Genomic DNA, 144,179 nt, shown 5'->3' with positions numbered 1-144,179 from the left:
ATATATGATATTAAATGTGCAAAAAATACTAATGCACTATATAAACACAGTGGTATATGTAAGAATTTTAGTGGTTTTAAGTTTGGTATCTTGGATTTTGTCACAGTCGATGTGAGGGGGGGTGATTGGCAAAACAAGTTGCATAAGAAGGAATTGATGTGGCAACTTCGATTGGCTGCTGACCACCCCCCCCCCCCCGGGCATTAATGAACATCTTTCAATTATGAGTGTTTTGAAAGAGAAGGCAGATTTAGTATAACACACTGGCTGTTTAGTCAGTGAGGTAATTCTTAATATATAACAAAGTACTTTTTTCAAAATGTCAATAATTTATATTCTTTTATTTTTATTTTTATATGCACCTTGCAATGGCATATATGTTTAATGCTGGTTTTATTCATTTGTTTTATTATTCATGAGATTTGGCATGTTTGAAACACGATTTGTTAATTTCTAGACCAATGAATTCAAACTGTGGGTTATTTAAGCCTGAAAGCTCATATTTTAATTGTTCTGACGAAGTCATACTGTTTGATGAAAGCGCTTAACTATTTGTGTATTTTGTAGCAGATGAAGTGAAATCCCAACCACGATGAAAAGATGCTCATTTTCTGTTAATAAAGCCTTTGATTATATATGCTCTTGGAAACCTTTCATTTCGAGTGGTTTATTACTGAAGATTTCAGCATCTTTTCATCGTGGTTGGGATTTCACTTCATCTGCTGCTTTGCCTTGTTTTTTTGGTGGAATTCACCATCCAGCAGTGACGCCGACTCTTTCCTTGTATTTGTGTATTTTGTACTAATAAATCCTATCTGTGGACTCGCAACGTTGTGCTACTACTTATTACTTGGTTATACTTCAGCACTTCAACACCATTTGGTTGGATTTTGTATTGAAAGGATATTTAAGAATTCTTAGAAATTCTTTTTTATTATCCTGTGTAGTTTATATAATGAATTATAAAAAGTGAGATAAGGTGGTACTAGTTTGCAAGTTTATAACCCAGCCACTGGGGATGCACAAGCCAGTGCATTTCTTTGTGCCAGTCCAAAGCCCGGATAAATGGGAAGGGTTACGTCAGGAAGGGCATCCGGCGTAAAATTTTGTCACATCATATATGCAGAAAACTGTACAGAAATTCATACTGGATCGGTCGAGGCCTGGGTTAACAACGACCGCCACCAGCACTGTTGGCCAACAGGGTGCTGGCGGAAATTGGGCTACTGTTGGCTGAAGGAGGAGAAGAAGCGGAAGGCATGCCTGAAGGCAGGTAAAGGCTAGGACTGTGATCGTGAGGGTCAGAATTTTGAATGTTGGCAGTATGACTGGTATAGGGAGGGAGCTAGCTGATATGATGAACCGAAGGACGGTTGGTATATTGTGTGTGCAAGAGACCAGATGGAAGGGGAGCAAGGCTAGGTGTATCGGAGGCGGTTTCAAATTGTTTTATCATGGTGTGGATGGGAGGAGAAATGGCGTAGGCATTATCCTGAAGGAACAGTATGCTAAGAGTGTTTTGGAGGTGAAAAGAGTGTTGGATAGAGTGATGTTTATGAAGCTGGAAATTGATGATGTAATGATGAATGTTGTTAGTGCATATGCTCCACAAGTTGGGTGTGCGATGGATGAGAAAGAAAAATTTTGGAGTGAGTTGGATGACGTGGTGATGACTGTACCCAAGGGTGAGAGACTGGTGATTTGAGCAGATTTCAATGGGCATGTTGGTGAAGGGAACAGAGGGGATGAGGAAGTGATGGGCAGGTATGGTGTTAAGCAAAGGAATGCAGAAGGTCAGATGGTAGTGGATTTTGTGGAAAGGACGGACATGGCTGTGATGAATACGTATTTTAACAAGAGGGAGGAGCATAGGGTGACATACAAGAGTGGAGGAAGATGCACACAGGTGGATTATATCTTATGTAGAAGGGCCAATCTGAAGGAGATTGGAGACTGTAAAATGGTGGCAGGGGAAAGTGTAATTAGGCAGCATAGGATGGTGGCTTGTAGGATGACATTGGTGATCAAGAAGAGGAGGATGAGTGTGTGGGCAGCACCAAGGATCAAATGGTGGAAATTGAAAAAGGGGAATTATGAGGTGATGTTCAGGAAAGAGTTAAGACAGGCACTGGGTGGCAGTGAAGAGTTACTGAATAGCTGCGTAACTACAGCAGAGCTAGTAAGAGAGATGGCTAGAAGGGTGCTTGGTGTGACATCTGGAAAGAGGAAGGAGGACAAGAAGACCTGGTGGTGGAATGAAGAAGTACAGGTGAGTATACAGAGAAAGAGGTTGGTGAAGAAGAAGTGGGATTGTCAAAGAGATGAAGAAAGTAGACAAGAGTATAAGGAGATGAGGTGTATGGCAAATAGAGAGGTGGCGAAGGCTAAGGATAAGGCGTATGAAGAGTTGTATAAAAGGTTGGACACTAAAAAGGGAGAAAAGGACCTGTACCGATTGGCTAGACAGAGGGATCAAGCTAGTAAAGATGTGCAGCAGGTAAGGATGATAAAGGATAATGAGGGAAATGTACTCACAAGTGAGGAGAGTGTGTTGAGCAGATGGAAAGAGTACTTTGAGGGGTTGATGAATGAAGAGAATGAGAGGGAGAGAAGGTTGGATGATGTGCGGATAGTGAATCATGAAGTGCTGTGGATTAGCAAGGAGGAAGTAAGGATAGCTATGAAGAGGATGAAGAACGGAAAGGATGTTGGTCCAGATGACATACCTGTGGAAGCATGGAGATGTTTAGGTGAAATGGCAGTGGAGTTTTTAACTAGATTGTTTAATGAAATCTTGGAAAGTGACAGGATGCCTGAGGAATGGAGAAAAAGTGTTTTGGTACCGATTTTTAAGAATAAGGGTGATGTGCAGAGCTATAGTAACTACAGAGGGATTAAACTGATCAGTCACAGCATGAAGTTATGGGAAAGAGTAGTGGAAGCTAGGTTAAGAAGGGAGGTGATAATTAGTGATCAGCACTATGGTTTCATGCCAGGAAAGAGCACTACAGATGCAATGTTTGCTCTGAGAGTGTTGATGGAGAAGTACAGAGAGGGTCAGGAGTTGCATTGTGTCTTCGTGGATTTAGAGAAAGCATATGACAGGGTGCCTAGAGAGGAGTTGTGGTATTGTATGAGGAAGTCGGGAGTGTCAGAGAAGTATGTAAGAGTGGTACAGGATATGTACGAGGGTAGTGTGACAGCGGTGAGGTCTGCGGTGGGAGTGACAGATGCGTTTAAGGTGGAGGTGGGATTACATCAAGGATCAGCTCTGAGCCCTTTCTTATTTGCAATGGTGATGGACAGGTTGACAGACGAGATCAGACAGGAGTCCCCGTGGACTATGATGTTTGCAGATGACATTGTGATCTGTAGTGAGAGTAGGGAACAGGTGGAGGAGACCCTGGAGAGGTGGAGATATGCTCTAGAGAGAAGAGGAATGAAGGTCAGCAGGACTAAGACAGAATATATGTGTGTGAATGAGAGGGAGGAGAGAGGAATGGTGAGGATGCAGGGATTAGAGGTGGCGAAGGTGAATGAGTTTAAGTACTTAGGATCAACAGTTCAGAGTAATGGTGAATGTGGAAGAGAGGTGAAGAAGAGAGTACAGGCAGGGTGGAGAAGAGTGTCAGGAGTGATTTGTGACAGACGAGTACCAGTAAGAGTGAAAGGGAAGGTCTACAAGAGGGTAGTGAGACCAGCTATGTTATACGGGTTGGAGACAGTGGCACTGACAAAAAGGCAGGAGTCAGAGCTTGACGTGGCAGAGTTAAAGATGTTACAATTTGCACTGGGTGTGATGAGGATGGACAGGATTAGGAATAAGTATATTAGAGGGTCAGCCCAGGTTGGAAGGTTTGGAGACAAAGCCAGAGAGGCAAGATTACGTTGGGTTGGACATGTGCTGAGGAGGGATGCAGAGTATATTGGGAAAAAGATGCTAAGGATGAAGCTGCCAGGTAACAGGAAAAGAGGAAGGCCTAAGATAAGGTTTATGGATGTGGTGAGAGAGGACATGCAGGCGGTTGGTGTGACAGAGCAAGATGCAGAGGTCAGGAAAAAATGGAAACAGTTGATCTGCTGTGGCGACCCCTAACGGGAGCAGCCGAAAGAAGAAGAAGAAGAAGTTTGCAAGTTTATAATAAAATCTAAAATAATGTGAACTGATCAAAGAAATATGAATTTATTTGTAGAGATGTTAATAAAGACTTACAGGAAGTTTGGGAGAAAGGCAGATGTGACACAAGTACTTATGGCCCTCAGAAGGTCGACTCAGAAACTAACTTCTGGTGTGTGTGTGTGTGTGTGTGCGTGTGTGTGTGTGTGCGTGTGTGTGTGTGTGTGTGTGTGTGTGTGTGTGTGTGTGTGCAAATATTTTATATATACACACACACACACACATATAAATGCATACATATGTACAGATATATATATATATATATATATATATGTGTGTGTGTGTGTGTGTGTATATATATATATATATATGCATTTACCTCACCGTCAAAATCACATATTATTGAATCTCACTTGATCGACACTCAAAATATCAAACTCTCACTTCATTGAAGCAGCAGAACAATGAGGATCTTCTCAGGGTAAGTAACCATTTACCCAAAAAGAAACAAAGCCCAAACCACATCATCCCTAACCCACCCAGGTGGAGGGCTACACACCCACCCCCCCCCAAGTAAATATACCAACTGTGAGATCACATTACAATTGGGAAAAGTTTGCCGTCTCACACAAGAGGTTACTTACCCTGAGAAGATCTTCATAGTTCCGTTGCTTCGATGAAGTGGAAGTTCAATATTTTGAGTGTCGACAAAGTGAGATTTGATAATATGCAACTTCAACAAGGTCAGGTAAACTCATATATATATATATATATATATATATATATGTGTGTGTCTGTGTGTGTGTGTGTGTGTGTGTGTGTGTGTGTGTGTGTGTGTGTGTGTGTGTGTGTGTGTGTGTGTGTGTGTGTAAAACAAACACAGTAAGTTTTAGGTACATCTGTGGTATCTCAAAAGAATTCTCCTTACTCTGAGGTACAGTGACCTTGTAAGCAGTAAATTTAAACAATAAGAACAGGGATATGTGGGCCTTCTGTCAGGAAGTTGGTCTGATAGCTTTATTTATTCCTTCCTGGCAGCGCCCCATCCCCTTTGTCAGCTTCTCAGTCACTGCCTCCCCCAGATGAAGCATGCATCTGTATGCTGAAGTCACCTTATCTACATGGTGTGAATGCAGTATTGACATCATACGTTAAGCAGGTTTGTACTCCATTAGGTGAACACTTACTGCACCTGCTGGGTATCCCTCATATGGTCAGCCAGAATAACCTCCTTCTCTGCCTTCCTCTCCCAGTATGGGCAAGTCAGCAGTGGCTGCTAACTCCATTCTTATGGCCAGCTCCTTTAGACACCTGAGTCAGTAACTGAAATCATATCCCCTGTACCACTATCAGAGCTTTACCCCCCCCCCCATTCCACAGAGCTGGCTAGGAAGCTGTCTGGCACTTTAGTACAGATGATCAAGGTTATATGGTGCTAATGAGCATTATTCTCTAGTCAGTGGTGGCTGGTGACTTCAAATCAAAGGGGGGGCTGCAGGAGACAGCTGAATGGGTGGGGTCAATGGGAAGGGGTGTGACCAACTAGAAAGGAGAGGAGCTATGCTCAAAACCACAAAAACTAACCAAATACACTGCCCTGGGCGCCAAACCGTCATTATGAGAGTCCAATCAAGACAAAATTAAATGTAGAAGAATAAAAATATTTCAATGCATTGGCTGCATGACAGCTTACATAATATCTAGATGGTAACAAAAAGGTTGTGAGGCATGAAAAAATAAATTACTTTTTAAATACATTAATGGAATGCCAGTCAAAATCAAGTATAAGAAAAACAAGCAGCAATCAACTCAAACCACTTCTTGCACTGCAGTTCTAATTATAATTTATATTCAGCTTTATTAAAGTACCAAGTAACATGCTGAAAGTAGAAATCTCTGATACCCCTACTTGTAACAATGTTTCTTACCCAAAAAAAGACCTGCTGCCTGACAACTATCTACTTGTTTCATGGGGAAAACATGATCAAAGTAAAAAATGAAAAACAAACAAGAAATAAGCTCAAGATACATTGCTTAAAAAGATTACTGTACAGGTTATGGACCACACGATTGGCATTCTGTTTAGTTTACGGGTAAAGCCTGCAGAGATGACTGAAGTCTCCAAGTGTAATGAGCTCCTTAATAAAATGTAATCCTGTCATTTATTACAAACACTGTCATATGCATTTCATACCCAAAGCTTATACATTATCTGTTATGTATTCTCTACATGGCAACAACAGAATGGCTTTCAATGTTGGCATTCTTTAACAGTATGCTTATTAAAGCTTACTTGCATCTTACGATCTCAGCCAAGCTTACCTGATGGTCATTAAAGTATTGCTACTTAAACACAGAGCAACAGGCACTTTGAGTAATAAACATAAATCAACAGTACATAAAATATGACAGAAACCAGACCATTCTGCAAAAATCAAGGACAGATGAAAAGCCACTCTAGTACTTGTGTCTACCTTGGATGGGGGGGATACTCTGCACATTTACGCTTCATAACTATTCCTTGCCTTGCTTCGACACATCCAGAGTCACTACATGGGGGAGTGGGGTGCAACAAATATGTCACAATTTGAAATGTCTCTAGCTGACTGTGATGGCCCTGACACATTTGTCATACCTCTCAATCTCAGAGCAAGAAATCTGGACAAAGCCATACATAGAAGTGGGACAAAGGCCCAAAATAAGGACAATTTTTAAAACTTCTCTACCCTTGAAACTCACATTCATTGAAACAGCATTGAAACCCACATTCAAAGAAAATACATTTTGCCAGTGGCAGATAAAGATTAATTCTGGGCTGTTTTCAAATCATAGGCCCCTTGCATATGAAACATACATGTGCTCTTTGATACACCTCCTACTGCTTTAAACATTTTCCAGTAAACAATGAAACAAAACGCATGCACCAATAATGACAAAACTTCCTAATTCAGAACATTTCCATCATAAAAGTCTACTCAAACTTCTACAGTCCACCATTATCAGTAAATATGCAAAATTCTACAGTCCACCATTATCAGTAAATACGCACAATTCTACAGTCCACCATTATCAGTAAATATGCACAATCTCTGAAGTAAAAAGTCATTAAATAATTCCACATTAAATAAATCTGTAACTAATGAAGAGGTTGCTGCTAGCAAACACCTTTATATTTCATGGTTTCATCGAAAAATAAAGCATCTGATGCCCCTGAGGAATAAATTGCCTATATTACATTAAAAATGATAAGATAGTAATATTGCAATAGGAAATGGATGGCAAACTGATAACAGGCTCATAGTTAGTATCTTAACTTTCAGTACAGCAGCATTCACCCCATGTGGGAGTAGAACCAACAACCTTCTGCATCAAATGCAAGTACACAACCTGTTGTGCTATTAAAAATATAAGTTGACTTAACATAAGCAGCACTAAACTTCTCTTCCCCTGGAGCTCTCAGCTCCTTGTAAAATCTACTCAGTACTCAACTGCATCTCAACTTTCGCAGCACAAGAAATCTGGAAAAAGCCAAATTTATTGAGGGGGTCAAAAGGCCAAAAACAGGGACACATTAAACATTGCTTGTATAATCTTGTAAAATTGCTAGAATAAAATGCTGTGTTACCACCATACATTTTACTGCCAAGGTTCCCGTGCAAAACAGTCAGAGCAACATACTACTACGTTTCTTATCCAAAAAAGACCTGCTGCAAGAAACAAGCTCAAGATAAATTGCTTAAAAGATTACTGCACAGGTATTAGGAGTCAGACACCTACCTCAGTTTAAGAAGTGTTAAAAAAAGAGTGACTGTGTCCGTTTCCATCATGAACTGAAGTTAGGAAGGATTGGAGCTCTTTCTTTTCTCTGTCTGACTGACTCTTCTCTCTGTTTTCTACAGAAAAGGTCTTCATATACCACATTCCCCACTTCTGAAAGTTACATTCTGCCCTTTGATGTATTACACTATCATGCTAGCACTTCATCTAAAGCACAATCCCCCAAGCACAACAAATCACTAATTCTCTATATTGCAAGGCTAAAAAAATCTGCAAAAAGGCCACTTAGATGTATTACATACACTAAGGATTACATCATTTGTGCTGCCATCCCCTTAATTTGGGATTATGTAAAACACTAAACTATAACCGCTAATCGTAACATTAATCCCTATACCAAAAATAAGCACAAGACACTAAGTCTTCATTTCATGCAGGTGGAGACAAATTTCTCTACCGATGCATGCAAGAGATTAGGTTTAGAAAAGATATGCAAGCTTCCCTCTCCTTTAAATCCAAATCAAGAAAATAAGAATTACAATGCACACAGGGTAACACCTGATGACCATGTTGCACTAGCAACTCTACTGAAAGCTGCACTGTAGAGAAATACGCAGCTTGATTTAAACTGCAACTAAGGTTGGACTTTCTTCAACCAGGACAAGTTTAAGCATGGACTCTCCTCATCAACCAGAAAAGGTTTATGGACACGTAAATAAAATTAGTTCTACAGCTGCCAACTGATTATAACAATGCTGTCATTAGATAAAGCCCGAGTTTCCATTTCATAACAAAATTAATGACCTTTATACTAAGATTTAGTACCCCCCATTCCAGTCTAAAAAACTCTAGGCATTCCTACCTTCTGTTATAGGAAGCATGGTCTCAAGGTTACAGATAAATGCTAACATCAGCATGCAAACAATTACTTCTGCACCTTCACTCTGTTCTTCTTCTAACTTTTTTCTTCTTCTTCTTTCTTCAGTTCTTTCTTCTTCTGTTCTTCAGCACAGGCTGCACAGCTGACAAAATATTTAGGCCACCCCAAAAAAAAAAAAAAATCAAAATCCAATGGCAAATTTATTAATAAATAAGTATCGGTCCTTCCCGTGTGACTGACTCAGTCACGAATCCACAACTGACTTACTGTTTGATTCTCGCTCTTTTCCCAGCACATAAAGCCCGGGAAGAGAGCGACAACCAATCAGCAGCATTTAGCCCAGCAAGCACGTCATGTACATGCCTGCGGACGGCGCAGTCCAAGCCCCGTCCAATTCTATGCGGTTTGGAACTGCATAGACTGCTGGGCATCACAATGATGCCTTAATTAGCCCACTGGGCTGCAATAAAAACAAACAAAAAAATCTTTATTTAAAACCCCCCAACCCGAGGCGGTTAAAGTGTGCATGCACATACTTGCCGAATCGCGGACTTGGAGACAAAAACAAAGTAATTTTAAAATAATACTGTGCTACTGTAGTCTGTCACACAAAAAGGTACTTTTTCTTTTCTTTAGCTGAAGGGGCTGCAGTCCAGCAATCCGATGTCACGAGCCGCCCCTGCCTCTAGTTCAGGGTTTGATTCCCCTAATCTTCATTTGCATACTTTGTGTCTTGGAGCAAATAATTTAATTAGACATTGGTGCTTGGTAAACCCCTGAAAAGGGCAATAGTGCTTAGTGTATATACTTGGTTAACAAATAAAAAAGAGGAAGGAAGAATGGAAGATAAAAAAGATGAGTGTTCATAATGTCTTAAGTATAGAAACATTATGGTTAAAATAAATGACTATAATTATTTTGTTGAGAATTTAAACAAGGGTCTGTGATTATAAATGTGAGTTTCATATATTATACATTGTGATGTAAATTTAAATAAAGCCCCTACATTTTTTAATAAGTACCATGACATCTTTTAATATCTCCCCAAGATACCACCAGCTCAGGTAGCTAGGACCTCATCTTAACATCTTATCAACTGGTCAGTATATCAGGTGCTCAGGTAAAGTATATGGTGTGATAATAGGGCCAATAGTGTTTTGAGGTTCCATATATCAAAAGCAGGTGAACCACTGACAAATATTCTGTTTACAATCATGTTGACCATGTAAGTTTAGCCAATTAAAAGTATACTGGATGATGTGACTGCAGTAAAGAAGGAACATTTATGGGGACTTTATGAACATATCTGGAAATCTCCAGAAAAGGGAATCTAGTAGAGCTTGAAGATGGGAGTTTCTGCCTGAAAGCACCTGCAAACTGGGGATATTGTTCTTGTCTCCTGCAGAAGAAGAAGGGAATTGCTTCATGAGAGTGACCTGCTAGTCCTCATCTTATGGGTCACTCAGATTTTGGCACAAAGCATACCATGAATCCAGCAAGTAGTTTGTATGCCTTTCAGTTTCATTTCAGATCTGTGGTGCAGAAGCTGTTGGTAAAATTTCAGTTAACTGTGTTGGCAAAATTCTGCCCTATCGCCCTTACATTTTGGTTCTACAATGAAGCTGTATACACTTTATGGAACACTGGAGGTCAGTCTGTTTAAAAGATGACAGCACTACACATTAGAAGGATGTCGCATAAAATATTATTTTGCTGTCCAAGCAAGTATGGTGTTAGTCCTAGGTGGCTATCATAGGTAACAAAGCGGACAATAATAAAAACATTGAAATGTACTATGAAGAAGGCATAATTCAAACAATATACTGCAGTGTTCAGATCAAGCTTCTATCCTTTGTCATGTTGTCCTAACGGATATTAGTAAAAGACATATAGAGCTGCAGAACATCTGATTTACAAGCGAACTTAAATGAAAATAGATTGGTGAGATAGTAGATCAGGAAAAAGAAGCTGTAATTGAATCATCTCACACACAAAATAATGCATAGAGTAAAATAAAATCTAGAAGTATGCGTAGCTGTATGGGAAGTAGTACCTACCTGAAGAACAGAAAGGGGCATTATGTGGTACCTACCTCAAAAACAGAAAGAGGCATTATGTAGTACCTACCTCAAGAACAGAAAGGAGCATTGTGTAATGATAAGTAATAAACGAGTGAGCAGCAAAGGAGAGAGGAAGAAGCAAGTGTGTTAGAATACACCATTGTTTGAAGAAGAGATAATATGAAAAAAACATACACACATGTGCGCGCACACAGTTTCAAGACAAAAACCTGAATCACAGAGAGTGAATGACTGCTCCCACAAAGTGTTGGACATGCAAACAAGAAAATTACTTTATGCTCTTAATGGTAAGTTTATGCATATGTATGACTTAGGGTTCCTTTAAATGGACTACATGTATAGGTTTGCAATCTTGGAACTTCACAAATACTTGTTGATATCATCAGACCCAGACATAGTAAAAGTTATAAACCATGCAAAAACAAGTCTATGATGACATACCTGGAGTTACAGCATCCTCTCAAACTAAAATTATTCTTCCATAAACTCTCAGTATAGTACCTGTTACTATCGATTCTCGGCTGGAGTGCGGGGAGTGCCTTCTGTGTGGAGTCTGCATGCCCTCCCTGCGGTCAAGTGGCGTTCCTCCGAAAGACATGCGTGAATGAGCATGCCTTCATTGAAGGTTGGGTGTCGAGCTGGCAACTCGGCACTGTAAAAACCTACTGCCAATCATTACCAGACTGGAGTTCTGCTGTGGCGACCCCTAACCAGGAAAAGCCGAAAGACAAACAACAACAACTATCTTTGGATAACATTCCAGTATCTGTTTTAAAAAGTTCCTTAACTATGCTTTGCACTCCACTTTGCAATAACTTAACCTGCACTGCCATGTAATCAGAAAATCTTATTTGAAATAACTTTTTTTCTTTTCTTGTAGGGAAATCCTTAAAAACAAGATCAGTTTTTGTAGCCACTTTCCCATTATGTTACACGGCACTTTGTTTTACAAAAGCTCTCACTCTAAGCATATCTGAACTTTGCATTACACTCCCTGTTTTCTCTTTTTTATTTAAAATCTCTCATCCACAAAATACCCCGCTGTATTTCAATACATTTTTTTCTCTTCCTCTCTCTGTTAAATTGTGTTTTCTTTTTGGTGTTACAGTGGAATATATATTTAAAACTCTAAACCTTCCCCGGGATTCATGAAGCTCGGCGCAAGGCCGGCGTAAGGCCTGCGCCGGCGGTGCATGGAATATCCGGCGCAGTAGCGCCATATACATATTAATGAGAGTGCACCGGAATCACAGACACGTGCATAGTGTACGTGAGCGAGCCCAGGTAGGATGCGTCTGGAGGCGTGTCAAAGCCGGCAGGAGGTGAGCAACCTAATGTGCTGACAGCCACGGTCCGCCCACAATAGTAATGGCAGCAGCCAGGTCCCGTGCAGAATGAAACGACGGACAGTATATGTCCCACGGATTGTGCCAATATATTAACAGAACTGCAGACACCTAGTAATATGAATGAACCATAATATATACACATAAACCGTATGAATATGAGTACTGTAAAATAGACCAACGAAATGTAAAGATTCACAATGTGCTAATGTAACATTCATTTACAAGGTTACAGAAATAAATCAATCCAGACATCCATGTGTAAATACTAACAGAAGGCCAGCGAGGTGCTTGCCCTCACATGTACTGGGATGTCGCTCCACAGCATAGTGAGTGTCTGGGTGATGAATCCGTACCAACAACACGAGCGATTAATGACAGTGACAAGGTGTACGACAGCTGCCCTTGTGGTTCTGAGGGATCTACCTTATTTACGCGGAAGCATAGTCATCAGATCTGTTCGACCCAGCCGCATGCCAGGCACGGGTCACCTCTGGGCAAGTGGTATGCAACTGTATACAGCTGGAATCCTTTCAGTCGGTCAGTATAACACATATACCTGAGACCCTGCATCCGCTTGTCGAAGAACTGTTGGTGCCTTTCCAGCTGCTGCAGGTGTTGGGTCAGATACATTCTGAACGGGCATTGTACCCAATCATAGGTCTATTGAGTGATGAGTACAAGGGGACAATGACCTCCTGATCTAGATGTGAATCCCTTCATGATGATGTGGCCAATGTGGAAGGTCTACCCAACTATGTTAGCAACATGTGTGTCTAACGAACGGTTAACAACAACACGTGTCCCCAGATCACTGGTAACCCCTCCGTGTTCAGTGGACTGCCACCTATATGGTAGCTCGGGTAACCTTGTTCATCCCCAAGGGTATGCCTATGCATTTCCTGGCATTTAGCTGTAGGACATGTCTCTGGTACCACTTATCCACATCTGTGAGGCACTCCTGAAGGATATCTGTGTCAGATGTGTGTCTGACCTTGGCATCCGGTTTGCAGTCGATGCAAACATTGTCACCCATAACCCCTGTGTGTGCGGTACATTGGAAACGGAGATGCTGGAAATAGTGGACCCAGGACTGAGCCCCATGGGACACCACCTGTGACTGGCTGTGAGTATGACATGGCGCCAGCAACTATGGCCATGTGTGTTCTGTGACCTAGCCCGTTTGCAACCCATAGGGCGATGTATGGATTTACATTCAAGATGACGGGTTTATCAAGTATACCCGAGGGGGTATTGTGTCGACGGCCTCTGCCGGGTTGAGGTAGGCTGTATGGACTGGTTTACCCTCAGCAATGGCCTTGGTGACTGATTCTACAAAGTGAAACACGTGTAAAGGGCATGATCTGACTATGACCAAGCTAAACTGGGTTGTATCCAAAGTATGCGGGTCCCCTATGTCCTCATCTATGTGTCCCATTATGATCCATCTCCATGGCTTTGCAGATAAGGCTTGTCAAACTAATGGTATGGTAATACCCAGGGTCAGTGGAGGCACCATCTATGTGGAGTGTGACTACAGTCGCCCTGTGCTACTACTCAGGTACGTATCCTGAGGTGAGGCTAGGATTACACAGCTGTCCCAAGTGTGGGTTAAATTCCATAGAGTTCCCGGAGTGCACAGCTGGGACACCATGTGGACCCATGGATGTTGTGTTAACTGCCTTGGGGCTGGATGTGGGTAATGCTGACATACCAACGGCAGACGCGTTAACGCCTTCGAGTCCGATGCCCAAGGGACCACACACATAGCCGGCCTTAGGCATAGGCCAAGCAGGTAGCCGCCTAGGGTGTTGCTCTACCGGGCACCTTTCCAGACTCTATTTGGTGTAGGTAGACCAGGAGGGGGTAGCGGTGACGATCGGTGGCAACCTCTGCCTAGGTCACCACTTACCCTAAGGCCACTCTTCTCGTGGGTAATACAGCAGTACCCACACCCAGACGCTGGTCATCGCTAGGGTCATTGCTAGTATGGCACATCATCTACGTAAGGAAGGAAACCATATATCCCCAGACATAATGGCACAGCATAATGCCTGTTCGCCGCCAAAGGCAGACATACGCCACCCGCCGGTGCGGACGCATCGCGCGAGATGTCCGCTAACAATGCCGACAATGTGTCGCTTTGTGAAACAAACTCCACAGAGACATTCAATAATAGACAACGACGGACAACCCGATGTCCTCGTGTCGAGCTGTTCAACCTGTTACGCCATGTTAAATGTGGGTAGCACAGCGCAACCGGGCCAAAAAAAGCAACGGACATGTCTGTGGCTCAGTGAACGCCGCCACGCCATGTTAAACCCTTGTAATATTGCGACACAGCCCATACATACGGAGGGTTAGTAATGGCAGTAGGTTAGTTCGATCAGACCGTGTGCAATTAGTATAACGAGATCTACAACGGATACACCGGACAATCGATGCACACGGTTAAGACTAATTGGGGCCGTGACATGGTACCATGGACACGGACAAAACGCGCCCATGTGACTCATCTAACATTCAGACAGGGTCAGGGCGGTCCCGCACAGTGGGCGGACAAGACCAAACCCAAAGCACCACAGCAACACCCTGACAATCAAGGCCTGTATGCATATGGGATATAAGCAGCTGTCATCTGAACAGCCCTGTGGTGACGACATATGCATCCTGGGCCATGAGCGAGGGGAATTAGGAATGTTCAACATGCAGTACCGCACCTTTCCCAGCAGGGGAATGGATGCCTGTGACGCGCGTGTGTGCGGGGGTGATATGTAAATGTACATAGGTACCACGGGTATGCATATTAATGACAACGAACAGCTAACGGCACTGGTCACAGTAGTCTCAAACGTGACTGCAGTCACGCTGGAATTATGACTATAGAACATATAGATGTGCACGCAGTACGAAAGCGCCCATGCTGCAAAGACTGTTACATATATAAAGCTGTAAGTGCTTTCTGCACACGCCCGCCAACCGGATCAGACATATGTTACCGAATAGTCACAAGTAACGCAAAACACGAACCACACAGACACTGTAAACATATATAAACGGAATACGGATATGCATGTGCGCTGCGCGAACCCACAATCCGACATGCGAGTGTACGTGCGCGTGTGATCCAGTGGAACCAGGAAGGTTACGGATGTCTCCTCCACACGCTTACATTCATAATTGTGAAATATATGCTTAAATAGTACCTATTGATTCCATGCTTTGTTATCGTAATGCTACTAATATACACATCGATATACAATAACCTGATCAACACACTACATCCTAAGGTGCACTCTCACCAATTATCAACTATGTGTCCGGATACTGATTGTATTTACCAATATTGTAGATATATTAACACATTGTTGCCGTATTATTGTTTCCATGAAGTAAGGCATGCAACACTGATATGTATATGTCACGCTATAATCAAGACTTGGAGCACTGTCCACCTAACTATGAGCAGGTTTATTGATTAATTCGCTTTAAACCGACTCTGAAGGAAGTGAATTAGGACGGCTATGTCATGACATCCGCATTCGACGGTGCCCCATGTTAGTAGTTGAGAGAGCTCAGTATCCTTTCACTGTGGAGTCTATCGCATTTGACAGTGTCTGTTTCAGCCGATATATGTTCCATAATGTCGTTTATGAAGATGGGCAGGACGCAAGGTTTGCTGTATTTACGCATACCAGCACGTGGATATAGATAGGCCATGTCATACAAACGATGGGTAGTCAAGCAGACATCCACGACTGGGGAACATACAGCGGCAGTCAATACCACTGGCCAGATGGGGACAGTCAAACACGTTCTACACTTTACAAATGCACATCGGTGTCCATTGTAGGACTCCAAAAATTCTGACTGTTTTGCCAGTATGCGCCAGAAAAGCCAATCCGAGTACATACCGTGACTACGGCACCGCTTAGACATATGCACCATCAGCGTGCTTAAGGTTGATGATACCTGCCCATGACATGCAGGACATATGAACAGAGGTCCCCAGACTGCCGTGGTCCATACATGTGGCCCATATCCCAGTTCCGCACACATGAAGGATGTGTCATGCGCATCGCGGGGGTTGCAGCCCTGGTATCCTGGGTATGCAAAATGGGTCTCGTGTTGTTTGGCTGATAATCCGCTGTCCCGCCTGCGGGAGGGCTGCGGTACAGGACGTGCCTTAGTCCCCAGTAAGGATGCAAAGCACCCATAGGGTAATGCTAAAGGCATGTGTGAAATGTGTTCAGCCCTACATCAGTGTCCAGTAGGCATTTCCCAAGGATGGACAAACGCACGGACAAGATGGCACCCATAATAGCAAGCCTGGTGGAATCACACAGCCGTAGTAGGGCATGACACAGGACATAAACATGGAAACAGCAGTACATACACCCCGTAGACATCCATCCTGCCATGCTAATCCCAGCGCATACAGCAGCGAAGGTGCTATCCAGTATGTGGGGATCACCCGCCCACTCGGCGGAACATACCTGCGACTCGCGGAACACATATTAATGGCACACCAACAACGCCAAGTAGGAAGGCCATACTATCGCTAAAATATGGAGTTCACACACATAACCGACATACTGTCATGCATTCATAGGTGCTACATGTACCGCTGTGTTATACTGACAATTCAGTGGCGGATAGTTCACAATGGTACCTGTGAGGATTATGTAAAGCTGTTGCCAACCTGCAGGACTACAGTAACACCCTATGGGTAGATTGTGGAAGGACACGGGTTACGAGCACTACATAATATGGGTAGGCGGACAGACATCCAGGAATGGGGAACATACGGCGGCAGTCAAACCCACTGGCCGAATGGACACAGTCCAACATGTCCTAAACTTTACATATGCACATCGGTGTCCATTGCAGGACCCAAATATTACTCCTTAAGTGAGTGTGAGCAACATAGTGTGAACCGAAGAGGTGACAGGCGGGACTAGGGCACAGGTAGATATGTGCACCACAGGTGTCTTCAAGGGTGATGACAGCCGGCCATGAAATGCAGGACATATGAATAGGACTCCCCAGGCTGCTGCATCCATACACGCACGCCCACATCCCATTTCTGCACACATGAAGGGTGTGCAAGGGTACCGTCGACGGTTGCAGACATGGGATCGTGGGTATGCATATATGGGTGTCGGTGTGGATTGGCAGATGATTCACCGCCCCGCCTGCAGCGGACGTAGCCATGGCATATGCGGTACTCCGCAATACTAATACCGATCATCCACCGGAAATGGAGAATGCAGCTGTGAAATGTTGACAGCCCGATACTAGTGTCCAGTAGGCAGTTCCCATGGATGGACAAACGTACGGCCAAGATGGCACCCATAGCTGCCAACCTGGGGGAATCCCACAGCTGTTGCAAGGCATAACCCAGGGAATACAGATACGGTGTACAGTACACACACCCCATTCAAAGAAAGACCGCTGGGCAGATACCGGGCATGACAACACACCATGTGCCAGCACATCTATGGGGATCACACGCCCATACAGTGGGACAGATGGGGCACCCGTGTTAAGATACCCATGGCACAATCTCCACCCCTGCTGGGAATGACATAGGATGGGCAAACTATGGCGCTGACACCAAAGAAAGACATCCTTCGTGAATTAATAGGATTGATGTCAATACAACATGGCAAACACCCAATGAACAGGGAAGACTTGCTGGCACCCTATGGCCCCAAACAATGTCACACATAGGTAGATGGAACAGTCAACATAAACATTTCGTCCACGACAGGTCGCATATGGTATCCAAAGGTACTTCATAGACATGTATGCGCTTATCACCCGCTGGCCCCGTGGAGACTTACACATAACATGGAAGTATCCAGGCTTTAAATGTCCACCCTTACACTTCCATTTGTCACTTTCTATGCGAGCAATGGGGATGTAGCCACAGCATAGAAAGCAGAGACGCATTGCTAACGACACACACACATGTCACCATCACAGAAAGCATACTATGGACACACGTATTACATGATATTGTACTATGCAACACAAACAAACCGGAAACATGCAGCAAGAATAGTCACCGTAGTTCGACACAACCCAAGTCTTCGTAACATTTGAACAGTTCATGAAAACATGCAACGTTTTCGTTGTTTCCACAACGTGTGCAGGACATATGCTATGTCTACGAATGTTCACAAACAACAATGTGAGTCCTAACATGATTTTAAATATCACACTGTTGATTGTGAACACTGTAACAATTTGCTTATTCAGATGTATGGTCGAAAGCAACGGAAACACACACACACACGGAAGGGACGGGAGATGAACCTACGCCTATTTACATGAACTCAGTACAGTATGAATCAATTACACAACGCGCTACCGAGTTAACTGACGTGAGCGCTGTCGAAGGCATACATGTAGGCTGCTGACGTCACCCGCAAGACAATAGTTGGCAATAGCCAAGGCATGTGTTGCGGAGCGTCTAAAAGCATAATCAGTCGCAGAGGCAGCTGGAAACACACACACACACACACGGAAGGGACGGGGGACGAACCGACGACTATCTACATGAACACACTACTGTATGAAGCATTTACAGAACGCGCTACCGAGTTTGCTAAACAGAGCGCTGTCACAGGCATACTTGTAGGCTGCTGACGACACCCGCAAGACAATAGTTGGCAATAGCCAAGGCATGTGTTGCGGAGCCGCCTAAAAGCATAATCAGTCGCAGAGGCAGCTGGAAACACACACACACACGCACGGAAAGGACGGGCACGAACCTACGACTATCTACATGAACACACTACTGTATGAAGCATTTACAGAACGCTACCGAAGTTTGCTAAACAGAGCGCTGTCACAGGCATACTTGTAGGCTGCTGACGCCAGCCAGAAGACAATAGTTGGCAATAGCCAAGGCATGTGTTGCGGAGCCGCCTAAAAGCATAATCAGTCGCAGAGGCAGCTGGAAACACACACACACACGCACACGGAAGGGACGGGGACGAACCTACGACTATCTACATGAACACACTACTGTATGAAGCATTTACAGAACGCGCCACCGAAGTTTGCTAAACAGAGCGCTGTCACAGGCATACTTGTAGGCTGCTGACGCCAGTCAAGAAGACAATAGTTGGCAATAGCCAAGGCATGTGTTGCGGAGCCGCCTAAAAGCATAATCAGTCGCAGAGGCAGCTGGAAACACACACACACACACACGGAAGGGACGGGGACGAACCTACGACTATCTACATGAACACACTACTGTATGAAGCATTTACAGAACGCTGCCACCGAAGTTTGCTAAACAGAGCGCTGTCACAGGCATACTTGTAGGCTGCTGACGCCAGCCAAGAAGACAATAGTTGGCAATAGCCAAGGCATGTGTTGCGGAGCCGCCTAAAAGCATAATCAGTCGCAGAGGCAGCTGGAAACACACACACACACGCACACGGAAGGGACGGGGACGAACCTACGACTATCTACATGAACACACTACTGTATGAAGCATTTACAGAACGCGCCACCGAAGTTTGCTAAACAGAGCGCTGTCACAGGCATACTTGTAGGCTGCTGACGCCAGTCAAGAAGACAATAGTTGGCAATAGCCAAGGCATGTGTTGCGGAGCCGCCTAAAAGCATAATCAGTCGCAGAGGCAGCTGGAAACACACACACACACGCACACACGGAAGGGACGGGGACGAACCTACGACTATCTACATGAACACACTACTGTATGAAGCATTTACAGAACGCTGCCACCGAAGTTTGCTAAACAGAGCGCTGTCACAGGCATACTTGTAGGCTGCTGACGCCAGCCGCGAAGACAATAGTTGGCAATAGCCAAGGCATGTGTTGCGGAGCCGCCTAAAAGCATAATCAGTCGCAGAGGCAGCTGGAAACACACACACACACACGCACACGGAAGGGACGGGGGACGAACCTACGACTATCTACATGAACACACTACTGTATGAAGCATTTACAGAACGCGCCACCAAGTTTGCGAAACAGAGCGCGGTCACAGGCAGACTAGAAGGCTGATGACGCCAGCCAGAAGACAATAGTTGGCAATAGCAAAGGCATGTGTTGCGGAGCCGTCTAAAAGCATAAACAGTCGCAGAGGCAGCTGGAAACACACACACACACGCACACGGAAGGGACGGGGGACGAACCTACGACTATCTACATGAACACACTACTGTATGAAGCATTTACAGAACGCGCTACCGAGTTTGCTAAACAGAGCGCTGTCACAGGCATACTTGTAGGCTGCTGACGCCAGCCAAGAAGACAATAGTTGGCAATAGCCAAGGCATGTGTTGCGGAGCCGCCTAAAAGCATAATCAGTCGCAGAGGCAGATGGAAACACACACACACACACACACACACACACACACACACACACACACACACACACACACACACACACGGAAAGGACGGGGGACGAACCTACGCCTATCTACATGAACACACTACAGTATGAAGCATTTACAGAACGCTACCGAAGTTTACTGAGCAGAGCGCTGTCAGGAGGCATACCCCACGTGAGTGGTATCATTTGCAAAGGCAATGCGCCCGCCGGTGTTCGGACAGAGTGCGCAGTCACGCAGTCTGTTACCATCCTGTCGCCAGACACCAACACGCTAGTGCTGCAGTCGAGAATAACAAGTAACTACTGATCAGTACATCACTGCATACTGGGCATGCTCAGACACTTAGACTCGGCACAGGGCAGACATGCATACACATGTTGCGACGGCATGGGTGGCGAATGTGGACCGGCCGTGGTGTGTCCAGCCACACAACAGAAACCTGGCCATGCCACAGACGTGGCCGCTATGTAGGGGATAGAGGCATGCACCCGGGTATTACTGCAGACGGCTGCGGTGTGCACTGTGCTGTGTGTCTATCTACACAGCTGCCTACTGGGCATGCTCAGACACTTAGAGTCGGCACAGATCAGACATGCATACACATGGTGCGACGGCATGGGTGGCGGAATGCGGACCATCCTGTGTGTCCGCCACACAACAGTAACCCGGTCATGCCACAGACGTTGTTGTTGCTGCGGGAATATGTAGGTGCAATTAACCATGTGTAGGACTGGCCTACAGTTTGTTGCATGCTACAGACAACCCTCACAAACACAGGATACCTTCACAGATGTCCTGAGGACACTGGTGAGTGGGCATGCTCTCACAACAGCACCGCTTGTGTGACATGAACCACCCATACATAGCCTGGGAACATTACCCATGGCGCAACACAGTACGCCAGCAGTCCCAGGTGTTCACACACCTGGCCACTGTTAAACAGCCATGCACCATACATACCAGGGGATGTCTGACAGTTCTGCCCATCACGCATGGTGAGGATAGGCCCCACACAGGATGTACAGCCCTCAATGGTGATGCAAGACCGTATAGTGGATCCACTGGTCATCCACTCACTGTAACCAACACCAGCATGGGGACCTCAGTGATGACCTCTCCACAGAAAACCACACACATCATATGACCGTGTGGTACCCTACATGTCCTCCATGCCAATGTTGAACAGAGGCCAGACCGAAAACGCCACCAATGCCTTCCCGACCACTCCACATGCATGTCTGCAACAGGCAAACATGATGACATCAGGACCTTGTCCACCACAGGTAGGCACATGGTGTGGTGGACCGCAGCCACTGACTACCTGTACATCAACAGTTGGAGCTACTACATGGCAGGGCAATGACAGTACCAGGGAAACCATCACCCATTCATACCGGCCTCAACATACGGCCCCACATACCAACATCCAGGTCCGCCTGGGAGTGGTACTGCAGAGGGCACATGAGACAACCACAGGGCCTTCCCTAACTGTGGTAAGGACATGGTTGGGGCACACAGACCTGCCTGGAAATGGTCCAGAATGGTACAACAGTCACTGCACCCACAGACATTGTCTGCATACCACAGGACATGTTCCATGCATACATCCCCCCCCCAACAGGGAACATATCCATCCCACCAGAGTGTATCCTCCAAAACATGTCATATGGCCTGGGGTGATCCCATATCTCTATGGCGGTTGAGACGCCAGCAATGGGCACCGATGGTTTCCCTGGCTGTGGGCTACCCATCCGCTTTGAGGCCCACGGCCCACACATGCCGCCACTGTGTCATGTTAGCCTTACTATGGGCTATGTCCCCAATGGATGCCATATGGCATCTGTGGTCCCACTATGCCAGGGTAGTGCTCCTATGGACTGTCAACAGCCACACCCTATACGCTTGACAAGTGTTGTCTGCAAAGCTGTGTGGAGGTCCATACAGGTGGTCATGGTTACAGATAGCGTGTACAGCCAATACCGAACATACCCACAACTACATAGTCAAGGGCGGATCCTGCCTCCCGAACCTGCTCGCCCAGTCTGGAGTGTTCACCAAGGCCATTGATGGGGATATGTGGGTTTGCACACAGTACCATGACCTGGTGGGAGCTGCTCAGAGCACACTACACATGGGACCCATGTAAAGGCTCGCCAGCATACATGTGGGGACATATGTCACCCGATGCTTCTCACACAGGTTGGAGGTCACACCACACAGGGTTGGTGCTGAAGGTGCTTTGTCACACTCATATCTGGACCCAGTGGAGGGCCACAGGGCTCACTCCTGTGCACCCTGCCAGATGGCATCCGACCTTCCAATGTGCATGCAATCATAGGGGGATTGTAGCAGACAAGGTATGCAGATGACTACGCACCGCCGACATACCCAGCACCCCATGTTACACGCACATCCACCTAGGGCGCCATAGACATGGCTGACTGGTGCCAGAGCCATGGCCTGCTAACAAATGCCAGAGAAGGTGCAGCCCTACCCAGTGTGAAGAACATGTTCGTCCCAATGTCACATGTAGGTGGTACGCCATTAAAGATGGTGGACATGTTCAGGGTAATGGCTACCACACCTGTTGGCAACCTCTGTCAACACACACAATGGCAATGTGGGTGTGAAGACATTCCATTGTGGCCTCCTGGTCTGGATGGAATGGCAACCACATCAGGGGTGTTCATTGTACCCCTGTACACATCACACACCAGTGCAATGACTGCGCATAATGGCACATGTGGCCTGTAGCTAACCTGACGCCTGCAGCACTCGGAAGGACCGCAAACGCTCCACAAGACGGGATGACGCTGCTAGGACATGTGTCACAAGGTGCACGGCCAAGGGGACACTGGCTGTGGATCTGCACAGCACAGCTGCTCCGGGTGATCTGTGCCCGACATACACGGCCATGTCTGACCTGGGTGACATGGGCACATTCCACCTCCCAGGCCCCATGCGAACACGGGCACAGAAGCGACTGTCAGACACCTCAACCCAAAGATGAGTGGGACGTGCTGGGGGAACAGGGTAACAGCCAGACACACACTACAACACGGTGAGGAGTGCCAGGCCATGTGAAGGAAAGGCCCTGACTGCCTTTGTCCAGGACTGCTACTGACGCGGTGGATGTGTGACTATAGTTATGCGCCAGTCAACCTCTGTGTGTCACTGCTAGACCAGGGACTGGGGACTGATGGATATGGCATCACCATCCTGAGGGGTGTTAGATGCCACACACAGTCATGCTAGGTCCACACATGTCGAGGGCACATATCCTGTCACGCTCATGTGTGCCTATGTACCCATGTAGGGTCCATGCCACATGAGGATAACTGGGCTATGCTGGTGTTGCCAGACATGCCTGTGGGTACACAACGACTACACGCGGGGAACTAATTACACTGCTCCCAGTAGGCACGCAAGTACACCATCAGTATCATACGGGTTAACTGCACCGACATGGTGCTACACATGTAACCACCACACATACTGTGTACACATATCAATGAATGGTGCACCTGTCCTGCATGGTATGTCTGCTGCATGATGTCCGTGCAGAACACACATCACATACACACCTGTCACCAGCCATACACACACACCACAACATACACAGCACGCACTGTGCGGCCACAGGTATAACATACACCTCTCACTATCGTGTCCACCCTGTGCATCATAATATGTCAGCTTAACCGCATTGATGGTGTGGCTCACAGTTATGCGGCAGAGACTTAATCATTTGCACAGGGTGATGTGTGCCACAGGCATGGGCTGTACCAATGGATGACATCATGTGTGTGTGTAAGGGCCAGTGCATTGAGTGGGCATGACTATGTAGATTGCATGTGGGTGTGGTGGAGCCCTACAGTTGTGTCTGCTGTGTGTGGGTGTGTGTGTACACAGTTCAGTCATCTGTGATGCCTACACGGGTATGCTTGGCAGCCCCTGACTGTACAGTGCAGGTGTTACGGCTCACTGTGTCTGCCGGGCGGCGGCGACCCGCGCTTCGCCTGGGGTCGCACGGGCACGACCGGGTGGAGGTACAGACTGTCCACTCTCCGATGTCACATGTCCGCTGGAAACGTGCTCCACGACGGGCCGCCCAGGGCCACGCCCACGCGGCCTGCTCTGTCCAGGTGTGGATGGTGTGGTAGCAGCTGCAGTGCTACTGCTACCATCACTGTCTGTGTGGGCATGGGAGGTGGCACGCACACGCTGACCTGCAGCAGGTGGTGTTGCTGGCACACGTCCACGCGCCCTATGCCTCACCCCTACCTGGTGTTCCTGCACGGAGTGCGACGCCAAGGATGGCCAAGCCTCGGTCGATGAGACCAGCCATATCGCCTAATCTCCTATCCAGAACATCGGCAAGATGCTGTTGTGCATTCGCCAATGCCTGGATGCTGTCATTTAGGGTACGGATTGCAGACCTCTGCAGCCTCTGCCCCTCCTGGTTCTGCCGCTCGGGCGCTCGCGCCCGCCATTACAGTCTGGAACATGCGCCTGGTTATACCAGCTGCTGCACCCTGGACGGCAGGTGTATGTCTAGCGGTGCTCCCCACGGGCAGCACCTGCCACATGCCTGCGTGGCACTGCACCAGTCCTTACACTGGCAACATCGCGGTGTCCCCACACCTTCTGCAGCCACCACACATTCCTGCTCGGGACAACAGACGCTGACTGACCGTCATCTATGGGCAACGGTGTTGGCATATGTGTCGGCATCTTAACTGTGTGCAGGGATGAAAGGGACGATGTGTGATGTTCTCCAGTGGCACAGTCTCTGCCTGTGACGACCCTGCCTGTGCCTCATGCACATGCTCATCACCACTAGTATCTGTGGGGACACTAGCATCAGATTGACCGCAGGAGGGTAACGCACCTACAGCACCTGTCAATACAAAGACATACCATCGGGTTACAATACAGACACACACACACACACACACACACACACACACACACACACACACACACACACACACACACACACACACACACACACACACACACACACACACACACACACAGCATGCATGTGATTATGCAGGTGGCATGCAGCATTCACACAACACAGACCAGTGAATGCAGACCAGACATTCTTAGTGGCAGTATGTACACTGCCCTGGTGGGGACAGTACAACAGGCAGGTGTCATTTAGTAGGCATGCAGTACACACATTCATGGTAGTTTGCATGCATCAGCGTGATACACCGCGGTGGCCACGGGCAAGTTGGGAGTACACATGGCTGGCAACAGTATGTAATGTACACCGCAAACATGTGCGTATCATGTGGACGCAGTGAAGATGGTGTCCCACCGCATGCACCACATCATGATGGCTGTCATGGTGCAGTGTTATGTGTACAGTGTACAGATACAATGTATGTGTAACAGTGATGTCTGTGTAGGCACGTTTGCTGTGAGCTGTGTGCATAGCTGTACGGTGTGTGGTGCGGGCTCTGTGCCACTGCACAGTAGCAGGACACAGCTATGTGTCTGTGCGATGCGTGACCTGGACGCATTACATTGCCATGTCTGTAAGCCAGTTCAGCTGCTCAGCAGCACATATATGGTGGACATTGGAGGCACCTGTAGTAGCTGTGGAGAGGAATGTCATGTCACTGGTGTACTACATCAGATGTCCAGGGGTCCACTACATTGATGAACCCACTATGTGTGTACAGGGTGCAATGGTGAGTACCCACTGTGGATGTGCTGTGTGGCAACATGCCTGTAGGTATCAACCATGGCCTTGTCTGTCTGACTCATTGACAATTGTGTGTGGTAGACATTGTGCACACGGCCCTGTGGTGGCCCATGTGACATACACCCATACTAGTGTGACGCGGTCACATTCTCTACGGATATGCTGACAGTGTGTATGTCTGCTATGTTGTGCATAGGTCATATCATGGTGTGACAATGCTGCAGCCAGACATCCACGCAGCATGGGACATGGCATGCGCCATGTCACAACGCAGTGCACCCGATGCAGGGGCATGGGTCACATTGGTAACACCTGTGCTCTGGCCAGATCACAGCTCACTCTGTGGTACTGTGTCCATACTGCACTGGCATACCAATGCATACTACACATGCAGCCATTGTGTAACACCTACACCATTGTATGCATAGCTGAATGCACGTGAACACACCAATTGGTTGTGTGGTGTCATACCACTCTACGGTAACGGGTGTATCTACTGTACATGGGTGGTGTGTATGTCGGGTGGTGCGAGCTGTATACCGTGACGGGGCACACACAGGTGAGCATGTCATGCCTAGACACATGGGGAATATCAATACAGCAGAACATGCGCTTGACTGGCAACAGACTTACCTGCAACAGACCCTTGGCCTTGCGACACGCCAGACGCACCTGTAAAGGCATTACACAAAGGTATACACATTAGCCATTACTATCTCCACGGTCAGCACTGTGCATGACACATCATGCATGTGTGTGGTTGCATGTGCTATGCACATGTCTGCTAACACAACATAGCATACAATGGTTTGCATCTTGTGTGGCCATATACCTGGCATGTATTGCTATATCATGTGTTGTACTATGACACCCACACCCACGCCGCCTATCATACAAACATGCAACACTGACTTACCATGCAGCTCCAGGCTCATAGCTCGGGAGACACCCACCTCCACGATGGACGCAGGTGTTTCTGCGTGTTGTTCCGTGGGTGTCCCCAGACTCAGCCAGGAGCTCCTCCGTAGCTGTGAGTGGGGGCTGTGTTGGTGGCCCACCACCTGTCCCACGCTGTTGCCTGGCGATTGCAGCGCACGCTGTCTTGCATGCCGGATCAGGTCTGTGCAGTGCCTGCGGATTTGTTGGTAGCTGCGGTTGGTTCCGCCCACGCTGTTCACCCTCCTGCACAACTCCTCCCACATCTCCTGCCGTTCTTGTGCCTGCTGTGGCACATGGCTAAACAGGGCGCTGTAGTTACTCTGGAGGTATGGTATGATGACCTCCTCCTCCTGTCGGCTAAATGGTGGGAGCCCGGAACGTGGCATTATCTGGAAGACATAATGATGGTGGCAGGTCACATTCACACTGCTGTGCTGGCATACTGTTGGAAATGCATTGCTATGACATGTACGACATCTGCACAGTGATCTGTGAAGGGCATCGTGGCGGTGACACAGCCGATGTTGTGGCTTCACACCATTGAGCACTGGGTGTCACATCATATCTGTGTGCCACCCCATCACACTGTGCACGCACCATGTAGATGTTAGCCTGCCATGGACATGTGTACCTGGCTGCACCTATGTCCATATCAGTTGGCATATGTCCCCATGTGACGCCTGTGCTACTGTTCACCTGTACACTGTGTATATGTCAGTACACATCACGCCTGTGTCCATTGTGAACGCCAGCAGCGGCACTGTACACATACACATGGACACCTGCACATGCATGTGTTGTGCCATGTACTTCCACACAGCACTGTACCGGTGCTGGACAACTTGCCCCAGCTCACCTGTGTTACGATGTGATAGACATGGAGCAATGTGTAACCATGACACATTGGCAGGAAAGGCCATGCATAGCGGTACACGCACACATTGTGCAGAGCATCACACAGCACCTGTAACATGACAGGGTGCATCGCCACCACATTACTACTGTGTATGGTTGATAGTGAGAGTGCCTTTTGTCCATTGCACCATGTGGGACCGTGATAGCTCATGCAGCCTTGCTGGTCATCTCTGCATGATATGGCAGGGTATGCCACATACATGGCAATGGGTGTGACCCACTCAGGGGCTGACGGTATTGGCAGGGTGGCTGTCCATTGCTTTTGTCATAGCTGTGTGAAAATGGACATTCCACATGTTTATCACCATGGTGTGGACACTGTCCTCCAGCGAGGTATGCTGTACGCTGCTTGTTGAGGGTGTGTGTGGTGCATGCAGGTATCACACATCCATGCATACACTGTAGCCCTGGCAGGTGCTATGTGCTGGGATGTTGATCGACACAGTGCTGTATGTGTACACACACCGCTATCCCATGCACATGGATATCTGCCTGAACTGATGTGGGTAACACATATGTGTACATACATTGCCCGCTGCCACCCACATGTCTGCTGCTGCACTACACACCGCCATCCCTCCCTGTGTGAATGTGGTGTTGGCCTCAGCAGAGGTATCCGTGTATGGGGACATGGATGTTCACATAGCAGGCCCACTGATGGTATCGTCGATCTGACCATACACATATGATGCACCCTCACACATACGCACTCCATTCATATTGTTGTTCACAATGGTGACACGGCTATATTGCTATGCCGGAGCCATTCACAGACATACATACACAGAGGCATGCACGCCCATCTGTGTCATTGGCCGGACTATTGGTGTGGTTTGGCACCTAACGTGTTTGACTGCAGGTGGCGCAGACCTACTGTGCACATGTCTACATGGTAGGCCTGTTCTACGGTAGGCATCTGTGATGTGCTGTGCACATCTCATACCTGCACATTTGCTTGTTGTCCATCGGTCCACAGGCCAGTGGTGGGACATACAGGGATGTTGTGGAACATATGTACATGCGACCCTGTACAACTGTGACGCTTAGCCTCTCAGATGCTCATGTGTCGTGGACGTGAACACCGCACACACACATGTGGTTGTGGGCCGTCCATACCCATCTCCACCTGTGGGTTGCTATCATCCCACACACTCCTTGTACTGTATGTTCAGGCTATGCAGCTATGTGGGGCTTGTGTGCATACAATACGATACTATGTGCCTTTGCACCCATCACAGACATTGTCACACAGGTACACCGCAGCCATACACATCGCAGATTGTTGTCAGCATGTCACATGTGGTACACACCTAACACATCTCCTGCGGGACATGGTACTCTGTATGGGCATGTCCAGTAGTGACATACCACAGCTACCCCTACATGACGGCTATGCAGGACATGTCTGTGTACATCTACTGTGACATATACACAAGCAATGCCCCCTACCGACATCACATGGTACTACCTGTGGAGTATGTGTGTCTGCATCCATGCTATGGCCATAGATGACAATTGTACATCTATATGTGCAACATACCTCAGTGGAGGTTGTCATGAGCACATGTTCCATGTGTCAATGCATTGTTTGTGTCTGTTGGGCAGTCATTGTTGTGCATGGTTTACATGGCTGACATAGTGTACTGTGTCTGATTCCAGGTACTTCATTGGGCTACCAGCATTGTACATTTCTACAGCACATTCCAGCCATCATGTAGCCAGCTTAGATGACAGTGGAGGTGTTCCGCCATGTGCACATATGTCACACGGTGCAAGGGTGACTGACACACATTGTCGGAACTGGGTTCTGACTGCTGTGGATGTGTGTACCGGTGTTGACAACCATGACTGCACCAGATGGTGTCTTCTGGATGTGTGACATTCACAACAAACACCCACATTCACATAGCAGCACATCGCCCACCTACAATTGACATTCCTGCCTGAACACTGTGTACGGTATGTTTGTATGACCACTGCATATATCACTGGTGGCCACCAGCATGGCTGCCTACAACAGCAGTGTGTATCCTGTGCAAACATGGTTACACCAGTCACACCACACCTGTGCCAGCTGGCCCTGTAGTGGGTGACAGTGCAGTTCCATTCATCATGTAACAGTATACATCATGCACCAGTATGTTGCAGACATGTGAACGGCTGTGCTACTCAACATATGCACACATGACACATCACCTGGTACACCGTGGTTCTGCCTTGCCACCTGCTATTGTGACCACCCTGTGATGACATTGTACGCCCACATGGACGTGGACATGTGATGGCTCAATGGTGAATTAACCGTCCAGGTGTGTGTCTAGCCAGGTGTCCAGTAGCCACTGGTCTGCATGCAGGGATAGTCTACATTGGCCTACTCTGTCACTGGGACTGTTGACTATGGTCATACTGTTGTTATGCAGGCATGTGCTGTTTGTCCAGTCTGATAGTCGTGTTGAACCACACTACCGCGGCACACATGACGGTGGACATCTGGCTAAGGTGTGCAGCCCACATGTACATCTTCTCATGCTATGCTGCCTGTGCAGCGGTGTCACATGTCTGCCTCTGGCAGGGCTGTCACAGGTAGGCACAGCATGCAGTGATGTGTGACAATGCTTACACCCTCCACTGTGTTGTACAGTAGCACTGCACACACAGTACAGCACACATGTCATTTATCTACGGTGCCTGGGACATGCCTCCATGCCCTACACGGCACACCTGCCAGTCCAGATTGTACACAGATCATACCTCCCAGTCACATACCTGTACTGCAACACACACAGGTGGGTGGTTCCCACACCACACCGTGATTTACACACATACTGTATTTTCCCATGACACATTGCATCATAGGTAGTCCATGTTCAGATACCCATGTTTGTGGCCAGTACACACATTGTGACACGCGACAGTGCAGACACTGTACACCACAGGTTACATGCCAGTCGGGTTGGCATGCTGTACATTGCACCTGGGACAGTTGCTACTGCTATGTATTGCCGGCAACAGGACCTTCCCTAGTATGGACTCCCACGCACTCCACACATGCTTGGCCATGCAGTACGCATAGCTGGGTGACACATTACACGACACATACCATACCTGCAATACCCTCAGCATGCACCAAACCTCCATGTGTCTGTATGCTAGGCCTACACACCTCCCCCCTCTGTTTGCTGAACATCCATGCTTACCATCCCTGCTAGCCACACCCTAAGCACACAACCATAGCAGCATGCATGGTACATACACACTACAGCCGGTATTACTGACATCCACTGACAGAGGTAGTTGAGGGCATGGCACCCCGTCCGATGGACAGTCTATGTGCCTATGCCAACAGTGATCACAGTGCACTTCTGCTACATTTACACACTGGTAGGGACCATGCTATTCCACACTGAGACATGGTGGTGCTGGCACTTTCACAGACGCCACAGTGGTATTCCTGTTCCATGCACACGTGCTGTATGGGCACATGTGCAGGCTGTTGCACGGTAGTTTTGTTCACCTGTGTGTTGTGTGTCACTTGACAGTCATGGTGTGTCCTGCTGGTGCATGACATAGCCCACAGCTAGCTACCTACACATGACTGCCAGACATTGCAGTGTGGGCCCTCACGCAGTGTGGTGGTATGTCTCTGCTGTTTGACTACATCCACATTCAATGCAGCATACCACGGTCATGCAGGCATTGACGACACAGATGTTGCTGGCATCCTGCCTGCCAATGGGGTACCTACCAACAATACACACTCTCACTCACTACAGGGTTCCAATCCTTGGCTGGACATTGTATTAACCCTGTGGACACATACATAGTACTGTCATGCACATGTTATGTCTGGGAACACAGTCCCAATGTCACCTCCAACCGCCGTAGTTGTTGTATCCCGCCAACCTGGCTGTTACATGTCTCTGCAGCAGCACACGTCAGTGACTGCTAGCCCATTCATGTACGCTGTGCACCCTGACCACCACACTACCACATCTATCACACTACACATGGATGGTACTGCATTGCACGTATGGGGCTGCATCTCTACACCCATGACTGGGCCATTCAGTATGGCACTGGGCCACATCTTGACATACATGCTTCACACACTCAATGACTACCTGCATGCCTTTCCTGGCACCCTTGTTGGGCTTCTGTGCGCCACAGCACACCACATCCCATGCTGGCCACCTGTCATATTATTGCATGGGTGGTTGGGGTGCTACAGAGGGTATCACATCAGACATGATCCGCCTTTGCCCTTCAGCACCATTCCACTTTATGCTATTGACAGTGTACACATCCAGCATCACATCGCATCGTATGTTTCGCATGTTACGCCATGTGCCTTCTGTACAGTTCACACAGTGGTGCAGGCATATCATGCTGACTACAACATTTCAGGGACGTGTGGCATTGCACATTCCTCAGACATGTGGCCCCTCATGCTCAATATTTGCATACGTACACTACCTGCTGTCACACAGTACTGTACATGCCTACATGTACCACTTCTACATACCTGGCAGCATTCTAGCTCATCCTGCTCATGTTGCTGACACCCATACAGGTGTCAGTGTGGCAGATATATCATGTAGATATCATTGCATCAGTTACATCACACATAGTGCATACACATCACATTTGCATACTGACAGTCATGCGGTGTGTATCACATGGATACTGTCCGTATACAGGCATATCACGGTGTACATGGTTGATGTACACACACATGGCCCACATGGTGCTGTGGTTGCCATATTACACCATAGCGTGGGTACACATGTGCAGGACTACACATTTCTGGACCGTATGTCTAGCTGATACCTTGGGTGCCCTTGTACCTGTGCCATACACACATGTACACGCAGGTCGTGGTTACAATGACACATGTGTGGTGTACCTTACACAATGGATACAACGTTACATGTCTCAGTATAGTCATGCTGTGCTCTCTACCCAGCTCAGACAGTTGACATATGCAAATGACAGTCATGTAACACATCTGTGCTCACCTGCATGCCACTAACACAGGGGTGTAATGTACTCTGCCATGGGCCATGTTCTCCACAGTACTGATGCATGTAGTACTCCTACATGGCGCTTGCTGTGGGCAGGGGAGTAGCAGTCCTGCATGTGTGCACACATGCCACATTGCTCAGCCCGGCTGCCTGTGTGACATCCACAGACTGGACACACACCATGCTGTGGGACATAGGTCCTGTGCACATCCCACAGGGGCACACTGTGTCACTAGTCGTGGTGATAGCTGCCTTGCTGGTGGGTGACACACACCCATGGTACCACCACAGCGGACGATTGTATAGACATGACAGTTGACATCCAGTTCTGCCGCTCAGTGGACACTACCATGGGGGTGTCAGTACTGTGTACATTGCACATGTGTTTACACACGGCCCTGCTGGACATCATTGTGGCACACATTGCACCTGCTATGGAACGCTTGGACATGGTCACTTGCTGTTACCTCCATTTTGGGTACCTATTCTGCTACTACATTGTCCCATATGTGCAGGCCATACATATCTTGTGTATGTATATAACATTAGCCCATCGCCCATCATGCATGCTATGCCTGTGATACTGTCTATGATTTGTGAACATATCCATCATGCCAGCTTTGCATTACACATAATTGACATAGTCGCCTTACCGCGTGATAGGTGCACGCCGCGGCGACATTCCGTGATGACATCGACGGTATATGCCCATGCACATGTGTGCTGTGACACTATACATAAATGTCCTATCCCCTGCTGTGGCACTTCAGTGTTGGATATCCACTGCCAACATCGGGCGTGGGTGGTGGCATTGTTCTGTGTTTGCAACCCCTATGGCAGACCTGGGGTAGGGTTACCACCTGTGCCTCTTTGCAAGGGACAGTCCCTCCTTGGGCAGTTGTGTCCTGACAAATGTATCACAAATGGCAAATGTCCTGAGATTGTGGGACATCACTATATCCCATTCTTATGTAAGAGTTGCATAACATACTTATTTATGTATGTACATTCCTAACTGTTACAAGACACACAATAAGCAACTGACCTGCTACAAGACTACACATTTCATTATGCAAAAGAGTAGAGTTCTAACCTTTGTACTGACCATGGGTATGTGTCCACCTGTAACATCTGAAGTGTGTCCCGACGATTTCCCACTTTGGCCTTTTGAAAGGGTGGCAAGCCGCCCTGGGGTTATCGCTGGTGTTTACATGTTGTCCCACTGCTGTGCACACGCTGTCCACAGTTGTTGGTATGCTGCGCTGCTTTAGCATTACATATCCAACCTTCGCCTCTCTGCCTGATGGACAGGTATCTTTACCTACACACACCGCTCACATACTGTACAGATTCATCATACGATCGTATGCTACACACCAGTACATGTCGTGGGTTCGACATACCTTTCCGCCTTTTGTTTTGATTTCGCCTCTATTCCCTTGTTTCTCTTGTTTCTACTTTGTCTGGATTAGTTCGGTATGAACATACGGTTTGAATATCCAGGGGTCTTCCTTATATTCGCCGCCTGATGCATGTGGGTTAATCAGGCCAATAGCTGTTCCTCGGTGTGTACTTATGCGCATATCAGCGGTGATCCCCTTCCTTTCGCTCGCTACGCCGGCACTAGGCCATGGTTCTTTCCTCGTGGTGGCCGTTGGTTATTTGCAATACCTTCGTGAGGATGGTATGTATTGTATCATGTTTGTGTGACTGCATCCGCTATGTGTGTTGTCGGGTACATTTCGCTGTGGTGTTAGCCGTGGATTGTGTGTGTTGGGTATGGTATTGTGTTCGACATGTGGGTCCCCGTGTCCTGGCGGCGCCTGTCGAGGGCGTTGTGCATTCAAATGTGTTACCTGGCTGTTATTTTCCTGTACATAGCTTAATGCATGGATGCATGAGCCGCTGCTAGTGTTTCCCAGGAGCTTGTTGTGGGTATGCCGCTGTCATTCACTGCCTGTATGTGTTTGCTACTGTTTTAGCTGTTATCCCTTTGATATGTGCAATGGGGTATATCTGCGGATGTGGGTGACGGGACGGTGTGTGAGTCTTGCATTTATACATACCAGATATGCTTGTGTGTGTGCTCCATCCGTGCTTAGGAGCCGCGGGTTACCTGTGTGTTGTTCCGGGAATGTTTGTTTTGTCGATGCCTCCTGCTGTCGGTATCGCCTGCATGTGTGCTTCCTGTTCGTATTCCTCCTTCACATCGGGTTATATATCTGCGGATGTTCGTCCGCGCCTACCATCCATTGGCATTTTGTCGCTGATAGTTACGGTGATTGTGGTCCTATACTTGGGGCGGACTGTATGCTACCGTAGCCTCCTATTCGTGGTGCCGCTTTGCTTACGCCACGGTCGTGGAACACACCGCGGTATTTACCGGACCGTGACTGTTCACGATCGGTGCCGGATGGCACATTCGTGATTTTCGCCGCACATGCCTGATGCTGTGTAACGCTGCCGACGGACCGTGGTGGAGTGTACGTTATGGCCGCCATACCTACGGTCGTGGTTTGTACATGCGCCCTTTGCATCTCCTGTTTGCTATGGCCCTGTGGTACACTTTGGGACATTTGGCGCTTTGCATCATTTTACGCCGCCACGCATAGCCACTGAGGAGATGTCGGTACTACTTTGTGGGTACTGCTGTACATACGCCTATGGTTCCTGTACTGTATGCCTACGCCTATTATTACACCGCTGTGACATGTCACCTTCATACACAGTTTACACTGGCACACACATTACACACACACAGCGGAACACACGACAACCTCACCTCACACATACACATATTGCCGCCATGGCTGTCAACCTTCTATTGCCGGAGTGGGGAACACACACAGTAGTAATGTGAAACACATGGGCATAATGTGGAACACATAGTAATGGCATAGTGACAACTTCAGCTAAGTAGGTCATAGGTTGATTATGATATGCTGATTTACTTACAGTGAAGAACCTTTACTAACTTACTATGAGTACATTCTATTTACCAGGATGTCATTTATATACATTCCTAACAATGGTTGTTTGAGAGACATTTTCAATGTGGAACTTGGAGGAACTGCGAGGAACATGCACTGTTTTACACCCCAGATGAGGTACGCTCCTCATAATGTCGTGACACTTCACTGGTATGCTTTCCGCCGCGACCGACGGTTGGACACAATACCTACGCTGGCCGCATCGCCGGTGGCGGCGTGTATCTCCGCACTCATGTCCTATGGATATGACACGCACATATGTAGGGTTGCCACCTTTCAAATGGCCAAGGTGGGACATTTTAGTACGCACGCCAGGTTTTGCATGCCAACACATACCCACGGCCAGTACAGAGGACAGCGATTCACTTTTTTGACGGAATACAAAGCTGTAGCATTACAGTTGCTTATTCTGTTTATTATCATATTTAGATGTTTCTTCTACAAAATAACTGTTTTCTGCAACTAATAGAGTAATTATGGGAAATGGTTTTGTCCTACAATCTCAGGACATTTGCCATTTTGTCATTGTTTTTGCAGGACACAACTGCCCAAAGGTGGACTGTCCTCACAACGTGGGACAGGTGGTGACCCTACACATATCCCGCTACTGTACCGCGGACCGGTGACCATCCCGACACGCTGGATATGTATTGCTGCAGGTTAACATTTCCATGGCTGGCGCTACCTGCCCTGCCCACCCTCCAGGATGATCGGGTTGTCGGTCACTATGTTTAATATGTGGTGATTTCGCCTTACTTATCTGTGACCTTGCATCCCTGGGTTCCATATTACCCTGTTGTCCTTTCTATCTGTGTATGCGCATATATATTTCTACATGTGTACTGATATGTATTTCGCATCTGTGTATGCAAATGCCAACATGTGTGGTCGACTTGCGCCGATAGTGGCAGCATATGGCTACGCCGTGCTGTTGAACCGGGCGCATGCTGAGGTGTTGGCGCTCCATGCTCTGCTGACTATTGGGTGTGCAGTGTTTGGCCGGTGCCTTTGTTGCAGTCACACACACGCCCCCACATACGGTACACATTACGGGCGGACATGTTTGTGTGGCGTCCATTCTACTGTGTGTGCAGGTCAGGAGGTGTCAGTCCATGGGGCCTACACTGTCAAAGTATGTGCTATGCGCTCCCTCTTTGCCAGGGCGTAGGCATATTGGGTACGCCTCTGTCTACCTACTGGGGCTGGCTCAGTGTGTCCGTGGCGCCGCACGCCCTGTGCCTGTGCTTGCCCTGGCAGTTGTGGCGGGCTTGGTGGCCCTCCGCATTATGTCCCTGCAGCAGCTGTTTCCGCAGAATCATATTGTGTAGCATACAACATACTATGAATATGTGGGCACTTGTGCCTGGAGAGTACTGCAAGGCTCCACCGGATGTATCCAAGCACCGGAACCGTGATTTCAACATCCCAACACACGCCTATGATTATTCTCGCTTGTGCGTGTGCCTCATTATGGCGTTCTTGCATGTGTGTGTGTGCATTTCTGATGGGTGTCATCAACCACGGCTCCAGTGCGTAGCCAGCATCCCCACAAGGTGACCTTGTGTGATGTCCCCACTGGCTAATACCTGATACAGCTGTGAGGCATGCCAGATATGGGAGTCGTGGTAGCTTCCAGGGCTGCCAGCACACACATCCATGATAATGCCCCGCGCATTGCACACCCACCTGGCAATTGATGGAGGGGTATCCCTTGCGGTTTATGTAGCGCCTACCCTGCTCCCCAGGTGGTGACTTGATTTCTATGTGCTGCATAGTCTATCGCACCCAGGACCTCCGGTATTGTGCCACACGGTGGAAGCGGCGATATTGCTAGCCAACTCCTCCTGAGATGTGGGGAACTTTATGTGCTCATGGGCATGTGTGAACATGGCATCCAGGAACTGGTGTAGTACCCTGGATGCTGATGCCTGTGAGATGCCCATTATGTCCCCGGTGGGCCTTTGAAAGGTACCTGTAGCCAGTATTCGCAAGCTCACACATACCTTTGTGTCCACTGGGATGGGCTCCCTCTGTTGTCTCTTGTTCTCAGGCGGCCGGCACAGCTCCACTATTTGCTGTAACGTGTCCCTGTCCACCCTGTAGCGCCTACTATCTCCAGGTCTCGCAGCCCCTGGTAGGTCACCCTTGGTCTGAACACTCTCCTTCTCCTGTGAGGCCTACGGTAGTTGTCGGCACCACCCTCCGCAACTCCGTCTGTCTCTGCCACATACCTATGCATCACGGCCACGGCGGCACCCAGCATATACATGTTAAAAGTTCCCCGTCTGTTTACACCCTACGGTGCGGCGTTTGGGAAATCGCTGTGTGTTGTGCGCATTCACATTTATTACTGTTGTGCTGTATACCCGGTGATGTCATTGGGTGTGTCTCTGCGGCCCTATCCATGGATTATTTCCGTGGTTTTACGCTTGCAGCTGCAACGGTACTGCCTGTAGTGTAACATTACAGTTGCCTGCATTGCCTTCGCCTGGCATCTTACATTACTGCATCCTGCACGCACATGGCATATGATGCATTTTATCTGCGGCCGCAGTTATGCTACATCTGTACTTGGCTGTGCTATTTCGGTTCTTTGCTCTTTGCATTTCTACTACATCCCCTATTATCTTTGCTCTCATATGCCTCCCCTTTCCCGTTCTGCAGGAGTCTGCATGCAGACTTATCAGCTGCCGGCGCTTGCCCTTCCTGCATTTCTTGGTGTTAATTGCTCTCTACGGATACATTTACACTGCTTCCGTGATTTCCTCGATTCTCAGCATTACCTTCCTATATCCCTGGTTGTTGCCGTGAGGCCGCCACATGACTGGTTTCGGGAACGTAGTCGCCCTCGCACATGCATTTGTACGCCGATTCTGTACTGTCAGCGATCTATTTCCTAACACGCCAGTCATGATGCTGTAATATGCATTGTACAGCCCAGGTTTGCTGTCCTCCAATATCCTTCCTCCTACAGTGGCACACCCCTGTGTGGTTGACATGTATCTGGTGTAGGCCACCGGTGTAGTACCGCCACGCCGCTTGCTCCATCCTTACGCTGGCGCCGCTTTTGCGATTCACTATTATCTGCCTCATTTGCATGGAATTGACTACTAATACCTGGTTACGGCGCCGACACCGCCTCCACTCCTTGACAACCATTGCGCTGGGGTTGCAGCTTTACATACATACTATGGTGTGTGGTGGCTGTGCAGCTGATTTGTGTTCTAATGCTCTTTTCGACATTATCATATTATTTCATTGCTTTACAACTTCTGTGCACACATCCCGGGTCTGCTGTTCTTTCTACGCACGCGCCATTTATGTCATTTTTACATTTTGTGCATATTTTCTTTGGACATTCTCGGTGCCTTTCCACATTGGCATATTTCACCTATATGATACCTGACTTTGACAGCCTTCCGCTACTCCTCCGGTATGTTTGGGTAAATGTAAACCGCTTTTTTGGTTTACATTGCCGCGTTCTTACGCTTACGCTTCGCGCCACTTCGTGGATCGCTATTGCCCTCATTTGCATGGTGCAATACCGCACACAGTGTGTTTTGCATACCTACGCCGGGCGGGACGGTCCGCGACGCCGGTAGTGCACGTGGAATTCATTCATACCTGAATCGCTAAGCAGCCATATTTGGCGCTATAACGCCGACGCTATGCTGGCGCCTGGCGCAAGGTTCATGAATCCCGGGGTCTGTGTTATTTTTCTTCTTGAAATGCATACAATATCCTCCTGGGCTCTGCATACATTTCCGCTTCCATCTTTCAACTAAGTCCCTATCTCACAGCACTTCTTTAATGTGCATGGCCATAACAATATACTACCCTGGAGTTCTTCCATGATGTGCCTTTATTTTTCTATAATAAACCTTACATTATGCCTGCAGATTTTCACCACTACCTTTCACCTTAGGCACTGTGTAACGGCTGTTGTTTTTTTTTCCTTCTTTTTTTAAATAACGTACTGCTATTAATGTTAGCTTTCAGCATTACCCAGCACTATGTTTCTCTTTACTCCAAATTGATCTCTTGTACTTTTCCTCCCATCTTTCTGCTTTTATTTACGAAGGGTGCTACTCATAGTCATAGAAAGGTTACCCATGCTACCATGCATTTCCACAGCAAAGGCATAATTCAGAGGCCATTTATGCTAATGCATGATTACCAAGAGTAAGTGTTAAGCATGTGAAGTCATAATGAAATGCAAATGAGAAATGATGGAAAACAGCATATATTAATGAGTCCTTTTCCCACCTATTTGTGATTCATAGTCATGAATTCATTTGTTTCTGACCTGTTCACAGATTTGTTATAAAAGACAGAGTCACACCTATTCCATCTACTTTGCAATCCACAATGATGCTGTCACATGCTGCTTGCCTTGTTATTTCCTGCTGTGAGTGGCTTGTCTTGGCTGAATTAAAACCATTTGCACCCAGTGGCACTTGCCTACCAAGAAAGAGGACAATCAGGAAATATCTGATAAGTTCAGAGTGGGCAGGGATATTGTAAGTGTCTTAGTATGTATAGGTTCATAGGTTCATAGGTTTATACTAGGCTATCTGCCCTAAGGCATTTATAAGCCTAGCCCAAATTATTGTGGCTTACGCCACCCCTTATATGAAAAAATACTGTGCCCATTAGTTTGTTGTGCCTCTGTCCAGCAGTGACCCAGAGATGATTCCCGGGGTAAACCTACGATCTCCCATCCACAGGTCTAGATTTCTCTTGAACAGAGTCAGCGAGGTGCTCTGCCTCACATGGACCGGGATTTTTTTATTCCACAGCATAGGGAGTCTCTGAGTGATAAATCTATCCCTCCAGCACGTCCTATTTATATCCGTGCTAAGGTTTAAGTCGCTTGCTCTAGTGGTTTTGGTGGATTTGGATTTTTTGAGGTGGAGCATGTCCATTAATTCGGGTTGGACATGGCCTTGTATGTCAGGCACAAGTCACCTCTGAGCAGACGGTATGCGACTGAATAGAGCTGGAGTTTCTTCAATCTGGCAGCATATGACAGATTTTGGAGTCCCTTTATCCTTTTGGTGAGGAACTTTTGGGGTCTCTCCAATTGCTGCAGATGTCGGGTGAGATACATCCCGAATGGGGCATTGTACTTTCGATCATTGGTCTGATAAGTGAAGAGTACAGGGAACAATGACCTCACTAGATCTGGATGTGAATCCCTTCATGATCAGGTGGGCAATGTAGAAGGTCTTTCTAACCACTTTAGCAATGTGAGTGTCAAAGAAAGGCCACTGTCAACCTGGGTCCCCAGGTCCCTGATAACCTCTTCTGTGCTTAGTGGATTGCCACCTATATGGTAGCTTGGGGTTACCTTGTTTTTCCCGAAGGGTATGACTATACATTTTTGGCGTTTAACTTCAGGCCATGGCTCTGGCACCAGCTATCTGTTTCCGTGAGTCCCTTCTGAAGGATATCAGTGTCGATGCACTTTCCACTATGGCCCAGTTTGCAGTCATCTGCAAACTTTGTCAGCCAAAGTCCTCCCATGTTGGCCTGTACTTCTGAGAAGTAGATGCCAAACAATAGGGACCAAGGACCGAGCCCTGTGGGACACCACTTGTGACCGGCTTGGAGTCTGACACAGCGCCAGCAACTCTAACCCTGTGGGTTCTGTCCTTAAGCCAGTTTGCAACCCATCTTGTGACATATGGGTTTACATTTAAGCTGGTAGTTTTTCTACAATACCCGAGTGGGGTATTGTGTCGAAAGCCTTTGCAAGGTCAAGGTAGGCTGTATGGACTGCCTTTCCTCATCAATGGCCTTGGTGACTATTTCAAGAAGTCGACCAAGTTCAAAAGGCATGATCTTCCCTTGACAAAGCCAAACTGGGTCGGGTCCAATGTCTGCAAGTCCCTATATCTTTGTTTATGAGCTCCATTATGATCCTCTCCATAGCTTTGCAGACTAGACTTGTTAAGCTTATGGGCGGTAATTACCAGGGTCCGTAGAGGCCACCTTTGTGGAGTGGGACCACAGTTGCCGCACGCCACTCCTTGGGCACGTATCCTGTGGTAAGGCTGAGATTAAACAGCTGCCTTATGTGCGGTTTAATTCCTCATTTAGCTCATGTAGCACACAGCCGGGGACACCATCCGGTCCCATTGATGCTGTATTTTTAGCTTTAGAGAGAGCAGCTTTCACCTGCGCATTTGAGATGTCCGGGAGGCTACACTCGGCTGGGATAGTTATCTCTCCTTTAGGGGGGAGAGGGGGGTGAAGTTTGCACTGAACCTGTCTGCCAGTATGTTGGCAATGTCTGTGGGTTCAGTGATTTTTGTATCATTTTGGACTAATTCTGAGCATATCTGTGAGTTTCCACCCAGGTTCCTAACATAGCTGAAAAAGGCCTTATGATTGTCCTTTGAATGCATGGCAATTTTTCTCTCAAAATTGGCCTTAGTTGATTTTATGAGTGCTCGTATTTTTTTACTAATAATGATCAGGGGTATGGCCCCCACAAAGGCACTGGGGGGATGTGTGGCTTCCTATCCCTGTAGATACAAAGGTATGTATAGCCCACATTCTACTTGGTGCAGGGACCTTTCAGAAACAGGCTAGGGACACACTGTCATGTGAAAGGTTCACCTGTTAATGATAATTGTCATGTGTTTAATGTAATCATTTCATGTCAGCATTCAATTCTCTGTACAAATACATGCTACTGCTTGTAAACCAACCTTCCTGAGCAGATGTGTGTTGCTGCTGCAGACACTGGTAACAGCCAGTGTCCACAACACCTCTGATTACTGAAACACTAACAAACCAGCTGAACATGCAGATAACATTTAATAACCAGCCAAAGATGAAGACAATGTTTAATACAAATGATACAGTTGTTGAGTGCTTTCATTCCAAAAATACATGACAGCAGTGCAGTACCCAGATTAAGGGACAAGCTTGGGTTCTGCTCATTTTGTCTGATATATGCTGTACGTTGCAGTTAACTGAATAGGGTAAATGTGTGCGGTAATGCAACACCTACAAAGCTATGCATGTGTGTAAATCAAGATTTGAAACAACATACATCAAAAAGTATAAAAGGAGATGATGTTCTGATAATTTAAGGTTTTCAAATAAAATGTATAGTATTTCTGTACTCACTGCTTGTGGGTTCTAATCTGACACCAGACAACTGATAATTGTGAAGTACTAAATAATGTGCCAACATATGTCATACATAACTGCAGTGCAGTACCCAAATTAAGGGACAAGCTTGTGTTCTGCTCATTTTGTCTGAAACATGCTGTAGATTGCTCTGTGTTAACTAGTTACACAGGTATCCTGGATACTTCATTTGTTAGCAGTTGTAGTAGTACCCTGCTATTTGGTCGGTACTGTTGTTTATAAATATGTTATGGGTGGGGGGTTTCCCCTGCTATGGGGCACAATACCATGGACTCCTGTGTTTCTTATGTGATCATACATGAGTATCTGTCATGTCACAAACAGCAGTGGGTCACTATTGCAACTCTCCTAGTTGCTTCCACAACCTTTTTATGTTTGGCACACTGTTGATTATGGAATGTGTAATCAAGCGAGGAATACTAACAGGCTTCCTTTCTTGCTGTATCCCTACATACTGTACTCACACATATGTGATTCTGACATGTGTTCCCATCTATTTGTATTTCAGGCGATATCATGCATGCCAGATGCTGTGCACCTTTCAAAGAGGCAGAAAACGACCTCATTATTGAGGCCTTGAGACAATACCACCAAGTCCAGCTGTCCAGAGGGAGGACAAATAGGCAGCCTTGTGGGACAAACTGGTGCATAACATTAATGCTGTGGGTCACTAGAATCACACATATGACCAAGTGTGACAATGTGCCACCGACATGATTAAGAGGGCATGTAGACATGCAGCAAACATGGTCAAGGAACATCAGGTCACTGGTGTTGGGCCTGCATTAGAACAACCTCTGTCAGCCACTGAAGAATTCCTGGCCAACCTCAACACAGGACAGCTCCCAGGCATCCATCAACCAATATGTTGTGCATGTAGGTGCAACCGTTTCCACTCAAGAGGAGCATCCAAGTATGCTTAGTTGGATTAACATTGGAATACTGTACCATTCAGTGTGTCAGGGTGCACATCATTTTACATGCATGTCAGGTGTTTTCTGGGGGGGTAGCTGCAGTTTTAAGCTCATGCACAGATTGTGACCCACAAACCTGTTAACATAGCAGCTACTGTAAATGTGAGATATTTAGATGTATTACCCCTGTTATACTGTAACATGTGTTGCTGTTTACATTACCTCTCCCTCAAACTTTTACAGAACCATCAGGAATAGAAAGAGGCCATCCTCTTGCTGCTGATAAGCACAAAACTCTATTGTCAGAGATGTAGATTTTGTTCAATGTATTCGCTAAATTGTCATCCCAGGTCTGCTGGCTAAATTGTTGTACTGTCTACATGATTGTCAACTGTACAGATATTTTCTGACTGTACACAGTTTAGACTCATACCTATGCCTTGTAGGTGTGACCACAGTCATTGATTTGACAGTTTTGAGAGGACTTCACAGATTGCCATAACTATCAACTGCAGAGTTTTGTAGAATGTCAACAGTGTACATCATTTTTGTTTTGCTCATGAGATTCTTATTTAAAGAACTTTTATTTCCGAATAATTACAGATTTGGGTTTAGAAAATAATGTCCTCATGTCCTACTATATGAGGTTGTAGGTTATACAAGTGTGTAATAGTGACAACAGTGTTTACATCTTAACATATATTTCAACATAGCACTGCAGAGCATGATAATGCAGGCATTAATGTAATGCTTTTCCCTTTTTATCACAGGTGACCAGAGGGGTGGGTCTTTTTCCCCTTCACAACTTGATGTCAGTGTCTAGTCAGACTCTGATCATAATGCTGGCCAAAGTGAGGCACAGGTGGGGGTTGCAGGGGCTGAATCTGTCACAGAGGTTTACATCCCTTGTCTGCCCTCATTATCACCGTACACATCCAGTATGCCTACACATACCCAGTCCCCTGTGGCCACAGATATTGGACAGTTGGAAGGTGGGGACATTGAACAGGGAAGTCTGGCTACTGTGGCTGCAGTGACTGTCGACACTGGCCATAGCCAAACAGTCGGTGAGGTTCCACACAGGCAGATTGTTAGGGGTGCTTGTAGGAAGCCTTCTGTCCCTTAAGCACCTGTTGCAGGTGTCTCATCATGGGTCTCTCTGTGCATGTTTTGGGCCATCATGGAGGCACAGGCCTGTTCAGAAAGAGCTCCAGATGAATGCTCAGGGTTATGGATGCAGCACAGTCTGACATCGTGACTGCTTACCATGTTGCTGATATCCTGGTTGTTGCCGGTGAGGCCGCCACATGACTGGTTTCGGGAACGTAGTCGTCCTCGTGCACATGCATTTGTATGCCGCATTCTGTACTGTCAGCGCATCTATTTCCTAACACGCCAGTCATGATGCTGTAATGTGCATTGTACAGCCCAGATTTGCTGTCCTCCAATATCCTTCCTCCTACAGTGGCACACCCTGTGTGGTTGACATGTATCTCGTGTAGGCCACTCCTCGGTGTAGTACCGCTCGCCGTTTGCTCCATCCTTACGCTGGCGCCGTTTTGCGATTCACTATTATCTGCCTCATTTGCATGGAATTGACTACTAATACCTGGTTACGGCGCGGACACCGCCTCCACTCCTTGACAACCATTGCGCTGGGGTTGCAGCTTTACATACATACTATGGTGTGTGGTGGCTGTGCAGCTGATTTGTGTTCTAATGCTCTTTTCGGACATTATCATATTATTTCATTGCTTTACAACTTCTGTGCACACATCCCGGGGTCTGCTGTTCTTTCTACACGTGCCATTTATGTCATTTTTACATTTTGTGCATATTTTCTTTGGACATTCTCGGTGCCTTTCCACATTGGCATATTGCACCTATATGATACCTGACTTTGACAGCCTTCCGTTACTCCTCCGGTATGTTTGGGTAAATGTAAACCGTTTTTGGTTTACATTGCCGTGCCCTTACGCCCCGCGCCACTTCGCGGACCGCTACTCCCCTCATTTGCATGGGGCAATACCACACACAGTGTGTTTTGCATACCTACGCGGGCGGGCGGTCGCGCGCCGGTAGTGCACGTGGAATTCATTCATACCTGAATCGCTAAGCAGCCATATTTGGCGTTATAACGCCGACGCTATGCTGGCGCCTGGCGCAAGGTTCATGAATCCCGGGGTCTGTGTTATTTTTCTTCTTGAAATGCATACAATATCCTCCTGGGCTCTGCATACATTTCCGCTTCCATCTTTCAACTAAGTCCCTATCTCACAGCACTTCTTTAATGTGCATGGCCATAACAATATACTACCCTGGAGTTCTTCCATGATGTGCCTTTATTTTTCTATAATAAACCTTACATTATGCCTGCAGATTTTCACCACTACCTTTCACCTTAGGCACTGTGTAACGGCTGTTGTTTTTTCCTTCTTTTTAAATAACGCACTGCTATTAATGTTAGCTTTCAGCATTACCCAGCACTATGTTTCTCTTTACTCCAAATTGATCTCTTGTACTTTTCCTCCCATCTTTCTGCTTTTATTTACGAAGGGTGCTACTCATAGTCATAGAAAGGTTACCCATGCTACCATGCATTTCCACAGCAAAGGCATAATTCAGAGGCCATTTATGCTAATGCATGATTACCAAGAGTAAGTGTTAAGCATGTGAAGTCATAATGAAATGCAAATGAGAAATGATGGAAAACAGCATATATTAATGAGTCCTTTTCCCACCTATTTGTGATTCATAGTCATGAATTCATTTGTTTCTGACCTGTTCACAGATTTGTTATAAAAGACAGAGTCACACCTATTCCATCTACTTTGCAATCCACAATGATGCTGTCACATGCTGCTTGCCTTGTTATTTCCTGCTGTGAGTGGCTTGTCTTGGCTGAATTAAAACCATTTGCACCCAGTGGCACTTGCCTACCAAGAAAGAGGACAATCAGGAAATATCTGATAAGTTCAGAGTGGGCAGGGATATTGTAAGTGTCTTAGTATGTATAGGTTCATAGGTTCATAGGTTTATACTAGGCTATCTGCCCTAAGGCATTTATAAGCCTAGCCCAAATTATTGTGGCTTACCACCTTATATGAAAAAATACTGTGCCCATTAGTTTGTTGTGCCTCTGTCCAGCAGTGACCCAGAGATGATTCCCGGGGTAAACCTACGATCTCCCATCCACAGGTCTAGATTTCTCTTGAACAGAGTCAGCGAGGTGCTCTGCCTCACATGGACCGGGATTTTATTCCACAGCATAGGGAGTCTCTGAGTGATAAATCTATCCCTCCAGCACGTCCTATTTATATCCGTGCTAAGGTTTAAGTCACTTGCTCTAGTGGTTTTGGTGGATTTGGATTTTTGAGGTGGAGCATGTCCATTAATTCGGGTTGGACATGGCCTTGTATGTCAGGCACAAGTCACCTCTGAGCAGACGGTATGCGACTGAATAGAGCTGGAGTTTCTTCAATCTGGCAGCATATGACAGATTTTGGAGTCCTTTATCCTTTTGGTGAGGAACTTTTGGGGTCTCTCCAATTGCTTCAGATGTCGGGTGATATACATCCCGAATGGGGCATTGTACTCGATCATTGGTCTGATAAGTGAAGAGTACAGGGAACAATGACCTCACTAGATCTGGATGTGAATCCCTTCATGATCAGGTGGGCAATGTAGAAGGTCTTTCTAACCACTTTAGCAATGTGAGTGTCAAAAGAAAGGCCACTGTCAACCTGGGTCCCCAGGTCCCTGATAACCTCTTCTGTGCTTAGTGGATTGCCACCTATATGGTAGCTTGGGGTTACCTTGTTTTTCCCGGGTATGACTATACATTTTTGGCGTTTAACTTCAGGCCATGGCTCTGGCACCAGCTATCTGTTTCCGTGAGTCCCTTCTGAAGGATATCAGTGTCCGATGCACTTTCCACTATGGCGCCAGTTTGCAGTCATCTGCAAACTTTGTCAGCCAAAGTCCTCCCATGTTGGCCTGTACTTCTGAGAAGTAGATGCCAAACAATAGGGGCCAAGGACCGAGCCCTGTGGGACACCACTTGTGACCGGCTTGGAGTCTGACACAGCGCCAGCAACTCTAACCCTGTGGGTTCTGTCCTTAAGCCAGTTTGCAACCCATCTTGTGACATATGGGTTTACATTTAAGCTGGTAAGTTTTCTACAATACCCGAGTGGGGTATTGTGTAAAGCCTTTGCAAGGTCAAGGTAGGCTGTATGGACTGCCTTTCCTCATCAATGGCCTTGGTGACTATTTCAAGAAGCTCACCAAGTTCAAAAGGCATGATCTTCCCTTGACAAAGCCAAACTGGGTCGGGTCCAATGTCTGCAAGTCCCTATATCTTTGTTTATGAGCTCCATTATGATCCTCTCCATAGCTTTGCAGACTAGACTTGTTAAGCTTATGGGGCGGTAATTACCAGGGTCCGAGAGGCGCCACCTTTGTGGAGTGGGACCACAGTTGCCGTCGCCACTCCTTGGGCACGTATCCTGTGGTAAGGCTGAGATTAAACAGCTGCCTTATGCGGGTTTAATTCCTCATTTAGCTCATGTAGCACACAGCCGGGGACACCATCCGGTCCCATTGATGCTGTATTTTTAGCTTTAGAGAGCAGCTTTCACCTGCGCATTTGAGATGTCCGGGAGGCTACACTCGGCTGGGATAGTTATCTCTCCTTTAGGGGAGGGGGGTGAAGTTTGCACTGAACCTGTCTGCCAGTATGTTGGCAATGTCTGTGGGTTCAGTGATTTTTGTATCATTTTGGACTAATTCTGAGCATATCTGTGAGTTTCCACCCAGGTTCCTAACATAGCTGAAAAAGGCCTTATGATTGTCCTTTGAATGCATGGCAATTTTTCTCTCAAAATTGGCCTTAGTTGATTTTATGAGTGCTCGTAATTTTACTAATAATGATCAGGGTATGGCCCCCACAAAGGCACTGGGGGGATGTGTGGCTTCCTATCCCTGTAGATACAAAGGTATGTATAGCCCACATTCTACTTGGTGCAGGGACCTTTCAGAAACAGGCTAGGGACACACTGTCATGTGAAAGGTTCACCTGTTAATGATAATTGTCATGTGTTTAATGTAATCATTTCATGTCAGCATTCAATTCTCTGTACAAATACATGCTACTGCTTGTAAACCAACCTTCCTGAGCAGATGTGTGTTGCTGCTGCAGACACTGGTAACAGCCAGTGTCCACAACACCTCTGATTACTGAAACACTAACAAACCAGCTGAACATGCAGATAACATTTAATAACCAGCCAAAGATGAAGACAATGTTTAATACAAATGATACAGTTGTTGAGTGCTTTCATTCCAAAAATACATGACAGCAGTGCAGTACCCAGATTAAGGGACAAGCTTGGGTTCTGCTCATTTTGTCTGATATATGCTGTACGTTGCAGTTAACTGAATAGGGTAAATGTGTGCGGTAATGCAACACCTACAAAGCTATGCATGTGTGTAAATCAAGATTTGAAACAACATACATCAAAAAGTATAAAAGGAGATGATGTTCTGATAATTTAAGGTTTTCAAATAAAATGTATAGTATTTCTGTACTCACTGCTTGTGGGTTCTAATCTGACACCAGACAACTGATAATTGTGAAGTACTAAATAATGTGCCAACATATGTCATACATAACTGCAGTGCAGTACCCAAATTAAGGGACAAGCTTGTGTTCTGCTCATTTTGTCTGAAACATGCTGTAGATTGCTCTGTGTTAACTAGTTACACAGGTATCCTGGATACTTCATTTGTTAGCAGTTGTAGTAGTACCCTGCTATTTGGTCGGTACTGTTGTTTATAAATATGTTATGGGTGGGGGGTTTCCCCTGCTATGGGGCACAATACCATGGACTCCTGTGTTTCTTATGTGATCATACATGAGTATCTGTCATGTCACAAACAGCAGTGGGTCACTATTGCAACTCTCCTAGTTGCTTCCACAACCTTTTTATGTTTGGCACACTGTTGATTATGGAATGTGTAATCAAGCGAGGAATACTAACAGGCTTCCTTTCTTGCTGTATCCTACATACTGTACTCACACATATGTGATTCTGACATGTGTTCCCATCTATTTGTATTTCAGGCGATATCATGCATGCCAGATGCTGTGCACCTTTCAAAGAGGCAGAAAACGACCTCATTATTGAGGCCTTGAGACAATACCACCAAGTCCAGCTGTCCAGAGGGAGGACAAATAGGCAGCCTTGTGGGACAAACTGGTGCATAACATTAATGCTGTGGGTCACTAGAATCACACATATGACCAAGTGTGACAATGTGCCACCGACATGATTAAGAGGGCATGTAGACATGCAGCAAACATGGTCAAGGAACATCAGGTCACTGGTGTTGGGCCTGCATTAGAACAACCTCTGTCAGCCACTGAAGAATTCCTGGCCAACCTCGCAACACAGGACAGCTCCCAGGCATCCATCAACCAATATGTTGTGCATGTAGGTGCAACCGTTTCCACTCAAGAGGAGCATCCAAGTATGCTTAGTTGGATTAACATTGGAATACTGTACCATTCAGTGTGTCAGGGTGCACATCATTTTACATGCATGTCAGGTGTTTTCTGGGGGGGTAGCTGCAGTTTTAAGCTCATGCACAGATTGTGACCCACAAACCTGTTAACATAGCAGCTACTGTAAATGTGAGATATTTAGATGTATTACCCCTGTTATACTGTAACATGTGTTGCTGTTTACATTACCTCTCCCTCAAACTTTTACAGAACCATCAGGAATAGAAAGAGGCCATCCTCTTGCTGCTGATAAGCACAAAACTCTATTGTCAGAGATGTAGATTTTGTTCAATGTATTCGCTAAATTGTCATCCCAGGTCTGCTGGCTAAATTGTTGTACTGTCTACATGATTGTCAACTGTACAGATATTTTCTGACTGTACACAGTTTAGACTCATACCTATGCCTTGTAGGTGTGACCACAGTCATTGATTTGACAGTTTTGAGAGGACTTCACAGATTGCCATAACTATCAACTGCAGAGTTTTGTAGAATGTCAACAGTGTACATCATTTTTGTTTTGCTCATGAGATTCTTATTTAAAGAACTTTTATTTCCGAATAATTACAGATTTGGGTTTAGAAAATAATGTCCTCATGTCCTACTATATGAGGTTGTAGGTTATACAAGTGTGTAATAGTGACAACAGTGTTTACATCTTAACATATATTTCAACATAGCACTGCAGAGCATGATAATGCAGGCATTAATGTAATGCTTTTCCCTTTTTATCACAGGTGACCAGAGGGGTGGGTCTTTTCCCTTCACAACTTGATGTCAGTGTCTAGTCAGACTCTGATCATAATGCTGGCCAAAGTGAGGCACAGGTGGGGGTTGCAGGGGCTGAATCTGTCACAGAGGTTTACATCCCTTGTCTGCCCTCATTATCACCGTACACATCCAGTATGCCTACACATACCCAGTCCCCTGTGGCCACAGATATTGGACAGTTGGAAGGTGGGGACATTGAACAGGGAAGTCTGGCTACTGTGGCTGCAGTGACTGTCGACACTGGCCATAGCCAAACAGTCGGTGAGGTTCCACACAGGCAGATTGTTAGGGGTGCTTGTAGGAAGCCTTCTGTCCCTTAACCACCTGTTGCAGGTGTCTCATCATGGGTCTCTCTGTGCATGTTTTGGGCCATCATGGAGGCACAGGCCTGTTCAGAAAGAGCTCCAGATGAATGCTCAGGGTTATGGATGCAGCACAGTCTGACATCCGTGACTGCTTACCATGTTGCTGATAGCCTGGAATTGTTGACTGACACAGTGGAATGATGTTGGTCTGAGACAGATTGCACACTATCTGCCTTGGAATGCATGTTGTCTGTGATGGAAGATCTGGTTGTACATCTGCTGAGAGTCAATATGGCCATACACAGTCATGTTCCTGTAGTGGCAGTGCATCCATCACTCCAGATGGGAGTGTGCTTTCCACATCTAGATGTGGCAGGCAATGAGCACATGGTCCTGGGAATTCCTGTGGAGGACACATTCACAGCAGAGAGCAGTCACCCTCAGGAAGTAGCACAGTATTGGACCCTGTGTGTGGAGGTGCCAGTGCAACTCCTAGCAGAGCAATTTCACATGTTTGGGGGCAGAGACAATAAACTGTCAGCTCATCCATGCATGCCTCACAGGTGTCCAACATACAGACACATAGAGCTAGCACTGAGTTTGGCTGTGTTCGGGCAGACACTCACACACCACTGTCATTCAGGTCATCTACAGACAAGCGCCACATTTCTATGGTCCATCTTGCCTGTTTCCCTTCCTGACTCACATAAGATTGCCAACCTATTGGGTCAGCCTAGACCTCCTGCACCCCCACAAAACACCCCGTGCAAGTGATACCTGTGCCACATCCCTATCATCTTTCTCATGTATGCAGGGAAATAAAGCCATGTGTCTGAAGCACAGGGTGACTATCTACATTGATATGAATTTGTTTCATCCAGTGTTGCTTTTGACATGCCACTTGTACTAGTCATTTCCAGAATTTGTACGTTGCCATTTATAATGACTATACCATAATAATGTGTGTATGTTATGATGGATGCTGTTGCAATGACTATGTAGTCACACAATAACAGGTGTCACGTGGAAATGTTTACATTTCCCTTGCAGGACTGTGCAGGACACACCTATGGATACACATCTACAATCAACCCATCAATGTCAGAGCACAGAACTGAATGTCAGCACAGAAGACAGTTGTCATCTGAAAGGTAATACAGTATAGGTTCCAGGGTTCAGAGGTTCATACATGTTTAATAGGCTAAGGAACACAAGGGCTTCTTTAAGCCTAGCCATGCATCCCTAAACACTGTCAAGGTCTGATACTATTGATAAGTGAAAGCAGGGTTTTGGGAGTGGAAACATCTACAAGCCGGGGAGTGGGGTTGAACCATCCACAGTGTCCCTGTGTCCATCAGAAACATTGGTCCACAAACAGGTATGATTGTCCTGTTCCCTATCATGTAACTTGCACTTGATTTGTGTTAGGATGAAACTCTGCTTCACATGGATGGGGAGACTGTTCCATATAGGGTGTAGTCTCTGGGTTACATATCTGTCTCTCCAGCATGTCCTATATATACTACAGGCAAGGTGTAGGTTTGCAGAACAGATAATACTGGTGCTACTTGTTTCATGGATATGCAAGAGGTCCACAGTGGGGTCTAACACTACCCTGTATGGCAGGCATACACCTCTGCTCCAAAGCATGTCGGAGACAGAATACACAGATAGGGCCTTGACATGGTCTGCATAGGATGTTAGGCACACCATGTAGTACTTTACTGAGGAACCTCTGTGAATGCTACAGTTGTCGGATATGCCTGGTTACTTGCATACCAAAGGTGACATTGCACCAATGATAGGCCTGATGAATGCCGATTACAGTGGAGGAATGGCTTCCTTGGATTTACATGCCATACCTTTGTTTATAGGTTGTGCAACGTAGAATGATGTCCACAATATTACAGGCACATGACAGTCAAAGGCAAGATCACTATATGTGTCCATAAGTCACTGACTACCCAGTCAACTGTTCGAGATGTGCTGGCAATATGATAGTTACCAGGGGTGGATGACTTCCCAAAGGAAAGTATTGTGCATTTCTTGGTATTTAGTGTTAGCCCATGACTCTGCTGACAACTTTATATTTGTGTCAGCCCCTCCTGCAAAACATATGTGTCAGTGTGGGATTCAATGACAGCTCCTCATTTACATGAAGTCCGCGATGACTAGAATGTTGGGTTGTGTGTGCCAGCTTGACTTATGGTTGGTTCAACATGACATGTTGCTCTATGTGTTGATATACGTGTTGTTTTCACAGAGTGCATATGGGGCTGCTGAGGGTATTTGTTATCTGGACTTTCTCTACGAGGTGTTTGTGATTTATGTAGGTTACATGTCAGTGCCTCAGCTCCTATCTGTTTTGGATTTTTTGTGTTGGGTATGTCGGGTATACCACCTACTACCTTATTGACATTAGCAGTACATTTATGTGAGAGCTCTGCCTCCAGTGACATTGTGTATATACATCTCTCACATACCATATCAGTTTGTTTGATTATGAAGTGGTTGTTGGTAAACATGGGGCGATTTCTACACTGCCTCAGGATGCCCATATCCACCAGGGTGGTGAAGGTCACAGTGGGAATCCTCATATCCATAGCAACAGATCCTTAATTATTGATTAAACAGTTGTATTGACAATATCACTCAATGACACAAATATCTGTTCCGCAACTATGGGGACAAAGCTTGACACTGCATGCTGGCTGTCCTGTGTGCAACTCAGTATTGGAGTTAATGCCATCATGGTATACAAGAAAAATGTCACCCAGGGTGTCTGAGTATGTACAGAGCACTCCAAACAATGTAAAAATAGGGCACAGCCAAAAATAACTCATGAAAAAAACAAATAATTGCCACGGCACAGACAGAAAACTATAGCAGACACAGCTCAACAGACCAACGTCAGTAAAGGAACTTTTTATTACCAAACTTTTTAAACTTAAGCGCATTCATCCTAAAATATAGGACTTCTTCAGAAGTATAAAATGAAAGCCATTTCAAGTTTAAATATTCCGACCACACAAGTCATATGACTGTTAATCCTTCCAAAAATTTAAAGATGGAAACACATATATACAAAAAATATTCAATGTAACTAAAAACTTTGGATGTACTACGGAGTTAGATTTTCTTAGAGAATGTCAGTTTATGGAAGGAATGTTTCTACAGAGAGTGTATCCTAAGAAGCTGGTAAAAAAAAAGTTAAGAAAAAGTTATTTTTTTCACATGTGAATGACATGTTGTTTAAGGATGATAGTGATTTAAGTTTTAAATTGGATGAGGGTCCCAGTATTGTATATCAAAGGGGTAGAACCCTTAATAATTTGGTTGAAGCACTGGATAACAAGAATGAAGATATTAGGTTAAAAGGAATGACAAAGTGTGGGTTTTGTCATTATCGTAAATACATCATGGTAAGCTGTTGTTGTGTCTTTCGGCTTATCCCGGTTAGAGGTCGCCACAGCGGAACTCTGGTCCGCTAATGTTTGGTAGTGGATTTTTACGTGCCGAGTTACGAGCCCTGACGCACAACCTTCAACGAAGGCACACCCATTCACGTATGCCCCAACACATAAGACGCTCTGGCTGAGAATCGAACGGGACAACGTCTTGCTGTGAGGCGACAACGCTGCCGCAGCACCACTACCACGGGTAAATACATCATGGTAAGTGTTAAATTTAAATTGAATGGTATTATGATTAAAATAGGTAAGAGATTTAATTGTCTTTCAAAAATATTGTTTATCTTGCTTTGTGTCAGATATGTTGTGCATACTGTGTTGGGAAAACGGAGCGCCGCTTTAAACAGCGCATGTATGAACACATATATGATATAAAAAAACAACAAAAGTACCACTGCTTTAGCAAAACATATTATGAACAGCCCTGACCACCATTTTAAGTTTTTTATTCTTGAACAAGTGTTACCTAATAATAGAGGTGAAAATCACCATCTTTGGTTAGAGGTGAGAGAATTATATTGGCAATTGTACCTCAACACATTTAGTGGTTTAGGGCTGAACAAACAGTGATCTATAGCTTGTTTGCTAAAACTGAAAGCACTTGAAAGAGAGATATAATTAATTTTAAGTTGATTTTATTCAATTATAATAACTGTATGCAGATGAATGCTTATTTGTATTATTTAGTTTTTAGTTACACTGAATATTTTTTTGTGTGTATATATATATATATATATATATATATATATGTTTACGTCTTTAAATTTTTGGAAGGATTAACATTCATGTGACTTGTCTGGTGGAATATTTAAACTTGGAATGGTTTTCATTTTATACTTCTGAAGTCCTATATTTTAGGACAAAAGGGCTTAAGTTTAAAAAGTTTGGTAATAAAAAGTTCCTTTACTGACATTGGTCTGTTGAGCTGTCTCCGCTATAGTTTCCAGTCTGTGCCATGGCAATTATTTGTTTTTTTCATCTGTACAGAGCACTGCCAAACATTGGAAGGGAAACTGATACGTACACCCTGTAAAGTTAAGGATGGAGTATTTAGTCAGTTATACTGAAGCTATACACTAATCCAGCAGTGCACACTGAAAACAAACAAATACTTTGTGAAGAATGCTGAAAGAGGTGATTTGCCTGAACTGCTGCTGCCTGGCTTCTATTACTGCTGGTCTCAACAAAGCCTCACTCTGGTGGGATGCAAAGCTCTTATACTTTGTCTCTCACCAGAAGCAAAATGTTAGCACCAAGCTCAAGAAAAGAAGCAAGCCACAGCCTGTTTGTTGACCCACACACGTCCCGCATGATGCAAGGCTCTGTAGGCTTGCTGTAGCCTTTTCCAGGTAGATACCTTGATTAGCAACCAGACCAATCATTTGACATTTGCATGTATTATGCCTCGAGTTCCGAGGGTTGTAGCATTGAACTAGGGTACTGACCTGATGGTGATTAGGAGCACAGCTGCTGTACCACAACAGGTTAAGTCTCAGGTGACATAGATGTCAAAGGTTGCTCTGTCAAGCTCCACAGTGCACTGATCCATGTTAGGTAACAGTTTCACAGCAAATCATGCAGCCTGCCCTTCAACAGCGTAATAGCGGTGATCTGCCTGACATGGATATGAGGCCTACTACAGAGGGGCGGCCACCTTTGGACAATGTCTTTGTCCCTTCCATATATCCTAGGTATGTCATACTGTGCATTTATGTTCCCAGAACACTAAACTGTGTTTCCACATCATTTCACACAACATCCATTTGCTCTCTGGTTGTTTGACAGACATTGTAGACTTGCAAGGCTAGTGTAATGACTACATAGTTGGAAAAGTTTTCTGCGCATGCATGGACATACACATCTTCACTGCAAAGAGTGCCTAAAGAGAGTGTGTCTGAGGCTGTAAACCTCAAGGATGTAGCAGCATGACCCCTACTTTGCTGGAGTTGCACATTGTCACATTTGTAAGCATGCTATTGTGACCCTGCCTAATAACAGGATTATGGGTCATGCAAGTGCCCCAAGCCTAACAAAGCAACATTCTCAATCTACCATGTTATGCCACACTGTCGGGTACTGTTTTACCTTAGGATGACAACATAAAGGTAATAACATGTTACATGTAAGCATCTGTCAGGCCACTGCCTACTCATGGCCTGTTGTGACGTATACACAAACAATAATCTATTGCTAATGGCATTATCTCTGACTGCTACAGAGAGGTCGACAGCATTCCCATACTTCTACTCTTACTCCACACAAACACAATGTGTGAGAGATGCATCTAGATTAAAAACCTTGAATTCATGCTCTTTCACACACCTGTCATTACATGTGACAATGAGCGGGAAGCCAACATGCCCAGCTCACCTCCTACTCCACCCAAACCCACATCACACATACCTACATATGCAGAGGTCCATACAAGAAACATACCTGAACACCAGACACCTCACAAACAGAAACACAAGCACACTACACATACTACTACCTCTGCAGAACACAGTACATATAATAGCTAATGCACCACTGTCTCACTGGTCAAACTCTAACAGTAAAACACAAATTCAAACATATTAGTCATAGGTGATTCCATCATGAGTCACATTAATGTCCCTCTTTCCAGGCTAGATAAGGTAAAGGTCATGGTCAGCTGTCTTTGAGGTGCCAGGATATGGAATATCACACATTTATTCAAATCTGTCAACAACAGGTACTGTTATGACTACATCATAGTTCCTGTTGGTGTGCAAGACTTGAGACGTACCTCTCTGGACTGTGTGATGACAGAAATAACTGAGCTCTCACACTATGTGTCCCAGGCAGGTATGCCGTTGACCATCAGCTGCATTTTACCTTCATCTAGGATGATGCCCCAATGCAAAACAGAAGATGATTGACTTCAATAATAGGCTTAACACCTGGTGTCAGTCTAAGGGGATCCACTATCTGTCAGCCTGGGTTGTCATGCTCAACAGACCTTGATGCTTTGTCACAGATGGTCTTCATCTGCCACCGTTGAGATTTCAGCTACTGGCCAAGGCTATTGCCACCCCCATAGTGTCCTTTTTAGGTGGCGTCTCAAGGACAAAATTTCCACTATAAAACCCCATGTACAAACAACCTGAAGGTTATGCTGCTGAGTGCTAGGAAACTGCACTCACTGGAAGCAGTCCTCACCTTGGAACACGCAGACCTTTGTGCAGTCACAGACACCTGGTTCAAGGCTGTGGAGAGCACCACAGCCATACCAGGCTACACCTCCTTCCACATGTGCAGACCTAAAACTGAAGGCATAAAAACTAATGGTGGTGGTGGTGTATAAATATTCATTAAGGATACATACACACCCACATTGGTTAGAGAGTATGATTCCATGGATACACTTCAGGTGCTATTGACTGTTTGTGGGGGACCTATTCAAGTCATTGCCAGCTACAGCAGCCCCGCTATAAATCAGGACACCCACTCTACTTATTTGGATATGCATGAATTTATCAAGATATATCCGGACACCATGGTTTGGTGTGACTTTTACTACCCACCGACTGGTTAGATTACTCATGCTCAAACTCACTTTCTCAAAGGTTACTTGACTTCTTTAACTCCAGTGCCCTGGACCAGCTGATTGACACCTTCACAAGGGGAGCTAACATACTGGGTCAGGTGCTTACCAATATGGGCGACCAGTGTAGCACCCCCACTGTGAGGTCCTCCCTGGTGAGATCTGACCACAAATCGGTCTCATTTAAAGTAGGTATCACACCTGACATAGCCCTCCTTGCAGCAAATACACTAAAGAAATTCACCAATCCAGATTATAACCTCCTATGGAATGGTATAAATAGTTTCACTGCACCTCCTCCCTCAGATGTAACTGGCAACTATGCTGAGCTGTACACCAATGCTTTATGCAAACACCTGTATGACTGCATTGACTCAGCTGTACCTGCCATGAGCAACAACAAGCTCCTCATGGCGAGGCAAACCTGTCCGGTGGGCAACTGCCAGTAACAGGGTTTACAGTAATAGGAAGACATTGCTGTCTAAGGGTAGGAGGGAGAGAGCTCCCCTAAACTGGAAACACTCCCTCCTCAGCTTAAACTAGCAAATAAGTGTTGTTGTGAAGTCCTCCAAAACAAAGTATGGGTCCAAATTAGCCTCCTCCACAAAGGGCAACTACAAGGCAATCAATAGTTACATCTGTAATCCAAAAGGAAAGGCCCACATTTGTGCCGAGCTCATAGTTAATGATACCACATATACAGAGCCTGTTAACATAGCTAACCTGTTGGCCGACAGGTTCTGTGAAACCATCACTCCCCTGTCCCCACCACACATACCCCATGACATCCCTACCATCTGTTCCCTACCTTATATATCTAAAAAGTAGGTTGAAAATAGTCTCTCTAAGGACAAAAACACAGCATCTATGGGACCTGATAACATCCCAAGCTGAGTTCTACTTGGGCTCCAACATGGAGTACTAACACCATTGGGAACTCTTTGCAGTCATAATGTAACTACCAGCTTTGTCCCACCTGACTGGAAAATAGCCACCATTATCCCCTTGCACATAGGTGGTGCATCCACAGACCTCAGAAACTATATACCTATTATCCTGACTAGCCATATCTGCAAGCCCATGGAGCAAATCATCACAGACCTTATCAAAAAAGATATAGGTAATCTCCACACAGTTGACCCTACATGGTTTGGATTTGTCAAATGGAGATCATGCCTGTTAAACCTGGTGGACATCTTTGAGACAGTCACCTAGGATCTGGATGGGGGGGAAATCTGTGTGTACAGCCTTCCTGGTAGAGTTTGACCAATGCAGCAAGGCTTTCAGGAACTTCCACAGTGTCACTAAAATAAGCATAAGTACTCTTAAGATGTTAAAAGTATTCTCTAAAATGCCAGCCACAATGAAAGGTATAGAAATATTTAATAATAAATAATCAAATAGAAAACATGAGAATACTGAATATGTAATTACAATAAACACCAGAGTTTCAATTGCAGGTGATATAAAAAACAACACAGCTGGATAGATTTGCACAGATGCAGAAAAACAATACTTAGCTAATCTCACTATATTTTCCTTACTGACTAAAGAATTACTGTTTCCTGGTTACTTACTAAAGCAAGGCAAGATGAAGTGTGTTGAGTTGCTTACTACAGCAAGGTAAGTTGAGGTGTGTGGTTGTGAGATATCTGTGTGGGATCTTTCCTGTCAGGTTCCAAAAAACAAAGTGCTGCTATAAGAGTTCCAGAATACCTCTCACTAATATCTAAAAAAATCATTTCAGTGCTGGTTATACAATGACATCGCATCTGGTCACCTTATTCTGGTACAATACATACCCAGAGCTTTGCTAAAATCTGTTGCAGCATCTGAAAGGTATAAAACAATTTCAAAAACGTCTACCCTTCCAGGGTAGCAATTAGGTCACCCCTAATGACAATACAGTAAGATTCCTAGTCCTGGTTTTCCTAGAAATTTTTGCCTTTGGCTGCAATCAGACCTGTAAGATAAAATTGTTAGAGCTTAAGCCAACCTATTTAATTTTTAACTTATTTTTCAAAATTAGTTGGACTGAAATTAACCTCTTCCTTTCCAGAATTTGCTGTTAAAACATATACATTTAATCAGTTATAATAATACTGTCTGACATACATGTACATCTCTTTTCTGTCCAGCAGGACTTACTGTTGATACATTTTAATGCAAGCAACTTTGCAAATACATTTTTGACACAAACATCTGTACAAATCAGTGTGACAGTCAAATGGCATAATATTCTTTACAAAACTCCAGCTTGCTATGTTGGCAAATGTTACACATGCACCACCCTACTCTCTCTGGCACAAATGGCACTACCTCATATCATCAGAGTTTTCTTATGGAATTCCAACTTTATATAGATCCATTTCAATTTTAAACCATGATTATGAAGTGTTTATTTGACTAAACCTGCAAAAAGAATGGCAAAGGTGTTGACAGATTGATAGATATGGATTGGTGTGGTTTTGTTGGGGAGGCAACATTTGATAAAAATTGATAGAATAATGATGAGCTAGAAGAAGCAGGATGCAAGAAAATACCATTATTGTTAAAAGGTCTTGTTGCAGAGAAAGCATTCCATAGAGTAATCTGGGATTTATTGAGGAGTGTAATGGAAGCATTCGTATTCCCTGATGAAATAATAAGGTTAATAGCGAGAATATATGAAAGGTCAGAGGCAGGAATCAAGATGGTAGTGTTCCTTTCTGACAAGCTGTATTTGAACAAAAAAAAAACAGGTCAGCACATTAGGTGACAGGCAGTGCCTGACATAGGTTTTATCACTGGCCAGCTACATCAGGTCACTGCCAGTGCCTGACATAGGTTTTATCACTGGCCAACTACATCAGGTGACAGGCAGTGCCTAACATAGGTTTTAAGAAGTAAACTAAGATAAATGGATGCAGCAAGAAGCAGACAGTGGCAAAAATGAGAATTTATAAGAAAACGTTATTTTCTTTATTAGTAATTTCTTCAACTTTCAGTTTGCCCAATGATGCCCAGTCTTGGTTGCCTTAAATATGTATACCAAAGTTCTTTGTAAGTAAACCAGAACTCTGGAAATTTTAACTATCTCTATACCAACTCATTATATTGTGAAACACAAACAGGAGTGCACTGCTCAATGACTCTTAAAATCTTTGCAAAATTAAATATATTGACTTAAAGTATAAGTAGACCGAAAAGTTCAAGCTGTATTTGGGTTAGTGCAGAAATCCTTGGCTTTTTGCTACTTTTAGTTTCTATTTCTTATCAGAGCACTCTATGTTTGGTAATATGATACTCTGTTTTACTAAGTACAGCAGTATGAGCCAGGAACATACCTTATCAACAGCAGTGGATTTTCACAGTGTGTGTGTGTGTGTGTGTGTGTGTGTGTGTGTGTGTGTGTGTGTGTGTATGTTGGGTGAAAGGCCAGTATCACTAGCTATAAATGTACAGGAAAACAATTTTTACTTTGTTTCTGATAGCCTGTTGATTCATTTCCCAAACCATGTTAGCCTTTGGAGAACAACGCATGGCTATAGGTGTTATGGGGAAGATATAATATTTATTACACTTGTTCTAAACTATATTTGGGCAACAAATTATTTTCTTTAGCATAATGTCATAGACTTCAGCTTGGAAGGAACAGACCTGTTATTTTTGCTTTGTTCAGAGAATTGCACTGCCCACCTGATAATGAATGAGTAAGAATATCAGGACATTTAGAAGTCAGAACTAGTACCCGTTAGATGTACATGGGTTAATTACATTATTGGCTGTTGACTTTTAGCTAAATTGTTTAAAACAACCAAACATACACAGCACTAATGAAATAAATGAAAATGAAATTGGTCAGCCTAATTATACATAAAAAGGTGTCATGATGAATTAACCCAAGGAATTACCTTTATTTACAGTATAGTGAAGCTGTCATGCAATACTCTGCATTATTTTCAGAAAGAGATGGACAAGTGCAGCTAATAAAATCAAGTAACATTCTTTAATAATTAAGTAACTAATCAATATTCCTTCATAATTGGTAACCATCTTTATCCTATAATCATTTCATTTCCTACTCACTATTTTCAGCCGGTTCTACTTGAAGTTAATTAGACTCTTATAAGCTTGATATTAGCTAATATTTTACTGTATTCTTCATTTAACTGTCATGTTTTTAACTGTCATATCATTACAATTCTATGTATGTTAATTTGCTATTCTATGCATGTGCATTTATTATTATTTTAACTGTCATATCATAACTATTCTATGTACACACATTAACTAATCTATGTATGTACTTTTATTCTTTTTTGATTAACTGTCATCATACCAGTCTATGAATGTATGTACGCGTTATGTAAATTTTATATAACTGCCTTCTACTCATTCTGTAAAATGGAACATTTCTCCCAGTCCTTGGGTCCAGCTGAACTTTCCCAGTGAACAAAAGCAATAAATTAATTAATTAAGTCAATATTTCTCACTAATCTATTGACTGATTCTCTACCACTTTGAAACCATTTCATGCTATAACATAAATAATGACAACACCGATGGGCTTCTGTCAACAATTATGTCTCAATCCAAATTAGACAGGGCGTTCATATTAAATGGAACAATAGGTTCCAAAAGTACTTGAGTCAATATTACACATGTATTACATGATATGTTGAAAGGAAAAGGATGTTTTTCTGAAACACAAAAGCTTGAATAAGACCAATCAGAGCACTGTCTTCTAACAATGATATTTTTTTCTTTCTCTGAATTTGCCATTCAAAGGAGTTTGAAAAAGTATGTGTTTTTCCAAACTTCAAGTATTACCTTACTTTTTCTGGAGGTGTGGGGTTCAAGGGGAACCTTGAGTCTTACAAAAAATACTTGCTTCTTCTCAGAACAGTGATTGCTATATTCTTACTTCAAATGTATATATGATAAGTAGTTTTGTGCAATCAGGGTAACGCAGTCCTGTATTTTCATGAATACAGTTTCATCACAGCATTATAGTAGAACCTATTCACCCACTTCATATGTCTGAAGTTAAGTCTCTTTCTCCAACTAGCTCTGACATATACTCTGATGAGTAGGGCATTAGCTTTAACTGGCATAATGGGTAAGATCTTTACCCCACAGATAGAAGACATGGGGTTTGATTCAGACGAGGGGTGTTATTGGCTAGGATTGTAATAATTTGCAAACTAATAGACTAGTATTTACCTATAAAGACTGGCTGGCCTATGCAGCAGTATGATGAAGATGTTTATTTAAAACTGTAACCATGCTCACCCTAATACAGACTAATGCCATTCTGGTTACCCCACCAATTCATTTGCTCCCAGCAGCCCCCACCCCTTGCTATGAAGTCTCCAGCCACCACTGCTGATACATGCTGTTGAATCTGAAGACTCCAATGTGAAATGCATTTCAATTGGTATCCATATAAGGTTTGTTCTGAGCTGCTCCTTCTTCAGTGTTAACTGTGAATAAGTCATTCATCAGCATGTCCTTTAATCAAATTTTAAAGTTTGGCAAATCTACCAAAAATTCAGTTAAATGGAAATGAATGACAGGAGTCACTGTTGTGCTTTTTTCCTCACCCTGAGATGCAGTGATCCTGGAACAGAATTATAGTATCCATAAGGTGTGCAGGAGGTAAAGACACCTGCATGGAAGTGTGTCAGACTTCACCTCCCAATGAAAAGATGTTTTTGAAGGATTCCTAATGAGACATTTGTCTGACTTTTTCAAACAATCCATCCATCTAAGAGACTTGATCTCAGCCTTTCAAACCTACATCCACCGTTATCTATATCATATTGAAACAGGAAGGTTCTCCGGGACTTAGCATGTATACTCAGTTACTGCTGTTGATGTTGTCCTCATGACTGAATTTCTTATTAAATCAGTTAACTTATTTAATGTCTTTGGACTTTTTTATATTCAAGATATTTCTGGTTATGAGTTCAAGAATTAAAAGACTTCAGCACTCAAAGCGACAAACAGAGAAGAAAGAAAGAAATAAACGGAAAAAATGGCAGCTGCAGGCACTTTGACTACATTTGATGAGAAACCCCAATCCTAGGAAGAACACTGCCAAAAGTGGAACATTTGTATTCCTAATGACAACACAGATGAAGGCAAAAAGGGGGCTAAACTTTTTTGTGCTTGTGGGACTGAAACCTAAAGTTCAATTAAAAGACTCTTGAGTCGTATGTGTCCAATGAAAAGGCATAAGAATAACTGGCAAGTTTAAAACAAATTTGTTTTAACCCTAGAAATAGAAAGATTGTAGAAGGCTATATTTTTCAGCTGTGGACTAAAACGCTTACTGAATCATAGTCTGCATGTGGATGAGCAAAGACAATTAGCCCAACACTATATGCAGAGATATTACAAGAGATATTAAAAGACAGGACTCTGTAGAATAAATGATGAATGCATACAGAGACGCCTGATTCCAAAAGACTTGCTTTCTGTATAAGTGACTTACTCGTGAAAAATGGATCAGGGGCTGATTTCCATAAAGTTTGTGGATTTTGGCGCATTACGCCGATATCAGCTCAAAATTTGCAGATAACAATATAATATGTAAATGTGCACGCAGTGAACTTAGAATATCAAAGCACATGAGGGAGTTTCTCAGTAGCAATGGCACACTGAACATATCCTCAGGAAATCCATAAGTAATGAGAAATCATTGTCAAAGCATGTTGTACATTAACAAAGTTACGTAAAGATTATCACAGTTCAAGCATCCTGACAGTCTTATGTACATACCTACAACAGAACCTCTCCAGTAAGCTTAAGGACAACTACGGAATATAACTGACTCTGTTATTGATAAAAAGACTGCCAACTGTCCCAATCTAAGCTGCATGACATTCATAATACATATTTGCAGACATCTGTCAAGAAATGTTAGAGACAACTACAGCTATTTTTGCAGGTCATTTACTAACAAAATATACTTCCTTTTAAACTTCATGCCATTTGTAATACATATCTTCAGTAATCTGTGCAGGAAGTTTAGAGACATCTACGATGTCTCCATAAGACATATACTTGTTTTTCTTTCGGCTTTTCCTGGTAAGGGGTCGCCACAGCAGAACTCCGGTCCGCTAATGATTGACAGTCGATTTTTTTTTATGTTGCCGAGGTGCCAGCCCGATGCCCAACCTTCAACGAAGGCACACCCATTCATGCATGTCTTTCGAATGCCACTCGACTGCAGGGAGGACATGCAGACTCCACACACAAGGTGCTCCAGCCAAGAATCAAACAGGAGAACCTCTTACTGTGAGGTGACAATGCTACCGCTGCACCACCGCGGCTATCTCCAACCATAAACCAAGCAAAGGCAACCTGGAAGGCGAAGCAATAAAGCTCTTGGACAGCTCACTTAGTAAACTCACGAAGTTTATTTGTAAATCCACAGTAAAAAAATAAAAACGTCATTAACGTCTACAATGCGTTTTTATTTCGGTACTTCATCAGATGTGGGCTGGTGAATACAAAATCCATTTTGTACTGCTGTTTCTTCATTAATCAACCTAGCACAATGCAAACCAAGTGATTAATTACTTAATTCCTTTAAAGATGCAGAATGTCAAATATTTTTGTGTTCTAACATAATGACACATACCCCCCTATATATGTAAAAGCATGAATCCAAATATTAATGTGTTTAAAAGAAACATCAAGATCTGAAACTAAGAACTGTATTTAAAAAACATTAATAAATGGCAGTTAAAAAAGAGCTTAAATACATTACACAATAGCAAATACTTTAAAAACCTTATTGCACTGTTTTCCCAGTAATGTTCTCTAGCTCCATCTTGTGGTCAAAATCCACCATTGATGAAAAATACCATACAAACAAGATAAAACATCACATAGTAGATCATTATACATGTCTTTAATATTATTATAAAACGTACATAAAATACATAAAAAATACCTGGGATCCGTTAAATACATGAACAATATATAAAATATATATATATATATATATATTAATTCATACCTAAAAACTGAAGTGTATTAAAATTTTCATTACCCACAAAGTGTAATCCATAATTGTTAGTAAAAACCATTGCCTTAGAATGTCATGTAACTGGGATACAGTTTTGCTGATCTTAATTTTAGGAGAGGAGCTATAGAAATATTTTCATTGAGGCCAGGAAATGTATTGGCCTCTAAAGTTATTTGCCATAATAACTCTCTATATTCAATTTTCTCCTCCCATAGGCCACCCCATCCATCAATGCTCACCCTTTCAATGAAAAAAAATACATATTGTGCAGTGGAACATACCTGTCTGTGTTTGTAAAGTGCATTTGTTTCTTTCTGAACCTGAATGTCATACATATGCTTATAAATCCTTCTTTTAAGTTTATGTTCTGTTTTTCCCGCATAAAATGCATTACATGTCAGACATAATGCCAAATACACCAAACCTTTAGAATCACAATTATTGTAATCCTTTCCTTCCAACACTATTTTTCTACTATTTAGAAAAACCCTTTCCTTGTTGATAACATATGCACACTGGGAACAATGTCCACATTTGAATGTTCCTCTTTTAATATTGTTTTTTTCCATTGGGGTGTTGGCCATCTTGATTTGTTTCTAACAATTTCTTTAAACTACAAGAGTTCTTGTACACTACCCTTAAGTTGTCCTTAGAAATCCTATCCAAGTCAGTAAAAGCCATAAACCTATTCCACTCTCTTTCAATAATTTCCCTCACTACTAATGAACTGGCATTGAACTCTATAACTAATGCTTTATTAAAATGTTCCTCTGCTTCTCCACTAACAATGGCATTCGTAGTTAACTCATCTCCTAAAATAGGCTTAAATTTCTCTTTCCTACCTTCGAGCACTTCTTCCTCAGTCTAATCTAATAACCTGTCAGGGTAACTTCTTCTTTTAAACATTTGTCTTAATAATTTCATTTCATTAATAAAAATCATCGTCATTTGAAGTCATCCTACATGATCTTATATATTGGCCCTTGGCTATATTTCTCTTATAATGCATAGGGTGGGCACTTCTATAATGTAGGTAGGAATTGGAATATGTATTTTTCCTGTAAACTTTTGACTGAAATGTACTATTCTTCTCATAAATTTCAATATCTAAATATTGTAAATTGTTCTGATTTAACTTAAAAGTGAATTCCAAAAAGTTAGTACTCTCATTTAAAAGATTAATGAAAGGTGAAACTTGTTCAACAGGAGCAACCCATAAAATACATATATCATCCAAGAATCTTTTATATAGGGTCCAACATTTTCTATACTCTGACTCTAGGACAACTTTTTTCTCCCACTTTGCTAACACCAGGTTGGCATATGTTGAGGCGCAAGCTGCCCCCATTGTTACGCCATTCACCTGATGAAAGTATTCACCTTTAAAGTAAATAAAATTGTATCTTAATACTAAGTCAATTAACTGCATAATTATGGTACATTTGTTGTGACTTAAAGTGTTGTCTTCGAACACTACCTCCTCTAATCAACTTAAGCCTTGTTCGTGAGGTATACTAGAAAACAGGTCAACCACATCTATGGTCAAAAAATTCAAGTCCTCGTTCCATAGATCATGTTTCAAACTTCTCAAAAAGTCCCATGAGTCCCTTAATATGTTGTTTCTTTTGACCCATATTGTTTTTAATTTCAAATCTACATACTTAGCAAGAGGTAGTGTTTTTGACCCTTCAGCAGAAACAATAGGGTGAAGGAGTGGGTTTCTTTCATCTGTGTGAATTTTTGGGATCCCAAACGTAGGAATTCTAGGCTTGTCTACCTTCAAACAACTGAAGGTTTTATGATCTATTAATCCTTCTACCAACAATTCGTCCAATACCATATCAATACATCTGTAAGTTATATTAATTTCGTTTTTGGAAACACTTGAATATCTGTTGGGATCCCTCAAAATCTCATTCATCTTGCCTTCATAAGTCATGACATCCATCAAGACTATCCCCCTACCTTTGGTTTCATGATTCTTAGATTTTTGTCACTCCTGAGTTCATTCAAAGTCAAACTTTCTACCCGGTCCAGGTTACTCCTATATTTTATCTTCTTAAAACAATTCCTAATTTCACCTTCCACTAAATTTTCAAAATTTCTTATTTGGGGGTGAAGGGGGGGGGGTTAAATAAATTTGTTCTAACCAAATTAGTGGGTTCGTGGTTAGTATTCTGATTAAAAATTGTCTGAAAATTAATTTTTCTTGTAAATAGCTTAATATCAAGCATACCTCTAGTAAGGTATCTTCTTTTTAAGGGAATGAATTTGATTCCTTTGTTAATAACTCAAAATCATTAATATTTGGATTCATGCTTTTACATATATAGGGGGTATGTGTCATTATGTTAGAACACAAAAATATTTGACATTCTGCATCTTTAAAGGAATTAAGTAATTAATCACTTGGTTTGCATTGTGATAGGTTGATTAATGAAGAAACAGCAGGCCCCATTTTTTTAAGAATGGAAGGAAAGGTAAAGATAGTGAAAGAGGAGAAGAAGGATATTCCAGCAGATATACTCATAGAACAAGTATCATAACACATGACAAACGAAGGTTGGAAAAAAACAGTAAGAACAGGTACATTACACAGACAGCACATTGCATAACATGGACAATGGAAAGTTGTCAAACAGGGTGGGGATGCATACCAGCCATGCTGAAATGCAGAAAAAAAAGCATATCTACCTATGCACAGTCACATTATGACACGTTGCAAACTGTGTGGCAGTCATACCTAGATATGTATGACCAATGGTAGATGTGAGTTGAAAGGTAATAAATAAGGATCATCATACAAACTGGATAACACATATCCAAGTAGTCTATCAACAGGGCAAGTAGAAGCCAAGCAACATCACAGATGAGCAAATGTAGGTCTAATAATGCTAACTGATAACTCCAGCAGAGGGCAGAACCAAACCTATGACCATGCATGTGATAGGTAAACAACCAAGCACAGTACCAAAAGGCAGTGCTACAGAAAAAACAGTAAAATGGCTGTTAAATACACAAGTAAGTGTACACAACTGAAACAAAGTGTAATGGACTGCATAAATGTCATGCACACATATGCCATGGCAAGGGACACACAGAATTGCAGGAATATATGTATGACTGTGAGTGGCCTAAATGGAAAGTACATGAAGCAAGGTCAATACACATACAAACACCAATGACATATAAGAATGTTTACAGAAATATAACACTGCAACTTAAAAAATAAATCAGGTTGTGCGCATGGATTTCAACAATGTACACTGGTTAACGCACAAGTATAACTAGAACAAGGATGCATTGCAAGCAGTAGCTAGTGACCTGTGTGCAGATGTCCCACATCTGTAAAATAGCAACACATTTCACACGTGTTCACCATGTTAACAATGTAATACATGGTAATGGCCAATAATTATAATGAAGGAAAACATGGCCCACACCAGGGAACAGCAGGACAAGGTAAATTGATACACTGCAAATGCATACAGGGTGCTATAGAAGCCAATCCAAAATAGATTTAAGCAAATGACAAATGTATGTCACATGGGCAGAATGATTTCTGATGTCCACAGAAATGGCCATAGATAAATCACACGCACACACACACACACCCACACACACACACACACACACACACACACACACACACACACACACACACACACACACACACACACACACACACACACACTAATATGCATTCATGTGACATCAACATGCATAGGTAAGCAAGCAAAGAATTTCAAGCACATAACATATATTGGCATTAAAATGTTGAATAAACAACCACAGGTGTATGTCAAGCACCCTGCACATTACTGAGCACAGGGCACTCTTGTGAGCATCAGTATAGCACATCAACAGTAGGTCAATGAATGCTCACATGTTAAAGGTACAATTGTGTGTCATACTATGGATCCGAATGTGTACAGACACATGTACAATCAGTTAATGTGTACAACTATCTGCAGAAGTTATAAATTTATGTGAATAAGTAATGGACGTGGAAATATAAGATACAGCAAACACAGTGTAATGTATTGTTACAGAATAAATTACCTGTAACACTGTGTATACATTAATGCTACATTTGTTTTGATACAGTCAGAAAAGTAGAACTGCCCATAGCTATAACATACCTGTATATGACCCCATATGGCATCAGCATTGCCTACACATGGCACATAACACCACGCCATGCCAGTAGGACAGCATGACAAATCTCATCCAAAGCACATGGGAAATGACACGTCCTGCTGTTGCACATACATGATATGGCAATACATCAATCCAAACCATACAACAGTGGTAGTGCTGGGCTATGAACAGCATCTGTTGTCTGTCAGTTACCCTCTGTAAAACATGGTTACTCGCTTATTGCTGCAGCACTAGCTGCAGGCTAACTGCCACGATGCATGGGCAGCTGAATGTTGGTTGAAAGTGTAATGTGTTAGTGTGTGTCATACATACATTGAAACAAAATTAATGTCACATGAAGATAACAAATAAGCAAGCCAGCTAAACAGCATGCACGCACAGGAGTGCATACACAGGCACATGAATTATATGGCAATCAGCATGTTGGCAGTATAACACAATTAGAGATCACGGACAATACTTATGGACCAGAGGGACCAGGCTGATAGGGCTGAGCCTCACGAATGTCCTCACAATCTATCTCCCTGAATGAATCATGCATAGACCATACCATATACTGGAAAAATGTCCCCAACATGTCCCTTATCTGTGTTCAAAACACACTGGTCACAACCTTCCTGATATCCTCCCGATAATCATGCTTGTTTCAGTCCTGGCATCATCTCCTCCAGATGGCAGTAGGCATGATGGCTCAGGCAGGTGGTGGTCCAGCTTCCTCATCATCGTCATCATCATCATCATCATCGTCACCTGAGGACCCTGGCAGTGGACTGGCATGTGCTCATCATCTGCATCAGATAGGCGAATGTCCACAATACATGACAGAAATGAAAAGCAAATGTTTATCATGCAGCACATTCCGAAGATCACAGCTGAACTTAATATGAAATGTATGTGCATATCTGCAATCTAATATATTTAACATATCATCCACTGGTGACTTTTGAAAATGCAAATATGAGACTGAAGGTGTAGTAGCATATCTCAAACATCTTCTTTAATACACAGTTTTATTTTATTTGATGCAAACATAGCAAATAACAGAGTTATAATTAACACAATTGTTGCTAGTAAATGGCTCCTAATGCACATAACACATTCCCTATGTCACTTTATTTATACTTAAAGACATAACAAATAACAGAACATGTCAGGGAGAATGCATCCATCACAGCTCATTCAAGGCCATGCAATGGCATGCATAACGCAGCTTACCAGTGGGAATCAGGATATCACCTGAACATTTGAATACTGGACAGCATGAAACATGTCAAGCATATGCAAAGTAAGAGCATGTAACATATCCAGATATGCATGTAACATATCCGGACATTTGAATGGAAGCATGCCCAATATTGCTCATGCCACATTAATGCATGCTTGATACTGCCTCATGCCACATTAACATAAGTAAACTTTGAAAAAAAAAACTGTAAATGTCAACATAACATTGTAATTGTGACCTACACTGTTTAATAATGTTATCTGCCTCAGTAAACTGTTCATCTGTGTGTATGGCAATAGATCATTATTCCCTTTCTTTTTCCCTTGCAGTTATGTCTGTATCGGAATGTAAATGTGAGGTTCAGCTGAAATTACTCCCCAGCTCCCAACTTGAGAGTCGAAAGGAATTACCATATACTACGTTCCACAGAACCATTACTAGGAAACAGGTATTCAATGCACTTTCCAAGGCAAAATCCACTGCTTTCATGGGCCCCAATAACATCCTGCGATGCTAACTAAATAGCATGAAACATGACCTCTCTGGTCCACTTGAATCACTTTTTAACTGGAGTCTACATTCAGCTTTGTGCCCAAATAATGGAAGATGGCTACAGTCATTCCTCTGCACAAAGGTGGTCCACAACTGATCAGGATAAATACAGACCCATAAGTCTGGTTCTGTCTTATTGGCTGAAAAAAGAAAAGAGCAACTATGAATGACGTGTTCCTCAAATACCAGGGATATACATTTCTCATAACAGTTTCTAGAAAATGTACTTATGAAGAACCTTGGATAATCATCATACACACTACTCAAATAACAGTGATATACACTTCCCAGAACAGTTTCTAGAAAATTTACTTCTGAAGAACCTTAGATAATCATTATACACATTTTCCAAGTTACATATAGGTTTTTATGTCTATAAACACAGATCGGAGGACATGAGATTAAAACCTGCAACCGTAATGTACATTCAAACACTAACCGTAACACCTACCTGCCTAGCTAATCCATCTTGACTAGAGATGTCTGTTATGAATGCAGTGAAATAACTGGTGTTATGACATTACCTGAATAGAGGATATTCTACTAGAATTTCAAGAATGAACATGTGCTGAGCATGTAGGAAGACAGCAAAAAATTAATTCATGTCATCACTGTGTTCAGAAACATTAACAGCAAAGGGAAACATACATTTCTCAGACAGTGGGACAGTGTCATGTATCACAGAGCTTCTCTTAAGAGAAGTATACAGGCTGCTGTACATCAGAGGCATAGTAAGATATCTGGGCGGACTAAGATATTCCTTGGCAAAGTGCACATCACAAAACAAATACATACATTACTATATCACACTGTTCTGTATTTCATCTGTAACTCTGCCCAACTCACTCCCTCAAAAGATAAGGATAATGTAGTTCTTGAAGTGAATTTAATGATTAATGATAAAACAGAACGTGATAGCACTTTTAAAAATAATACCATACTATAAAAAAACTTTGTTAGACATATAACAGTCTGTAGCAAGCTTTAATAACCCTGCAGATAAGAGCTGCTGTTAACAGAGCATTATGGACTATGGGCATATTCATAGGAATTTGGTGAATAACTGAGTTATTCATAACCATGCACAAAATAAACATTAATACCCATAAGTGCAATATGCTTCTCTACATAACTGCTATGAGTGAAGTTAACCAAGAGAACATTTTATTGATATGTTTCCCCTTTGTAGATTGACACCTACAGCATGCCAAAATGTAGGCATGTTGGCTGGTTTACTTACAGGCCAAGCTAACAGGGAATACACATTTTTTCTTTACAAGAAGGTACTGTTTGTGTTTATTCAAATTCCTGCTGATTGTGGATGACTATAGAAACTTTCAGCACTTATTGGTCATTGTACTCTGAAGAAGTAACAGTTATCATCACATAATTGAAAATGTGTGTGTAAGCAGTCGGACAGGCATTCTCTTTGGCTTAAAAATTGGGTCTGTAGTAAGAATATTCACTTTATTAGTCAAATTAATTAAGAAAGTTGTGTATGAGTTTTTATTTGGATATAGACTGCTAACTGTTTCAGCAGTCAATACTGTCGTACTATAACAAATAACTATAGAATGCATTGTCATCAGTGACCTAGGTGCTCTAGGCATCAGTGATGCATGAGGACAACGGATGTTTGAAATGATGTCATTATGTGTTGGAAAAAAGATGCACATCTACAAAGGTCATAATTAGGGTAGCATGGTGGATAGAGTTGTTGCCTCACAACAAGAGGTTCTCTGGTTCAATTCTTGGCTGGGGTGCCTTCAGTGCAGAGTCTGCATATGTTGATGTGGGTTTCCTAACACATTCTAAATACATGTAGTAGGTGCAGTGGATATTCTAAATTGGCCCTAGATGTGAGATTGTGCAGTGTGCAAGAATTACTGTGGTAGGGCTATTCACCTGACAGTGTAAACCATGGCTCTAGATGATTGTCACTCTTGAGGTGACACCCTGACCCCATATACAAAATGGGAAAAGGGGTTGTAGCTGGATCTATAAAGCTCATAATTATATACATTATAAACATTATTAAATAAATTAACAGTATGGCAATCAAACCCATACATATATGGAGAGCAGTAACCACTTCTGCTTAATTAGCCCAATTAGCTTATTGTCACAACAGCTACTTAATGGTTATAAAAAAAAAAAAAAAAACTGAGATATATATATATATATATATATATATATATATGAATACATGCATATGACCGAGCGACCGATAGTCGAATCACGGCTTCCCCGAACCTAAATGTTGAAGCTCCAGGTGTTGAACGGTCAGAATGTCGCACAAAATAGGAATTCGAAATTTCCAACTGCTCTACCACCCAAACAAGTGCTACCATGGGTCAAAAAGGGGGAGGTGTTTGCGGTTCGACATAATTGCGTTTGCAATTATGCGAAGTCGCCATACAGCCGTCGAACATTCTCCAGTCGGCCATCCACCGGCCAACCAAATGCATGTATTCTATATATATATATATATATATATATATATATATATATATATATATATATATATATATATATATATATATATATGAGACAAAATTCCATAGAAATACTCAGGTATACGTACAGTAGTCACACTTACTGTAGGGATCCACAAGCTGTCTCTGCACCTCAGTGACCCTCTAATGAAGCTCCTCCACATAACTCTGCTGCAGGTCATCATAGTAGTGGTGAACCTGCACTCCAGTCCAGTAGATCCCTGTATGTCTTTGCTGCTCCCTCACAATCCAGTTCCAGATGTTGATCATCGCAAAGTTCCTTGGCCTGGCTCTTTTCCGATGCTCCAATCAATTGTAAATGATCAGCATCTGGTGGTCCCCTCCTCAGGCCAGGTGGGCACACAGGCATGTCTCAGCCTCCTGGAAGTAGGCATCTCAATCTTCCAATGGAAAATGTATGATAAAAGCAAAATTTGAAAAATGCTCACTGAGGTCCCACTCAGTTCACTGGTAGCAGAGGTCTGATCTGTAAATGTATCAAAACCAATATTTAAAAGTGGTGCTCATGTCCTGTTATCAGATCATTGGAAGAAAACAGGCACTTGCCATACATGGTACCTTTTATCAATACCTGTTCAGTACTTACGCAATGGGTGTTAAGCCGCATGTAGCCAATTTCTTCACTGATGGTTCTTAATAAGTCTTAATACTATGTTTTTTGCTCTTACAAATATTTCTTAATTTTTGGTTCTCAACAGCAGTTTCGATATTAAGTTATTTTGCTGTTACAAATATTTCTTCATTTTTGGTTCTCAACAACAGTCTCAGTACTATGTCCTTTTGCTGCTATGGATATTTATTCATTGATGGTCTTAACAAAAGTCTTATAACTACTAGCTCAATATACAAAGGATCTGTACTGTCTGTGGCCTGCCTACAGATCCAGGGGTTTTCCAGCACTTTCCGTAAGTTGCTCAATTGTTAGTTCGTGTAATAGTTTAATGTGAAATGAATGCAAGACTTGTGTCATGATGCTGTTGCCTTTGAACCTCCATTCAACAGATATGCATTGTAAGGGGTTCTACTCCCACACACAGCCACTAAAGATATTACAAGTTATGTTAATTTTACAGTTGTTATGTATGCAGGCATTGTTGTTACTTTTTATATGTCACATTAGTATTTTGTCACAAGCAGTGTTTTAAAGACTTTTGCATTGCATAGGGATACATACTGTTTAAGGTGACATTCACTGTCCACATAGTCATCTGCATAACTGGGCTCCCAAAGGAATATGATCATGTGCATATCAATGTCTTTCAGATGACCAACCATCGTAAGGGTGACAATTTCTCCCCACAGGAAAATGGCATCATACTAGATGTTCTCTGACAACATGGACAGAGATTCCTTGAGAGTGCAGGGAATGCAGTTTGGAGAAATGAAGTGTGGCCTGACCTTGCCAATACGATTAATGCAGTTGGAGGTCACAAAAGATCCCAAGAAGCCTGTTAACAGCACTGCTCAGACATGGTCCTCCATGCAGTCAACAGGTGAAGATGATATGGAGATTCAGGGATGTAACTAGTGGTGGACCACCATTGATCACCCTGATGACATCACCGTCTTTTTGGCCTCTCTGCATACAGCAAGGGGGGAGAGACACATACCTGGGGGTGGGATAGAATCCAGAGTTCCTGGCCGAACATGCATGTCTTTCTTTCCATGAAATGTCTGAGTATTGAGAAAATCACTGCATATTGATGTAGCATGCATATTCATGTATTGTAATTTGTGATTTACAGCAGCAAATTTGACCTGTGCACACAAATCTACACAGGGTGATGATGATGAACATAAGTTTAATGACATGTACTCATACAACTGCAGTACAGACAGAACAGTGCAACTAATTTGTGTAATACTGACTGCATTAATATTCACAGGTCCATCTGCCTCTGGACAACACCAGGTAATGGCAGGTGATTGTCTCCATACAGTGTTGCTGTGACCACTACCTGTTATTGCCTCAGCCTCATGCCATTGCACTGCTGTTTATTGTCATACTGATATTTCCTTAACATTCTATACTACAGGTACATCCAGTGGGAGCCCAAGCCATGCAGGTCCAAGTATAGATAGTAGCACACAAACCCACGCACGTTCAAGCTTGCACGGCCCAACATCATCTCAGGAAACAAACAAAGGCCAGCAATACGGTTCCAAAGGCTTTATTGGAATAAAGTAGGTGTCACTGATTATTTGTTGGAATTTGTTGAACATTTGAATAATAATATTTGGGGTATTGAATTTTCGATAACATATAACAAGTCAATTATTGACTTTTTGGATGTTACGATATATCGTAATGAAGACAACACCCTGAATACTAAAATACATAGGAAATATCCACAATTCAACACATTACTCCACTCTTCAAGTATGCACCCATGTCACACCATCCGCAATATTCCAAAATCACAGTATTTACGCATAAAACGTATTAACTCTTCCCTGGTTGATTATGAGGACGCTAAACAGGATTTGAATAAGAGATTTTTGGATAGAGGTTACTCATATAGGGACATTTCTAGAGCAAGGGTGTGGACAGACCAACATGAAAGATTGGATCTTTTACGATACCAAAAGAAGGATGGTGTTATGGATGACACCATCAGATTTATTACCACTTTTGGGAAAAATCACCAACTAATTAGAAACGTATTGAACAATAATTGGAATATACTTATGGCTAATGACCATCTTCGTCATATATTGACTGAACAATGTTCTATTTCCTACAGGAGGGGCAAAACTTTAGGCATGTTATTTTCCCACTATAAACATCGGGATAGTGGGGGTGCCACATATAGACAACTTACCATTACTGGGGATGAACTAATGGGGACGTTTCCTTGTGGTCATTGTTCTTCTTGTGGAAATGTTAACAAAATTAAACAATTTTCTAGTGCCAATACTAGCAAGATATTTGATACTCGTATCTTTGCCAATTGTTCATCTAGTTGGGTGATTTATTTGGCTACATGCCATTGCCAAGCTTTCTATGTAGGTAAAACTTCACGCTCTTTAAGAATTCGAATAGGTGAACATCGTAGTGATATTCGGAATCATAAAATCAGTAATGCCTTATACCAACATTCCATCAAACATCAATCTGCTAAATTTATGTTTACGGTCATTGATAAGGTACAGGGGAACAGACAAAATCAGTTGGGTTGGCAAAGTATTCTTAGTAACAAAGAAAAATATTGGATTATACATTTGGGAGCCTTATTCCCACCTGGACTAAATGACCATTTATAATTTAGTTTATACATATTTATGGTATTACACATTATAGTCCTTGGCACTATTTATATATTTATTTCAATATTATATTGTCATATATATCACTTTTTTGACTTTTTTGTGTTTATAATATTGACAATATTCTATTCTGAATAATGATCATCTTGGGAAATGCATTTTATTTAATAATGTTTTGCACACTTTAAATAATAAATATGGAGTTAAGTGAAAACCATTTGTTATTGGCTACGGATATATATAAATATGGAGTGTGTTTAATGGAGCATGTCTTTGCTATTTGTCCTCACTGAAGAAGGTGCTCTACCGAAACTAGTTTGAGGTTTTGCTTTTATCTGTTGTTGTGAGAGTATTATGGTGTTTCAGTGACACCTACTTTATTCCAATAAAGCCTTTGAAACCGTATTGCTGGCCTTTGTTTGTTTCCCAAGTATAGATAGGCCAGGTATGTTACCTCAACAGGGTCATAGCTTGCAACAATGTGTAGCACCATGTGACGCATGACATTAATGTCACTATTCTTATCTTTTTTGTATTTTTATGGAATTTGGCAGAATATGTCCTCCCCGCGGTCGAGTGGCCTCCGAAAGACATGCGTGAATGGGCGTGCCTTCGCTGAAGGTTGAGCATCGGACTGGCAACTCGGCACCATAAAAATCGACTGCCAATCATTAGCGGAGTTCTGCTGTGGCGACCCCTAACTGGGAAAAGCCGAAAAGACAAACAACAACAACAACAACATAGTAGTAGCTTTAGTTCCTTGAGGTCCGTAAAGCACATGCCAAGGATTTTAGAAACAGAGTCGGCATTCCAGTTTATCACACTTAAGTTGTGTTGGGTGTGCATGATGTGTTTTGGAATCAGGTAGGTGTGCGTGGAATTGGTAATTATCCTACGCTAAATAGCTAAGTAGTTTGTGCTCCTTCACCATGTTTTCGGAAATCATGCCTGCAGCAGGTGTGCCTTCCTTTGGTATGCTGTGCTGCCACAAATACCTTCCATGAACTTGACAGAATTCAGCACCATATTTATAGATAGGCCTTAGACCGGACTAAGTCACTTACAGCGAGAGCAAGTCTTTTGGGATCTGTCCCAGAAGGTTATTGTCAGAAAATAGCTTGAATATTGCTTTAATTTTCATGAAGCAAATAAAAATTCACAAGATTTATGACAGATCGTAATAATATGATGTCTCATTGTAGGGCATGGTGCCAAGAGAATGGAATGCAGCAAAGTTTATGATTATCACAAATGTCTTTGTAAACTACACAGAGCCTATCGGTATAGGTTTAGCAATAAAATCTTATTATGATTGTGACACAAATGTACTCGTAAAACTAAGAAATAAAATACTTTGCTGCAAAAAAGCTTCTGCTCAAAGGATAGTTTGCACTGTTTATTCACATAATATCCTTGCTGGGGAAAAACAGCAGCGTTCAAAACAAGCATTTCTTTTATATTGTTTACACTGGTGAAGTCTTTCCAAAAAGTTAACCCTTTTCTGGTACAGATGAAGACATAAGACAAGTGTGGGAATTTTGAATTGGATACTGGAAATATTGTAACCATTCTGAGGAAACACAAATGCAGTAAGTAACCATTTTTTCAAACAATTGATCCTATGATGAAAAGATGAGAGATCATACAACATAGTGGGATTTTCTGATGTGAAAATTACTTTTAAGGAACAATATGAGGCATAGCCTTTGATAATAGCTAATGGTACTACTCCAGACTTGCTTGAAATAGGTTGTCTAAATAAAATTAATTTAAATGTGGAAGAAATAAAACAAACACATAATAAAAGTGAATTTGTAGCAAAGGTGCTTGTGAAACATAAAAAATATAATTAGGAATAAATAGTTATTTTAAAGAGAATAACAGTTATTATTCATATTCCAGCAGATGCCAACCTAGAATTTTTTTTAGATCCAGCTTTGTTCCTTAACTACACCTACTATGGCAAAAGAAGAAATAAACTGATTGTTAAAGGAGAAAACAATTGCACCTGTAAAGCAGGCAAAATTGTCTGGTCATGTACTACTTATTCTAAAATCTTGTCGAACGTTTGTACATCATGGGGGCAATTCACTAAAGCCTAAACGGAGTGATTTTCCATGTAAGCAAAGTTGCAAGGAGCTAACATGGACTTAAGCAGCCAGGTGATGCAGTAAACAGAACAGAGGGGAGTGCACGAGTGTGCAGACATGGAAGTGTCCATAGCATGCAAAGCACCTCATAAGCAGGTGAATTGCATGCAAATGAGGTTGTTTTGCTATCCAGGAAGCAGACAGGTACTCATGCAGAACCCGTGTTGGTGTTAGAAGTGTACACAGAAAATTTCCATGTACAGAAATGTAGAAATTGAACAGGGGCTGCAAAAGCCCAATTAGAAGGTCAGGAATGTCATGGTAGGCACAGATATGGGTATAACTATGCCCTATGAGTCCAAAAACGAATGCAAAATAATATAAAATAATGTTTTTTTTTTTATACTCATATTAGGTTTGCATGATGCACAGTAGTGAGCAAACATGCCACTGTGGAAAATAAAAAATTAGAAATCTTAAAAAGTAAAAATATGACATAAGTGAGAATAATTCATTATAGAGTCCTGCATGCACTATGTGCAATGATAGATATCTGTGGTTGTTAAGGAGGCAGGCCCTGGAAGAGTGACATATCCAGCTTATGTGCAAGGATCTGTATGCAAATAAGCTGGAGTTACTGAATAGCAAAAATGGGTCACTATGTCTGCAGATAAAAACCCATGTAACCCCAGAACCATGTTGGTGTCCACAGAAAAGCTAGCTGACATGAAAAGGGTGTGTGTCACTATATGTTTAAGTGGATTGGAGCTAAGCGGCACCCATTTGCATGCTGCTCAGCTCAGCTAAGCAAGGGGGTGTGTCCAGTGCTGCTAAGCTTTATTTAGCTGCTGAGCACGTGTTTTAGCTGGTTAAAGCTATGCTAAGCGTGCCCGTGCATGGGGGTATGTCCAGACTGCTGAGCAGTGTTTATACCCACGCTGCAGGTTTGCACGCCGTGCTACAGTGCTTAGCAGGGAAGGCATTTAAAAAAAAAAGGAAATAGCCTGGGAAAGCATATCATGTATAAATTACTGATAAGCACTGTACCACTGACACTGGGAGATTCAAACCCCTCAATGATATACCTGTCAGGTGGAATGCATCATAGTTAGCCAATCACATGGGCTGCATCTGCAGCACACCCCTATAAAGTATGCATACACTCTACAATCTGATTTTTCAGCTATACTTTGAACCACTGGAGTACAGACTTGGGAATTTTAACTGACAGAATGCTAGGGGCTGCTGCTGCTCTGTTCTACATGCTGAGGTCAGTGCTGATGCTGCTGCTTACAATAGCCCAGACTAAGAAGGAGAATAGTGTTCAGGCCCAGGGTAACCTTCCAGGAGCTACATGAGCTGGAGATTGTAGAGTGCTACAGGGTGGACAGAGACATACTACAAGAACTCACCGAGCTTTACCACCCTCAACTCAGACCCAAAGCCAACAGAGGGGAACCCATCCCAATGGAAACAAAGGTATGTGCAGCCCTTAGAATACTAGCTACAGGTGCTTTTCAAAGACCAACTGCAGACATGATGGGTGTGTCACACACATCTGCATCCAGGATACTCCACCAGTTCCTGGCTGACATGCAAATACATGCCAGTGAGCACATTTATTTAACCCACATCCCTGAGGAGAGGGCCAGCAGTATGCATCTCTTCCACCATGCAGCACACTATCCTGAGGTACTGGGTGCCATAGACTGCGCTCGTGTACATATCAAGGCACCACCCAGTGAGGAGGGTAGAGTCTATATCAACAACAAAGGGTATCACTCCATCAACTGCCAGGTCATGTGCAATGCCCTGGGCATTATCATGAATGTGTGTGCTGGCAGCCCTGGCAATTATAACAACTCCCATATCCGACATGCATCATAGCTGTACGAGATGTTTTCCAGGGGGGTCATCCCGTATGGCCATCTACTGGGGGATGCTGGCTACGCACTGGAATCATGGATGATGACACCCATCAGAAATGCACACACACGTACTGAAGAATGCCATAATGAGGCACATGCACAAACTAGGAACATCATAGAACATGTGTTTGGGCTGCACAAATCATGGTTCTGCTGCCTCGATATATCTGGTGGAGCCCTGCAGTACTCTCCAGCCACATCTGCACAGATGTTCACAGTATGTGCCATGCTGCACAATATGATCCTGTGGAAACAGCTGTAGTAGGATCATCACAGGGAAGGGACACACAGCTTCCCACCAGTGCCAAGGTCCCCACAACCACACCCACAAGGGGACTCAGAGGAAGAACCTCCTGAGCCTGTCCCTGTAGACCAATGTAGGCATGCCCAGTATGCCCTGGCCCTGGCAAAGAGGCAACACATAGCACATGCACTGACACCCTAGGGTCCTAGGGACTGACACCTCACTCCAACTCACATACATAGTAAAAAGGATGCCAGCCATGCCACACAACATGTACCTTACCATGCATTGGCTGTGTACTGAGTGCATCAAACATAGTCAGCCCTGAAGAACTGCTATCTCAACTGCTGCATTCACAAGGTAAGTCACTCTTCTGTACAACAAATGAATGAGGTACTAGACTATGGTGGCATATGTATGGACCTGCTGCATGTATGCAAGGGAAAAGAGTGGGATACTGAGCTACCTGCATAGAACTAACAGCTATGTGGGACAACAGGAACTCTCTGTCCAATACTAGCTGCCCCATAATATGCAGTACACCAGCTGCAGTATGTGAGGGAAATGCCAAACAGCAGGGTCATATGACAGATGCATGACTATCAATGCTAGAGTCCCCTACTCAAACACAGCCATATTGCCATACAACTACAGTAACAGTATGTCTGCAAGGTTATAGCAGCAGACCACACAATCCCAGGGCTGTCCCAAACAACCTGACAACATGTTCTATTTCTTCAATATTCAGAAGTCAAAGTGTATGTCTGTCTGCTGTTGATAATCTCAGGAAATAAGCATCATTATCTGGTGGCTGGTGTGGCTTAGTGGGCTAAGTACATTAGCATGGTTGATGGTGTTCACGGTTTGAAGCTGGCTGTACCTACAATTTTGCATGTGAGGTACTCCTATGTTAGGAGTCCCACAGACTGTCAATATGTCACTATTTGTTACTGCAAGAAAGCTGGACAACACCAGAGACAATGCAGGGGCAGGGGGCCACAGCTATGGACATCACACATACTCTGATTAACCTAGAAGGTGGCTAGTATAACAGCGAGTTGGAACAAGTCAGAGTAGCAGCAGGATATAAAGGCCATCACATAATTGTGTCAGTACCTACAACAAGTCAGTGGGCACCATGTAGTATATTACCAAAAAAAACACAATTGTCTGAGGAGCAGAGCAGACATATGGGGTGGAATGCTGGACATCCTGCAAAACATGTACAGTCAGAGGTGTGAAGTCTGTAACCCTGTGTGTGGTGTTACACCATGTACCCCACTCACAACATACCTACAAATACTTAGAGCAGGAAATATGGACAAACACATGAACAGGAATAGGACAAGGGCCCACATATAAGGAGAAGGATTAAGTAGTGGCCAGACAAATGTAGAAAGTGCAGAGAATGACAGGTCGTATGGAGTCAGTAACTCAACTGTCTGTCAGCAGTTCCTAACGTCAATCTATAATGATATGCCATTAATGTACCAGAAAATCACAATGCTATGTAAACATACCAGACATATGATACATAACCCTGTACAGTCTATTACAACTTGTACACACTCTAGGTATGACTCAGATATTATGTGCGGCACACAGCTAGGGAATCCCCTGGGCATAATATCAGGGAGGTGCTGAACTGTTGAATCAGGTGCAGCAGCCAATTGGCTGTAGCACACAAAATCCCAGACTTGAGTACAGGTACGTCTGGCCTGGAGTCACCTTGTAAGCAGTGATGGTCACACTGGGCATGCTCCTACACTTAGCTAATTTCAGCCCTTGTCTGATGCCTCATCTGCCTAAAGAACTGAGATGTGGACATATCTCCATGCATACAGACAGGTCTGTATATGTATCTGTCTCCCCTATCCCCCTCAGACATGATTACCCTTATCTATCAGTATATATATATATATATATATATATATATATATATATATATATATGTAACATATATATAGCCACATAAAGGTGTAGAGTGTAGTGCTGCAGCCACTTGTGACTGTAACTGGTTGCACATGCAGCCACTACTGTGAGCTGTAGTGTGGAATAGTAGCCTAGGCAGGGGGTTCTAATCACACATCACCACCTTGTGTATGCATATGTACATATTTCCCATACAGTAGTACAGACATGCCTATCAGTCCTATGTCTATGCAATGGTCAATCATTTTATGGCCCTGTGACTAGCGTCCTCCACAACAGTGGCCTCACTGTCAACAGCTGCTGATGTCATCCAACTTAACAGCACTGGCAGACACTCTCAAAACACATAAGCTCTGTGTAGCCTCAGATAAATATGTAGCACTGTAATATATACTACTAGATAGGTAGAGGTTCTAATCTCAAGAAAAGCAACTGTGTGTGTGTGGAAATATACCCCCATGCAGCAGTGTGTCTGTCTTGCCTATCTGTGCGCAATGGTCATACATTTTCAGGCCCTGTCAACCCCCCCCCCTGGCCTCCTTTACAGGGCCTGCTGATGTCATCCACATTAACAGCAGTGGCAGACACTTTCAAAACACATAAACTCTGTGGCATATGTGATAAATACGTAGCACTATAGTATATACTACTAGATAAGTAGGGGTCCTAATCTCAAAAAGGACAACTCTGTGTGTGTGCATGTGGAAATATACCCTCTTGCAGCAGTGTGTCTGTGTGCAATGGTCATACATTTTCAGGCACTGTCAACCCCCCTTGGTCTCCTTTGTAAGGCCTGCTGATGTCATCCACCTTAACAGCACTGGCAGACACTCTCAAAACACATAAGCTCTGTGGTACATGCAATGAGTACATAGCACTATAGAATATACTTTTAGATAGGTAGGGGTCCAAATCTCAAAAAGGGGAACTCTGTGTATGCGTGTTTGTGTAAATATATCCCCTTGCAGCAGTGTCTGTCTTGCCTATATGTGTGCAATGGTTATACATGTTAAGACCCTGTGAGTAGCTGCTGCCCCTAAATAGCCCACATCCACCTAGGTATAAATGCTATCTGCCACCACCTATATTTGTAGGTACAGGTGACACATATCCAGGGTAGCATGTCTTGTCATTGGGTATGAATGCAGGATTATGCTGTCCACCCCCATTGCCCCTGACACACTGTTCTACATATATACACACCTAGGTAACAATGCATATATACAGCCATACCTTGCTGATGTCATATTTCTGCTTTGCTACCATGCCATCCTGAGCCACTGTAGTGCCACCAAGTCACCACAGCATAGCCACTCAGACAACTGCAACAGACATATACACAGTTCTGAGAGACACCTGTCAGTCTGCAACACCACTGCCAATCTAATATCATGCAACAAAGGTACAAACACTTTGATGTGTACTCATGACAATCTCCAGCATACTGCACCTATCATGGCATAACACAACCACACTACAAAATGTCATGTAATGTACTATAGTAACCCTGTGCATCAGACACATATTTGCATGTCCCTGCATCAATGGTATGGATGGCAGGGATATGGCACATGTATCATCACATGCACAGGATGTAGTGGGGGGTGCCAGAGGCCTAGGCTGTGCCAAACAGTTGGCATGTGTGGGAATCAGGAAGGGATGCTTGTCAACTGGGCCATAGAGAGGTGCCATGTGTGTCGGTTGGTGACCTGCATGTGACAGTGATGTATGAGTGTGTGCGCATACACAGTCAAGCCATGTGCTACCCCTACACATGGGTATGTTGGACAGCTGCAGGCAGTACATGGCAAACTGGACAGTTCACTGTAGCCATTCACAAACATGAGAACTGGCTCTGCCAGGAGTGGCATTGGCACCACCATGCCCAGGGTCAGATGCAGTACTAGTCAATGACGGTGACTGGTGTCTGCTGGGCCCGTGTCCTTCATGGGACCACTCAGAACCACATGCCCATGGTCTGCCACATCATGGTGTGGACAGCACCCTCCTTTCTGTAGTGCTGGAGTTACTGCCACTATGGGAGCGTGAGTGTGCACAGCCACATGGACTCTCAGAGGATGTTGTTGCTGACCTACAGCCACATGTCTGATCCCCTACTCCCACCACATGTTCTAGCACAGACAATGTGCGGTCAAGGGCTGACAATGTCTCACCCCATCATCTATCCACTACATCAGTGAAACAATGCATGACATCACCAATGTGGTGGAGGGAGTCACGGATGTCAGACAGTGATGCATTCATAATCCTGACCATCCATCCAGTGTTGTGTTTGGTATGTGCCTGTGCCTCCATGATGGTCTGAAACATGCATCGGGTGACTTGTGTTGTGATACCTGTGACAAGTGGTGGCTGGGCAGCAGTCCTACTTCAAGCACCCCTGTCAATCTGCATGTGTGGGACCTTGCCAGCTGTCTGGCTATGGGTAGTGTCTATACTCACTGATGCCATTGTTGCCACACTCTCCTGTTCAATGCTGCCACACTCTGACTGTCAAATATCTGTGGCCACAGGGGACTGGGTATATGTGGGCATACTGACTGTGTGCAGGGGCAATGGGGGAGATAGTGGGATGTCAACCTGTGGGACAGAGTCAGCCTCCAACAACCCACATGTGCCTCACTATGGCCACCATCATCATCAGAGTCCAATGAGACACTGACATCAGGTTGTGAGAGGGACAGACTCCAACCCCCATGGTCACCTTTCATGAAGAAGACAAAATAGGTACATTACTACCTGCACTATAATGTATGGTACTCCACAGACACACATACAGGTGAGATGCCACAACTGCATTATATACACCACATCTTATTTCTGATCCCATGCACAACACACAAGCAGATTACAACATACACAGACAACACAGGCCAATTAAACCACATGCACTGCAGCTACGGCCAGTTAATATTGCCAGTACTATACACCTGTGAGAAAAGCGATATGTCAGTGTATGTGATAGACCTACACCAAAAACACAGTGCACCTGTCTTGAGCATACTATTGCCCCTGTATAGCAGACTGCATAGACCTTCACAAAATAAGTGCAAATGTGTTACAGCTCCTGCACAAACACTACTGTGATTACAGATTCAATGCACTTCAGTTAAACGAAAATGAACTGCAAGTAGTGTACTTTGGCTAAGCATATCAGTTGTGTGTACAGCAAAATGGCAGCCCATAACATTCTTAGAATATATATATGATCCATGCAAAAACAGTATCACACTCACCAGGTACAAGACATTGGACTCCGGCCACACCTGACGTACCTATGGAAATGTAAAGGAGAGGTATTGTCAGCAATACCAAATGAGGCATTGTTACAGGATAATATGTGTGTATATCAACATGTATAGTAGGTACTGTGATACTGCCTACATTGCCGACATTCTGAGTATGTGTGCACAAGTGTGCATTATAAAAAACAAACCCTCCATGCAGATTGACCTGACATTCATATACTGGTATGCAGAGGCTGCCACAATGACTGATACAGTATTGCAGTGATGAACACAGAAGTCTTACCTGGACACTCCTCTGCTGTGGATGCTGTGGCACCCACCTCCATAATGTATGTGGTGATGGATGCTTGGGAACTGGTGGTTGATCCCAGATTCACCAAGAATTCCTCTGTGGCTGAGAGTGGTTCTACTGTTGTAGGCCCTCCACTGGTGGCAGCACGGTCCCTGGCCACAGCAGTGGCCCTTTGCTATGCAGCATTTACCATGTCTGTTGCTCTTTGTCAGACCTGCTCATAGCTTCTGTCCTGTAGCCCTACGTGGTTGACTGCTGTGATGAGGTCAGCCCACAGTGCTGCATGTAGGTCATGATTCTGGTGAGTCCTGGGCAGCAGAATGTTGTGATACAGTTTGAGGCCATCTAGGATAACATAATTTTCTGCAGTTGAAAACAGCAGGTGCCTATGTCTATGCAGCCTTTCTGAAAGACAAGAATAGGGGAACACATCACAGGACCACATACATTGCCCTCCACTATGTACAGACCCTGCACATCCAAATTGGCCTGCACTATCCACTGCTACCTCCCATGTCATACCCCGCCATCTATAAATACAGTATGTATGTGGCTATCAGCAACATAGTAGCAATACTGGTTCTGTCTTTGTGTGCCATGTCAGATTGTGCTGTACATCTCCACTCCCATCAATGCTATCTGCTGTGGTGTGTCACCTATGGGCAATGCCCCAGTACCATGTCAGACAGCCACTGCTCGACAAATAGGTGTGTGTTATTGCAAGTATATGGGGACAGTCCAGCAACATCCATGTGCCACAATGACAGAGAGCAATGCAAATGTGCTGTAGGGTTTCTTCCTTGTAGGTGTCCTACTTCTCCAGTACACAGATGATTGTGGAATGTGTACATGTTCCTGATATATGTGGTTCCTTTGCCAGAAACATGTGGATGTCTGGCAAACGGTTGGATAATAATTGATGGTTGTTCTTAGAATGTGGATAATCTGGCTGCCACACACTAGAACCCTCAGAAAACAGTTATGCTACAGTAATATATGTTACTGTATTCATACCCTTACTTGGTAGTTCATTATGTACACTCTGTCACTCAGGTTGGGCCTGTGTTCCCCCACTACTAATGGCTATGACCTGCAGTCCTGCTGTACACAGTTGCCAGGTATGATAGCCATAGCTGTTAAGCAATGAGATATAAATGTCGACAAAACAGTGACCTAGCCAGAGTACATCAGAGACAGTCTGGGAGAACTGCACAGTGTCTGAACTATTCCTGTGTGACATTCACAGACTGAGAGGAGCTGAAAAACAGTACATCATGTGATATGCCAGCTGTGTTGACCATTACTTACTGTCACTATGTCTAACACACAATCCAGTAGCATTCATACAGGAGCCGACCATTGTAGTAGGGAGTGAGAGGGCCAGAGCAGTGATCTAAGTCACAGCAGGCAGAGTTGAAAGGCATGCCTGTAGCTGTTGGACAGCAGACTATCACCATGTCATTCCCAGATATGTACTACAGGCCTACTGTTGTAATCCTTATTCCACATAACTTCATCTTCCCATTTGTGTCCCATTATACTGGGGACTTATATTACATACCTGGTAGAGTGCTGTAATCCTTTTATGCAGAAATCCTGAAGAAAAATGCTTCCAAAATCATAATCTGTCTTGGTAATGCAAGTCACATACCTGTTTACCATAGGCAGCTGTTTGCCTTTTGCAAGTAATGCTCAATAACAGGTGATTGCCTGTGCACCAATCCATGGCTCAGACTTGATAACTGCATCCAGAACAGCTGGGTTGCACTTTCATTAGCCAATGACATAGCACAACAGTACAATATTTAAGGCCTGCATGTAGGCCTTGGCCCCTTTCCTAGTCTTTGAGATGGACATTATTGAGGTCTGGTGACTACAGCATCGCAGAGGGTAGGTACAAATATTGTCCACTGTTGGGCTTTATTTGGTATGTCCACAGCTTTGCATGCTATGTTTGGCCATTGTCAAATGACTTTCTGATTATGTGGCAGTTCAGTGTTAAACAATGTGTGTTGAGGTCAGTAAGGGGGAAGACACATGTGAGTGTCATAAGTCATACACATCTGAATATGCATGCTGCTGCAGTAGCTGCTGGTCTATCAGCTGTGCATGTTCATAGGGGCAGACTGTGACACATGTCCCTGTCGCTTGACCTTTGCCTCCTCACCCCTTCATGTATGGGTGTTGTGTGGATCCCTTGTTCTAGGGGGTTGTGAAGCATGGTAGGTCTGTAGCAGTAGATGAACATACTGCTCCATATGTTGCAGGCTGCAGCTGCAGCTGCTGCTTTTTGCCCAGGACCCATACTGGGGAGTGTGAACACATTGAGGACAGCAAGCTGTATGGGTCACTGAGGGAGCAGTGTCAGCTCTGTCTTTACAGCAGAGCTAGGGTAAGGGCACCCATAACAGTCCAGGTGAAGCATGTGCTTTAGGTACATATGTTATCTAACAGTGCCAATTGGAGAGTGGTAGGCAACATATAGGTAGCCTCTACATATTTGTGTAGTGTGTCCCTACCTACAGGCCTTTGATGTGCTAAGATGGGTAGCAGTGAATGCAGTGGCAGCAATCTGTTTTGGTTAAAACTGCAGGACTCAGTCATTATTTGTTGTATTCACAAGCATGTAATTGAAGTGCAACACACTGGTTTTGAACCCAGGACTGTGGGTGGCAAAATGCACAGCATGCGAGGAATTTAACAGACTGAGCTAGTGACTCAACACTGCAGCAGGTGTACTTGCAAGATATATGTGCATGCATACAGTCTGTTACACAGGAGTCACATTAGCATGTGTGTTTGGATGGGTATGACGTGTGACATTGAATTGTCTGTCATGATTTTCTAACCTCAGTCTGTACTGACTTGCCATTATTTTAGCACAAAGAAAAGTTTTTGTGAAAATCGTGCCAAAAGTAGGTGGCACAACTGTCAACATTCTGCAACAGTCAGTGCAGTTGACAGCTATACCTGCTATTCCAGGCCTCACATACATCCATCATTATTTATTTCGCTGTGTACTGCCTTGATGTCTGCATCACAGTCCCAAGTACACTGCCAATTTCCCCACTATATGTACATGCAGTGTGTCATTGGCAATCAGGATATGTTTATGGAAACACCTGTTTTACTTTAGACCTGAGTGGCCTAGTGCACTATGCTGTAGTTGACAGGGACCCGGGTTTGAGACTTGGCAGGGGTAATTATTTTGCAGATGTACCTAACACTATCAAATGCCCATAAGATGATTAAGGCACTTTTAAGCAGTTTTAAGCTGGTTTGCATGGTGCACTGTGCTGCTTAGCTCCACTTAAACCCACGCTAATTATAAAAACAGAAAAGAAAAAAGGAGCGATAGGAAAGTGGTAAAATGGGGGCAAGCAGGGGGAAAAATATACTGAAAGGCAGGTAAGGATGTGCAGGACAGGGGTAGGAAAGGACCATAGCTCTCCATTTCTTCTATACCAACAGCTATGCAGGTTGTAGAGAATTTGGAATTTGGAGCCTCACACCCCAGAAAAAGAGGGATGAGGGCAGCATAAATGTTTTGATTAATTAATGTAATGATTAGTTATGTCCAGTGGACACATGTGAAATGGAAAGCTATGTATGGGGCAATATTATTTTTGTGGGACAGATGCCCCCCCCCACCCTATTTTTTAAGGTGAGAGTGGAATGTTGAGGACAGGATATAGGTACATGTGGGGAGATAAATTGGGTAGGAGAGTTTGCATTTGCAGACAGATAAGACAAACAAGACAGCATACAGGGGTGGTGTGTGACACATGAGGGGGTAAACACCTTAGACGAGGAGGGTGTTGTTGAATCAGAGAGCCATGTGCCCCCGACAGTAGCAGTGTGACTGAGCTCCCCACCCATGGGCAGTTCGCACTGGTCCTTCACTGCTCCAAAGGTGGCTGTGCTGGAGGCTGGGAGCCAGGGCTACCAGGCCCTTCCAGGTTGGTGAGTCTGCCCTCAATCCAGCACAGAAAGTTCTCATAGCCACAATGGACTATCCTGCAAACCATCACTGGTAGCTGATCCTGGGTGACAACCCCCGCTCCACCCAGGGGGGTTGGGCCCTGTCCCCTGAGGTGGTTCCACCCATAGGTGGTGCAGGGTCAGTGGATGGGGCATTACCAGCTTGAGTCCAAGACGTGCTCCAACCCGGTGCCATGGCTGACTGAGGTAAGGTACGCGGATCGCCAGGAACCACCCTACCCAGTTGAGCTATGTATAGGTTAGTAATGAGCATAACATTTAGTTAGTTATAACTGCATGCCAGAATGTTGCAAATAACCCAGTAACAAAACATTGCATAGTATATAGAACACAACAATAGGTGAGATAACAGTCAGTATAGTAACAGCATGCCAGTAACAGTTACAGCATTAGGCCAATAACACAGGTAATTCAACAAGGTATGTTAGCATGCAACCATTGTAATACATAATAATAATAAAACACAAGGCCCAACATAACGATTTAAGAAGAACATGTGTTACTAGTAAAGCATAACAGATGTATAACATATGATGCAGATAAGGGGTGGGGGGAGAAATATAGTCCATTAATACCAGTACTGGCTATGTTGTTTGCAACAGTACACTTGTATACTCTAGAGGTTTGCCCTTCCTTTATGCATACAAGTGCCCTATAGCTTCTGTAGCAAGTACATACTTCTCAAGCTATACGCATGGGACAGTATGGGCCAAACTCTAACACCTACAGGTACACCACTGCAGGGAACTATTACATGTCAGGGGAACAGATATGACTACCAAGGTGACTGTGGACTGATGTAGTGTGACTCTGCTTTTTGAAATAAATCATGTCCATGAATAGATCTGTGACAGAGGGCTTAGGCAACAGTGATCACAGTCCATGACAGCGTGACACTTGGGTGACATGTGTCATCCACACTACAGAGACTTTACAACTATCATGCCATCCTTGGCAGGCATGGGGTTAGACTATCAGCAGTCATTCACAGACACACCAGGCATACAGCCATAGTAAGATTACACATTTTATTTATTGTATTAACTTTTATTAGTATTGTACTTGTTGCCTATATTTTCTGAAGTCTTATCACATTGCTGAGCAATGCTGTTAACACTCTATTACATCTGTACACAGAAATTATTAACCCATTCTAAGGGGTACTGCAGCCATTTATTTATGTATAATTCCTGTGGGGAGAGCATCTGTTAACAATACATAACTGATTCAATAATATTTACTAATACTTGTCACTGGACTTGAACCCTGGTCTGTGTGTGACAAAATGTACATCAGACCTAGCATTTATCAAACTGAGCTACTGCTGCATATTGATTGATTGATTGATCTGCTTAGCTGTGCGCAAACCAGCTAAGTGGAGATGCATTATGCCAAGCAGTGCTAAAACGTCTCTTGTTCCAGCAGTGCTTTGCATGGCTTACCGGTGCTTGGCAGAGTTTAGCTAAGTGCGGCAAACTCATATTTAAAAATAATTAGCATAATGTTCTCTTGCAACATAAAAAACTTCCTAACCCTTCCCTGTACTCAAACCCTGCACCTACTACACCTATGGCTGTCACTCTAACTACTTGGCTACCTGGCCATGTGGAATGCTGTTACACTTTTACATATACCTATCATCTATGTTTAAGCATGACTGAGCACCGCACAATGCCACACAAACACAAAAAAAAAAATAGATAAATAAATTAAAACGATTAACATAATAACACTTTATTACACTTGCATACATTGTTATCCAGCACTTTGACAGTGCAGGGTGTGTGTTACTTATCCCCGGACACAGTGACACACTCTCTGCACTGATTCAATAACCATGTTACACGGCTCTCCCTCAGTAACACACCTTCATTAATATGCATGGCTCGTTGCCAAGGGGGTACTGTGTACACGGACATGGTACCTTCTGTGTAGGCTTTACACTATGCCTACACAGATTTTATTACATCCCCGGGCATGTACAGTGAATAGAAGGTGTTACTGCATTATTAGCAATGGGTCAGAAGTTTTCTAAACAAAATATGAATTATGCTTATTAACAAATGGCTTTGGGTGATCAGACTAAGAAATTCTTTACAATAAATAGTATAAGTAAGGGACAATTTAGTTCTAACTGTTTAAATTCTTGAAAACATCTTTCTGCATTCAACACAACAAAAAATCAGCATTATGAAATTATTTAAAAGGAATCATTTCAATTTAACAAATATATAACAATTAACAGTGGTTGCTATTAAATCGTTTTTTTATTGAAAACCTTTTAGCACCAATTTACAGTTTATAATAATCAACACTAATTTGAATATAAAAACAATGCAACAAACAACAAATATCTAAAAATATAACAATAATTATTAAGAATAACCTATAATGTTTGATAACAACCTGTCACAGTACTCTGTGCATTGTAAGTTGTCTTTAATAAATGTATTGCCTATCACTCAGTCACAGTTTTGAGTAGTTATATAACTCTTTTAATAAACCTTCCCCAAAAAGAGAGAAGAATGAAAAAAATACATTTTCCATTCCGATATTCTTATAATGAGATAATTCTCCTAATCTAGTGAGCTAGGTTAATACCATCTTAATCCTATATTTATAACTCCATAGTATATCTATATAGCCTCCATGGAAGCTATTTGGTCGTATATTTTTGATATAATGATTTTTTGCCAACTGATTTCCAAATTAAGTAAAACCAAATCTCTGGGTGTAGGTATAACCCTTTACTTCCATTTTGCATAATGCTTTTCCTTAATATTTGAAGTACTAAAAGTACAAGGCTCCCTAATTTAGGTGCAATACAACCTCTTCTCTTATTCCAAAGGTATGAGCATCTTGGTTAATTGAACTTATACAGCATTCCTTCGTAATGTTTCTTGGAATTAGTCAGTCTTATATCATCAAAAAGTATACTCCCAAATCATCACATTCTTCACATTTCATACAGTATGAATCTGCATTTCTGAACATTTTCTTAACTCATGCAGGCATAACAGCATTTGAGGAGAAATTTCAATGCAAATATCCTAAACCACCTTGGCTTTGCATCATACCTGGGTTGTATACATATCCAGTTGCAAATTAATTTATCCACTTCTGTTTCCAAATGTGAACTCCATTTTTCTGAAATGTCACTACCACCTCTGTTTTCAGTTCCTTTAAAGATTTGCATGCCCTACTTAATCATTAAGCTGTCATCTTTAGCTTCCAGCTGTAGCAACACTATTTTAGATTAAGTCTATTCCAACAGTTTTGTCACACACATAGCTGTTGCTGTACTACACAATCCATCATACTCAATTTGCAAAAATTTATGAGTTCACATCTCTCCTTATTTTGTTGCCAAGTGCTTCAAGCATCAACCCATTTCATTTAACACCAACGTATTAACTTACTTTTCCTGTCTTTCTAGTTATGCGAGACCGTCTGTTCTGAGAGACCCAACTTATTATATACTATACCTAGTGAGATATGTACCCATGCCTTAATCTAATGCACTAACGATAATGCATGTGCCATCCCTATAGGCTACTTTTACACAATGGCAGCTCCCCTCTACAACCACAAAAAAGCAGCAAAAATGCAAAAAAGGCACTCAGACTTCGAAAACAAAATAAACCGGAAGCTGTTTTGTATCCTGTTGGAAGTTTGGTGCTCCTTTTTATTATACTATACAATTGGACTGGCTTACAATTCTGGTGCAGCCACAGGTAGCTCAGTATTTATTCAGAACCAAAAAATGTGTGTTTGAGTGGCTACAAAGACAGAATAGACAAGGAGACAATATAAAATTTAAGGGGGAAATTTAATAAAGCCTACACTTTTTTTTTCCATGTAGGCATTACACAGTGCTGCTTACACGTGCATGAACATTTTTAGATTCAGTAAGCACTGCTGAGCGGCCTGCACACATGCTCTAACACAGAAACATCAGTGGCGTGCAAATCATCTCATAAGCAGGTGAAGCTCATGCAAAGCATAGACATCTGTTTAGACTCTGTGTCAGTATCTGTAGTGTATGTAGAAAAATTCCATGTACAGGAGTGCAGACAGACAAAAGGCATTGTAAAAATGGAGATATATGGACAGAAATGTCATACCACATACACATATGAGTGAAGCTATTATCCTGTGTGTCAGAAAAATTAAAGGAAATATCTTAAATTCATTTTTTTTAAATAATCTGGAATGTTTGAGCGGTACACCGCAGTATGCAAACATGCTTTATATAAAAAATAAAAAATTGAAAAAAAAAATTATATAATGTGACAGAAATGTATCACAGGACTGTGCATGGAGTCCCTACAATGGTGCATTGGTGCTGTTGCTAACATGTTTGAGCTATGAAGCATGTAGTTTCCAGGCAGTGAGTGCAGATACCTATGCAAATGAGGTGGAGTTACTGAATAGCAGAAAGGAGTAATCGTGTCCTCATATCCCTTTCATGTAGGCTTAGACCCATGTTGATGTTTACACAGGATGTAGCTGACACTGCAGGGATGTCTACTGACGTCTAAGCTCATTTCAGCTTAGGTGCACGTATTTGCATGGCATGCTCCCTGGCTGAGCATGTCCCTTCAGGGTGTGTGTGTGTCCACTAACTTCTAAGCTTTGTTTACCTTCCGTGTGCATGTTTGCTTGGCGCACCGCCGTGCTGAGCATATCTGAAAAAACTGTAATTAGTTTTGACCCTTGGTTAAGCTAAAATAGGGCCATTGAATTATGTTAATTATATTGTAGGCAGGTGGAATGCATCATAGTTAGGCAATCACACATTCTGTACCTGCAGCAGATCTCTATAAAGTATACATGCACCCTACATTCTCATTTCCCCCCAATACTCTGCACCATTGGAGTACAGATTTGGGAATTTTAACTGAGATAATGCTAGGGGCTGATGCAGGTCTGCTACACCTGTATGTGCTAGATGCTGAAGTCAATGCTGCTGCTGACTATAGGCCTAGACAGAGAAGAAGAAGTGTGTTCAGGCCCTGGGTAACCTTCCAGGAGCTACATGAGCTGGAGATTGTAGAGCACTACAGGGTGCCAGGGACATACTACAAGAACTCACTGAGCTCTGCCACCCTCAGCTCAGACCCAGAGCCAACAGAGGGGAACCCATCCCAGTGGAAACCAAAGTATGTGTAGCCCTTAGGATATTTTTTAGACGTAATTTAACTGTTGATTCTACAGTACACAATGTTTATAAGGATGACTTTATGCCCCCTATACAGGAAGGTTCTGAGGGTGAGGTGTTGGTTGAGAACCAGGAACAGATACAGGGGAATGATTTTTTTACCCCGGAGGTCAGAACGTATTCGCAACCAGGGCTATCAACCAGCAGGGGTTCATTTATTTATTTATTTTATTTATTTTATTTTATTATACATTTGTTTACCGGGCTAGTCCAACTGGATACATGTCCATTTTCAGTGGAGGCCCGGGGAGAAAAGCTCCGCTACAATACTACTTAAGTAAAAAATAAACAAAAATGTACCAAAAAAATATAAAGAAAAATAACATACAAAATAAAATAGAAAAACATGTACTTTAAACCTATGGCAGGATGTAAAAGCATTTGAGTACAGTAAGAGGTTTAGTAAAGAAAAAAATAGAAGTAAAGAACTTAATTACTCTATTACAACTTCGTAAGAAGTTGAAAAATACTTATTCATGCCTTTATTACATATGGAGTAACAGAAAACAGTTATATAGAGGATAATTTAGAGTGTTAGATATAAGAAGAAAAAGAATGGGTATAAAGAATCAAAAAAAAAGGAGGTAAAAATGTTTAGTCAGGGTTATTGCAAGAGCAAAGCCAGTGGTTGGATAACCATCCTCCAATGGTGCAACCTCCCCAATACCAAGGGAGAGGGGTACAATCACGGGGGTGGAGAAGGAACAGGAACCAGGACTGGTAACTGTTTGTAATTTTACAGCTACTAAAATAGGTGAATACTATATGTATTCCAAGGATGATTACCATATTTACAATTATAGTGATGTTCCTGTTACTGACACTAGTTTCATGCTTTTCATGAAAGGCTTCAAATTTGTTCCCAGCAGAGGTAGTAGTATAGTTCATACCATTTTGGACTTGAAGTTATTCATTCGCAAGCTAAACTTAGAGAACTTGCTTGGGGAGACCCCTGGGGCTCCTAGTTTACATTTGAGGAAGTCCAGTACATTCAATCCTCCCTTGCATCCCCAACTCAAGAATTTAGAAACTAGGATTGAGCAGCAACTCAGAAAGGAATTGAGTAAGGCCAAGTATGCAGCCAATTTAAGCATAGAAGAGGCATCCTTATTGCATGAATTAGGCCAAAATTTTTCTCTTAGAGTTATGGAGCCGGACAAGGGTGGGGGGACTGTTCTCATGGATCAGAACTTGTATGAAGCTAAAATGTATAATATTTTATATGATTATACCAAATATACATCGGCCTCTATTCACGAGATAAATTTATCATATAAAAAGATTGACTTGGCCATCAAAGACCTGTTGGACCAGGAGGTTATTGAAATGGATATTTTTTCATATCTTGACAATTCTGATCCAAGAGTGCCCACCATGTTCGGCGTGCCCACGATACATAAAAACCTCTCAGACCCACCGTTGAGACCTATAGTGGCAGCACAAGGGTCGAAAACACACAACATTTCAAAATTTTTGGATTGGAAATTGAAGCAACTGTGGGGGAGGCACGATTACATTCTTAAGGATTCATGGGCTTTTCTTCGTAATGTGACTATGGATAAACCTGTGTTTGGAACTTTTGGTACCTTTATTGTGAGCTACGTACAATATTCAGTGGTGGTCATTATCCGGATTGGTTTGCTGTTTTTGGGTATCATTGGTGTATACAGCATTTTCTCTTTTTTGTGGATTTGGTTATGGAGGCCAGTCCGGGTTCTTCCATCCCTTGCGAGGGCCATGGTAATGGCAACGGCAATGGAGACAGGTCCGATTTGGACGACATTCGTCAGCTCACGGGTAAACTGACTCTCCTTATTAGTTTACTTACTCCGTTGGGTCAAGGTATAAACAATTTGTTACTGGACCAACGTGAGGTTTTGAAAGCAGTTACTAAATCTTCGGCAGCTTCACCTGTTTCATTTGGTTCCAATGGTTTGATCCATTCAGACCTACCGGAAACTCCTGGGCAGTCAGTAGGGACTGATTTTCGTTGGACACCAGCGGTTTTACGTGATTCTGCTCATAACAATTTGCCAGTTACTCCTTCGAGTGAGCAGGGAAGGTCTGCAATTCCCGTGTCTTCATTTCAGGATTGGGTTAATTCCAAACCCAATTTTCGGTTCAGTGAGCAAGGGACACGTACCGATGAGAATTCTCGTACATTCAAGGAGACTTTACGTTTACTTGAAAACGCTCTGTTCAGGTATAAAAACTTGGAACTGGACAATATTTATTTGTTGGAATGTTTTAAAAAAAGTATAGTCCCGAAAGGCTTACGGGTACACAAATATCCTAACCAGGTTATTCCTGGCAGTGACTTCCACATGGATTTGATTAAAGCATTTGACCAATTTGGACTTGAGATTGTTAAGGCTATCATTAAGAAAAATGACAATGAAATAAGGTGTTTGCAAGCTGATATTTTTAAGTTAAATGAGAGTGTTACTACTGATTTAATGTTTAACACTGAAGTCGAAAAGCAAAAATATTATGATATCAGAAAAGAGGTAGATCAGCACTGTGACATTGTACTTAATCGCAAATACAAGAAGCTTAGTAGAGACATAAAAGAGTATCAGGAGGGTAGACAGTACCCAAACCCTCCATTTTTTAGACGTAATTTAACTGTTGATTCTACAGTACACAATGTTTATAAGGATGACTTTACGCCCCCTATACAGGAAGGTTCTGAGGGTGAGGTGTTGGTTGAGAACCAGGAACAGATACAGGGGAATGATTTTTTACCCCGGAGGTCAGAACGTATTCGCAACCAGGGCTATCAACCAGCAGGGGCTCATCCTCCAATGGTGCAACCTCCCCAATACCAGGGGAGAGGGGTACAATCACGGGGGTGGAGAAGGAACAGGAACCAGGACTGGTAACTGTTGGTAATTTTACAGCTACTAAAATAGGTGAATACTATATGTATTCCAAGGATGATTACCATATTTACAATTATAGTGATGTTCCTGTTACTGACACTAGTTTCATGCTTTTCATGAAAGGCTTCAAATTTGTTCCCAGCAGAGGTAGTAGTATAGTTCATACCATATTGGACTTGAGGTTATTCATTCGCAAGCTAAACTTAGAGAACTTGTTTGGGGAGACCCCTGGGGCTCCCAGTTTACATTTGAGGAAGTCCAGCACATTCAATCCTCCCTTGCATCCCCAACTCAAGAATTTAGAAACTAGGATTGAGCAGCAACTCAGAAAGGAATTGAGTAAGGCCAAGTATTCAGCCAATTTAAGCATAGAAGAGGCATCCTTATTGCATGAATTAGGCCACAATTTTTCTTTTAGAGTTATGGAGCCGGACAAGGGTGGGGGGACTGTTCTCATGGATCAGAACTTGTATGAAGCTAAAATGTATAATATTTTATATGATTATACCAAATATACATCGGCCTCTATTCACGAGATAAATTTATCATATAAAAAGATTGACTTGGCCATCAAAGACCTGTTGGACCAGGAGGTTATTGAAATGGATATTTTTTCATATCTTGACAATTCTGATCCAAGAGTGCCCACCATGTTCGGCGTGCCCACGATACATAAAAACCTCTCAGACCCACCGTTGAGACCTATAGTGGCAGCACAAGGGTCGAAAACACACAACATTTCAAAATTTTTGAATTGGAAATTGAAGCAACTGTGGGGGAGGCACGATTACATTCTTAAGGATTCATGGGCTTTTCTTCGTAATGTGACTATGGATAAACCTGTGTTTGGAACTTTTGGTACCTTTATTGTGAGCTACGTACAATATTCAGTGGTGGTCATTATCTGGATTGGTTTGCTGTTTTTGTGTATCATTGGTGTATACAGCGTTTTCTCTTTTTTGTGGATTCCCTTAGGATATTAGCTACAGGTACTTTCCAAAGACCAACTGGGGACACGATGGGGGTCCACAGGCATCAGCATCCAGGGTACTCCACCAGTTCCTGGATGCCATGCTATCACATGCCAGTGAGTAGATTTCTTTTCCCCTCACCATTGAGGCAAAGGCCAGCAATATGCAACACTTCTACTATGTAGCACACTACCCTGAAGTACTGGGTGCCATAGACTGCACTCATGTATACATCAAGGCATCACATCGGTGAGGAGGGTAGAAACTACTTCAACCGCAAGAGGTACCACTCTAGCAACTGCCAGGTTTTGTGCACTGCCCATAGAATTATCATGAATGTGTGTGCTGGCAGCCCTGGCAATTGTCAAAACTCCAATATCTGGCATGCATCACAGCTGTACTAGATGTTTGCTAGGGGGGACATCCCACAAGGCCATTTCCTGGGAGATGCTGGCTACGCCCTAGAACCATGTATGATGACACCCATCAGAAATGCACAAATACTCATGGAAAATGCCATAATGAGGCACATGCACAAACTAGGAACATCATAGAGTGTGTGTTTGGGCTGCTGAAGTCACAGTTCCAGTGCCTTGATATATCTTGTCGAATCCTGTAGGACTCTCCAGCCACATGTGCAAATATCTTCACAGTATATGCTATGCTACAGAATATGATCCTGCAGAAACAACTGCAGCAGATTCAGAAAAAGAAAGGGATACACAGCCCCCCACCAGTGCCTATGTCACCACAGCCACAGTCACAGGAGGACTCGGAGGAACCCCCTGATGATGTCCCTGTAGGCAGATGTAAGCATGCTCAGTACACCCTGGCTTTGGCTAAGAGACAACGCATAGCACATTCACTGATAACCTAGGGCCCTAGGGACTGACACTTTACTCCTACTCACATACATATAGTAAAACTGATATCAGGCAACCCACACAACCTGTACCTATCCATGTATTCACTGTGTATTGCTTGCATCAGACAGAGTCAGCCCTGATCTATAATTCTGTCAACTGCTGCATTCTCATGTTAAGTCCCTAATATACACACAACTTGTAAGGATTACTATAATATGATATTGTATACATGGATCTGCTGCACTTCTGCAAGGAAATAGAGTGGGCTATTTGGACACAAGTAACATACATATTGGACTACAGTTACCCAGTCCACTAGTATGTGTTCCTTATTATTCACCAGGCCTCATGGTTGGAATATGCACTACATCAGTCAGGGGAGATGTTAAACAGTGGAGTCACATGATTTTTGGACCAAAGTGTACTCAGCAGAACATGTGCTGTTGTACCCCACACTCAACACAGCAGTTGTCCCATATAACCGCTTTAACAGTAGGTCATCAGTGGTATATCAGCAGTCCAGGCAATTTCAGGGCAGTAACATAGAAATCGATCACACACTGTATGTCTCACTTAATGCAGGAATAACAATGTACTTATGTATGTTGTTGATTGTGTGATAAATGAATACTCTTTGGCTGGCAGCTTCTGTGGCTCAGTGGTTTAGGGAAGTTAGCATGGGTGATGCTGTTGGTTCCAATCTGGAAGTATTCACTTATTTTGAATGTGAGGTATTATTATGTTGGTATTTTCACAGACTGTCAGTCTGTGTGTGGTGTAACATTATGAACCTCTGTCACATTTTAATTACATCAGACAGCTGGAGAGTGCCATGGACATTTTGAGTGATGTGCAGTACTGCAGAAACAGGGATAGATGTCAGTGTCTGTAACAAAGTCCTGGACTGGAGTGCAGGTAGGTGGGGCCTGGAATCACTTTATAAGTACTGACAGTCCCATTTGGCATGTCCACACACTTAGTTAAACTTGAGCGCAATCCTGTTGCCCCTTCATTAAAATGACCTGTTATGTATAGATATGTCTATACATACATACATATATGTATACATATCCATCTGTCACTATCTCTCTCTCTCTCTCTCATATAAATAGTATATCTATCTCTATGTATTTTTCAAATATATATATATATATATATATATATATATATATATATATATATATATATATATGGATTCCCTTCATAATTTCAAAATATTGAAATCTCAAATTTCAGTATTTCAAAATTATAACACCGAAGCCTTGAAATCCCAAAACACCAGAAGTGCAAAATTAAAAATACCGAAGTTCGGAGCTTCTGGTGTTGCGGTGTGTGAATGCATAGGTATAAGTTCAGGTAAGTATGTACGAGTGTGTTGGTTAGGGGCTTTAGTGTATGTTAGTGTGTGTTTTGGCTGTGATGTGTGTGTGTGCAAGGGGCTGTGAAATGTGTGGGTGCGAGTTACCTTTGTGTGTGTGATTGTGCGATCTCGGAGTTAGTAATACATATATAAGTAGGGGGGGGTGCAGCCCCCCATATGGGGTGTGCAGGGGGATTCTCCCTCTGCTTGTCTGTAGTGTGGGATTGTATGTTTGATTGTGGGGGGAGATTGTGTGTATGTGTGTAGTGTATTTGTAGTGTAAGTTCGCAATTTTGAATTTCGCGGTTATGAGGTTTCGGGATTTCAAGCTTTCGGGTATAGAATTTCGAAATTCTGAAATTCGAGATTTCAGTATTTCGGGATTCTGTAGTGACTATATATATATATGTGTGTGTGTGTGTGTGTGTGTGTGAGAGTGTGTGTGTGTGTGTGTGTGTGTGTGTGTGTGTGTGTGTGTGTGTGTGTGTGTGTGTGTGTGTGTGTGTGTGTTATTCCCCTGCCAAACAACTGAGAATCCCTCGTTGGCTATCAAACTGCAATGGTTATGCACTTTTTGGCCCTGTAAGTTGCTGCTGGCTTCCAAACTGCCCTCTTCTACAAGGCCTGATGATGTCATCTGCCTTAAGGCTACCAGCTGCCATTGTAGCACTTGACTTAAGCCATGGCACGTGTGATAAGTATTGTGATCTATAGTGTATAAGAATAGATAGGTAGAGCTTCTAATCTCACACCAAGACACTTGGTGAGTGTGTGTATGTCCATATGGCATAAATATGATCACCTCAGTAACTTAGAAAGAGGTAGAGTTTTGCAGAATTTTATTTGTAACAGGTGATGTAGCCCTCCAAATGCCTGGCCACAACTAGGCCTGCTGATGTCATCAAGCGTAATATTTCCTAAACCAATAGTACTATCAGGCATGAGGTGTGTTGCATGCATCATGTACTGTATTCTGTAGTGTGTATCATTAAATAGGTAAGTGTTCTAATTTACATACAGCCAACTTGCACTATGTGTGTGCCTTGGTGTGTCCTGTAAGCAGCAATTGGAAGTAGTGTTACTCTCAATGTAGCCATGTTTGTGTGTGTGGCTGTTAGAGCATTGTACATCAGCTTATGGAACCATAGGACATTTAGATTTCACTAGCATAATGGCCATCCAGCCATCACAGTCGTAGAAACTGTATACTCTTATTTACATGACCACATACTAGGTTAATGTCCTTAGAGTGATTAATCCATCTACTATGCCACCTACAGATATATAGCATTTACAATCCAGCACAGTCACACATTGCCCCAAATGCAAAGCAGAGATCACCCCTGAGTAGTCTATATGTCACAGGCTACAATGACACTAATGTCAGATAATCCTCATTGAACACATGCTGAAGACATGAAGTTCTCTTGTGAGAGACCATACTGTTGTGTGCAAGTGCCAGTACTGCTTGGAAAGTTCCATTACCAAATGGCTATTGCACTCAGATATTGGCATGCTGGGGAAGAGTACATGGAGGTTAAAAGTATGTAAATTACGGGTGATTGTGGCCTTAGCTGTGACATATGATTCCCGTCATACCACTGGGGAGACACGGTGATCTCAGGGACATTAGGAATAAATCATGTGTGGCCAGCTGTATGTGCCCAGTTCTTCCACCCCTGAGTACGTACATCACATGTTGCGACTGATGGGCTACTTTCTGGTACATAGGTGTTAGTGATGGAAATTATACTACATATATATCTGCATGGAGTTTATGGCCATTACTATGTCAACAGGCATTTGTTCATCAATACCCTCTTGTAGGATATTGGCATAACTCACAGACTCCAAGAGAGCTCACAGTTTGCAGGCATCAGCCAACATTGTTAGCCATAGACATTCAGTCATACCTCTCAACCGTACCGAATTCCTTGGTAAATATCGGTTTTGAGAGCAAAATATTGGGATGCCACGAATTAATGGCCCTTTTAATTTCTGAATTTCCTGGGTTGTTGTTGTTGGTTTTTTTTTTCAATTTTTTTATTCCTGACATCATCACGTGCAGGGTGTGATGACGTCAGGCTCTTGAGGCTGCCCAGCCAATTTACTTGCAGGGTCTGTATTCCTCTTTCTTCCCCTGGCTCTTCCCGGCTCCTCCTCCATCCAGATAAAAAATAGTTAACGGAAACTCTGTGGTGTGCATTACATTTCCTCTTAATAACGGCTGCTATGCACTTTCATTACATTCAAGCTCTGTTACATTTAGAGAAGCGGCATTTCAACTTGCAGGCAGTATGGTTAAATGTTAGAAAAATATTTATTAATGTGTGTGCTTAATGCTAATTAGAAACTAAATGAGTTAACACGTTTCTCATTCCATTTTATATACAGTATTTTATATACAGCTTGGTTTTATATGAGACTGAAAGATGCTTTTTGAAACTGCAGTGTGCTTTCTGAAACTTGCAAGATGCCCTCTGACCTAGTAACTGCTAGCACAGCAAAATTCATGTTTATGCCTTTTGGAAATGTACTTGAGAATCAGGTGATTATCTGCTAGGTCAGGAAATAATGAATGAACAATGCTATATTCTATAATGTTATGATTTTGAACAATTAGCTCTGTTCGTGGTATGAGAACATGCACAGCTGCAGAAGGAAGAGATAAAGACAAACAAAGAACTGTTGGAGAAATGAACTGCAATCTATACTTGCTTTGTGCTCAAATTAGCCATAGTACCTTGAATGGTAACATTGCATATATCTAACCGGTGGTAGCCAAAGCCACATTGTTTTTCTTAGGAAGATTCTCACAAAAATTGATAGTACAAGCAGAAAATCATGAAAACAACTGCTATGTAATGATGATATTAAAACTTGTGATTTGCTACGTCAGCTTGGTAGGCAATGTCTTATTAGAAAATGTATAAAAATGCTGGTATTTCCTGATTCTATTTAGACAAACTCTGTATTAGCACGTTTTTGTCTCCTTGCTGCAAGATTAAAGTGCCTTAACCTGAACCTACCATGTATTGATCATTTTTAAGGTATATTTTTCCTTTGACAGATTGGTCCTTCGTGCCGGATACATCTCTCGCTCTAGCTCAGGTCAGATGGGCCCGGTGGCATGAAACCGTACGGGGAAGAAACCACATCGGTTCTTCTGCTTTGAAAGACCTCCGACTGAATTGTCATTCAAAAGAGGCTGTCTTGTCATAGATCAGGGAAACAGAATAGGTAGGCAGTTATTCTAGATAAACTGTGAAGAAGTGTAAGTCGTGGTACCACGTGATAAAAAGGTTATGTAACAATTTCTAACTTAGCTACAAAATGGGTTAATAAATACAAATTTGATGGTAATTTAGGTAAACCTTCACTTATTAAACTTGTCAGACAACTTAAAACAGATGCGAAAGGTCAGCTAAAAAAGCAACGTCAACTAGGAGTCCCTCAGGCACACAGGTGGCTTGAGGAAGCAAACCGCAGGGAACAAAAGATTAAAAATTCAAAAGCAATGTTTTTTACATAAAGAAGACAATAACTTGGTAATAGCAACAGCCCCTCCACCCCCTCCACTTCCCTTACCAGAATATGAAGCGAGTGGACAAGCTGATCCGCCTCCACTATACCCAGCTGTTCCTGCAAAACCAAAACCGTTTGTCAGAGATCCTAGCGAGACTAGGTCTCGAACACACAACTTAAGAGGGTATATTGAATTGTATGAAATAAATAAAAATTCACAAGCTATGAGTGAAGAAGAGATATGTCCACTCATAGAAGTACCAAATCCACAGGCAGGACAGGACCCAACTCTTCTAGTATATAGACCGTGGACACCGGAAGACATCCGGAAAGCCACAGAGGGAATTCCTCATCCAAAAGTTAATTTTAGAAAATTTTTAGAAGACTTACAAGGTATGAGGTTAAGTTACAATTTGAAAGGAGAGGAAGTAGAGAAAGTAGTCAGACAAATCGTGGGTGCAGATTGGCACATGATCAGTGGCAATGGGAATCCCCGTGACGCAGAACTTAGGCCACTCTCACATAGTAATGCAGAACTGGATAACAGAGTGAAAGGTCTGACAGACCGAATCTCTGAGAAATGGAAGCCTAGGGCTGACTGGACTTGCATTAATCAATGCATACAACAAGAAGGTGAAACTGTTGATAGATATTATGCCAGATTATTAGAGTGTTTTAATAACCATTGTGGAATGCAGGTACCTGAAGACCAAACACATGATTCCCCATATGAGAAGCAGCTAAAGAATGCATTTTTGAAAGGCAGTATTGCACCCATTAGCAGCTTTATTACAAAGCACATGGTAGATCATCGTACAAGTAGATTACAGTCATTACTTGAATATGCAAGACATGCTGAAAGGCATTTTAATAGCAAAAAGTAAAAGAAAACTCAAGTATTTGCAGTAGAAGACAGATCAGAAGTCTTTGTAGTACAAACTGGGAAGAAGGGTAAGAAAAATGCCCAGCGAAACAAACAATCTGATAAACGATCAGAGGACTTTGAAGAGAGAAAGAAAAGGGGTGAATGTTTTAAATGTGGGAAAAAGGGACATTTAGCAAGGGATTGTAGGCAAAATAAAAAGGTAACCACAGAAGACAAGGAGGGTGAGGACTGACTATATGATAGTCAAGAATCACTGGAAAAGAATAAACAAGAAAAGACAAGTGCAAATGTAATAGAAGGAATAGAGGATGTGATAGAAGAAATAGAGGATGTGCATGAAATCACAGATAATGAAGAAAATGAAATATTAGACTTAGCATTATTGAGCCTTGAGCTCTACTTAGCAGACACAAAACCGGAAGTTACATTTCTGGTAGAGGGGAGGGAAGTTAAATTCCTGTGTGACTCAGGGGCTTCGCGGACCCTGATACATCCTTCCAAACTACCAGAAAATTCAGAATCACTTGACTACATATTAGTGAAAGCAGCTAATGGACAGCTGTATAGGGAGCCACTCTTCCACAACATAGCAATAACTGACCCTGTTTCAGGGATGACCCAGAAAAGCAAAATTGTTGTTTCTGCAAAATGCCCAGCGAATCTTTTGGGCAGAGACCTAATGCAGATATTTGGCATAGCAGTAGTTCCAACTATGCAGGGTATGGAAGCACAGCGACAAATGGAAACTTTTGTAGTGCAACCGGAGGGTGAAACATTTTATTGGTACAGCAAGAACTTGGTTACAACTGGTCCAGGGGCAGTAACCGAAGAATTGATGAATGCAGCCATCAGTAAATCCCTCTCCCTTGACACTGACAAACAGCATTTGTTGCATTGCACTCTATATTACTGTAGCAAACCAGGACCTGATAAAGAATATGAGCAAGAACTGTTTAGAAACCATGCTAACAGATTAGTATTACGAAATTTGTACTGGGACACAGAAGGAAACAGTGTAGTGAGCTGTTCATTGCTACAGGAATTTCTAGCACTTTACAAATCTAATCGATTACCACATGTGAGTTTGACTAAAGATAGAAATGTGAAGTGGGCAGACCTAGGAGAAAAAGTCACAAGGTGGGAAAAGCAGACAGAGTTAGAACTTTCCAAACAGGCAGTACAAAAGCAGAAGCTGAATTGGATAACACAGACACACCCAGCTGTACACTTGCAGGCAAGTGAGGACAGCTGAGTAGCACTCTTACTAGAAGAAGAGGAAAAAGCCTTACGAGACATACCAGAGACTCTCTGGTCAACAGGAAAATCAGATGTAGGACTTATTCGTACAGCAGGACCAGTCACTATCACGCCAAAGTCAGCATTTAGACCTCAAAAGAGACAGTATCCCTTGAGAAAGGATGCAGAAATAAGAATCAAACCTATAATAGCAGCCTTACTTAAGGAAGGAGCATTGATAGAATCTCCTGATTCACCATGTAATACACCTTTATTTCCTGTTAGGAAAGCAAACGGAGAATGGCGTATGGTCCAAGATTTACAAGCTGTAAATGACGCAGTTATACCTAGAGCACCTACAGTGCCAGATCCACACACTTTATTGAATGATTTGAAACCTCAACAAAAGTATTTTTTTGTGGTAGATATTAGCAATGCATTTTTCTCAATACTGATACACCCTGACAGTCACCATTGGTTTGCATTTACATTTCAGGGGAAAAGGTATACATATACGCGACTACCACAGGGATATTGTGAGAGTCCAACAATATTCGCACAAGAAATGGCAAGTAACCTGGCGGGATTTATCCCACCGAAAGGCAGCCAGATTTTACTTTATGTAGACGGCATTCTGCTGGCAGCCCCCACCCAGCTAAAATGCAGAGAGGATACCATAGCATTACTACAATTTTTAGCCACTGAAGGACACAAGGTAAACAAGAACAAACTGCAACTTTGGAAAAAACAATCAAATACCTGGGATACATAATAGCCAAAGAAGGCAGAATATTAGATGAAGACAGAAAAACAGCAATATTACAAGCACCTAAACCAACTACCAAGAAAAAATTATGTCCTTCCTGGGTACTACTAACTTTTGTCGGAGTTGGATTCCAAACTATGCCTTGGAATCTGCTCCACTGACCAACTTGATATTCAAAAAGCCTATGGCAGCACAAGATTTATTACAGTGGACACCAGAAGCAGAATCAGCTTTCTGCAAATTGAAACAACTGATAGCATCCTCATTAGTTTTAGGATTACCAAACTATCATAAATGATTTTTCCAAACTGTAGATTGTAAGCAGGGTTATATGACATCAGTGTTAACACAACAGCATGGGGGCGAAACAATGCCCCATAGCTTACTATTCATCACAGCTAGACCCAGTGGCGCGATCCCTGCCCCACTGTGTACAAGCAGTAGTCGCAGCTGCAATGGCAGTACAGGCTTCAGCCTCAGTAGTGTTATTCCACCCTCTCACATTGAGAGTGCCTCATGCAGTCGCGATTATTTTACTGCAAGGAAAAGTGGCATATCTTTCTCCTGCTAGACATCTTTCCTGTATGACTATACTGTTGAGCCAACCTCATATGACAATTGAACCATGCACAACTTTGAATCCGTCAACCTTCCTCCCAACCCCTGCAGATGGCAAACCACACTGCTGCCTGCAGGAGATTGAGCAAAAGACACTACCTAGAAAAGATCTCACGGATGTTCCCTTGGATGATGCCGAGGTAACATACTATGTGGACGGCTCGTGTAGGAGGGGTCCTGCAGGACAGAATCAAGTGGGGTATGAGTAGTTTCTGATACTGAGATTTTAGAAGCAAAGTCTTTACCACACAACTTATCTGCACAAGCAGCAAAATTGATTGCTTTGACAAGGGCATGTACCTTGGCAAAAGATAAACGAGTGAACATTTTTACTGACAGCCAGTATGCTTTTTCTACTGTACATGTTTTTGCACAGCAGTGGAAAAATAGAGGAATGATAACATCTACTGGTAAACCAATTAATCATGCGCAATTTATTTTAGATTTGTTAGACTCTGTTCAGTTACCTCAGAAAGTAGCTATTTGCAAATGCGTAGCTCATACCAAGCAACAGGATAGGATTTCAAAAGGTAATGCGAGGGCTGATACAGCTGCAAAACAAGCAGCTTCAGAAGTATTTCTTTTGAGTGAGGAATTACAACCATCTGAGATTTTAGACTTAGAAATGTTAAAAACAATGCAGACACTTACTACAAATGTAGAAAAACAAAAATGGATAAAACGAGGGGCAATTCTTGAGAAAGGACTGTACATCTCCAAAGAGAGGAAACCGATTTTGCCATCTAACTTGTTTAGATATGCAGCTTTGTTGAGCCATGGGCAGTGCCATGTCTCAACAGGGGGGATGGTACAGTTAGTGAATCGAGTGTTTACGACGTATAGATTGACAAACTACACAAAAACTTTTTGTGCAGCACGCCATGTTTGTAACAAGCATCATGCACAAGGGGCATTGAAACCTAAGCAAGGGAGTTTCCCTACACCACCGTATCCATTCCATACTATCTGTATGGATTTTATAGAGCTGAACAAATGTGAAAATAAGAAGTACTGCCTTGTCATTATAGATATGTTTTCCAAATGGGTGGAAGCTTTTCCAACTAAAAATCCAGATACAGCTACTGTTGCAAAAGTCCTTGTTAAAGAAATTATTCCTAGATTTGGCATACCGGAAAAGATTTATAGTGACAATGGCACACACTTTGTAAATCAAACTATACAACAACTAAGCCGTTACTTCGGGATTTCTCTGAAAAAACATTGCGCATACCACCCCCAATCTGCAGAATTAGTAGAGAGGCACAATGGAGTTTTGAAAAATAAGCTTAGGAAATGAATTAGTGAGACACAAAAGAACTGGGTGCACTATCTACCTCTGGCACTGTTGAGTATGAGAACTGTTCCAAATGTAAAACGTTTAACTCCTTTTGAAATTCTGTTTGGGAGGGCATATTATACACCTCAGTGGAAAACTCTCATGCCTGCAGACCAGGAGGCTGACAGTTCACTTGCAGAGTATATGAGGCGATTTTTGAATAACAAACTTTTGCAGTTAAATTCTGCTTCAGATAAAGAACAAACCAGACCATCGGAAGCAGCAATAGCCCCAGGCACGTGGGTCTGGGTGAAGGTTGTGAAGAAAAAGAACTGGAGTTCTCCGAAGTGGGAAGGACTGTACCAGGTGCTACTGTCAACACCCACTGCAGTCAAGATCACAGAGCGAGCATCCTGGATTCATCTGACACACTGTAAATTGGTTAAGAACTCTGAACTGGACAAAAACCTTGTTATTGTTGTACAACGAGAACAAAATGACCAGGTATAGAGTAAACAGAGATGCAGAACAACCTCAGAAAATGTGCATGATTATTCTGATAGCTATACTGATAACAATGATCTTTTTGCTGTGGCCTTTCCTTTTCCCAGCCACACGAGTTGAACTGAACAAACATGATGCATTACTCATAGACTGGCATCCAAACTTTAACACTTACCAAACAATTAAATATGTGTATGCTGGATTTGCACAGCTATACCAACAGTATACAGGGGATTATTGATGACTGCTGTCCCCCTAGGGGTCAATGAGACCTGGGAAAACTTAATTTTTGATACTACACCTGTGAAATCACAAGACAAAATAGCATTGTACCTACCTGTTACACAAAAAGGGATTGTATGTTTTTACAAAAATGACACTAGTCAGGTGGGTTGGAGCAATTGCAATGTGACTGTTTCTTATAAATGTTATATTAAAGCCAGTAAGACTAAAACTATTTGTGATACAAACTATGATGCATATTTTGAGAAGATGCATATAAGTGTTAATGAGATACAACATAATCCTGTTCTTTTAAAGCAGCTTTCTATTATTGAATGGTAACATTGCATATATCTAACCGGTGGTAGCCAAGGCCACGTTGTTTTTCTTAGGAAGATTCTCACAAAAATTGATAGTACAAGCAGAAAATCATGGAAACAACTGCTATGTAATGATGATGTTAAAACTTGTGATTTGCTACGTTAGCTTGGTAGGCAATGTCTTATTAGAAAATGTATAAAAATGCTGGTATTTCCTGATTCTAGTTAGACAAACTCTGTACTAGCACGTTTTTGTCTCCTTGCTGCAAGATTATAAGTGCCTTAACCTGAACCTACCATGTATTGATCATTTTTAAAGTATATTTTTCCTTTGACATTAACGGAAACTCTGGTGTGCATTACATTTTCTCTTAATGGCTGCTGTACACTTTCATTACATTCATGTTACATTTAGAGAAACGACCTTACAGGCAGGAGTAACTCTGTGGTGTGTGTGCATTAACAGCAGGAGTCAGGAGAAACTTACTTAATGGTGGTTAACAAGAGAAACGGCATTTCAACTTGCAGGCAGTATGGTTAAAGGAAACTCTGTGGTGTGCATGTGCATTATATTTCTTCTTAATGGCTGATGCTGTTAAGTAGTATTTCTGAGACATGCCTATTTTAATCAAGAAAAGAAAAATTATTTAAAAAATGTTAAAATCCTTGCATGCATTGGAATGAAATTGGAACTGGCTAGCAGTGGACCTGATAAACAGAGTTGGGATAATTGTTAGCAAAAAAAGGCTCTGCATGAAGCATATTAGTTTTGTTGACAGATTCCTCTTAAATGTAACCACACTGAAATTTAAGAATTGCCATAATATTTTAGTAAATAATAGTTTTTAATGCTGTTGTGCTGATTTCATTTAATAATGCTGTATGCAACTATAATCTGCTATGGAGTGCCCTGCCATCTCTTGGAGTACTAATAAATAGTTGCCAAACTATCTTAGTTATCAGATCTGTTTATTAAAATTTGTAAGTGTAATAAAAGTAAGATGATAACTATTTTTTAAAGTGAAGAGAGTTCTGCCTGTAGACCATCCAGTCATATTTTGTGTCTTTTTAATAAATGATTAACTTTTATTCTGATATATTCAGTTGCCCTGGAATACAAAATTAATATTTTTGACAAACGTTATCTTGGCTACTACATAAAGTAGTTTTTTAAAACAGAGTTAATTAGTACTTCAGAAAAATGTTATAATACCTATACACTTTTATATTCCTGATCTGGGAAAGTCAGTTTTATTGGATTCATTTTTTTTGTATTGCATGATTTCCATCTGCTTTTAAATCAGTTTAATTTAATATTCTTTCTTATATTTATTAAATAAGGCTTCTTGTTGTTGCTTTGTAATAATTTGGCAGAATGTGTATTTTTTGTGCTTCTTCTTTGGATGTGTCCAGTGGCTCCTCTACTTTTACCCAACTGACCTATTCTGTCAAGAGTGAGAGCCAGGCATACCCAGTCTTGGCAAGAGTCCTATGACCTGTGCATTCCTGACCATGGTGCCTAATCAGGTCATTCATTCTCCTTGCTTTCAGCGTCAGGTGTAGGGATCAGGCCAGCTTCCAGGTCTGGTGGAGCAAGATTAGATACCCTTCACCTTAGTGCATCCCCCATGAGCTGCACCAGTGATGCCTTGCTGTGTGAAGCATGCTTAAACACACAAATTCCCCAGCCATTGTAGATGCAATGTCAGCATGTAAATGAGCAGGCCTGTGCTCTATAGGTGCAACAACTAGAGTGGCAGCTAAGTGGTGAAGCAAAGATGCCTCACTACCCCAGGATGGGCAAGCTGTCAGCAGCTACTTACTCCCATTATTCTGTGCCAGCTCCATCAAGCAGCAGTGCCACTAACTGACCTCTGGTCACCAGGGCTAGGGCCTGTATCATCTGTGCCACTGGAGCTGGCATCATAGTGTGTAGATTGTGCTTCCTTCCCATTTAGCTGTTTTTATTATACAAATTTCACTTAATATTAAGGTCTTAAAAACTGCCCATTTTAAAGTAAAAGACGCAGATTGTGTGTTTGTGTGCCGAGTGTAGTTCATTGTTCCTTGATACTAGTTGACTGAGGATATGATTTTTAAATACCTGTGATTAGTGCAGTGTGATTTCTGTTAATTTATTGCTATTGCTTCATGGTCCGAGCATTGTATAGGGCCAAAATTGGCAGCATTACTTCATTAACTTGGTTTGTGGAAGCTGATACAAAAGCAGTTATAGAGAAATGTCTTTTCATTTTACCCTATGGTTATAATCTGGCTTACAAATTACATGTGACAACAGATGCCTATAAACTCATTTTTGTAAAACTCAAAATATGTTTTCTAGTAGTGAGGTATTATTTAATTAGAACATTGTTCCAGTCATAATGTATCACATAGAAGATGCTAAACTAGTTGATCCTTGTATTGAGACCAAGAGAAAAAATGGGAGGTGTTTGATAAAATAACAAGCTGTTGACTCTGAATTTTAATTTTTACTACAGGTCTTCCTTTCCTACACATATAAACCTATGTACTTATACAAACTGCGGCCCCTATAATTTTACCCCAATATTTTGTGGCAACAATTGTCTTAAACTAAGATGTTTCTGCCCTTGGGCCATATTTTGATTCTATTCTTCAGTTTGCATTTGAAAGTTGGTATCCCACAATTCCACCAAAGTGGGCATGGTTACATAATTATGTATGTAAATTATATGTTAATCAGTGTACAGATTTGTACTTATTTTTCATGGGCCTTTGTCCAGACGTTTGATGTTTCCAGGCTGAGAGGTAAGCATTCAGTATTCACTTGTATCATGGTTAAATGGATTCCAAGCAGTAGAAAATCCAGGACTGAGCCCTGTTGAACACTACTGCTTAGAGATCAGATATTGGAGGTGGATGTCCCTATGTTGAGCATGTGTGCCATCAATGGGCCACTTAGTGACCCATACAATGATAGTACAGTGAATGCCTAAGTGGGTGCTTTACAAATTATGCCTGAATGGGTGATATAGTCAGACGGCGTGGCTCATTCCAGGGGGTTGTATGCCCTGATGTCCCCTCATCCAGGTCCTTGGTGACTGCCTAGGAAATGTCCACCATATTTAACAATCATGATCCCCCTGTCAGCCATCCAAACTGTGTACCATCAACTGTGTGTAGATCACATATATGTGTGCTGATCAGTTCCATGATGATTGCTCCTACAGCCATACTGATATGGATACTCAGGCAAAGAGATCTATAGTTCTGGTGGTCAGTGCATGCACCACCTCTGTGCAAGGGTATAAGAGTTACTGTTGTCCAGTCAGCCAGGGTCCATCCATTGGTTTCAGTATGATTGCAAGGTTTTCCCAATGGTGTTAGTAATCCTTGTCAGATCCCATGTAGGATGCAGCCTGGGATGTTAGTATAACCAGTAGATGCTGTGCATCCTCCATAGAAAGACCATGTACAACATGCTCTGTAGATATGGAAGGTATGGGACAGGTTGTAGGAATGTCATGTGTCACATGTGGTGGGGACAGGGGAGTGAAGTTGATGCAGAACCTGTGGGAGTGCAGGTTAGCTATGAGTACAGACCCATTATATGTGGCATCATTATGCATGAGTTTGGAGAAAATCTGGGCCTGTCCTTTGAAGTTACACATGTAACTACACTATGTGTTGTGGTTATGCTTTGTGTGGGAGGCTAATTTTGTCACTTACTGTGTCTACACAACATCACAACAACACTATGTGCTTGTTTTAGCTGAGGAGATTGTGAGTCCATTTTAGGGGGGCACCTCACCCCAACTGTCACACAGCAATGCCCACCTCTTATTGTACAGCCCGATAATGGCAGCTGTCCACCAGGCTAGTTTGCTGTGCCATGAGGAGCCTGTGTTCCTCCTGTCAGGTACAGCTGAGTTCATGCAGTTGTAATGCTGCTGGCATAATGCATGGGTGTAGAGCTCTGCATACTTGCCTGTCCCATCAGAGGGGGAGGTGCAGTCAAGCTATGTAAACCATCCCACAGGAGGTAATAAATGGCTTTGTTGAAATATATGTCTGTCTTGTCTGCAAGGGAGGGAGGGTGAGTGTTGGTAGTTTTAATGACACTGATCTGTGGTCAGATCCCACCAGGGTGGACTGCAGTGGTCACCCATATTGGTAAATACATGATGCAATACATTAGTTCCCCTTGGTGGGATGACACGGCTCTGCTCCACAGCATTGTAGTTAAGGACATAGACTAACCTTTGGGCAAGTGAGCTGCAGCATGACTAAGCAACACAGTTGGTGGTCACTTAATGCCACCCTACACCATGCTGTAATGATATATCTTGATAGACACACATACATACAGATATGCACAACGGGTGTCTGGATTCATGGAGCTGCTCCTGTATCCAGCTATTGCTTGATTATGTGCCCTTCCAGTAATGAATGGTACCTGCAGTGTCTCCTGGAAATTACCGTGTTTCACAAAATCTGGATGTGTATCTACCCTTAATGAGTATGTATACACCACCTGTATTACATTGACCACTGTCATTTTGAGGTGTGAAGATATGGATGGGCGTGTAGTCTGGTATAGCTGTGGTGCTTTGAACCAGATGTCCTTGACTGCATACATGTTTGCATAATTCAGGGTGGGGACACATTCCACAGAGTGGAGTTCAGTGTTGCCATACCCACCGTGTAGCAGCATAACCATGATGTTGTATAAAGATGGTGTTCTCATTGCCAACTTTTCCCTGAACAGTGCATCTAAGATGCATTGTGGGGGTGTCATTAGCCTTGGCCGGTACTCCAGATCTCAGGGATGAGAGATGAAGACCATCACTGGTGAAGCATTGATGTCTGTCTGTTGAGCAAGGCAACCCAGGCAGACATGTACTAAATCCTCTGACAATTAAACCACATGCTAAGGCAATTATTGACTTCCATCAGTTTCCGTATGTATGGAGTCATTATCCTAGGTGAGGGTCAACTACAGCTGAAAGCTATGCATATACCCGCAAGAGACACAGACTAGTTACCCACATTCATGCGTCTGCATACAGGCCGGTGGTGTATGTCTCTAGTCGTACACACCTGCAGAAACTATGATGTCAACATCATGTTAACTGATATTCCTTGATTTGTGGCAATGTGTGGTAAGGCCTATTGTGTCAACCCAGAGACAGCTATATGCGATCTTTCCCATATGTAGCCACTTGACACAGACATTAATGTGTCTCATGATGTAATCACCTCTGACTAAGAGGTGTGATTTTGTGCTTTGCCTCGTCTGTTTGACCAGTGAGAGAGTGGTGTATGTACTACTATGTGTACTGTGCACTCCAGAGACAGGAGTTTCTGAGGTGTCTGTTTAACAATGTGTCTGGTAAGGAGCTGCACACATGCAGGTGTGTGTGATGTGGGTGTAGATGATGCACGATGTGAACTGGGCATGTTGGCATAATGTTCATTGCCATTTGTAACAACTGCTGTTGGAGACACCATGGCAGCAAGGTTTGAAATGCAGTCACATCTGTCACTTGTTGTGTTTGTGTGTCATAGGAGTAGAGGGGTAGAGATACTCCCAACATCACAGCAGCAGATCCTGAAGTTAGGGTCATGCTGCCACACCCTTGGGGTTAGCCTGATATACAGTGTTTGTAAGCACACCTTGCAGTGAAGATGTGGATGTCCATGAATGCATGGAGGACTTATTCAACTTTGCTGACATTTCTTTGTCCTCACAAGCATACAGTGCCTGTCAAGCAACTAGACAGCACACTGGTTGTTTTGTGACATGATGTGGGAACACAGACATGTGTTTCGGGTACATAACTGTACAGTATGACATGCTTAGGACATGTGGCAGGTGGACACACATTGGCCAAAGGGGGCCAGTCCACTGCAGTAGGCCTCACAGCCATGTCATGCAGATATTCACCAGTAATGTGTTGAAGGACAGGATGTATGACTAGCTGTGAAATTGTCACCTATGATGACTTACCACCAGTGTGCTGATTGTTTCAGCAAGACTTGACGTTTATGTCACTGGACATTGTACATTATATTGTGGCACTATAGCAGTGCTCCTAATACCTCTTTTGTCAGTTCCCTAGTGACATACAACCAACCCTGGCACAGAAGGCATAAGACATGCAAAAGCCAACTCACTGTGCAGGTTGCAAATCAAGGCATCTACCTGGAAAAGGGTATGTGAAGCCTACAGAGCCTTTTATGATGTGGGACACATATGTGGATGAACAAACAGGCTGTGTCCTGCTTGTCATCATGGGCTTCATAGTAACGTTTTGCGTGTGATGACAGAAAATGTATCTGAGAATGGTATCCTATGTGAGAGTGGTGTCAGTGAGACCAGCATTAGTAGTTGCCAGGCATCGGAATTCTGTGGACTCCCATGCTTAACACAATCTTCACAAGGTAATTGTGCCCTTTTAGTACACACAGCTTGAGTAGTGTTCAACTGCAGAATACATGTGTAAAACCCCCACCTTACCTTCACGGGGTATACATATTACAGTTCCCTAACATGTTTGTCTGTGCTCTGTACAGACACCTTGGATGACTCTCTTCTTGGAACATGCTGGAAGTAACTGCAATACTTAGTTGCACAAAGAACAACTAGCATGTAGTGCCAAGCAGTGTCCCCTGATCTCTGAGTCATGTGACATATAATGCCATGAAAGGAGTTAGAATGGGTACAAGCAGTAACACTGTCATACACCTACTGCACTGAACCAAACACTGTTTGTTATGCTCAAGGCCAAATTATGCCTACCGACTTTAACTGGTGGGCCCCATTGAGTGTTACACTATGCAGTGGATTACAGGAATATTACTAACTCTACCTACCATGGCCTGACAAGGTGTTTGACAGTCATCCTTTACATGTTTTATAAACGTTCATTCTTTAAAACAGTTTTTACACAGTTCAAAAATATCTTGCCATCCTTTTTAGATAACTGTATTTCAGCTTTATTAAAAAGCATATAGTTTTCATTCTGACTACTACATTCCCTCATAAGTACATAACTAATACACAAAACCTAAGAGTTTTGTGATGTCTGAATAATTATATATGTATGTTCAACAGACAAAACAATCAATAATTAAATATACCTCACCACAACAGTTTCAATATACACTTTAACAGCATTAATACACTTAACCGTTACAAGTTTTATTTCCTATACTTCAGAAATGGTTTTAGTTCTACCATCTCATTAAAACCAGGTCTATACGTAGCTTTTGATATCAAATCCCAAATATGCTTCCTTAATTTTTAAATTCTAATCCATATTTCCACATCTAAAATTCTCCTGCAGTCATTCAGTATTCTTAAACAAGTACTTGAATGCGATATTTGAATGTACTGTATATGTGTAAGGTGCTATTAACTCTACAACACCTCATATTTGAAATACATTTAGTAACCCTGTCTTTAAAAGATCTACTGCCCTGCCCTTGCCTATGTAATAGAATCCACAAGTGCAAGATATCAAGCAAATCATCTATTCAGACTAGCAATTATCAAACTAACATACACACTGACAATTAACAATCTAACACTAAAAAGCTTAATTGTTTGCATTTTAAACATACATTAAATTCCTTACCTTTTTGTACATCAATATTCACAGTAGCATGAACTTACATATAACAACCATCTACATTGCCTTTATCCCTTCTTTAACCTACTTAATGGTTTCTTACTAAAATCTAACCTATCTGGCAAAACTATATGTCATACACCCTAATACAGTGCCCAACAGTCTTGCAGAAACAATCACACAATGCCCACACTGCAAAAAGATTACCTCCAAGCAAGAATACATTTGTAGAAACATAATCAAGTATTTGTAATCCAATAGAATGGAAACTGAGAGAGAGAGAGAGAGAAAGGGAGAGATGGAACACTGGTTTACATAATATGGTAGGTTTATCAATGATATATAATTCACTCATAGCCAACAATATTACATTTTTTAAACAAAATCCAGTAATGATCAGTTGTGGGACTAACACCACTTAATTTCTACTTCCTGAAAGTTACAAGGCCTCTCACCCAAATCTCATATAGCAGCTAAATCACTAAAGGACCACATATGTTGATGTTCCGAGTTATGTAACACAAAAAAGCAACATACATTCACAGATGCATACTCTCACTCACACACACACACACACACACACACACACATCTACAAGTCATTTAGAGGTTCGCCTGCTCACCTACTTGCGTGTCACTGGGATGTGAGAATAAACAGGAGCATCCAGCACAAACTCACATGGATAAAGGTAGGACGTAGATTCTGCAGAGGAAGCACCTGTGCTAGGAACAGAACTGGAGAACCAAGAGATATGAGACAGCAAAGCTAACCACAACACCACTGTATTACCTGTATGCAAAATTTAATAGTCCAATTATATGCTCCTTGGTACAAAACATATCAAATATACATATCAATTTAGAACCAATTATATTAAAAAGGTACATCAGCTTACTTAAATCAGGGCATTTTAAAAGATGTAACATACATTTAAAATTGGATAGATTGTCATATCAGTATTAAGTTTATTCACAACCAAGAATCCAAAAGTACGCATGTTAAGTAGTACAATGGAATATGCAGCAACTGTTCACCATAATGTTCAGAACATACAGATCAACTCGAACACATACAAAGAAAATAAAAAAGTATTGAGGGCTGGAAAATAAGCCTTACGTAAAGTAAATGGAATCTCTGACTTATTTGTTGATGTATAGCTGAATATGGGGAAAATTATCATTGCATTTAGCTTTAGATAAACACAATATCTTATTGAAAGCCTAGGTAAAAAAACAAGCTTAAAACATCAGATGAGACATTAAATCAAGGCCCCATCTGCCTGAATTGGTAATAACTCAGATGAATGTAAAAGATCTCATGGCACTTATTGAAAAAAAGAGTAGAAAAGTTCTGTGTCACCCTGGCCAAAATCCCCCATGTCAGTAGGAATACTGCCTCAGGTGTCCCCTGAAGAAAGCCGCTGGCATTGTGACACTAATCCAGTCAACAAAAGCATAAATAAAAATAAATAAATAAATAAATAAAATGTATGTGAATTAAAGGGAGAATTTTAGTCATCAAGGCAAACATTTAATACTGATCAGCACAGCAAAAATAAATAAATAAATAATAATCAGCATTAGACAGAATTGCAAGTTTGTGCAGTTATTTCCTAAACTATACTAAAATGCAGACCCCTTGCAAAAAATGTAAATATATTCATAATAACACATGGAAGTACAGGTTCATAGGTAAGTACTAGTCTAGCAGCCCTTGAGGACCATTTTAAGCCTAGCCTATTTCGTTTTTTGTGCTTGAATTAACATATTGCAGTTGGTACTACATTGGTCTTACCAATAAATTGATCAATAATTATATATTATCCCTATAGAGAATAAGTGTGATCATACCATAGATAATTTGTTGGGATCCATACATGTTATAAAGCATTTAGGAGCCACCTCTATCAATTAGTAGTACATGGGGCAGTCCTAGGATAAATTTTCTTTTTTTCCATCCATAGATCCAAGTTGCACTTGAATATGGACAAGGATGAGCTTAGTTTTATGTGGTTGGGGAGCCTGTTCCAAAGCAGTTATATCCCCTACAACATATACCTGTCCTTCCAAACCATTCTGTTGATGTCTCAGAAGAGGTTTTAGACCTCTATACTGACTATTTCTGATGCCACTTGACTTGTATGTCTAGCAGGTCCATCAGTACTGGGTTAAAGGATGCCTTGTATGTTAGACACAGGTCTCCTCTTAGAAGTCTGTAGGATACAGAATACAGTAACAGGGCTTTGTGTCAATCCATGTAGGACATATTGTTTAGACCTTGTATCTTTTAACAAGGTATATCTGTGGGTGTTCCTGTTGTTGCATGTGTCTGGCAGGTACATGTCAAATGGGGGCATTATAGTCATCAGCTGGCCTAATGAGGGCTGAGGAAATGAGGACAGTGACATCCCTAGATCTAGACACAAATCCTTTGTTTATAAGCTGCACAGTATAGAAGGGCATTTTTATGACAGTTGGCACATGTTGGTGGGAAAGTTAGGTCACTGTTGACAAAAATTCCCAAATTCTGAACATCTGGGTTATCTCTTAGAGGAGTATTGTCAATCTGGTAGCGCAGTGAGGTATATGACCTTCCAAAGGATATAATAATGCATTTTTTGGCATTTAGTTTTAGTCCATGATTTTGGCACCAATTATTTACTTGGGACAAACCTTCCTGCGGGATGGCTAAGTCATTTAAGGATTCAGTGACTGCTCCTAGCTTGCAGTCATCTGCAAACATAATCAGCCAAAGACCTTCAGTATTGTCTTTTACTTCAGAGAAGTAGATGCCAAACAGGAGAAGTCCCAGTACTGAACCCTGGGGGCTCCAGTAGTGACCTGTTTCTTTGTGAAGGTCGCTTTCTCTGCTTTGATCTCCTGCATTCTATCTGTAAGCCAGTTGGCAACTCAGTGGGTGACACAGGGTTTGCTCCTACGTTATTTAGCTTTTCTACTATGCTTGAGTGGAGGATTATGTCAAAAGCTTTAGCCATGTTGAGGTATGTAGTGTGTAACATTTTGTCCATTGCTTTGGTGACCTTTTCAAAAAGTCTGTGAGGGTGAGTAAGCATGAGCTGCCCTTGAAGAATCCAAACTGAAACAGGTCCAGTGCTTGGAGTTTTCCAGTGTCCTTATTGATTAATTCCATGATAAGCTTTTCCATAGCTTTGCATACAAGTATACAAAGTTTATCTAAAAGTTACTGTCTGATTAACTCTGTTACTATAACTGATGATTTATCTTGACTCCAGCACTGAAAGACAGAACTCTGACTGCTTTGATAACTTGGTTTCATTGTCTTTTCTATTTTAAGAGCATAACAAGGAAAAGTGTTAAAAAACACATTCCCTGCTTTAGAACATCTTACATGTAATTATTTGCACAATTCATGCACTAATAACCTAATTAGGGTTCCTATCAGTTTGTCGAAACTTCAGCAGTTCAAACACCATATGTTCGAACTGTGAAGTTCGAAAACTGATTATCGCGAAGCCGCAGAATACCGAATTCTTTCCCAGGGAAAGAATTTGGTGGGCAATTTCTGTGGCTTCGCAATTCTCAGCACTGTGGTGGAAAGTTACAGGTTGGTTTCAGGTAAGTGTGCGATTGTGTGGATGTTAGGGTTAGGGTGCGAATTAGGTGAGTTAGGGTTAAGGCATGGGTGAGGTGGGTGTGCGATAGTGACAGACTTTAGGGTTAGGGCGGGATAGGTGAGTTAGGGTTAGGGCGCGGGTCAGGTGAGTGTATGATAGTGACGGACCTTAGGGTTAGGGTTTGCGTTAAGGTAAGTGGATAGATAGTAGTGTATGTACAGTTTAGTGTAGGGTTAGATGTAGGATTTTAAGTGTATGTGTGTGTGGATTGCTGTTTTTTTGGTGTGCTTGTGTTGTGTGTGTGTTTCTTGGAACAACAATTTTTTTCCCTGGGAAAAAAATTGCTGTTCTAAGCCTTCAATGGTTTTGCACTTCAAGGTTAGAAGTTCAAACATATGGTGTTCGAACTTCTGCCGTTTCGATGAAGTGATATAGACCCACCTAATTAACATAAAGAGTACAGTGTAAATGAATAAAACAAAAACACAGAAGTGAGACATCAAGCTCCTTTTCAGCATAGGTTCATAGGAGGTTACTACACTATTGGCTCTTGGACCTTTATAAGCTTAGCCATGTGTGACAAAAGGAGATACTGCCAGCCCAGCTATCTGGAGTTTTGTAAATAATTGTATGTCATTTGTAAATATTAACATGATTTATACAGAACTGCAACAAAAGGCAGATACTGCCAGCACAACTGTCTGGAATTTTGTAAATGGTTATGTGTCATTTGTGAATATCAACATGATTCATATACCTGTGTTACAAATGTATTAAAACTGTATGTTGTCTGTGCATCAAACTGCTGGTACAGACATGAGTGCTGAAGAGATATGTTGTAGAGTACTTAGCTTAGAGATGTGTCCACAGTGTACCCTACTGGAAGAAAACAGAAATGAACATAAACTATTGTAAACGTGTAACAACATATATTTTAATAGTGGAAACTGGAACATAGAGGCTTAACTTGCAAAACTTCAGAAAAATTGTTGAAATTAAATTATTTTATAACTGCACCATAAAAGATGGTTTCAATGCAGCAAGGAGACAGGATCTCTAAAACTAGGGAGCCTTCTGCACTGTCTTGTAAGTGTTTTATATCTTCCAGCAGCTGCAAACATCTGGACGGCCGCCGTGGTGCAGCAGTTAGTGTTGTTGCCTCACAACAAGAGGCTCTCCGGTTCGATCTTCAGCTGGGGTGTCTTCTGTGTGAAGTCTGCATGTCCTCCCTGTGGTCGTGTGGGTTTCCTCCCACATCCACAAAAACATGCTGGAAGCAGATTGGACATGCTAAAATTGGCCCTAGGCGTGAGGGCGCGCATGTGTGTGTCTTCTGTGGAAGGTTGGGCGCCAGGCTGGCAAATTAAAACAGTATAAGCTCCACTGCCAATCATGAGCTGACAAGGTGATTCGATGTGGCGACCCCTAACCAGGAAAACTGAAAGAGAGGGAGAGAGAGAGCTGCAAACATCTGAGGACTCTGTATTTTCACAGGGAGCTGCTAAATGCTGGAAGTTTCTAGCAATGAGAGTTTGGTTTGTGACTAAAGCAGAGATGATTGCGGCCTTAGTCACAGCTGCATCACAGACCAGCAACCAGGAGGACAATCAGACTGGCCTTGAGGAGGTACAATTCTCAGAAAATGGACAGTGCAACCTTTCCACAGAGGACTTAAAAATCCATCTTGAGTTAAAGACTTGAAATGGAGGCCAAATGTTTGGAAACAGAAGCAGCAGAAAGACTGAGACTTCTAGAAGCTGAGAAGAATGAGAGGCAGAGGCAACATGAAAATGAGATGCTGACTCTTCGCCAGGGTCATGGACGTAATGGGGAAGGGAGCAACTGAACCCCAGAAGCAACAAAGGTCAGTATATTTCTTCCACAATTTACAGAGGGGGATAATTGTGTTAGTTTAATTCATATGTTTGAAAGAGTATGCAAACAGTATAATGTGGACCAAGGGCTTTGAGTACAGTTCCTGACCCCCTTACTCCATGGTAAAGCTGTAACTGCTATTTCTAAATTGTCTGATACTGATTGCTTAAATTATAATACTGTTAAAAATTGTCTGTTAGATTGTTTTATGTTAATATCTGAAGCTTATAGGAAAAAGTTTTGTGAGTATAGACACAAGGCAGATGAAAGTATGTGTGAATATATTGCTGAGTTAAACACTTATTTTCATAGATGGGTGAGTGGGTATCAGGTCACCACTTCTGAAGGGCTGGCAGACCTTTTGGTGAGGGAACAAGCCCTTATCCTTTGCCTGAGGACATAAGAATCTGGTTGGCAGATAGGGAATGCAGGACAGCAGATGAGTTGGGGAAAAAGGGAGACCTATACCTAGCAAGCAGGGCATCACTTCACAGGAAAGGGACACCCAGTGCTGCTCATGAGTCTAAAGGAACCCATGGTGGGCAGCCTAAACCACTCCAACAGAGTCTACCAGTAGCAGGGGAAGCCACTAGTCCAGATACATGTCCAGAACCAAGGGTTAAATGTTTAAATGCAACCAGTGGGGTCATGTAGCATGCAGATGTCCATGGAGGCAAGGTGGGGAACAAAAGTTGGGAAAGCCAGTAAGTGGGAATGTCAGAATGCCAGCAGTTAGTTGTCTGGAATCAACAAGGGTACCAAACTACCACAAGAGTTTATAATCTATCTTAGTGGATGGGAAAGGAGTCACTACTAAGAGATGCACAGCCTCTGACCTAACCATTGTAAAGCTTGCAATGGTTAAAGAGGAGCACTACTTGCTTGGGCAGTCTACTCCAGTTAAAGCTTTAGGAGATACCCCATTCCAAATACCTTGATTGGGAGGGTGGAAAAGGAAGCAAGCAAGTAGGTGCATTTGAGGATATCCCTGCAGATGTCCTGATAGGGAATGATCCTGATAGTACAGTACCTTGTGTGCATGCAGTTACACGCAGTCAGGCTTGGAGACAAGAATGTAGATCTGGTAGCCTGAGGGGTACCCTGATAGACCACAGACTTGAAGACAGGACTGGTGTAGTGGTTAGTTCAGACAGGGAGCTACCCTGTAGCAGTGAGACTGAAGGTAACTCACAGGTGCTTGTGGGAACCATACCTCTCAACTGTACAGATTATTGCAGAATGTCCAAATTTTTGCCTCATATTTTTGGTCAGTTTTTTAAAAAAATTGTCATTTTGGCAAATTAGCAGCAAATCATTAAAGATTAAAGTTAAAAAATAATGACAAAAATGTGGGTTTCAGATTCCATGCCATTCAAAAAATCCATGCTAATGTAAAACCTGTTATTCTATTAACTTTCTAGGTTTGTAAGAGCAATATTTTAAAAATTATCCCTATTTTTTTGGCCTTTGTCCCACTTTTATTTATGGCTTTGTCCAGATTTCTTGCTGTAAGAGGTTGAGAGGTATAGTGGGTACTGATGTTCCCTTGGACATTGTGACTGCAGGGGCAGAGGTGATTAGTAGTACCCAGGCTGACACGCTCAGCTCTCAGACCCATTACAAGGCCTGAGGGAGGTAGCCAGTGAGACACTTGATTCTCAAGGGAAGGGACAATCTGTATACTGGGACATAAGGTTACTGTATAGAAAGTGGACCCCTGAGGGAGGGCTAGAGGGTGAGACAATACAGCAGTTGGTAGTGCCCAGAGCATATCGTCTGGCACTTCTAGCCACAGCCCATGACATTCCCTTTGCAGGTCATATGGGCATAAAGCATGCAAAAAGACATATTATGCAGAACTTTTATTGGCCTGGGATTTCCAGAGATGTAACAGGGTACTTCAGGACCTGTGAGCAGTGCCAAAAGGTAAGCAAGGCAGGAGATAAGGTCAAGGCTCCTTTGATGCCTTTGCCTGTGATTGAGGAGCTGTTTCAGAGGGTAGCTATGTATATTGTGGGGCCTCTGAGTACCCCAAGTTCCACAGGGAAGAAATATATCTTAGTGGTAATAGATTATGTTACCAGATACCCTGAAGCAGTGTGACCAATGCATTATTAGAGATTTTCAGCAGGGTAGGTTTTCCAAAAGAAATACTGACTGACAGAGGTTCCAATTTCATGTCAGACTTGCTGGCTTGTCTATAGAAGCACTGTGGGGTGAAGTACCTAAAGACCACCCCTACCATCCCCAGACTAATGGTCTGGTGGAGAGGTTAAACGCTACACTAAAGACCATGCTATGGGCATTTGCAGACCAGTTTAAGAGGAAGTGAGCAAAATATCTGCCCCATCTATTGTCTGCTTACAGAGAGGTGCCCCAGGAATCCACAGGTTTTCACCCTTTCAGTTGCTGTATGGGCACCTCTAGATTTGATTTGAGATGAGTGGGAGGGTGAGTATGAATCCCACAAGGAGTCTGTTGTGGTATATGTCCTAAACCTCAGGACAAGGCTCAGGGAGCTCACGGGCTTGGCCCAGGAGAACCTGGCAGAAGCTCAACAGCAAAAAATGGTCTGGTATGACAGGAATGCTCGAGCAAGAGAGCATGCTGTAGGGCAGCAGGTAATGGTTCTCATTCCTGTCAGACACACCAAGCTGCAGGCAGCTTGGGAGGGACCCTTCAAGGTGGGAAGGAAGGTCGATGATGTTAAATACATAGTGGAACTGCTAAGCAGGAGGCAGAGGCAGAAACTACACCATCTGAACATGATGAAACCTTACCATGGTAGGGAGGCCCTAGAGCTAAGTATTTGCAGAAAGAGGCAGAAGGTGTCTGAGGGGGATCTCTGGCTATAGGGAACCAGCCAGCAAAGTCCCAAATTACTATGATGGAGCCTAGGGTTGCAGGGACAGTGCAGCACTGTACTGGGGTCAGCAATGCCAAGGCAGCTGGAATCTGAAGACAGGGAATAGGGTAATGCATTCCCAGATAGTCATCCCTCTCAAGCAATGTTTCTCAATGGTCACTTGAAAAACTAGCTTGACTCCTCGAGATGGGGGAGAAGTGTGACAAAAGGAGATACTGCCAGCCCACTATCTGGAGTTTTGTAAATAATTATATGTCATTTGTGAATATTAACATGATCTATATAGAAGTGTAACAAAAGGGAGATACTGCTATCACAGCTGTCTGGAATTTTGTAAATGATTATGTGTCATTTGTGAATATCATCTTGATCCATATGCCTGTGTCACAAATGCATTAGAACTGTATGTTGTCTGTAAATCAAACTACTTGTACAGACATGTGCTGAAGAGATATGTTGTAGAGTACTCAGCTTAGAGATGGGTCTGCAGTGTACCCTACTGTAAGAGAACAGAAATGTACATAAACTATTGTAAGCATGTAAATGTATATATTTTAATAGTGGAAACTGGAACATAGAGGGTTAACTTGCAAAACATCAGAAAAATTGTTGAAATTAAATTATTTTATAATTGCGCCATAAAAGATGGTTTTAATTCAGCAAGGAGACAGGATGTCTAAAACTAGGAAGCCTTCTGCATTGTCTTCTAAGTGTTTTAGTGTTCTATGTTTTCCAGCAGCTGCAAACATCTGAGGGCTATGTATTTTCACAGGGAGCTGCTAAATGCTGGCAGTTTCTAGCAATGGGGGTTTAGCTTGGGAAATAAAGTCAGATGACAAGAAGTGATGTCATCCTGCAAGCTAACCAAGCTGTAATATTTGATATATTAATTTAAGAACTCTCTGAGATAAGTAATGTTTTTTGTATTTTGTCTTTGACCTGACAGCATCAGCTGGAAGACCCACTCACCACATCTGTCTTGCCTGGCTCTATAAGTAAGTTAACTAGGGTATAGTAATTTCTCTTAGATACAGACAGGAATATAGGAAAGTATAGCTTAGATGTTTTCTGTATTTATCTGAGATTGTCCTGCAATGTTGTTTTAAGTATTCCCTGTGATTTTGAACTCTGATGTAACTGTGATTATTTACTGAGTATGTTCTTGTTCTTTTATAATTTATTATTAAATATATTTAAACATTTCATTGTGGCTGATATTTGTGAGACATATTTAAGTTCTGGGAGTACTTGCATATTTATTTGGTGACACTGTGTGGGCCACTCCTAATAGCCTTGCTCTTGATTTGGATTAATAGTAACATTACACAGTAATATTGGAAACCCTTTGTTAAGGGTCTTAAAGTAGCTGATAAAGAGTTGGCTGGTGGCAGTAATAACTACCTTATAGTCTGGACAAAAGGGAGCATAGCTAGTAAACCTGTACCAGTCTTTCCCAGGAGTGTGTGTGTGTGTGTGTGTGTGTGTGTGTGTGTGTGTGTGTGTGTGTGTGTGTGTGTGTGTGTGTGTGTGTGTAAATCAAATCTCAAAGAGTGTGTGTCTCAGTTACCTGGGGAGGAACATGAAGCATTGGTTGGACAGAGAGGGTGCTGGAGGTCTTGGCTTGACCACTCAGCTGAGATCTCAACTCTATAGCTGTGCCAGTGGGGACTCTTATTGGGGATCTGGATAAAGAGTGAGAAGCTATCCCAGACTGACTGTGGTCTCTGTGTGCTCTTAAGGGAAATTGCACTTGATGCAGAGAGCTACATCTGGAAATACTGTGTGTGTAACTTGTCATCCTGCCAGTGTGTATATCCTCCACTGTTGCCAGTGGTGAGGATTGAGGCTCCTTGATTACTGGGCCAGTGGTGGGGCATCACACCATATTATACCCTCATTCCCTTATTGACTAAGTTGCATTGTCTATATTTGCAGTGTGAGTCTATGATCAGCACTGACTGTCCTTATCCAAGAGGGACATAGTTGACACTCCTGGGGTAGATTTATGGTCTACAACAAAACAACACAAAAAACAGGAACCTGGCGCAGACACAATCCAAAAAACCAAAATGAAGGACACCTTCTCAGACTCGATCAAAAACTTTGTTATTAAGAACCTTTATTGTTAAGCGCTTTTGTCAGCATAAATCAGCTGACATCTTCAGAACAGTAAAAATTCTATTCATCATCATACCTCTCAACCTGGAATCATCAAAAATCTGGACAAGGCCCATGAAAAATAGGTACAAATCTGTATGCTGATTAAAATATAATTTGCATACATGAGTACGTAACCCCACCCACTCCAATGGAATTGTGGGATACTAACTTTCAAACACAAACTAAAGAACAGACAACCAAAATATGGCACCAGAGTCCCCCTGCAGCCTTCCAATGCCCCATTACCTGGCTATTTCGCCCCATTTACAATAAACACTAATGTGTGCATTCTGCTTTACTTCTACAATGATTATTTGGATTTTATTTTTTCATTTTGCAGCACATCAATGCACAAACACTAACAGACATCTGATAAACAAAGCAATACTGCCTCACAATGAAAACAGACTTGGCATTAAAACTTCTCTGCCCTTGAAACTCACATTCATTGAAAATGCACCACATCCAAAGAAAATGCATCTGGCCAGTGGTGGATAAAGATTACCTCTGGGCTGTTTTCACATCATTGGCCCCTTGCACACAAAACAAGAAACATACGTGCGTTCTTTTCTTTGATACACCTTCCTGACTTTATTAAGTTATATTCCTTGTATAACACAGCACACCTGTTAAGAGCACATTTTAAAATTTCTTGTTTGAACATTTTTCCAGTAGGCTGTACTGTAGGCAATGAAAGAAAATGCATGAACAAGTAATTACAAAACTGCCCAATTCAGAACATTTCCATCATAAAAGTCTACCACACCCAAACTATAAATAGAATGTCAGTAGTGTAAGCCATAGGCATCTTTCATAGCTTCTAGGCTGTACTGTAGACAATGAAAGAAAATGCATGAACCAGTAATTACAAAACTGCCCAATTCAGAACGTTTCCATCATAAAAGTCTACCACACCCAAACTATAAATAGAATGTCAGTAGTGTAAGCCATAGGCATCTTTCATAGCTTCTAGGCTGTACTGTAGGCAATGAAAGAAAATGCATGAACCATGAACCAGTAATTACAAAACTACCCAATTCAGAACGTTTCCATCATAAAAGTCTACCACACCCAAACTATAAATAGAATGTCAGTAGTGTAAGCCATAGGCATCTTACAGCTTCTCGCACTTATTTTCAATTTCAGTTTTTTTTTTGTTTTTTTTTTTTGGGGGGGGGGGCAAAAGGTCAAAAACCAGGGACACATTTTAAACATTGCTTGTATAATTTTGGAAAGTTGCTGGAATAAAATGTGTTACCACCATGCATCTCACTGGTAAGTGTTGAACCAAGAACCCTATACACGAGGCTCAGTGCAACATACCACTATGCTAAATCAGCAATAGGAAGACTGAAACTTAATGGCTACCATTTAGTGAATTCAGTTCTCATGTCTCCCCATAGTTCTTAACCTCTTAGCACAAAAAACCTGGACAAACAAAGCCAATAATGTGGGAATACAAATACAGTTCTCACTTCTCATAGTTCTCAACTCTTAAAACAAAAAACCTGGACAAACAACAAAGCCAATAATGGGGGAAAATAGAAATTCTGTTCTCACGTCTCACCATAGCTGTCAGCTTTTAGCAGAAAAAAATCTAGGCAACACTCAGAAATGGTGGTGGCTAGGGACTTTAGGCAAAGGTACCTCTAGCCACCAGGTGTATTACTTTAATTCCTCAGTTCTCTTATGTGCCTCATTCCATTCTCTTAGTGTTTGTAGTACTCCTCCTACATATCCCACCTTTCTCTAAACTTCTCAGGTGTTTTCTTTTAACATTGCTTTTGGACTAATATCTTATGTAACTTGCCATCTTTACAGCTTCTTCTTCTACTTCCAGTGCTAGCATTTCCACATATCTTTATATAATTTGTGTATTCTACTGCTTCTCAAATTAGCTATTTTAGTAGGTGCTTTATCCTTATTCTGTGTTCTACTTTTTCTTTGCCTAGTTAGGGGACAAAGATTTTTTCATAAAATTAATCTGATGTTTTAGTGCAAATTTAGCATGATACACTCTGCATTCATCAACCCTCAGCACAGAAAAAAATAAAAGGAACAGACACACACTTCCTTACCTAATTCCAAGTGCCTTTTCATTCCGTTCTCGCAGCCTGTCCAGAGTGTCTGCCAGCAGCTTGCAAAGTAAAGTCTATCTCGCATCCTGCCTTCTCGGCAACAGAGTGAAGAGCCAGCCTGTTCTAATTCCCACAGCGTGCCCATTCTCAGCAGCAGAGTAAAGTTCCAGCCTGTTCTAATTCCCGCAGGCCTACCCATTCTCGTCAGCAAAGTGAAGAGACTGAAGTAAAGTTCTAATCCCCACCTTCCTGCTGTATAAAACACAGCAACAAAACTGCTGTTTAATGCCCGCCAGCCGGAAATAATGACGCGAGCTCCTTGAGCTCAATTCCGACTGGCTGGTAGCCCTGCCGGCACTGACGTCATCGCGCACGTGAAGACATCAGCTCCAGCAGTGCGAAAAATTTAAAAAAATAAAACAAAAAAAAGCATAAAAATCAGAAATGAAGGGGTGCCACTCGGGAATCGTGGCACCCCTTCATTTGGACCCCAAAACTCGGTAAAAAACGAGTAATTCGGTATGGTTGGGAGGTATGTTCATCATCTTCTTTCGGCTGTTCCCGTTAGGGGTCGCCACAGCGGATCATCTGTTTCCATTTCTTCCTGTCCTTTGCATCTTGCTCTGTCACACCAACCACCTGTATGTCCTCTCTCACCACATCCATAAACCTTATCTTAGGCCTTCCTCTTTTCCTGTTACCTGGTAGCTTCATCCTTAGTATCTTTTTCCCAATATACTCAGCATCCCCCCTTAGCACATGTCCAAACCAATGTAATCTTGCCTCTCTGGCTTTGTCTCCAAACCTTCTAACCTGGGCTGACCCTCTAATATACTTATTCCTAATCCTGCCCACACCCAGTGCAAATCTTAACATCTTTAACTCTGCCACATCCAGCTCTAACTCCTGCCTTTTTGTCAATACCACTGTCTCCAACCCATATAACATAGCTGGTCTCACTACCCTCTTGTAGACCTTCCCTTTCACTCTTACTGGTACTCGTCTGTCATAAATCACTCCTGGCACTCTTCTCCACCCACTCCATCCTGCCTGTACTCTCTTCTTCACCTCTTTTCCACACTCACCATTACTCTGAACTATTGATCCCAAGTATTTAAACTCATCCACCTTCGCCACCTCTACTCCTTGCATCCTCACCATTCCTCTATCCTCCCTCTCATTCACACACATATATTCTGTCTTAGTCCTGCTGACCTTCATTACTCTTCTCTCTAGAGCATATCTCCATCACTCCAGGGTCTCCTCCACCTGTTCCCTACTCTCACTACAGATCACAAACAGTAAAAATTCTATTAACGCCATAATTTATACCATTAAAAGTCATCACCCGATACAATCAGTTAGTAAGACACATAAATTAATGAAACATTTAAAGTGCCAACTACAATTCAAAATACCTAACTTGTTAAACGCCAAATACAGTTCAAAATACCTAACTTGTTAAACCAATTTAAAACTATGTGTTACTCTATCCTTTTGTATGCACATACAGCAACCGAATAATATTTAAAAAAATGATTACAGAATAAAAATAAATTAATTTTAATTCATAAAAATAAGATTATATTTTGTACGAATGCAGCTTTAGTAAGCTGCTTAACTTGATTAAGCCCAGGAAAAGTAAGGGCATCCAACCTCACTTGCCAAAATAATTCTTTAAATTCAAGGTAGTCTTCCCACAGACACCCCCCCCCCCCGAGGGTCCTGTAACACATTTTCTATCACAAGAAACCTGAATTCATGTCCAGGATATCTATCTACATGTTTGAATAATGCACTGTTGTTATTGCACATTCTAATATCCCTTAGGTGTTCATAGATCCTTTCTTTAAGTCGCCTTTTGGTTTTACCGATGTAAAAACCCTTACATTTGGTGCACAAAGCAGCATACACCACTCCTATAGTGCAACAAGAGAATTTACCATTTGGTCTAACAGTCTTCTTCTTCTTCTTTCAGCTTTTCCCGGTTAGGGGTCGCCACAGCGGATCACCTGTCCGCTCATGATTGGCAGTGGAGTTTTTACAGTGTCGAGTTGCCAGCCCAACCTTCCACAGAAGGCACACACATGCACACACTCATACCTAGGGCCAATTTAGAGTGTCCAATCCACCTACAGCATGTCTTTGGGATGTGGGAGGAAACCAGAGCACCCAGAGGAAACCCACTTGACCACAGGGAGGACATGCAGACTCCGCACAGAAGGCACCCCAGATTTGTCAGTGCTAAGTATAAAATTACATTGTGCACAAAGCCCACATTTCTTGGTAACTAAACCATTTGGTAAAGGAGCAACTTGGGCCTCTCTCTCCAAAAGATTTTTAATAGTTGCCCCCCTTCTAAAAATTACACAGGGTTCTAACCCTACTTTGCTCAATATTGCATCCTGACCATGAAAAACATGCCAGTTCTTTTTCAAAATATTATAAATTTCCTGGTAATCCAAAAAAAAATTAGTAAAAAAAGAACTAACATAATTCTCACCAACACTAGTAGATATATTAGATTCAATGTCCAAATAAATGTTCCGGTCATTACTATCAATGCAAAGAAGGGATTTAAACTACCCAACCCCTCTCAATTCGGAAACTTCTTTGAGCACTCTTTCCACTAAATCAACAGGGTATCCTCTGTCATTCACACACTTTCCCTGTTTGTAAAAATCCTCATCTTTACTAACCATTTGGGAAATTCAAACATATTGGCCCTTCACTACACCCTTCTTAACATGTTCAGGGTGACTACTCTGATAGTGAAGGAGGTTATTGCAGTAAGTTGGTTTAGTATAAAGGTCACTTGCAAACTGTGCTTTATCAAAATCCTTCTTAATTTGAACATCCAAATAGTTAATATCATGTAACCTATACACATTGGTAAACTTTAAAAATTCTGTGGTCCCATTTATGTATGTAAGGAAGTCGTGTACATCATTTTCGTCCCCTTTCCAAATAAAAAACAAATCATCAATAAAAGGTAGATATAAACGTCATTTGTTACAAAAGGGGGAAGTAAAAAGAAATTTTCTTTCCCACATAAGCATTACAATATTTGCAAAAATGGGGGCACAAGAAGCCCCCATGGCAACCCCACTTTTTTGTACAAAAAATTGCCCATCAAAAAACAAATTGTATTTCAGGACAATTTACATAAGGGCTACTAAGACTGAGACCTGCTTGTTGTCAAAGAAGTGACTATCATATGAAAATTCTTCAAACCATTTGATGCCTTCGGAGTGGAGAATAACATTAAAAAGATTAGTAACATCAATAGTAAGAAAAGTAAACTTCTCATCGTATGTCAAATCCTTAAATTTACTCAAAAAATGCCAAGAATCTATGCAAATGTGCTCTTCATTTTTTAAAACATTTTAAGCATTGTGTCAATATATTTACCCAGAAAAATGAATTTTGGAACCAGCTGCACTATCGGCCTCATAAGTGGGGTGTTCCTATCTTTATGAATCTTGGGGATGCTGAAAATACTTGGCACCCTAGGATATTTAACAGTAAGGAAATCAAGTAAATTTACATCAATTTGTCCCTGGTCATATAAATGTTTCAACTGTAAATAAATCCTATAGTAGGAAACGTTAACAAAGTTTAAAGAAACTTCATCATAAATCACCCCATTAAACAATAGGACATTCATTCTATTGCTGTAGTCCTGCTTCGTCATAATCACAGCACCGCCCTCTTTGTCGGGCTTCATAACCCTTAGGGATTTATCCAAACATAATTTTTCTAGGAGAATGCTCTCACTGTATGTTAAATTAGAAGTAACATTTTCAACCTTACGATCTAGTAGAGCCCTAAATTCAAATTCACACATGTTTTCAAACAAAATGAGTGAATTAACCGGGGGGGGGTGGTTTGCAAATACTCCTTTTTCTTAGTATATTGGTGCTCTCAGCATAAGAAACAGAATCAAACAGTAATTTGAAGTTAAGTTTTCTGACAAAAATTTTTAAATCAAAAATCAATTCAGTCAAATTCGAATGTTTAGTGGGCACAAAGTTAAAGCCCTTACACAACAAGTTGGCAATGTTGGAATCCAATACCTGAGAAGAAAAATTGTAAACCATAAAGTCGCTTTCAGAGTTCGTGAAAATAGAAGGAACTTTGCATAAATCACTCAGTTCGTTAAGGAACTCGGTGTTTGTGCTTGCTTCTAATGTGTAATTTTCCTGATGAAACAAATCAGAAACGACCCCAAACCAGTCTAGTTTCACCTGGCTTGTTGCCTTCTCGTATTCTGGTAAGGATGATTCTGTTGGTGCCTCTGGTCTGTATAGTTCCTCTAGGGCCTGTAATTCACTTGTCTCGTTTGGTTCCATATCCTCTCCGATCTTCTTAAAGGTTCCCTCCCTAAAGGGACCTGATTGAAAGGTTGCTCTTCAGCTCCACCTCTCGAGGGTACAGTGCCGGTGTTGGAATTGGTGCTGTGATCGGACAAAGTGGAATTAAAAGGGAGGGTTGGGATAGGCCGTCCCTGTTTGATAAGCCTTAAAATAACTGTCCAAATTTTTTACTTTCCGAATTTTAACATCCCCAGCCAGTCTATCCACTTTGTCAAGCACACTTTTATAAACTGAAATAGAGTGTTGGAATAGTACATCATTGTGTAACACTTTGCCAAGCTCTATCAATTCCGTATGCAAAGTGTCAATAGTTTTTTGATTATACTTAATAAGAAGTTCCAACAGTTCTAAACCTTGCCTATCAAATAAGGCAATTAGCTCACAATGCAACGGAGAGTCCACAATTAGCCCTTTGGGGAACTTCCAGTGCTTCAACCCTTTAGGCACTATTTTTTTCTAATGCATTCGAGAAAATAAGTGTTCTCAACTTGTAATGTCCTACACTTAGACAGTTTATTTTCGAACAAGGATAAGGACTGTTGAAATGTACCCCTTGGAACAACATTGGCACTGTTACAGTCAAAAGAAAAGTCTCTGTTGAACCAGTTATGAAAGGAAACATCACTGGAACCATCAATGTTAATATTAATAGCATTTGAACTTGCCTGTGTATCAGAAAAAGGCTGTCCTGGCAAAATGCTATTATTCCCTGAGGAATTTTGTGTAATGTTATCTCTGTTAACAATAGGGCACTTCTCGATAAAGTTGCTGTATTAGTTGAGTTAGAAGACCAAGGTTCTCAATGGAGTCATCCCCTAAGGTAAAGGTAAGAGCAGGAGAACTCATCCTAAGGTCCACAAAGAAAAAAAACAAAAACCAGGAACTTGGTGCAGACACAATCCAAAAAACCAAAACCAAGGACACCTTCTCAGACTCTATCAAAAACCTTTGTTATTAAGAACCTTTATTGTTATGCACTTCGTCAGCATAAATCAGCTGACTTCTTCAGAACAGTAAAAATTCTATTAACTCCATAATTTATACCATTAAAAGTCGTCACCTAATACAATAAGTTCATAGGTTCATAGGTAAGTACTAGGCTATCTGCCCGAGGGCATCTGTAAGCCTAGCCAGAATGTGTTGGCTTTCGCCGCCCCCTTAGATTAGTTCCTTGTGCCTTTGTCCAGCAGAGCCATTAGTTCCCTGTGCCTCTGTCCAGCAGAGCCACTGCAGTGATCCCCGGGGTAAATTTTCTGTTTCCCATCCACTCAAGGTTTCTCTTGAAGAGTGTTAGTGAGGGGCTCTGCCTAATGTAGATTGGAATCCTGTTCCAAAGCATGGGGAGTCTCTGGGACAGGAATCTAGCCCTCCAGCATGTCCTATTTATCGTTGTGGTGAGGTTTAGATCACTAGAGCGTGTGGCTCTTGGGGATTTTGTTTTTTTAGGTGGAGCATGTCCATCAATTCTGGGTTGGACATGGCCTTGTATGTCAGGCAGAGATCACCTCTGAGTAAGCGGTATGCAACCGAGTACAGCTGGAGTTTCTTCAGTCAGGCTGCATAGGGCATTTGTTTGAGGCCAGTAATCCTCTTGGTGAGGTACTTCTATGGTCTTTCCAGCTGTTGCAGATGTCTTGTAAGGTACATCCCAAATGGGGCATTGTACTCTATGATGGGTCTGATGAGTGATGAGTAGAGGGGCACAATAACCTCTTTTGTTCTAGATGCGAACCCTTTTGTGATTAGGTGGGCCACATAGAAGGATTTTCTAACCACCTTGGCAATATGATTATCAAAGGAGAGATTACTATCTACTTGGGTCCCCAGATCCCTCATTACATTTTCTGTATTTAGGGGACTACTACGTATGTGGTAGTTTGCGGGTACTTTGTTTTTTCCAAAGGGGATGACTATGCACTTTGTGGGAATTAGCTTGAGGCCATGATTTTGACACCAGCTATAAGTCTCAGTGAGACCCTTCTGGAGGATGTCTGTATCAGCTGGAGAGTCAATTATGGCCCCCACAATCAATTAGTAAGACACATAAATTGAAACGTTTAAAGTGCCAAATACAATTCGAAATACCTAACTTGTTAAACGAATTACAAACTATGTGTTACTCTATCCTTTTGTATGCACATACAGCAACCCAATAATATTAAAAAAATGGTTACAGAATAAAAATAATTTTAATTCATAAAAACAAGATTATCCCCTAGATTTACTAATCTTCCATGCACTAGTCTAGTCCTGCACAGAAGCGGACGTTTAGGAGGAGGATGGCAGCGCGCCATGCATATTAATGAATACGCGCTGCCTGAACTCCTAATCCTACACAGAGCATGGACGAGGGCAGGGGGCATGTCTGAGAGCAGAGCTCTCAGAATAAACATGCCCCTGCAAAGAAGAACAGCAGAAAGTGTAAATAAATGAGCGAGACCACTCATAGGTGTCCGCATATCCCCACCAACAGTCCCCCATGTGTACAACAGCAACATGACATAAAAATAAAAAGAAGAAACCCTTGTATTTTTTTTTTTAAACTCCAAGTACAGCTAAGCCTTGGTGTGCGGGTTTACCCATTGCTTAGCTATGGTTAAAGCAGCTTAAAAGGCTGAACAGGATAACAAGGAAGATATATGCAAATGAAGCAGCACAGCAATAGTGTAGTGGGCAGAGCATCCACCTAATGAGCAGGCATTCCCGGTTCGAGTCCCACTGCAGCAAATACCATTTTTCATGTGAAATCTGTATATGAACATTTTGTTTTCATTTTTTTGCTGTATAACCTACTAAATAACATGTAAATATGAACTGGAGTACTGCATTAAATGCACATGTAAAATGTCAGCGTCATAATGAATAAGGCACTAGTAAGCAGGTTGAAGCACAAATAAGCAGTAGTAAGCATATGTAAGCACTAGTAAGGGTGTTTAAGTACGTTTGCACTGGAGTAAGCATTACCTACACAGATTAAGCAAAGTAGAAGCTAACTGAGTGTAAGAAACTGTCACCGGAGGATAGCAGTGCTTAGCTCTGCGCAAACCCGCGCACACCTGCTTACAACTGCTTTAAAGTGCCTTAATTACTCTGTACCCAATGGCCCATGTTCTGCCCAACAACAAAATAAACTGCCTCTGCAAGGCTCCAACTCAGGACCCTGTACACTACAATCACAATAGTTGACCGCTAAGCCATCATAGCAATGCATATGAATGAGGTATCAGCAAACTAATCCTCATCACAGGAAAATCAAACCAAACATGTGAACTGAATCTATGTACAGTGTGATGTTGTATAACCTGCTACATAACATAAATATGTGAACTGGAGTACTGCAGTAAGCATAGATTGGAGGTGTTATTGTAATAAAGTGTAGAAGTCCCCAGGACCCCATACAGTGTATGTACACATGGATCATGTATACCAGACACATACAGAACCTGTAATGAATAATAAATCACTGCCAAAAGGCAAATATAGTGCCAATTAACTATTAAGCAATGCTTACCGCAGCACAGCTCAACTTAGTAAGAGTAAGCAATGAGTAGGGGAGCCAATTCAATCTGCCTAGTGGTATACTTCTTTAAGCACTGCCAACCTTAGGTAAGCAGGTGTGCTCATAGCCTAGCCTTTTCTAAACCGGCAATCATGGAAAAGTGCGGGTAATTGGCTATATTTAAACCCCACAGGTGGGAATACTTTCCAAAACTGGTTGTAGCTTCCTACTGCAGGCAGAATGGCTGGTGTGGGTGAAGGCACTCATTTTAGAGTGCAGCGCTGGGGCATCCAGGAGTCAAAAATCATGTTATGGCTCCTGGTAAAACACCATGAGGAGAGACTACTGCAGGGTCAGTACCAGGGCTCGCAGTATAAAACAGAGGCCAAGAACTGTCTTGCCTGTGACCTCACCAGTGCCACAGGTATCCACCAGACTGGTGAGCAGGTCAGGCACCACCATGCTGACCTGAAGCGGTGGAGGGGGTATGTACTGGAACAGTGGATCCAGGAGTCTTGGCAGATGCTTAATGCCCAAGTACTGAGTAAGTACTCATTCTACTAAGTAGTTAATAATTGCTTAGCTTGTGTATAATATGGATAGGTATGGCTAAATATCACTGTATTTCTCTGACAACTGCAGATGAGTTGGCTATGAACCAGCAAGCTCATGATGCTAGGTTGCAAAGGCTGCGTAGCGAGGCAGGTTAGTAATTAGTCTGCATGTACTGTCATAACAAATAAATATAAGAGCCTTAGAAAGTGCAGTACCAGTAGAAATAAATGTGTAATATTCTGTGAATAAAGGTATAACCCCTGGAGTGCTTCTGTTTACTCTTCTGTCATATGTTGTTGAACTGTTGCATAATATAAATAGTACTGTTGTATTTTAAGCAGTGTTACCCACACTGTGGTATGCAGATTAAATGTGTATGAAGTTCTGCATAAGAATGTTGGAAGTGCCAAGAGGTCAGTCATATTGTACAAGTGAGGGAGACAGATAGAAAACAGTAGAAAACTTTACATCAATTCCCTGATAGCACAGTGTACTGTGATGTTAGCTATAATTTTTTGTCACACACAGCAGGGGTTTGAATCCTGGGAGTGCTACTAAGTTGTATGCATAATCATACCCCACAACTGTACAGATTTTTTTACAATGTTCAGATAGAAAGCTGTATGCATAATTACACCCAACAACTGTACAGAATTTGCTAGAATGTTCAAATTGAAAGTTGTATGCATATTCATACCCCACAATTGTTCCAATCTGTCCAGCATGTCCAGATAAGTGGTCCACATCACCAGCCTGGTACTCTGTTCCCCTGAAAAATCAGTGTGATGATCTAAGAAATGTAGGCAGCCGTTAATGACATATAACTGATAGTCAAACATGTACATAGTCATAGAATGTATATGAAAACAAATCTGTTATTCTAGCACCTCACCCAAAGTGTATGACAGCAATTTTCAACATATGTTGCATTAACACCTGCATCTTGTCACACCTGTATGTAAGACACAGGTCATGTATATAATAATCTATAAACATACCAGTGTACAATATAAGGCCATTGGGTAGTGTAATAATACATGTAAGGGAAAGATCACTGCAGTGACTAAGAATGTTGTGAAAACTACAAGGATATAGTAGTTGTTAATTGAACTCTCTCTCTCACCCCTACCATATGTGCAAAAATAACCCAATGACATTGGATGTGTACACTCCAATCTTTTGTTGGGACATATGTCCTAATGGTTTATAAATATTCACATTTGTTTCTATTCATGTGCCATGTTAAAATACACCCATATTGGTGGCTTGTTGCCATCAATAAAACCTGTATGCTCTTGTAATGGCCACTGTTGTTCCACATATGCATGTGTTCTGCTTGCTCTGCAACTGTGTTAAATCTGGTGTTTTTGGTTAATGGGAATACCTATGCATGCTGTTATAACTAATCCTGAATGCTGTTGACTGTTACTAACCCATATCTGTCATAAACCTGCTACAACATAGCTCATATGGGAAGGCCGGTCCCAGCGGACCCTCCTGTCCCACCTCAGCTGGCCATGGCACTGGGCACCAGCATGTCTGGTGCTCAGCCTTGGACCTACTCCTCCATGGGCCCTGCCCCACCTTTGGGTGGAACTGCTGCAGGGGATGGGGCTCAGCCCCCCCTGGGAGCGGGCACGGAGAGGAACCTGTCACCTGTCGACATGTCTGGGTCATGGTGTGTAGGGAGCTTGATCTGGAGTTTTGAGACCAGCTACGCCAGTTTGAGGGCCGAGTTGCACAATTAGAGGGTGAGCCTGTCCCTTCTACACAGCCCCCAGCACAGCCACCTTTGGGGCTGTGAAGGTGCAGTGGTGCTTGCCCATGGGTGGGGACCTCAGTCCCACTGTTTCCATTTGGGGGTTCATGGGCTTGCAACTTCCAAACACCCCTCCCTGTCCAAGGTATATACCCCCCACATGTGTCATATACTGCCCCTGTATGCGTCTTGTTGACTTGTCTGTTAACCTACCCAACCTACCTCCCTAAATATACCTACTACCCCTCCCCAACATCCCACTCTCACCTGAAAAGAAAACTGTTCCACAAAAAAATCTCACCCCATACATAACTGTCCATTTTGCACATGTCCACTGGACATGTCATTATCTTCTTTTGGCTGTTCCTTTTAGGGATCCCCACAGCGGATCATCTGTTTCAATTTCTTCCTGTCCTCTGCATCTTGCTCTGTCACACCAGCCACCTGCATGTCCTCTCTCACCACATCCATAAACCTTATTTTAGGCCTTCCTCTTTTCCTGTTACCTGGGAGCTTCATCATTTTTTCCCAATATACTCAGCATCCCTCCTCAGCACATGTCCAAACCAATGTAATCTTGCCTCTCTGGCTTTGTCTCCAAACCTTCTAACCTGGGCTGACCCTCTAATATACTTATTCCTAATCCTGTCCACCCTCGTCACACCGAGTGCAAATCTTAACATCTTTAACTCTGCCACATCGAGCTCAAACTGCTGCCTTTTTGTCAATGC

This window comes from Protopterus annectens, chromosome 2.part0 (genome assembly GCF_019279795.1).
Source record: "Protopterus annectens isolate FY-2018-M chromosome 2.part0, PAN1.0, whole genome shotgun sequence".
Taxonomy (NCBI): domain Eukaryota; kingdom Metazoa; phylum Chordata; order Ceratodontiformes; family Protopteridae; genus Protopterus; species Protopterus annectens.
This window is presented reverse-complemented; position numbering follows the sequence as displayed.